The 122,779-nt window shown below is 41.8% G+C and overlaps 2 protein-coding genes and 1 long non-coding RNA gene across 4 annotated transcripts; all 3 read right to left on the reverse strand.

Annotated features, from left to right (window-relative positions):
• Window positions 1–27,947: 27,947 nt before the first annotated feature.
• FAM124B (family with sequence similarity 124 member B) lies at window positions 27,948–34,527 on the reverse strand. 2 transcript variants are annotated; one of them, XM_071812458.1, is made up of 3 exons: window positions 34,178–34,527; window positions 33,091–33,827; window positions 27,948–30,091 (listed from the first exon to the last, which is right to left on the reverse strand). In XM_071812458.1, exons 2-3 carry the CDS (start codon window positions 33,814–33,816, stop codon window positions 29,513–29,515), a joined length of 1,305 nt encoding a protein of 434 aa, XP_071668559.1. In that variant the 5' UTR covers window positions 33,817–33,827; window positions 34,178–34,527; the 3' UTR covers window positions 27,948–29,512. The 2 variants fall into 2 exon arrangements, with proteins under 2 accessions (XP_071668559.1, XP_065701229.1); XM_065845157.2 differs by having other exon boundaries at window positions 33,091–34,526.
• Window positions 34,528–45,345: 10,818 nt separating this feature from the next.
• On the reverse strand, window positions 45,346–101,864 carry CUL3 (cullin 3). The gene is made up of 16 exons (XM_065844813.2): window positions 101,381–101,864; window positions 82,513–82,710; window positions 75,518–75,631; window positions 68,975–69,135; window positions 67,580–67,694; window positions 65,802–66,030; window positions 64,056–64,201; window positions 61,421–61,597; window positions 60,169–60,339; window positions 58,645–58,752; window positions 55,990–56,114; window positions 55,565–55,661; window positions 54,378–54,512; window positions 49,141–49,327; window positions 47,276–47,421; window positions 45,346–46,564 (listed from the first exon to the last, which is right to left on the reverse strand). Exons 1-16 carry the CDS (start codon window positions 101,444–101,446, stop codon window positions 46,433–46,435), a joined length of 2,307 nt encoding a protein of 768 aa, XP_065700885.1. The 5' UTR covers window positions 101,447–101,864; the 3' UTR covers window positions 45,346–46,432.
• Window positions 101,865–104,875: 3,011 nt separating this feature from the next.
• On the reverse strand, window positions 104,876–113,566 carry LOC139828596 (uncharacterized). Its single transcript, XR_011740393.1, has 2 exons — window positions 113,455–113,566; window positions 104,876–105,072 (listed from the first exon to the last, which is right to left on the reverse strand). It is a non-coding gene; the product is annotated as an uncharacterized lncRNA (long non-coding RNA).
• Window positions 113,567–122,779: the final 9,213 nt, after the last annotated feature.

Here is a 122,779-nt window from a genome sequence, read left to right on the forward strand (position 1 = left end):
TTCCCATTCATTTACCTCTCCTCATAAATTAGCCAAAGCCACCTCCTTGCATCTCAGCAAAGCTCCTGGACAGGGGGGTTATTTCTTCCTAGGAGCCTGCACACTCACGATGCGCAGTGCTCTTTCTTTTAACAAGATTCAAAACCCCAGTGCCAGCAAGGATGAAAAGCCACTGGTGGCACACATGTAATTTGGTGTGCAGCCCTAGTCTCGTACCCATCACTATGTGCCCCTCTGTTCCAGTTCCAGGAGAAATCTGCTGAGTTTGCTTAGGAATTGAGCCTCTGTCAGGCCTCAGCTTCTGCTTCTGTTGTTGAGGGTGCAGAAGTACTTCTGCATCTTAACACAAGTCTTACCTCTTCCTTCCTTGTCTCAGAAGTATATACAATAATGACCCAAAATTTATGTGTAGGAATATCTGCATACTATTTAAGAAAAGATATAAAATGAGAGAAAATGCACTTGAAATACAATGAAACTGCAAACTGCCTATAACTGTAATTCTCTCCTTGCATTTAAAACAGCATTTAACCTGGAGTAGAATTACTATAGCTTTCTTTTTAACTGTTTTATGGAGAATTAAAGATATGATGCTCAATGCAACACAACTGTGCAGAATGCCTCCTCTCCCTCCTCAAACCAGGATGTTTTCCCTGAAAGCTATAAAATAAACTGATACAAACCCTAGGTTTAGGCACAAGAAGGTATTTTGGAAGTTCAGACCAAGGTCCCAAGACACGGTAAGTAGAAGCCACTGCTGAAAAATGCAGCTGACACAGGAAAGCAGGTGACGCAGAGGGGTGTTGGTAAGCAGTTGAACTTTATTACAAGGCCTCTGTTGCCTCGTGTGGGTCATGGTTACAAAGGACAGCAAACCCAGGAGCTGACAGGACATTAATCTCTGTGACTGTGATTGAGTTTCCTCACTCTGGTGCTGGCTATCGCACATTTAGCACTCAGGACCCCAGAGCTTTAGAGCACAAAAACCGCTAATCTGGCAAAGCAAGTAAGCGGCTTATGCTCTTCAGGTTCACAGGGATGTTATGTCCAGGAGCTCAGTTGCATTTTTAAATAACTTTACAGTTTTCATAGTTGCTCCTCTTTTAGGATATTATGATCAAAACTCAGCTAAATACTTGCCCTCGATCAGAAAGAAGGATTCAGTGGTAGCGTCACCCAGCAGCCCTGTGGTAGGAATGGATGCAGCGAGAAGGAGGATGTCGAACTCACTGCAGAACAGCCGGGAAAGGGGGGAGGAGATGAAGACACACAAGGAAGAAGCCTCTTCACATTTCAAAGCATGGTTCTGATTTACAAGAGGATTTAAGGCAGCAATGTGGGGTTTTCACATTGCCTTCTGTGGTGCCAGGGTGAATTTTCTCACTGTGCAAGAATAAAGAAGCTCTAGCAGCAATGAAGAATTAAACAGAAGTTTTCCAGGCTTACATACCATTACCACTTGTGAAGGTAATATCTAACTTGAACTCAGGTAACAATTAAAAATCTCCCTTCCCAACTGCCCTTGGCTGTACTCAGGGCTCCCCAGGGACTGTGCTTAGCATCTGCCTGCAGTACAGAGGAGAACTTACATGCTGTGCTTTAAACTTGCTTATCTGACTGATCTCAGCAGCACATGCAGTAGTACCATCTCTGCCTGGGTATCTGAGAGCACATACAGTCAGTAAAATAAGCACCTGGAAAGGTGTTTAAAAGGAGGTACTTTTTAAAGCTATTTTCTTAACTATTAATCTTCTGCTACCTTTTGGAGAAAATCGTACTTCTTACCCTTAAAATGAGAGCTCGATGGGCATGGAAGCCAGTGCATAATGAACATTTATTTTTAAATACAACACAAGTTTTGTATGTGTTTGGATGAGGAGGCATGCCTGGCAGACAGCAGAACAAGAACCACACTGGAGAAGAGAGAACAGAGTTCAAATTAGGTGGGAGGAGGAAAAATCTAGATTTTCTGCAGTTTGAAGGTTGCTTGGCCCAGAAACCATAAGTCTGAGAAACAAGAAAACACTAATATTTTCTTTAAATGACATTTACAAAGTATTTGTCATCACAATCAACCCAATATATTTATGTTAAACTGCTTTGCTTTGCCACTTCTTAGAGACTTGGTATTTAAAATGTTTGTTAGAGAGTAAAGAACATCCTTTGAGAAACAGATTTGCTTGCATTTCTGGCTGGGTATACTGACTATAGTTTTGAAAGGTTGGGTTTTCAGGGTGGTTGTGGCTTTTGTTGGGTTTTTTGTGTTTTTTTTTTTCCTCTCTAAAAAGAAAACTTAAAAAGACTAACATTTTCCTTGCTGAAACTTTGTTTCCCCTGATCTCCTTCCTCTTCTCCCCCACCCTCTCATTAAGAAAAAGGGCAAGAGGTGCAAGTTTGTGAGTTTGGCTTTGCAGCGACTAAAGTTGGAAGGATTTTTGAAGGCTCCTAGCTTCAAGCCCCTGGTGATGCCCAAATATTACGTAAACATAAACTGCAGGTTCCGATTTTCAGAAGGTGCCTAGCACTTGTTGTCGCTGAACAGGGCTTTGCCAGTGGTTGCAATATTCATCCTTTTATAAAAAGTGCATCAAGAAACAGGTTTGTATGGAATAGTCTAGCCTTAAAAGAAAAAAAAGACAGGAGATCTGACAGACAAAGCCATGTCATGAGCTGCCCCACATGCTGCTCCCACAGGTCCCCAAGGGAGGTGACAGAGCAACAGCAGGGCAGGCAAAGAGCCCGGAGGTAGAAGCTGTTTCACCAACTGCAGCCTGGAAAACTTTTCTATCTAAAACTTTAATATCTAATTTGTTAGGACCTCTGCTAAATGGCAGTTAGATTTATGCACACCACAGCTCCTAATGCATTTTTTGCAACTGTAATTTATTCATTTTTCAGTTGACCTACTTCCAGTCAAGCTTGGTATTAAAGAAGTCTTTCAAAGGGCACTAAAAGCTCCATGCACTATATGCTAAATGCTTATTTGTGTGTGCCAGCTGAAAAGCAATAATTAGAAAGGAAACTCGATAGCATTTCATTTTAATCTAATTCCTGATGAAGTCGGACCTGAGCTTCACCATCAGCCTTGGCCACTGGTGCACTGCAAACAGCACAGCCGGCCAGCTCCTTCCTCGCTGCCCCGAGGCCTCCCGGCTGCTGCAGGGAGCTGCGGCCACCAACTGCCCCCAAACCTTTCCTTGCCAGGTGCTTGCAAAGCTGCACAACTGAAATCAATCACAATGAGATTTTTTTTTCCAAGCCAGGTGTTTGCCTGAGGCTGAGTTTTTCAAGGTTTTAGTGGAAATGTTCGCATCAGGAATGGGAATGAAAAAGAAAATAATTGTTCTGACTCTGTTAAAAACTTAGTGGTTTATCTGGATGCAGAGCTGCACTTCAATATCATGGAGGGGTGGTCTCAGCAGCCTTCACTGTTTCTACGAGTACCCGATTCAATCAGAGCACGTCCTATGCCTCTGCAGAAAGATGCTAGGTCACACCATCACAGCTGGCCTCCACTGTGGGGTGAAATGGGGAGAGAAAGGAAGTTAGGAGGAGAATTAGGGATACAGAGATAAGAAGGCAAGCAGCATGGCACAGGAGTACCAGCTGGAATAAGTGGGGGTAAGTGCGAGTCTCCCCAAAGACAGAGCCACTTTCTGAAACAGGCTGTCTCACAGCCACCGGTGACATCCAAGGGAGAAGCACATGCCCCAACCCTCCCAGCCGCTGCCGACAGTGACACACTGGGACCCACCTTCTGCTGCTTCTTCCAGCACCTCGCTGAAGGATGGTGGGAAGAAGCAAAACATACGGCGCATATAAACATGCATTTCAGGCTGTGGGATGAGATAGTGCATGAGCAACCCCCAGGAAGGGAATGGAGTGCCGAGGAGGCTCTGCAGTGGTAGGAGCCCGCTGGACCCTCCTGTGGAAGCAGCGCAGCCCCTGCCCAGCTGCTGGCGCTCTCTGGCTCCTGCCTGGCACTGGCAGCTGAACCACATCGGCTCGGAGCTGGAAAGCGAGGTGCAGAGCACGTGCTCGCTCCCCTGTCAGACCTGCCATCTGCGCTGCCGTGAGATCTGCCGGTACTCGACATCGCCAGCTCCTGTTAGCAGCAGCGTGCTGCTGGCAAAGGCAAATTAGGAGCTTTGGAGGTGGGAGGCTGGCTTTGTTCTAGTTTTACTTGAAGGATGTTCAAAATCTGCAGGCAAGCAGCCTGGCACCAAGCAAAGGGAGGAACTCAGCTCTTCGCAAGGCCCGTGCTACACTGCAAGCACAGCAAGGCCCTGGTGCCTGTGTATGGCTTCACCACGCAGATGACACTGGGCCATTGTGGCATTCTCCTGTGCTTTGTTTGTGGCCCTCAACTCTATTGGCATTTACTTGAAACACAAGAAATGAGCTTAAAAATGCCAATGGCATCTGAGGTCACAGCCTGCGTGAGGTCCTAGGGCTGCCTCTAATGCCTGAGTGTGCTTATATCACTGCAGTGCTTTTATGTTGAGCACAGGAATAATGTGAACAGCGGACTTAAGGAGCTCTACGGACAGACATACCCTGATCAGAGCCTGCTGCCTGCCTGCAAAAGCAGCTCCATGCACATGATTTAATTTTGGTAATTCTAGAAATTATTGACCCCAAAAAGGCAGTGCAGGGAGGTCACACTGTCGTTACATCCTCGCTGGATAGCTGCTCTCCAGTGATCATTCCACGTCACAGCCCCTTGCTGACTGCTGCTGCTCAGGACTCAGAAATCTAGGTCTACAGTCTCAAAAGAGCTCTCCTGCGCACCTAACACTGTCAATAGTCAAATTCTTCCTTTTGAGCATCGTCGTTACAAGATGAGCCCTGTGAGGCAGCAGAGCTGCTGCTGTGCTCACAACAGGGAGGTGGCTGTGGTGCCAGACTGTGTCCCACAGGGTGGAGTGAGGGGACAGCGTGGCACGGCACAGCACAGCACAGTGAGCCTACGTGAACAACCACTGCAGCAGGGAGATGGACACAGCTCTCGCCAGCAAAGCCCAGGGACCCTGCAGCATGCCAACAGACCTGCACTGTGACACGGCAGAGGGCTGGTGCCCAGCTGGCAAGGACACAGACACGTCCCCTCCCTGCTGAGCTCCCACTGATTTCCAGCCTCAGCCACTGGCTGCAATTTTGCTGTAGGAAACAGTGCACTTGCCAGTCGTTTCCAAAGCACATCATCAGCTGCTGTAGGTGTGTGGAACACCTCAGCTGAGCCATGTTCCTCCTCTCACAGGACTCCCACTGTGTCACCAGAGCTGCGACCACCAGCAGAGCCAGCCCACCCTTGCTCAGCCACCACGGCCACCCTGCTGCTCTCCCAGTCCTACTGTGGCCACGAGGCTTGTCCCCTCCTGGGGGCTGTTTTCTACTCAGACCCAGCTCCTGGCTGCTCATGCTCCAACCACTAAGAGTCAAAAATCACAGAAAACAAAGCTCATCTGCAGTGAGCAAGGATATTGTGCAACAGCTTGTGTATGGTTCTGAACAAATAATAGGTTGTCATTTTTTAATTTATGGGGTATTAACATGAAAAAGCAGCTTAACACTGACATAACTACCCCAAAACCATTTTGTTTACTTCTCCCAGACTTAATAAAATAACATTTGTATCAAAGTTAATTTATTACAAAGCCCATGGCACAACCAGAATTCTCAAAGGACAGAACCTGCCAAACTCTTTCCAGAGCAGTTCCTATGTTTGCAAAAAACTATGTCCCAATCCAGTGAGCTGTGAACGACAAGCTGAAAGGGTACTCACCCCCTTGGCTGCCTGTCAAATGCCAGCTGTACCCGTGGTCAATTAACAACGTGTGGGACAGAGATACCTGATGGTTTTGTGCACAGCATGCACAATGGCAAAGGATCCCATCATTACCCAGCACAAAGTAGTGAAGCCCTGCTTCAGAAACTTGGGGCATGCAAGGCATCCACATATTGTGCTGAGAGCAGGGAAATGCCAGAGGGGAGTTTATCTCCAGGGTCTTTTCAGGCAGGGAAGCAGCTCTGAAGGCAGCATCTAAACCGAGCTGGTACAAAAACAACTTATCTCTAAAACCAAAGAGACTGAAGAAGGCAGAGCAGCTCTTTATGTACGACTGGCTCAACAGGCTCCAGCACAGCATTGATGAATGACGTGCCCAAAGGAGAAGAAAGATGCCTGTGGTTCCCAAAATGGCATGGAGGAAGCAGTGGGGTGGAAGAACTTCGCTGAGCAGAGGGCTGCAGGGGAGTCCCGTACCACCCGCCCTGCCCAGCTGAGCACTGGCAAAGGGGTTTAAAAAATTTTAAACCCCTTTTAAAAGTATTTAAAATCACAATATTCAGACTTACCTTTATCAAAAAGAGGTCTAAAGGGATTTTTTCAGGCCACCAGGAAAGGGCAGTGGGTGCACTGTAACTTTACAGGCTTGTAGCAGCACTGTGTTTCAGTAAGTGTTGTCCCAAGTTCTCAAAATGATGGGAGGTTTACAATAGCACTGCGACCCTGTTTATTTCCAGGAGGATTCCTCCCACCTTACCCTCAGAGAAATGAGAGAGAAATTATCCTCACTGAAACGTCATTACTGTGAGTTCACATAATCCCACTTTTAATCAAATGATAATTTAAGTGTAAATTCCACTTCATGCTTTTAGGAAAACATTGGTATAATGTACACTGCTATTAAAACCTCATCCTCAGAAAAGACTGTTTCCACAGTTGCCATGTAACAGAGCAGGAAAAAAAAAAATGCAGATATTTAACATCTCTTTCTTCAAAATGACAGATTTTATATTATGTTAGAATCTTGTATAATAGTTACAGAGCCCCAAAAAGGAAAATATGACAGATAAACCATACAGAGATATTTAAGCCTGAATTTTTTCCTTCTGGAAGTTAAACCTATACCATGAATATTCTGCTCATTGTCTTCCTTGAGTAATGTGTTTACAAGCAATTGCTTTGAAACCAGCAGTTCCGTGAAGTTTTAGGAACCTAATTGATTTGCTCCTCACTGGCAAAGATGTAAAAGCTAGAATATTGACAGGAACATCAAGTGATTTGAAGTGTGTTAGCATGAAGTTCACACCAAAAGCAAGGAGAAAATATCAACAAATCCACTCAGAAGTTCCAGTGCTCTCAGTAAAAGCCAAGGCATTCAAACCACTGCTCGCACCAGGATGTGCTCTTAGCTGCAGAGATGATGGGCCACTTCATCAGCTGGTGTATCATAGCAGATATAATGATCTGGCTCATTATTCTCGCTAAATTATGCATGCATGATGAGGGGGATCAGGAGTGAAATCAGAAATCATTCCAGTTCATCATGTGCCAGATTACTGGAAAATCTTCAACAGCTACCATGGGCAGTACACAGGCTGTACAGTCAGGCAGGATATAAACAGAGATATTACCATTTCACTGGTGGCTGCCCTGATGGTTAGTATTAGGAAAGGATCAGGGTGATGCATCAGTGCCTTTTCTAGTGAGCTACAGAATTTAAAAGACCTCAGTATTTATTCCACATTATTGCAATGCTCGAGAATCACCTGGCTTGAAGTACTCAGAAACGAGCAAACACTTTGGGCCTTGGCAAAATGTGATTCCTCTGTCCAAGCAGCAGGACTGCCACGTGCACCCATCTGGGCACATAAGAACACTGAATTCTCCTGCCATTTAGCATCTTCCCATCCATGCGTGTGAAATGAAGGCACACAGTAATGCTGAGCTGGCTCCTCCTCTGCCCAGCCCCAGTTGAGGTGGGACAAAGCTTCAAAGATGGATGCCAGAGGAGAAAAAAAAACCCTAAACCATATATATGTATATGGTTATGTATATATATATATACATACATGCAGTGTATACGTATATATATAGATATGGTTTTGCTCTGCCATATAAAAATGCACAAGCGTTCAAACCCTTAAAACAGCCCGACAGACAGACTCTTGCTTGCCAGCCATCACTCGCTTCACACTCTGAGGGATGTGGGGATTTTCATACTGAACTGGATATTCCAGTTCCTCTGAAGATAAGCCCAAAATAGATTTCAGGGCATTTGCTTATTTTAATGCATATGCAAGCCCATCTCACAACAGGATTTCCTCCTTTTGGAGATGGCTTATCTGGTGGCTGGGTATTTAGAGAGCCACAGAGCTCATGGCCCCAAGGGAGAGGAGCCGTGCGACCACCCAGTCCCACTCATGTGCAGCCCTGGCCCCCCAGCAGCTCCACTAAAGAGAATCAAGGCCAGTAGGAAAGAGAGATTATTAGTGTTTTTCTCCACCACTTTTCCAGCACAGAGAAACAAGACCACACAGGCAGTCTGTCCAACCACTGATGCTCAGGCAAAGAACAAAACACAGCTGATGGACCCCAGTGAAGACCAGCCAACAGCCAATGGAAAGTCATTTTGTTACTAACCAACATTTTTCCCAGCCCAGCACCATGCTGGCAATGTTAGTGTGCACGCAGGTTTGCACAGCAGCAACACCACAACTGAATAAACACACTCGCAGGGCTGGAGCCATCAGTGCTGGTAAAACACCACTGCGCCACGGTCCCATGGGCAGCACTGCCAATCTCAGGCGATGCTGCAGTGCCAGAGCACAGGGCTCACACTCAGCCCCCAGGAAACCTGCCAGCAGCCCCAGCAGCTCTGCTCACCCCCTGGGGATCTGAGACAGCAGCTAAGTGCTCTTTATCAGCACTGGGAAGATACAGCAGGGTGAGAGCAGAATAACAAAAGCTCTGAGATGTGATTTATGGAGGAAAAAAACCAACAACTTAGTATAAGTTTCCAGTGGTATTTAAGTTCCAGAGGCCAGCCAAGACTTCTTTTTGAAAAAAATGTGCTTCACTGAAATACTATTTTCTACAGGGACTTTGCTGTGTTGTGCTTAGACAGCGTTATAACAATAAACAGGCATCTTTGCCTTAAGGGACTACAGATACTGCCAAGGCAGGCAACATTTTAAACCTACAACAACATTTAACTAATTGCAGAAGTCAAGCCAGACAGCCCAAACAGGCACAGCGCTGGGATCGGGGCAGGCTGGGACTGCACTTCAAGGAAGAGTGACACAGCATGGGCTTCTACCCAGGCATTGCTTGCCAGCTGGCTACAGAGAAACTTTACATCACCGTCAAGCCCAGAAACCACCTTCAAAAAACAGAAGAGATCCTTCAGCATCGATATAGTTAACGGTTGGTGAACTGAAGCCAATGCGTGATTTCCCGATCTCTCTGTCTAACGGGGGGGACCAACAAGAACGTGGAGGCACAGCCCTCAACATGGAGACAGACACTTCTCCAAGCTCAGGGGAAACTGCTTTGGGTGAAGGGAAGGCTGCAGCACAGCATATTTGCTGAAAAGTGTTAAAATCTATGCCAGAAAACAAGAAGGCAAATGACTTTCTAATCAATCCTCCCCCACCTCAGATAACTAAGGCTAGCAGAGAGGTGGGACATGTTTGGGAAGCTGCTGAGCTTTGCTCATTAGTTGGCTCATGGCTTTTTGCTAATGATGATCAATGATAGCTCACTGGCCATCAGTCCCATAATGGAGATGCTGGCCTAACAGTGTCAGTACAGCCACTGGAACATTTTAAGTGGGTCTGAAAGCTTGTTCCTACTCCAGGGATCAAAAACCCCTAAGTAGGGTAATCCAAACAGGAGTATGAATGCAGATGCCTTTGACAGAGCCCAGGAGCTGGCAGTGGTCACTGTCCAAGGCCATGTATCTGGGAGAAGACCTGGGCTCCTTTCAGAGGACATGCAGCAGCACTCAGATGAGACCATGGCACAAAGTCCAACCTGCTCCAAGCCTTCCCAAACCCTCTGGAGTCTGTAAACTGAGGCCCTTTTTCCTGGCCCACAACCTAGAGTGGCTCAGGCAGTTTATTTTAAAATAAGTCAATTTTTAGAGTTACTGTTTATGAGCCAAGAGGATTTAAATTGAAATCCTACATTGTTTTTTTTTTTTTTAATAATTAAATTAAGGGCACCCTCCCCCCAGCTTGGTCCATAAAGCTTTCCCTGGAGATGCTCAATTGAAAGGATCTGGAACTCATCATGGTACCATCTGCCTCCCTCTGAAAGGTGATCAATCATCCTGAAAGTTTAAACACCCACAGTGCCTTAATCTGTTATAGTATTCAAATCAACCTACTTTGAACACTGAAAGGGAGGACATGCTGTACCCTCTCATGGTGCAGTGGTCAAGCCCCAGCTTCCATGCCTGCCAAGCTATAAAACACCAATGTTTCCTAGTTTTTACAGTCAGTGCTAAGACAGAGATCCTTCTTCTTAGGGAAGATGCACATACAGAAATGAAGAGCTACATGTGACACCAGCTCATACATTGTCCTGTAACAGGGATGCGGGAGCAGTGTGCATCCCAGCACGCAGGTCTGAGGAGGGAAGAGCACTCCACAAACCTGCTTTCCTACTGCCCACACACAGAAACTTTGCCTGGAAGCAGAGAGGAGCAAAAACAATACCTTGTCTTACCATGGTTAACATCAAGGTGCAGAAAGGGCTCCTTCTCTGTAGCATACATGTAAATCCAGATGTCAGTGGAAACCAGATGTTGATGGCTCCATTCCCCTCTGATAGCAGCAGTGAGAGGCCAGGTCAGACCTACAAGGCAGCTTTGTGTGTCCGAGAGGAACAGCAATCAATCAACCTATCAAGCACCTGGAGATTATCTTTCACTTGTGCGGTCTGCAAGACTTGGTATTGCACAATGTGGGTGTTTTGGCCCACATGGAATTGCTGCCTGAGAACACTAGTGGCCTCTGATGCCGCTGAGGTTGATTGTCCCTGCTCTGCAGCGGCTGCTTCTGAGGAAGGTGGCAAAGGCCACAGCTCTTGTCCCTTCGGGTCCTCGCTGCCTGGTACAGCCCTTTGTGTCCATGAGGCATCACCTGGCCTATTGGGGACAGGGTGGTACAGAGAGACCAAGAGACCTGAAAGAGCTTGCCAGGAAAGCAACAACCAGCCTTTCAAATCCTGCTGACATTGCTGTCAGCAGTAGCACATTGCTTCTACAGTTGGGGTTTGGGATGCTCCAGTGCAAGCCATCAGAGCCTGCACTGTTACATGAAATACTGGGGGGAAATGGTACAAAGCATTTACTATAATTTCTGTTTCTAGCAAATGAGTAGGCAGTCTATTAAGAGAGTTGCATTGAATGTAGGATTTCTTATAACAACCTGGGATGAGACATGCTGTCACCACTGGCTTAGAGCAAGTCCTGCTCAAAAAAACCCCACCACTGTTTGTCCAGATTGGCAACAAATTGTTTGTTTTCTTAGATGAGAACATTGGGTAGTCCACAAGTTTGTGATTCATTTTCCAGCATGATCTCCACCCCAAGTTTCTCTAACAGACAGCTAGTTATTGACCTCCTAAAGCACTTCATAGCTTACCTGAAGACACCAGCCACCTTCATTGTGCCGGTCTTCATCTATAGGGAGAAGTACATGGGGCAGCCGAGGCTTCTCCTCATGACTTCACAGTTTGAGCTCCTGGATGTGGCTCTCCTGCCTTGGAAATGAGCTGTAGCCATGGAAGTTACAATTCTGGAAAACACATGGTGGCTCAGAAAAGCGCATACATGCCACCCCAAAAATTGTCTCTATCAGAAAGCAAAGTAATTTAAGGTGCTGTTTGTTGTGCAGAGGCAATATCTAAGACTTTAAGGACTCCCTAGATGGGTGAAGAATAATTCAGGTATGCTTACAGACAAGCCTTGCACTGACTCTTCTGACCATTGCTACAACAGCAAAAGATGTGAATGTGGTGGGAAGGAGAGGGGGCAGAATAAAGTGGAAATATTTGACAATTTTATAGATAAGTATGTGATTTAGGGGAGTTACAGGAGAAATGTATACATTGGAGTTTTATCCTAAAATATCCTGGTTTTCTCTGTGCATGTCCAGGAGGCACCTGCACAGTGAACCATGATCACAGGGACACAAAGACACACCATCACTCCAAAGATGCCACAATAGGCACCGTGGCACAAGTGAAAACAGAATAAATCTGACAAATGCCCTCCATTATGGATTAAAAGAGAAATTTCCTTGACAAGCTCTGGGCCCAAGCCATCGCGCTGTGGTGCTGTACGCTGACTAGGAGGCAACCAAGGCATGAAATGCAACATCTGTCCCAGACCTTCTCAGCCTCGATACAGCTGAGGATCTCTTAGTCCAGGCCATTAGGCAGATCAGACTGTAACAGAGATGAATCCAAGTCTGGGGATGGATCCTCCTTCAGAGCCACTTCCACCAGCTGGAGCATTGCTGGGTGAAAATGGGAGCCAAAGGCCACCCCTGTGCCACCAGCTGGCTGGCTCCACTCTTCTTAGTTAGAAATTAGAAGAAAAGACTGTGAGACCTGCTACCTCTCTGAACTTCACCCACAGGCCCATGGAGCTTGCCTTGGAGACAGCTTTCATGATGAAAAGCGCTTTCTTGAGGTAACAAAGCCACATCAGTCAAGACTGGTAATTAAAAGCCATAGCAAATCATCCCTAAATCAAAAATGTAGTTACAGCATGTACTTTGGGAAAGAGCACAAAGGTCCAAAATTTAATTTTGCTTAAGTCAGAACATAAAATCATTGGCTAATATCTGAACCACAGCTGTCTCCGTGATGCCCACTGAGATTTCTCTCGAGAAGAGAGGGAGAGAAGTGTATTCAAGACGTAACGCAAGTAGCATGAGCTAAGATTTTTTAATTCTCTCTTTCCCAATCCCCAGGTTTCACTCCAGTGTCACTCACAATGCTGGATTTTCACTGATGTCTGCATCTGATACATTTTCAAAGCCCAGAAGCAAACAGCACTCAAAACACAGTGAGAGCTGCTTGAGAACCACTTTCCAATATTTATACAGACAACCTTGTAGCTTTGAAAACATCTCAAAGCCCCTGCATCCCACAGAGGCCCTCCATCACACCCGTGAGCTTTGGGTTTGGCCCAGAGCACAGGAAAAGCCTGAACTTGTGAAACAGAGGTTAGTCAGATTTGACTAAACATCTGGTCATCGTCAGCATGGAGAGCAGAACTCCAAAATGGGCGTTTATGATATTGGCTCTGAACAATTGCTGTTTCTTACAAAATGGAGAATTTAAAAGTTTGCTGTATACAAGGCTGTTTATTGGCTCCCGTTATTGTTTCCATCAGTTTCCTTTTCCGACACCCAGCTTGCAGAAGCAGCGCTAACTAATTGCATCCAGCAGACACCTCCCTGGACATGCACCACGTACTTTACGCCGTCAGCAGCAGCTGCACCACGGTTGGCACTGCAGCGACAGATGTGCAACGGGCAGGGAACCCTCCTGCCTGCATCCCTGCTGCTCCCAGGTCCGTCTGGGCTGCTTGCAGCACACTCAGATCAGCCGCATGGCTTTAAAAAGAATACCCGATTCCAATTGCAATGATAATGCTTACAGAGTTTACAATTATAAAGAAAATTTAGACCAGCAATTGCAAATCTGGCTCTGCTTGGCATCAGGGACTCCCCAGCACCTCCCAAAAACCCAGCAACTCTCCTCAGAGGTGCCTTCTTTGAGGCAGCCAAGTTGGAAAAGCATTGGCCAGAAATGTGTGAATTAGTCAGCACCGCTGTGAGTAACAGGAAGGAAGGTATAGCCACCCAGGCTGCTGCCTCGTCACGCAGGCTGCCGAGCCCGCAAAAGATTTTCAGAGTATTATTCATCCTGCCACTCACTGGGGAAGTACACTTTCACTGCAAGGCTCTGGGCACAGCATCTGTCCCTCTGTGCCATATCCGTATAACACCCGTGCTGGGGACTGCTCAGATACAGCCACAGGACAAACGGGCAATGGGACCTATATGATGCTAAGATACCACACATTCCCAAAGCATGCAGGAAGAGGCGATCGCCAGGTCCTTGAAGATATAGAGCAAATTATTCTATTTAGTGAAACTGTATGGGATGACATCTCCCAAAACCTGACCAATCTCGATAAGATAGCAACCCCCTGCAAAGGCCAGTGCCCTGCCATGGTCTCCAGGTGAGCTCAGCCTGTGCCAACACTGCTCCAGAGCAGAGGACCCCACACAATGCTGGCGGGGCTGGGGTTCCTCAGCCATGGAGAGGTACCTGGAGAAACAGCTGGAGCCAGACCTTGTTTGTGTAACCACATGCTGCAGTTCCCACTACCCCATGTAGAACACAAGAGCCAACAGCAGCCAGACCTCACAGAGGCAGATGCCCACACTCACCTGTGCCTTTGAAGAGCCCTGCTGTGCACATCAGGGTCCTTCTCACGCTTTGCACTGAGCTTAGAGGGATTCAGAGCAGAAATGCTTGAGCATGCACCTCCCCAAATGAAGGTCACAGTTCCAGACTGTTTCTCTGTGTTCAAACAATCAGTTTAATAAATCAAAATAAGCTCTCAGAAGATTTGTGTCCAGAAAGGATTAAAAACATCAGGGTTTTTGCCAGAAATAGTAGGCCCAGATAGAGAGTTTGACCCCTCTTTTGCCAAATACAAAGAAAACATCTGCACAGTCAAGCAAAACTATGTAGCAAATTGGATCAAGATGATTCTGACCATGTTTGTGGGTTCCTGAGATCCTTTGTTCAGATGGAAAATAAGCAAATTAATATGCAAGTCTTATAAAATTGAGCTACACATCAATTTATAGGGCGTCTCTTATGCCCCTAGATGAAAACTTTGCAGATTACTTTGTTTAAAAGAGCACAAGACAAAGAATAGCAGCATTTCCATAGCCCAATGCGAAGTTCAGCATTGCCTGTAGGTTAGATTCGATGCACAAATACAATAAAAATGAAGTCATGCTGACGAGTTAGTATTTTATTCAACAACATTCTAAGAAAAATTCAGTAGGGATGATAAAAAGCAAGTTTATGCCTGTTCAGCACTAAACAATAACATTTCAATATTCAACCTCACATAGCAATATCACCAGCAAATCAGAGCCCTGTTAAACAAAGAAATTTACAAACATATAGCAGAAGACCCAGTTCTTGCCAAGAGAAGTCACACTGACAAAAGCACATTGGAGCCTTGCTGATTTAGGCAATAAAGTCACGTGTAGTAAATCTCAATTAAAGCAGGCATCTCCACTGTAAGTTCTCTTGCCTTTACTCGTCTAGATCTTTGTTATTCCAGGTGGATATTTCCAGCTCTTGGGTCAAACCAAGAGCTTTGGAGTAAGTTGCTGCATATCCCACAACTCTGATTTGGAGGTAATGACCATTACACCCTTCTGAACATGGACTAAGAGAAACAATACTTGTTTACCTTGCACAAGCATTTTCACCCTCTGCATAACCCAGATGAGGATTTAAAAGGTGCAACCATATCTCATTTAACATTTCCATCGCTCACTCTCAGCTGTTTGCCTTCACGGATGGCCTGTTTCAGCTTCGCTGCTCGAGCGTGATCCCTGTGGGCAGCTCTCCCAGGAGCTCCTCACCCGGCGAGGAGGAACCACTGACTGCTGCCAACAGCAGAGGCTTTTGAAGGGTGATGGGCTAAATTCAATTGTTGTTGCTGAGGTTGTGCTGCTGAGATGTTATCACTCTGGGAAATACACATGGAAGAGATTTAAACAAATACGGGCACAGAAAGCAGAGCAGGACATTGGATCTAAAACTATACCCATTAGAAAAAGTCCAGAAATGCCTTGTCTCTTGATGAATATTGAGCCTGCAACCATGTCCTTTGCACTTCAGTCCTACAGGGGAGGGGTGGCTTGTCTGCCAGCTAGACTAACAAAGGTCGTAGCCTCAAACCACACTGCCTGTTTCACCTATCTCTGAAACCTCCTAATTTGAGTGATTGTTTATACAACTAACCATCTCCTGGGAACAGCAGCACTCTGGTCCCACCTTTCTTTTGGTACTGTGATGACATAAGCTAAGCCACTTTGAAATTGTATGAGGTACTCCCATGTTTTAACTGGAACACTATCACAGCTTTTTTATTTCTTGGCTTCTGTTGCTCAGTCAGGAGCATTTCTTACAGCACTGGGCCACCTTCCAGGCATAACATCTACCAAAGGCCCTGACTATGTCCTAGTTTTTCTCAGAATACAGCCCAGAGCAAAATGACTACAATACAGCAAGTGCAGAAGCGAACCAGCCACAAGGAGGTCAAATAGTAATTAAAACTAAACTGAGAAAAGAGCAAACCAAAACTGCCTAATCTGTGACCCCAGGAGAAAATTCTTGCGAACAACGAACACAATCAGTTACAGTAATGCTTTGCAGATACAGCAGCACAACACAACTCTGCAGACCAACACATGAGCGGGGGCAGCCCCGATATTCCCAATACCCAGTGCTGCTGGATCAGCATTTGTTTTCTGCCACTGGCAGGTAGGAGCCTGGGAAGGAGCACTGCCCACCGACCAGAGCACCCATGGTTGGACACGGGAATTCTGCAGCACCAGAGCAGCCCAAGGAGGAGGCAAAACTACTGCAGCTGTATCACTGCTAGAAGGCAACATCAACAATACTTTATCTGACTGACCTAAACCCACAAGAGATGGGCACAGCAAAGATATTTTAGGATCTGCTTCCCTAGTATCCAAGTGACTGCACAGCACACAACTGTAACATGCACTTCTTTACCAGGGGAAGGGTAAAAACTCTAAGTGCTGCTACAACTTAATTTCCAAGCACAATCAATGCTCCTGCCAATGTAGGACCATCCACTGCCAGGATTTTCCAGCATCCTGTGGAAATAAGCACCTCCAAAGGCATGAAAAAGAAATAGTTCCATTAACACACAAATACATAAGGAACATGGGAATAAACACATTCATGAGTTATTTCTGATCCCACCATTCACGTCCCTCCAAGATACCGTGTTGTCTGGGAATGCCCAGATAATCAAGAAGTGCCTTAACTGTAGCCTAGCTGGCCTCTCAACTCCCACTTTACATGCAAGAAAGCCGCACTAAAGACCTCGTCATTCCTCCAGGAAAGGAGGAGGACTTCTTCACTGCCATCCAGAAGCCTCTTCTCATACAGATGCCAAAACTTCCTTCCTTTCCACCCACCACTGACCAATCTTCAATGAGCTGTTCCCAGCCCACGGCATCCCTGATTAAAGGCAACATCATGGGCTCACCATCCCTCTGACAAAGAGGAACTATGAAGACGGAAACAGAGAGTGATGGTACAGGATAAGAAAACAGAGAAACCAGCCTGAGTACCCAAGATCACTGAAGTTTGCATTTGTGCCATACATCTGCATTTGTCCTCTTCCTAATTGTTCTTATCCTTCTTTCCAAACAATAATGGGGATTTTTTTTCCAAGTATCAGACATAGGTTTCAGACCTCTGGATGCCTATTCAGGTATAAAGTCTTGGCATATTATTGAATTTACGTTAAGCCAGCTCATTACCACTGAACAATAGGCAGTGAATTGGCTATTGTTCAAAGAAATCACTTATCAAGGCCATGCCCAATAAAAACAAACTGTTGGTGCAAAGTTTTGAAGTGTATGAAAGGAGGATTAAGGAAGAAGGATGTTGTTGCAGTTAACATGTAAGATTAAGATATGAGAGATCGGTTTTTTATCAAAGGGACTCTCCCTGTGATGTTGAGCAAGCTGTATAAAATCCTTTTATTTTCATTTCCCTCTGAAGAAAATGGGAATAATATTATTTTCCTACCCACTGGAGAGGTTTAGATCACTTCGGCCCTCATGCCCAGAATGCCCGCCAGCAAAACATCTATGAAGCACAAGGTGAAAGAAAAAAACAGTTCAACCAACCACATCCAATTGACTGAATTTTTAAACTCAAATGAATTGCCTTTCATCCAACTCCCAAAACTCAAACCCAATACACACCATTAGGCTAAGAATAAGCATGAGAAATGACACTCTATAGGGTAATTTTCTAGAGAGGCTGGAAGCCCCAGGATTTGTGCTGGGGACAGGAGCACCTCCCCAGCCGTGACTGCAGGGCTGCACCTACGACAATCTCATCAGTTTTGTGCCGCAGCACAGTGTCCCAGGGGTGGCTGGGACTGCTCCATATCCCTGCCAGCTCCCAGCTCCTGCCCTCACCCCCGTGTGCTGCTGGTTTCAAAGCATTAAATCACATTTATGCAGCTGAGACCTCCAGGGTTCTGCAGAGGTAGCCAAGTTTTAACTTCTTTGAAGCAAGCTGGTGTGTTGCATCCTTTCCAGCAAGATGAGCAGCTTGTCAGTCTTGGTGCTGGGTGAACTGGGGGTTTCTGAGGGAAGGCTGAGCCCAAATCTGAGATTTTTCAAGCCGCAGATGTGCAGGAGCCAGGCTGGGAGGGGATGGGACTGAAATGCAATTGCATGCAGGGCTTCGTTTCCCTCATTTCTGGGGAAATTACTGTGCTGCCTCCTACACGCTTTGCAAAAGGTTATAGCGCAGAGCTGCACTGCCTCCAGAGCCTGGTCCTGCGCTCGGCACTGACATATCACAGCTGGAACTGCTACCCACTGCTGTGAGAAATGGCTTTCAGTCATATATTGAAAAGAAAAAAAAAAAGGGGGGTGGGGGAAAAAAATCACTTCAAGCTTGGCAAAGCCTCATAGGAAATTTTCAAGGAGGCCTGTTTCTCCCACACATCCTCCGCATCAGCAAGGTTATTATTATTATTACAATTTAAGATGACAGACAACTTTTAGAACATACAACGGGTGACTGCTTTGGCTTTTAAAAATTGGCCAAGCTGTTGTAGATGTTAAAAGAGGCTGCTGCATGCCCACAACATCTCCTTTCCCATTACCATCAGCAACACCGTGCAATCCTGCCTAAAGTAAAAACACATGCTGAAGCATTAATGATAATAGATGGATGGGCTGAGGCTGCCAACATGCATTTCTGTGTGTAGGTCAAGCAAGACGGAACAAAAAAGAGATTCATATAGAAAAAATGCTCTCAACTAATCACTCTCAATTCTATCAAAACCATGACAGATTTTCTTGCAATCAGATCCTATAAAGAATAGGAACAGAAACAAGTACCCAGGAGGCCACTCGACCCATTCACCATGACTGCCCTGGCTCAACTGCTCATGAGTGGCCACCACTTCCATCTTCACCCACCTCCTGGAGGTCCAAGCTCTCTGTGGTGGCAGTGGAGGGAGGAGATCTCCGCGCAGCCTTGGTTTTGCAATACGTCCCAAGTATTTTCATTGTCAATACAGTTTCCTTCACAAACAACTCAAAACCAGGTTTTGATGACAGTCTGAGGCTTGTCCTTGCTCTTGTCACAAAAGCTCAGCAGAATATCGAAAACACAGGAGTCCCTCAGATGTCACAGTTACATCGAAATCAATAAAAAGCTCAAATTAAACCTGGAAAGATCCCATCCCACTCTGTTTTTCTAAGTTGCACGCTATCCCACTGCAGTAAACTGCACGGTCGCCTTGCCAGGCAGCGCTGCAGGGGCTCTGGGGCGCAGGCAGACCCCCCCCCTTCGACATCCCTTCTCCCCTCCCCAGAAGCGGGGGTGCGGAGGGTGACCTGGGGCTGCAGAGGGTGACCTGGGGCTGCGGAGGGTGACCTGGCTCACCACGGTGAGTGTGAGTCACCAGGGGACAGGAAGCAATCCACACCCTTCTGAACGCCCTGAGACACGTTCTCATGAATCAAACAGCTGAAAGTAAAACCCAGCAGACAGATAAGCGGTGCAAGGGCTGTAACTCTGTGACACATTGAAGGAAAGTGTTTTACAGGTCGTCCTTCCTTCCTTCCTCTCCTCACTTTTTTTTTTTTTTTTTTGGCTAAGCACACAAGGTTTTCTTTGGGATGTGGCTTCCCACAACACTCGTGAGCATAAGTAACACAGCTTTTGCAAGCAGGCAGGCACCTGGCGGTGACAGGGCTGTCTGGTGTCGCAGGGGGCCCTGGGCTGACGTCAGCCCGTGCCTAGGAAGCTCCCACCCTGAAACCGGAATCCGGGAGCTCCCTACTCCCAAATACCATGTGCACTGCCTCTTGGGTTGTGCTGGCTGGTGCTGCCAGGTTTGTTTGTGCTGCGTTCCCCCGGTCAGATTTCGCGGGGACAGGCTGTGCCAGCAGCACATGTGGACAAGGTGGAGAAGAAACCGTTCCTGGCATGTGCCATGGCCAGCCTGTCCTGGTGCATGGAGTTGGGCTGATTTCAGCCCCTGGCAGGTCTTCCCACCACTGTCCCTGCTCCTGGCAGTAGAGTTGCTCCTTGTGACCCCTCCACATGAGCCCACTGCCAAGTCTACCGCACCCCTGATGCCCACACAACTCCTCCTCCCAGCGATGCCCTGGCAGCACCACCTTTGCAAACTAAACTCAGGAACCAAGTACAACAAAGGGCATAGACAGCACATGAAGGCCATTAAGGACTCCGATGTCAAGCACCTGCATTACTGATGTTAGCAAATTGTAGACCAAATGTAATCTCTTTGAATGAGAGACACTTTGAGACATTGATCATCTAGGGAGGCATGAGGACTGTGTATCCCATGGTACAAGACAGGGCTTCCCACAGCTTAGTTACATCTCAAGCGGAGCAAGGGAGAGAAAGTCCTCAGTGCTGATGAAGGCAGACAGAGCCAGCACACTGACATGGGAAGAAATGATATGGTGGGGAGGCATTTGGACTGTCTTCACTTCAAACTTGCACACACAACAGTAGTTATTACCAGATTCAAACAATGAAACTGAAAAAAAGTCTCCACTAAGACAACTGCTGAATCAAAACAGCTACAAGAAGTAAAATTTTACTCTTCTTTAATATAAAATGCTTGGCTTCCCATGGCATGTAGCTGATCTCAGCTATTTTAACACCTTGTGTCACATGCTGAAGAACAAGGGATCTCAGCACCTCAAGCAGACTGCCAGAGAGCTGCAGCTAAAGGCAGCTAAAGGCAGCCAAAACTCAAAGTTTGTGAGAAGTTTGAACCTCTTGAAATCTGGTTTCACTCTGATTTGCAACAAAAACTAACATTTGCAAAATTTCTTGTGACACAGAATGATTCGCAGAAGAATATCTGGTAAGCATCAGCATGAGGCATTTCTGCAGTCAGCTCGTCCCTCCATGAAGTCCAGTGTCTCTGATTTAGGTCAAAATGAAAAACAAGAGCAAAATCATCAGGGAATTTCTGCTCCCACCCCACCCTTTTCCCTGTTTTCCCAGCTCCCATGGACAGCCTGGAAATCCTCACAGCCTGGCTTAGGTCAGGGCTGGGGGTTTTGGGAAGCTGGGCTGCAGGTCTGGGACCACAGTCCCCTTCACAGCATGAAGCCCCTGATCCTACAGATGAAACCAGCTGGTGGCCAAACAGCCCCCATCAAAGCCAGTGGGAACCCAGCAGGGCCCTCAGCACAGCCCAGGCATTGGTGTTCAGCATCTGATCCACCGAGATATTTCTGGTGGTGCTGGACACAATTTGATAGCTGTCTCCCAACAACTCCACTTGCTTCTGGAAAAAGCATCTGCCTTTTTAAGCACTGGCTGGACTGGCAGGAGGCCACACAGGCCAACACCACTACTGCCATACCCAAAGGGTAAGGAAGCCCCTGGGAAGCTGGATATCAATGCTATGAAATGCTGTATTTGATCTACAGCATGAGGTTTCATACTGCTCATTTAAACCCATCCCAGTGACCATTAGCAGTTTCCCCAACAGCCGCAGCTGAAGGAAGCTGCTCTTGGTGCTGTCCCTAACACATGTGGTTGCCCTTTAAGGATGCTTCAGTCTTACAACCAACAAACAAGGGGTGGAGAGGAACACAACCAAATCTGCTTGCTTAGATCCACTGCCAGGCTGGAAACAAAACTTACAGCTGCTGGGATGTCCAAAACATGATCCCTTTGTACTCACTGCACACTCAGAATTACATCTCTCATGTAGTCTGTGGAGTTTCCTGAAATGTAACCTCCTTCCTTTGTTTAAATTGAGAATTCCCGGGGCGTTTTAAGCCAATTTTAGTCAAAGCAAGAGCAAAAATGCAAACCACCTTTCCACTCCAACAATATGCCAGGGAAGCTTCAGATTCAAGAAGCAAGGTGGAAGGCCACCTCTCCATCACCAGCGAGTGAACAGCCAATGCGCTGCACCGCGGCGCTGCCGGGCAGGAGCGGGCAGCTGCCCATGCAAGGGCAGGGCAGAGCACATGGTCGTGCTCCCTGGGGTTTGTGTGCACACAGCCCAGCACACAGCACATGCTGGCAGCAGTGCTTTGCTCAGCCATGGTGTCTGGCTGAAGAGGGAAAGTCCAACAAGCTGGGCAGGCTCATTGCCAAAATGAGTGAGCAATAACCATTACCACACCCCAGCAACTCTAACCCTGATACCTGCTCTCCCAGCTCAGTTCTTGGCAACAATGAAAGCTGTCTCCCCACAGCACGGTGAAAGGCCAGGCCACGGGAACAGGCAGGTATTTGGCGACAGCCTAGGCACAGCGTTGCCTGCAGGACCAGTGAGCCAGCGGGCACACACTGTGCCACCAGACTCTCTGTGCTTGCCCCAGCTCACCAGCAGCTGCTTCCCCCAAGGAGCCTGGCTCCAGCAGCCCTGCTCCCAGCACCATGGGGCTGTCCCAGCCCTCAAAACTGCCCCTCTTTTCCCACAAAGCAGCCTTGACTCCCTCTGCAGGTGTTGGACTCGGGACAGATGGCATGAGGAGGCTCCAGCTATGGTGGGGCAGGTCAGAGCAGGGGACAGCCAGTGACAGCTCTGGGGAGGCCATTGGTAGGAGGGGGTTCCTAACCAGCCCAGAAAAAGGGTCACAGATGAGCATTTATAGCCTGAGCACCCAATTCGGTTGCTTGTGTGAAGGCCACGAGCATGGTGGACACCAGCCAGAGGCTGACAACAGCCCTCCCTCCCATGTCCGCAGCAGCCTCTGACCAAGCAGCACAACACCAGCAGACAGGAATGGATAAACTGTGGGATCCAAGAGGAGATTAGGCTGCAGTTTAATACTTCGTTTCACATAAATATAATATCACTCTGCAGCGGTGGCAGCGTGTTACCCTGTCACACAGGGAACGAGGGTGACCCAGGGCTGCATGGAACTCTGCAGAGACCTTTGGTCCCCCCAGCCCAACGCAAGCACTCACTGCTACCACGTGAACAAAGAGACAAAGGTGGCCCAGGCACAGGGCAAGCCAGCATCAAGGAGTCACAGCTCCAACTATGCCCCTTCCCACCCCGAACACCCAAATGCAGAAATGATGCAGGACCTGTGCTTGTCCCCATCACTGCACCCACCAGGGATGGTCCCAGCCACCAGCACATCACAGCCAGTTCCATGCAGAAGGGCTGGGATGCTCCTGGACACCACCTCCTCCCCCCATCTCTCCTGCCACTCCCAAGGGAGCAGCATTGAGCCAAACCTCAGGCAAGAAGAGGAGGAGGAATTTTTCTCTTCTTCCTCCACACTAAGGTGCTGAATTCCAGCTATGCCAACAGTAGCTGGTTACTTCAGAGCAAGGGACACCTTCCCACCTCCAGTCAGTTGTCAGTGTCGCTCTCATCCTATCTTCAGTATTTGGAAAGCAAGAATAAATTTCTTACCAGCCATGACAGCTAGAAGCCCCAGTGGCTCCAGTCTGCTCTGTGCCTACGAGACCTGTGCTACAAGGCTCCTTCTGATGCTGAGATGCCACTCGAGATGATCCCAATTAAAGAAGTGAGGCTGTCACAATTTCAGCTGCATAAGTGAGATGAGAAAACCAACGGTGTCACTGATAGTCTGCAGGAAAAAATTTACAAACCTAATCACCTCCCAGCATAGTCGGGCTGCCAGTGCCTGAAGGAGGGTGATAGGGGAGAAGAAAGCTTTTGGGACTCTTAAAGAATACTAATTCACACTAATAAGAATTGGATCTGTCCTTGCCTGTAATCAGCAGCAGAACTGAGATCCTGAATTGGAATATTAATGCAAGTGCTCCATGGGAGAAGGAAACCTCTCAAAACCTCTCAAATTATGAGAATTAAACATTAGAAGAACAGCAGAGCAAACTGCAATGCAGTTTCTGTGTCAGGAGGAGTCTGCTGAAGGAGAAGGCTGAGAAATTCAGTGCAAGTACCACTGCCTACACATAGTGCCCAGGACCACAGACTCCTGCTGACTGGTACCCAACACATTGATTTTTCCCTCCAGACACCCTCCCAAACCTGGATATGATCCTTGTTTCTCCATGAGAACGCCCCCGAGCCCTCTGCCTCCCTCTCCCAGCCCAAACCTCTCCTTGGACTTTGGTCTCAGCTGAAGTTTTCTCTTGCTCGTTATTAGCAAAAAGCAAAGCCTTTGAGCTTCATCATTCACTTTGCAAGCAGGGAGCAGAGCGACCCATGAATGTTTTGCATCTCCTCTTTCTCTGCCCTGCCAAAGCAAAGGTCCCGCTTCCCTTCCCGATCTGTCATACGACGGACCATTGCCTCCATAAAGGGGAACAGGATTAATTCATCACAACCCAACAGTGATCCTTTGGTGCTCGACTATTGACGAAAAAGCAGAAGTCTATCTTTTTAACCTTTGAAAGTAGATTGCCCCCAGTTAAAAGTAATGATTTAGTTTTTTTCTGTTATTACGGCTAAAAAGCTGATCTGCCATATCATTTTTTAGCAAAATGTCTTTGTAACAAGCATGTCAGTAGTGTATCTTAATTTTTCTCTACGCTTGGCAGACACACAGTAACAACTGCATAAGAAATTGCAGAGCATCAATGTCTGAGTGTGACATCAAAACAATGAAACGCATTGAGGAAGGACTCTATTTTTCCCTGTCACTTACATGACAAATCTCCTTAATTAGCTAGTTTGCTGGCAGAGAAAATGAACGAGTGAAAGATAAATGGGCTTTCTTTGTTATTAAGTGTCTCTATTGTTTACTTATAGATCAGGTTAATTTAATGTTAATGACAGTGAGGATTAAAAGTCTCAATTACTGGAAGGTGAGGAGACTGAAGAGGTTTTGCAAGATGCTCCATAAGAAGCTGAGATGCACAGGAGACCTGATGCTGCACAAGGGCAGAGCCTGGTGGCAGGAGCCCTGGCCCACCCCCGCTGAAGGCGCCGCCCATGTGAATGTCACCGTCCGGTGTGACCGCGGGAACATCAACGGCTTGGGGCTCCTCCGGGCGGCTTCAGGAAGGTCTGGGCAATAGGCACCCACATCCCCCGCGCTCTCTGCTGCTGCCGCCCGGGGGACACACACTGCCGGGATGGGGGTGACACCGCCGGGGGTGACGCCCAGAGCAGGCGGCTGCCAGGGGCTCGGGACCCGCGGGAGGAAAGATGCCGTGTGCGGGCAGCAGGCGGAGCTGGTGCATCGGGGGCTGGCAGTGCTGGTCCCCCCCGCCCCCGATGGGCGTCTGCACCTCGGCCCTGCAGCCTCCCACCCCCGGGACCCCGCTCAGCGCACGGCCCGGCAGCTCTGCCGCGACAGCCGGGTTACTGGAAAACAGAAGGAAAAAAAAAAAAATACCACAAACCAAGCAACCAGCCAACCAATAACAACAAAACCACAAACAAACGGAAAATAGAATGAAAGGGGCGAAAAACAATAAAAGAGAGATCTGTCGAACTGAGAAGATCTAGAGGCGAGGGGACAGGGCACCCAGCTATACTCAAGCAATATAGCAGAGGGGCAATAGCAGACAATTTGCATTACTGCTACAGCTATGTGCAGATTACTGGAGGAGCCCACCAGCCAGTGATTGCACCTCTCTGTGCAGCTCATGGCGGCGGAGGCGCGACACCCGAGCTGTGGGTATGCTGGGCACAGGCGCCTGGAGCACATCATAGAGCATTTGGCAGCGGAGCTGGAGCTGCAACACCCTCCTTTGGCAAAGACGACAATATCTGGTTTGTACCCCCATTACAAAGCCAGAACTTCTGATATGTGCATCATTTTTTCCTTCCACTAAGTGGCTGTGAAGCTTTCTCTCTCCTGGGGCTCAGCACACAGACCAGCACCAATAAGGATGAAGAATATCCTGCCTCAGCTGAGAGAAAACTCCCACTACAGACCCAATAGTGTAAATCTAGAAAGCTCGGCTGTGTTCACTGGACTATCCCAGGATCTACTAGCACATTCATGAAAGACGAATTTGTCCCAAAACTCAGGAAAGAAGAGTGCATTTAGCAGTTGCTTCCCCAAAAGAATCAAGCTTGACATCTTCTCCCTAATACGAGAGGCCAAGCCCGCGGCACCGCTGACTCCAGTGGCCCCATGCCACGGCTGGGTTGCCGGGGTGCCCGCCTGTGCTGTGGCACTCTGCCAGGCATGGGGAGCAGGGGGATGCACCCACGCCTTTGTGCCTGCATCCTGGCAGTGAAGAGCGCTCCTGCTCCTCCCCAGCAATGCATCCCTCAGAAATACCACTCTACTTGCTTCAGAGGAGACAAAAGACACCATTTCTGTAGTAAGGGTACAATACAGCAAAAGCAGCAGCAGCTGCCTCTGCGGGTTGGGTTAAGGCGACTCCAGAGTGAGCTCTCCTGTTTTGCCAGCTCCTGCTGCCAGCAGCTCCTGCTCCGCTTTGTCAGCCTTTCCCTTTGGGCTGGGACTGTTCCCCATCATCCCTTCCCAAGCACAGCCACGGCAGCACCTCTGCTCCCTCCTGGGAATAGATTACCCACAACACGACTTGCAGGAGCCCTGGGGTCAGGATCACACTCCCGGATGTGACACCACCTGACAGACATGAGCATACCTGCTGCCCTCGCAAACACACCCACCTCAAAAAATTGAAAACTGGTTTTTCAGGTGCCTACCAAATGACCACCCTGATTGATGCCTATTGAGGTGCCCATCAGAGGAATCGGCAGCTCAGCATCCATAATGCCATCACTCTGATGCTCACAGAAAAGTCATTTCTACAGGAGTAAATAACTTATGTCACATTTTTATACACAAGCCATGGTAAAGAAGCCTCATTTCCCTTCATTCAGTGTGGCAATGCCATCGTAGCATTGAGTATAGCTTTTCAAAACTCCATCTTCAGCTTTCCATCAAGATCATTTTCCGCTGCTGTGTGCTTTGCCGGGACCAGCACATGGGCTGAGAGCTGGGCTGGAGAGAAGCCCCTGGCTCAGGCCTCCGCCAGCCTGGCCCACCTCACACACCCCCCTGTTCCCAGATGGTGCCACGTGTGGCTGCTCACCTGCGAGCTGTTCACATGTTGTCAGAGCTTCAGCAGACCCCTGCCAACTCATGGACTCTCCTACTAGCCCTCTTAAAAAACAAAACAAACAAAAAAAACGGAAAGAAATTGTGTAGTATGTAAAGAAAAAACATAAAGCAAGAGTTGCAGAGATATGAACAGTCTACAGAAAATTTAAAACTTTGCTTGACACCACTGAAACCATCCAGGGAGAAATGGTGCCCTCTGACCCTGGCCTGTGTAATACAGCATTCATGCTAGGTGTATCCTGCACTGAAAATACGTGGATTTTATATATTTGCTGTTACAAGTGTATTTTCAGGACAATTTTCCATTGACTTGAATTCCTTGCCTTCTGTGTTCTGTTGCAGGCAGGTGAACATCACATATCATTTCCTTTTTTTAGTTTTGTTTTAAATGATACAGCATTTTCCCCATGCTAGATACTGACTTCCTACCCTCTCAGGTAAAATAGTCACACTCAAGTCACTTCAGCATGAGAACAAAGACAAGGTCATGAAATCTCTCTTTAAAGCAGTTTGCCCCAGGAATTCCACATCTCTCAGCCCTGGGTTCCTGACTATTCTTCCCATGCCCACTGGCAGGCTGTAACCCCATCCCTCCTCCTCAGCCCCCCCAGCCCTGCTCGCACACACCGCAGCAAACCCACCTGCAGCCTCTCCTCTTTGCTGCTTTCCTAGTTAACCAAGCATTTTCTCCAGCACTGAAAAGCACCAGCTAAGTTTCTAGCATGCTCAGTAAGATTAGATAATCACCCTCATAGATGTAAAATATTCCAGTATATTTTATTAAAAAGTCAAGAGTTTTACAGAGCTTATGAAAATGTGGCATCAGGGTTTGTAAGTGTCCAGTGAAGTGTGCTGCACAGCTTCCTGCCGGTCTAGGTCCCTGAATCGGACGGTATGCGAGTGTCACATGGCAACAGCAGCTGGGAGGACATGGAGGCACAGAGCAGGGACAATCCTACTTCCACCTGCAGCTCTTTAGACCAGCCTTCAAACTTTCCCAAAACGCTGGGCCTTCCCGCAGCCCGAGCTGACACCCAGCGGGGGCCCATTCTCTGCGCACCCCGGCAGCACAGCGGGGGGTTCAGACCTGCCCGGTACTGCGGCTGCAGCACGGGGTGTGCTCAGCGGGCACACGTACACCTGCTGAACACGCAGAAAAGTGCAGAACTGCCCCCGCGGGAAAGCTCTGCTGCTGCCCATTGCCCTCTGCCTCTCCTTGGGCTGCACCAAGCTGTCGCCTGTCACCTGAGTTACGGGCTAGGAAGAGGCAAAGAGAGGGCACTCTCCAAACAAATTCATACTGTTGCGTAAAGCAGAATTCAGATATACTTATGGAGAGATTACTTTTTTGTTTCTGCTGCTTGGAAGGTAAGTATGGTCAGATTTGGCTTTTCTTTTAATAATTTCATTCTTCTGTCATGCCCTTCCCATCTCTTTCCCTTCAAGATTTAATTACTCATACTTGAGAAAAGAAAACGGCTGATCAAGATGGGAGATCTTTCAGCAGCTGTTGCTGAAACATTAATTCATTTCCGATATCCTTTTTACTCTCCAGCATTCAGCAGTTCATCCAAGACACTTACATTCTCTTGTCTTCTGTTAATTAAAACCCAATTAGGATTGCCTGCTGATAACTGCACACTGGTTTAACAAAGCCTGGCCTGTTGCTGCGTTTATTTTGCTAAGTGTTGTATGAATAGACAACAGCAGGTCTTACTAGAGCATAAACACAGCTCGAAGTATTCTCTGCAAATGTTTGCTTTTGCATGTGCTGTGCTAATTTGGGGAAAAGGTCTCTCTAGAAATTCTTTTCTTCAAAACTATTTTGAAAGAATGTTCTTACGTTTCACATCTTGCATTAAATTGACAACATTGATAGCTCTATAATACTAACAACAGAGGAAACAAGAAGGAACAGAGTAAATCCAGCACTGCCACCATGACTGTACCACTACCTTGTGCCAACACATCCAGCGAGGAATGTGTGAGCCCCAGGGCTGGGGCATCCTGCCGCTTGGGCACCTTCTAACCCCATCTGAACATGTCACTGGCTATTAACTTTAACACCTTAGAACAGCTCTAAGAGTCATATGGCTTATTCATGTTCATTGCGTAAGAAACTTCTAATCTGTTCTGCATTTTTAAAAAAATAAACCTTTCTGGAAATACAGTGGTATTTTTTCTGCTTTGCCTTCAGCCTCCTTAGCATTGCTGCATGGAAAGTTAAGTGTTGGTGGCCACAGCACGAAGAGGTACAATAGACACAAAAGAACTTTGCTGTCTTTTGGAAATGATGAGTCCATCTGGCCCACCTTGTTTTCAGTCATATAAAGAACTCATCCTCATTCTCCTCTCCTCTGCCTGCAGGACTAAGCCATGGTGTTTGCAAGGGGAAGCCTGGAGCTCTTTGTCCTGCTCCTTCAGTGCTTTTGATTGCAGCGAAGGGCAGCTGTGTCCTGCTGGCCCCGTCCCTGGGTGCTGGTGGCTGGAGGAGGCAGCTCCGCAGCTCCCTGGAAAAGCGGTCCAGGGGGCAGCGGCCACTCGCAGGGTTCACCACGGTGAGCCCAGTGTCAACATTGGTCTCCAGTGCCTGTCGATGGACCCGGCTCTCCTGGAGAGAAGCCTGCAGCTTGCTGCTCACCCGCCTGTGGAGGGAGGTGACATCCCACCACGACCAGGCTGCTGGAGCACGGTGAGAAGAGCAGAGGTGCCTGTGGAGGTCACTGCTGGCTTGCTCGGGAGTAAGGGCTTCGCTTTGGTCACATTTTGTTTTATCCTTTGTGGGTCTGACCACCTGGCTCCTCCACCCAGGATTACTTTGCTTTACAGGAAGAGGGGCTGGGACAGAGTCCTGCAGAAGAAGCCCAATATTTCTTTCATGGGCCTTAGAGGTGCCTTGAACCTGTTGAAGAAAATTTGGAAAGAACACCATTAACATATCATTAACATAGCTTGACCAAGCAATGATGCCCTCACCAGTCTCGCTGTGCTGAAATCACCTGCAGCATGAGTCAGTCAGAGCCCCACTGGAGAACAGCAGAAGGGTCACACAAGCCTGAGTGATGGCAGATGAAACTTAATGTAGATAAAGCGATGCACGTGGAGAAACACAACCCCAGCTTCACGTGCAAAGTGAAGTTTATAAGTTGACCATAACCCAAAGCCTCATTGCTGTGACAGTGCTGTGTTAGCCTCAGTTCAGGGCTTGACAGCAGTCTAGAAAGCAAATGAAATCTTAAGAATTATTCCAAACCAAATGGAGAACATTGTTATGCATGGTGCAGCTGTGGTCCCAAAGCTGGACCAGGGTGTCTGTCCCTCACCTGCAGGACACAGAGTATCACGGAGCTGCAAATGCTCCAAAATGGACAACAAGGATAATTGCAAGTACAGTAAAGGAACAATCACATGTGCTGGGAATTTTAAGCCTAGGGAAAAAATAGTTTGGGAGGGAAAGGATAAAAGGCTAGAACACCTTGAACCACCTGGAGAAACAGACAGGTATTGTCCATTCCCTGCCATTTGCAATGCAAGAGGCAGAGCCATCATGTGAAGGCAGCTGGAGCCAATGTCAGTTAAAGGAATGTAGCAGCAGACCCTGGGGTGTCCCTGCCCAAATATGCTGTAGATACATGAAGTTCCCATGGACTCAAGTGGAGACCAGATAAACACTTGGAGAGTCACTGGGAGTTACCACAGCTGCCTTCAGAAGATTCTCAAGTTTAAAACGGGCAGCTCAGGAGTGTATTGGTGAGGTATAACACATACACTTGTCCTCTTGCTGCTCCTGCCAAGGCAGCCACTCATCTATGGCCAGCTGTGGACAGACAGCTGTGGCTAAAACCCAGTCCAGACAAAAAGCCTGAATCACCACATAGTACCTATCAAGTTCTTCAGGATGTTCCTGATAGCAACATGCACATGCTGTGGTGCTTGTGAGCAGCTCTCAGAGGGCTCTCAGGACTAGCGCACACACACGACAGATTTGCTACAGGTGATCTAAACACAGCACACACAAATAGCTGTGCTTGTCCCAAAATCTTCTTGGAGACGTCAGATCTCCTGCACTTCCTTCACATCTGCAAATCCTGACCAGCTGTTTTTGGAAAGAAACATGTTGAGGAAGCTCTGGATCAAATGGCATTCCTTAGATGGCTGGGCAACACATGGAGCAACACTAATCCAGGGAGGAGGTACTCATCAGACCAGCAAGGCCAACGGGATCAGGACTTGCAAGCATGTTCCACTCATTCCCGTGGAGCAGGTGCCCCTGGGGACACCAGCCCAGGGCAAGGTACCCACCTCACTAACCCTCTGCAGGGCTGGAGATCATTTTCATGTTTTTATTTACAAAACAGCACACGGAGGTGGTCCTGCTCTCCTGCTTCAGAATCCTACTTGAGTCTTAGGGCTAAACTTATATAATTGGAACAACAGGGATCTCCAGTAAGCACTCAGAAAAAGGACAGGGAATAGAACAGTAATCAGTGGGTAACTTCAGGGAAAAAAAAAAAAAAAAAAAGGAAAGGATGTGGTTTATTTACTTCTTCACCAACTTAGGTGGCTTGGTTTATCTCCTCCCCAATATAACCAAGAAAAGAATTCTTGTAGGCTCAGGGGAGAATGACAATTCTATGTGAGTGGCAGTCCATGAGCAAACCCTTGGATCTGGTTTGCAATAAGGCAGAAAGTCAAGAGGGGGAATAAGTAATTTCAAGGTACTTGGAATAAATGTTTAAAGTATAAACCAAAGAGCTACAGAATAAAGCACGTGGGGCACAGACACAGATACACATCCCCAGGTTCAAGTGGACTCCAGCTTCCTATGGCAGGAGCAGAGTGTGGCACAGATACGTCCCCAAAGCAGGTTCTGGATTTCCTGCCAGTGAATTCATGTACATCTGTCAGACCTTGTATGCGCAGCAGGAAGAACCACAGAGTAATTTAGGAAGGGACCTCTGGAGGTCACCTGGCCTGGTCCCCTGCTTAAGGCAGGACCAACTTCAAAGCTACATGGAGATGCTTGGGGCCTTGGCCAGTCCAAGTGGGTGGCAAAGCAGTTTATCAAGTGATACTGAATGAGAAGCACACAAAAGCCACCCTGAGGATTAGTGTTCAGAGCAGCTTGACAATAGGCCATACAGAATAATTAACTTGATTTGTAGCATATGAGCTCTGGAAGGGAAAACAAAAAACATAGGATGGACGAACATTGAAATACCGAAATTACAAGAAAAAAGTAATCAGAGGTGGGAAGAATTGTTACAATGGAAAGAAAGCACATGGGGCTAAGCCGTTCTGCTCAGATGTATAATTCCCACTATGTATCATCTCAGCACGGTCTTTTTTGTAATTTTTTAATTTGTATTCATACAACCCCTGGACTGCACAGTTACAGAAAAGGCAGAGATTTCCTATGACATTCCTTCAGCACTTTTGCCTAACTGCACCTCACTCAAGAGCTCACAAAATCTATGGCAATGTTGTATCAATGCTATACTTGCAACACATCTAGGTTTGGATGCTACAAACCTGTGTTCAAGAACATTTATAACATAATGGCTTATCAGATAAAGAATAGGTTGCTATGATCATCTGATTCAGGTATGGAAGGGAAGATGTTAAACAAGCCTGCTCAAGAAAGCATTAATACTTTCGATTTCAGGCAAGCAGTAATGATATTAATTTAACAATATAAAAACATCCCAGGGATCTGTGTTTATATTTATCAACAGCATCACAGGACTGGCAGGTACCAATTATTGCATTCATGAATTCAAAAGAAACCATGAACAAGCAAATTACCACTTTGAACCAGTCCTGCTTTCCTTGGGAGAAAAAAGCAACCAAAAAAACCAACAAACAACAAACAAATCAACCCCAAAACAACCAACAACATACCTGAAGTAGAATTATATTTCCTTCGTAGTCTTGCGTTTGCCACCTGGTGTCACTGATTGGAACACACGGGTTAGGCAGGAGAGGCACCAGCTGCCCCATTTCTTGCACCTTGAACTGCAAGGCTGATGACTCTTTCAGCTCGGCAGCCACCCCAATGGGCAGCTGCTTCAGGCAGAGCTGCACTGCCATATTTTGGGTTTCGTACAGCACGAAGACACAGAAGTTACTTTTCTGCATAGTCACTTCTTTTTGTAGGATCGTCTCGTAGAGCCTCACTGCATCCTCATAGTTATCGAAACTGCAGTAGAGGGTGACCCGCAGGATTTCGGGGCCACAGTGCACCCGCCGGATGCCCCACACAGGCATCTGGTCGTCCAGGCTGTAAAAGTCCTGGTGAGCTGGGACACTGGGGTGGCTTTGCCCATTAGCAATCTGGGCACACTGGTAGCACCACGGCGGACGCTGGAATTGCTCATGGACCTGGAAGATCCGTTCTTCTCCCAAGGACTCATGCAGAAAAAGGAGAACAGATATTCCAGGAAAGCCACAGCTTCTCTTACGATACCTCTCATAGTATTTCAGTGGAGTAACTCGCTCAGACACCAGGAAAAGGCGAATGTCCGGGCAGATCCAGTCCAAAAGCCGATCCAAAGTTTGCTGCAGAAGCAACGAGTGTCCCGAATTGGCAAGAAGATGCACAGTCAGAGAGTCTCCTCTGTCATCCATTGCAAAGGTTCCTGATAAAAAGTAAAAATAGACAAATTGGTGCCTTCCCTGTCCTTTTCCTACTGCTGAAGCCTCAGTAACACCAATGTGTGTACTCCAGGACTGCGGCAGAACAAAGGGTGACAAGGCATTGTGTGACAGGTCCCAGGGCACTCACATCTCAGCCGAGCTCAGGTGAAAGCTCATTTTTCAACTACAAAACTTGAACTCTGGCCACTGTGTCCATGCCGCCCACATGTCCAGAAACACCTCTGTGTCCTGCTGCTCCTGTCCTTCACTGCACGGGGCAGGGGAGATGGAGAGCACAGAAACACAGACACGGTAACTCTCCGTGAAGAGATGGTGGTGTCGGTGCACTTGCCTGTCAGTGGTGGAAACGAACACCGCGGATCCAGCTGAGCCCCATGGTGTGCATCTCGGTGCGATCGCTGCCTTTTGTGAATGCGATGTGGCACTCGTGCTTGAAAAATCTCTGCATATTTTCTTGTAGTCAGCAGGCTGGGCTTTAGCTCATTTAAAAAGCTTGTGATCTTTGCAAGTCACACCCTTCTGGGGCATACAGATAAGCCAGTCTTTAAAAACGAGGAAGGAAAACAGACTAACAAAAGAAAAAAACCCAAACACATGTGAACACAACAGATAAGGGCAGATATGAATCAGCCTCAGGAAAGAGGAGCTTTGGGGAAAAAAGCTCAACTCCTATTATAGTTATGTACTACACTACACAGGTAGCTCCCTGCCTTGCTGGAAACCAGGTCCTGGGCTATTAACACAGTGCAGAAAAGCTGGGTACCAGGCTTCCCCTTTCAATGCCCTGTTAGCCTCTTTTTCCTCTATCTTTCTGTTTGTTTTTAAATGCTGAGATACCCATGTAATAAGCACCCTTAAACGCTCCAGGTTTTTTTTCCCTGCTCCTTGAGTTTACATATTGATACTTAATTTAGCTTATTATGTAGACTACAATAGGAATGCCAAAAATACACCTCTTTCCAGGCGTCTTATAGCATGTAGACAATAAATCACACTGTCCCTTTGTCTCCTTATTTTGTTAACCCAGGAGCAATACATACAAGTCAAATTAACCCTCATTTTCTATACAGAACTGTCGCTACTGCTGCTAGTATTCAAATCAACACCGGGGCCTCTGATGATGTATCCAGCTCTAATTCAAAGCGGCACGTCTCTCTCTGCTGACATACCAGTTTCCCTCTCAAACAGCCAAGCACACAAAGGAGTGGTTCACCATGCAGAAATCCCAACATTAATAAGAAGGTTATTCAAAACTCTGAAATAATTTTTTTTTCAATACAACCCTAGCTTTATATTCAATTGAGCAAAATCTCCAAGGTCTAGAGGTACAAGTAGCAGCGCCTTGGTTTCCTTTATGCAGAAGATCAGTCTCATTTGCAGAAATACACATTCATGCTTTAAACCTGCACTGACACCAATGTACAATAAAAATTACAAAGCTGACTAGAAAATTAGGAAAAAAATAATTCCCGCTGACAAAGGCAAACCCACCCACACCACTTCAAGCAAGCAACAACTGTTGGGAGGGAGGCAAAAGAGTCCAGCATTTGGACAATTGCAGGAAGAGAGTGAAGAGAGGAAGGGAAGTGCTCAAAACACTAAAATGCTCTAGATGAGCTCTGAACAAAACAAACCTACTAAAATATGGAAAAGGAAATGGTTCTTCATCACTTTGTGACAGGGTAGGGGCAAGCAGTCATCTGCCTTCCTGCATGTGAGGAAAACGGGAATTTTGCCTGCACAGGATAACGCTGAACCTAAGGAAGTTTGTGGTGGCTTGGTTTGTAGCTGGAAGCATGAGCTGCATTTCAGGGTCCCTGTTGTGGCAAGAGGCAATGCTGCTGGCACGGCTGAGGTGCTGGCACAGCCATGGTCCTGGGACCACACACCCCCTGCGGTACCGCCCCAGGGGCGGGGAAAGGAGCAGAGACCAGTGAGAGTCAAAGCGGGTAAAATAAGAGCAAACATGAACATGGAGGGGGGAAAAGCATCCCCACCCTGCACACGCAGTGGTGGGACCGTGGGCTGGTGGGAAGGGGTTGAGCAAGCAGCTGGGTGAAAACAGCAGCCCAAAACAACGGTATTACTAGGGAAGGAATAGGGAGGGAAGTGGAAAACGTTGTACAGCAACCTATATAATCCACAGCACATCTGTATCTTGAATAGTACATGTTGTTTCAGCTACCCTTTAGTAAGATGGATATGCATATTTAGGGAGAAAGCAGGAGAAGGAAGACAGGATTAATGGAAGAAGCAACTTTGGTGAGAGGAGCAAGCAGCTGAGGACCTTCAGCCTGGAGAAGGAATCATAGCAGGATACAGTATAAAAACATAAGGTTATGAATGGCAGGAGGAAGCTAAAAGGGCAGTCCTAAGTTGAAGTACCCTCCCAAAAAGTAGCAAGGGAATCAACTACAGATAACAACAACCATTTCCAGGCAAGGGAGGAAACACTCCTCCACACATCACTAAGCCTCCCACAAGGCAACATGATACCAGAAGTTTATTGGGATTTGGCAGGTGACTGAGCACACGCAGGGATGTAGGATTTACCACATTGCTAGGAGCCGGGCCATGAGTTCAGGGGCACGCTGCAATGCCTCTGAAAAGCCAGAGCGTCTGTTTGCTCAGTCGCAGAGCACTTGCCCTCCCCTCCCACGAGCAGGGTCACCCCACTTGCACCTCCTTCCCTCCCTGCTGATCACCCTTGGGCTGCTCCTGCACCCTAGTCCCAGTACCTGCCCTCATCTCCCCTTCTCCCACAGAGCAGAGGACCCCATCACTCCTCCACCGGCAAACCTATCATTCGCACGGGCGCAAAGAGGGGGTGAGCACTGGTGTGTGCTGCTTTCCCTATGCAGTCCCATCCATCACCATAGGCTTGCAGCTCTCGCCCCCCATTCCCACCTGAATCACATCAGCCTGGCTGTTTCAGATCCCATAGGGTCAGCAGCATCGTAATGAAGAAGATAAAGTACCAGTAATGAGAACTCTCGAAAAGCAGCTGTAGAGAGTAAGGGCTGGCGAGCTGGGAGGAGTGGGGATTAGGAAAGGATGCAGACACCACGTCTCCCTCCAGCTCCCACTGTGGGGAGTGGGAGCTAAACTGGTTTCCAGATGGTCAGGTGCCTCCCACAGAGACTGCTGCAAGTGACCAGCATCTCCTGTGCAGAGCTGGGATCTGACATAGCTGCCATACATTTCAAGTGTCACCAGGTTTTACAACAGCTAAGAAACTGAACCTATTCACAGAAAGGGCTGAATCCCAAGCCCTGCCACCATGCTGTGATTCCTTTGTGAGCAGCACACTTGCAGGGGTGAGACAGGGAAGCAGCCTCACCAGTGAGCTCTATCTGAAGGAGCTGCTTGCAGAACAGTGTTAGGCCCGGTTCTTAGACCTGTAGGCTCTCCAGCAGCTCCAGGTCAGGGGTACCCCGCCCTCCTGCCAGAAGGAGCATGAGACGAACTGAACATCAGCCTTATCTCGGCCCCTCCTCGGGGGGCAGCCCCACCACCCGGGCTAAGCACCATGCAGCCAAGAAGTGCTCTGCTCCTCTTCAACTTCACTTTGACATCTAAATGTGGACAGGGGAGGGCTCAAACCCAGGCTCCCCAACCTCCGACAAGGCTATTCTCATGCCCTCACTTTGTCTCCTGTCTCTTGCCCCCCAAGACCTTGGGGTAAAGCCAGGATGCCATGGCCATCCCTTCCCTCACTGCCGAGCCGGGTGAGTTCAGATCTCCTCATCCATGGCTTTTCTCAGGGACGCCAGGAAGCCCTCGGCTCAGAAAGGGATGGCTGTCACCAGAACAAAGTGCTGGCTTTCGCTGGATCTTGTAAGGAAAGGGATGTGCCGGTTTCACTCCAATCCCCAAATGTAATGAGTCCTTGCCTTCCTCTCCGCTTCCCCTTCCCCCAGCTTTCCAGCCTGGCTGCCAAACGGAAAAGCACATTATTCATAGTGACCTACTGAACACGCCAAGAAAGATTTCCTTAAGAGATTAGAAAAAGCAGTTCAATCTTATGTGAAAAGTCACTCTGCTGAGAGGAGGGAGAAAAAAAAAAACCCACAATCTGATATGGTACTCAAAAAAATGTGTCAGAGCACCATTCCCACATGATAGTGACTGGCCACACAGGCTGCTGGGGTAGTCCAGCTTTGTGTAAGATCACCTGCAATACAAACATTTGTATCTACCACCAATATATACACCAAAGCAAACACTGCATAAAGTGTAAACATAAACAACTAACAAACACTTTATTGTGTGAAGCTTCAGAGAATATTATGTGCTGTATGTTTAAAATCTTATGGAGGAAAGGCTTAGCAAAATAATTAAAAATTCCTTTTCATAATGAAACCTTAAGATGTGCCTAGTCCTCCACAGTGCTTAGAGCCCTTCACTCTAGCTGACACCAACAAGACTGATGATGCATCACAGGATTTAATAAGTTCATAATAACTTCTGTAAGGAAGTTACATTATAAGGATTTAGGCTTGCTATACTAGCACATAATTAACTTCAGAGAGACTGGGTTTGAATTACCTCAGCATCTCAGGAGCAGACCTCAGTAAATCCACGCAATGTCTTGGGCTTACTAACTTTTAAAAGACTTTTTGTTGTTGTTGTTTTATGTCAGTCTCAAGATCTTCCTATAACAAGGACAAAATCACTAAATTTACCTGCTGGATGACAATTATCTACAAGATAGACAGTACTTAGACAAAAAAAAACCAAAAAACACCAAAACTCAGGATTAAGGTCTTGAATACAACAAGCTTTTCGAACTGTTTGTCTCTTGCTCCAAACCATGTGGCTCCAGTTCATCATCACTTTGGAGGAAAGTAAAACCCCAACAACCAAAGGAGGAAAAAAAATCATCTGACCTGGTTGAGTTTATTTAAGTGGACTTCTCTCCTGAATGGTTCTTGTTTCTTCTTTTTAACCGGCTAACAAAGAGTAGGAATCCAACAAGGATCTGTCAGCAGACACAGAAATACAGAGAGCTCCACCACACACAGCAAATCAGCATACAAGCACATACACACACACACAGAGAAACACAGGGCTGCAGGCTGTCTGAGCTGGAAGAGCCACCGGTGGCGCTGACCCTCGGCTGCTGCAGGCACCCACAGCCCCAACCTGGCAGCAGCAGTGGCTGCAACCTCTCCCAGCAATGGGACATGGTGAGGTGAGACTCCAGCTGTGGGGAATACTGTGCTGGGAGATGCACAGGCAAGACTGGGTTTCAAGACCCCTGGGAGATAAAATGCAAACTAAAATGAGAGAGGTTCCTCCTGACACTCATCTGAAGCAGCTGGGGAAATAGGCATCCTCACAGCAGCACAGCGCAACATCAGAGGGACAACTGGGGTCAAACCACATTTTCCATGTACACTGACTCTATTTATGAAAGTAGAGCAAGTTAATTATCCTCAAGCAACACAGACTTTGGTGGAAGTGAAAGGCTGGGCAAGCAGCGCTGAGACACAGAGATGAGGGAAATCACTGGCAATGGACCAAACAACAGCCCATGTTAAAACTGCTGCAGACTTCGAGGCAATCAAGCTTTTAGCATTGGTACCTGAGTAATCTCTCAGGAAACGGAGAGCCTAGACTGAGGACTGAGTTTCCAAATACATACTGACTTCAACAGGATCTTGGAAACCTGTTAAACTGGAGTCACTGCAGTGATACAAACCAGGCTGATATGACATCTTTGCAGAAACTCCTATACAGTTCAGGCCTCCGCAGTCAGGTTCCCACACTGATGGCTACCAGTGGCCTTGGCTGGCTGCAATGGGCACACACTGCATACCCCAAAAGCTGTGAAATATGCTTTGTCCTTTACAGCTTCCTATCAGTAACAAATAGGTCATAAAAAGGCACAGCACATCCTTGCCTGGCTACAGACATCCCACAGCAGCCACACACACACAAAGCTCATGAGATGTGGATTTATACAACCTGACTGAGGCAGCTTTTGTATTCAGCTGTAACCAAATCTGGCCTATGTGCACTCACCAAATTATGAGGCACTTCTAGACAGATATAGATTCTTCCTCACTTTTCAGTTTAGTTAAAATATTTAAAAAAAACCCCAAAGCACTCCATACACACAAACCAAGATCCACTAAACATCAGAAGCCAATAGGCTTCAATTAAAAACCCACCAGAAAAAGAAAACAGGCATATCTAAGCGAAAGAAAGACTTGCAGCGCCCCATGAAGTGTTTATTTAATCAGCTTACTTTTAGCTTTGTTGAAGACAACTCAAGGCAAAATTCTTGGAAGGCCAGCAGCAGATGCTGAGAAAAACTACACCCTACTGAGCATTAATAAGAGAAAGTCACCAGGAGATGGTGAGCTCGCCAAGGACTCCAAGCTCCAGCTTAAGGAACAAGTCAGGCCTACGCGGTGTGTAGGCTTCTAATTACTCCCTTTCCTGAGGATAACCCTCCTGAGATACAAAGTAATACATCCCAAATTCTAATAAAAAAATCACTCTTGGCCTGGATCCCACATTATGTTGGAATTGCAGATTTACATAATTAAGTTGATAACGAATGCTGTGACAGACAAGCTGCAGGAGATTATTAGCTTCATCTCTACCAGAATTTCAAAAGCACAATATCCAAACATCAAACAAGTATTAGCAGAAGTGTTTCACAAGGTCTCAGAAACTGAGGCGGTACTGGGGTTTGGGGCATGCCCCGGCAAACTTTGCAAAGCAACAGTTGCCCATAACTCCAATGCCATAGTAAAGCACTATCAGGCTCTGAAGGGGGACCACTTTGAGGACTTCAGAACTTCCCATTGTGATATTTTTCTCTCAAGAACAGGGCCGCTAAAGGCCATTCCTAAACAGTGAATGGAAGTTGCACCTACTGGTGCATCCCTCTTCCCTCCTCAGGCAAACAGGGGCACATGGCTCCCAGACCATCATCTCTCCAGAAAATTCCCTTATCTTGGCTGCAGCTAATTGAGGTCAGCAGTCCCCAAAATAAGGAGGTGAACCAGGTCCATCTCTCCTAAACAGGAACAAGCCTTCTTGCTTCAGGATGAACAGCTGCTGAGAGCAGACAGGCCACGTCAGGCTGCCTGGAGACCCAGGCAGATATTGCTGCGTCAGTTACAGTCCCATCACACTTGAAAGATCATCTCTGTAAGCAAAACCTATGAGAACAAAGGTCAGATTGTGTTTGGTATCAGAAGACCCAAGGACCAGAAGTATCTGCCTGGACCTCATGGCCTTAAGTCTGGCATGAGGCAGAAATATTACGCTGCAGAACCACAGCGTGTGAGTGTACTCCCCTAAAACAGTCAGGTTGTCCTTGAAAAACCTGGCTTAATTTCAAAGGTCATAAAAATAAAGAAATTCACCTTAGACATAAATACAATGATAAGCTCCCTAAAGCAAGAACCAATGCTGTGTTTTTCCACATACAGGATAATTATTAATACAATGTGATCATAACTGAGGTTCCAGGTACTAACCTCATGAAAATAACAAACACTCAGCACAGCCCTGCGGTTTGGCAGCAGTGCCTTCGGGATGCGCTGCGGACCCCCACGGATTCACACATCTGTGACGAGAGCACGGGCAGAGCCTCGTCTGTGTTGTGGGCACAATCACAGCATCACAACTTCTGAAGTTCAAAGCAATTTTGCACTGCAGACTCTGATTTGTTGTTAAAAGGTATCTCTGGTAATACTCATTTCCTGCTGGAAGTCATCCAGCACACCACAAACCTACTGCCACATCCTAGTACATGATGAATACGAGTTAGTAAACCCCCATTTTGCACAAGGTTTGACCACCGGCCCCACAACACGCGCCACAATCTCAGAACAGGTTTTGCTCCACGCAGTTCCCTTGTATTCCCCAGTGATGTGCCTGCCTGCACGGCAGCCACCGCACTACGATGACAGCAGGACAGCCCCTCGCTGAAAACGCACCACTCTGCTGCCTAAACATTTATTTCCTGAGTGTGCACAATACACTGCACCACTTTCGCTTTAGCTTCAGTTTCTGACAGGTCAAACATTAACACTTGGCCAGCATTTGAAGGATATGGCATACAAATTAAGTGAACTGCAGAGATACGTTGTTCAAAGATGAAGAGCCAAATAGTAGTCATTAAGGCTGGAGGTTTCCCCAGCATTTGTTGTACCTAAAGTTAAGTTTTGAACAGCAGGGGAAAGAATAATTAATAAAACATCACTGCTGTGTGTTCAAATGTCATTTCTTTACCTATCCATAAACTTCATGTTAATCTCAATGATATTAAATGCATTAGCTCTCATGGGCTCTCTCCCCAAAGTTCCAGTTTTGGAGGAGAAGTGAAGAAAAGAGCAAGACCCTGACAGCATGAAGCTGTTCTATGAACTTGGCACATCCTGATGCCAACACAGCAGCAGCTGACTGTACTAAGGGGTCTGGTCACACCAGTGAGGTCACACCAAGTGTACGGACTGCAGTACACCTGGGGGAGCTGCTGCTCTGAAGGAGAACCCCATGCCCACAGAACGTGAGCCAGCTTGCGCTGGTGCAGGTGGCAGTGCCACACGCTGTCTATCATTGCTTGTTAGACACATAAAGGTGTGCCACTATTTTAAATTAAAAGAGCATCTTTACATTAACATTCACTTCTGCAATGCCAGATACAGGGTTAAAACGTGGATAAAGCCAGATAAAAGATTCCAAATACTCAATCCAGTTACTGGGCACACTCTATGAACACTTCCCTACACACTGAAAGACAGAAAAATGGGTAAATTATTCTCCTGTTCTTTTATCAGGCTTTCAGTTGGATAAAGTTCTGCATTTTCCAAACTTTTCACATAACACATTCCAGAAGACAGAGGAGCCATTAAACTCATACTTAGCGCATTGGTTATTCCATGTACTATTATTCAAGGTATCAAAATGAATATTAAGAGACATTGGAACTGGGTGCAGACACAAACAAGACGCCTCTCACGAGCTCTCCACTCTGGGACCCCAGTTCTAGACTGTTAATCCTCCCTCTAATCTACAAGGGCTGTGAGGAACCCACTAATGATCAAGAGTTTTAGATTACCTGTAAAGGTTGTGGCCAGTTTTGTACATAACACTGGAGGCTACCAGTAGTTCCAGTTTTTGCTACCTTAGACAAAATAGGAACCACACCTCTGTGCAAGCTTATCACCTAAACCATGCAACATGACAGGCTCTATTACCATATATATATATGCATGCACCACCTATCAGGTACAGTACAATTTGTTTACAATACACATGAATAAAATACTTCAGTCATCCAGAATATTCAGTGCAATGCTTCTGGTTTTACAGGTTCAGAAAAATAAATCTTATGGCAGCTGCCAATGCTCAATGAGCAAAAGCAACGAGAACAGGCAGTATTACATCGAAAGCTTTAGGGACAAGAGGGCAAAATTTGTGTTTCAGAAAGGGGGTGAGGAAAGACATTCCAGTGAGGAATATCTTCACATCCAAGATTCAGACCACTTCACAGACACACTTAACATCCATTTTTCTGTTGCAAATGGGCAAATTGTATGGATTAATTCTAGGAGAAAGTAAGAAAGAAAGAAAGAGCAAATCAAAGCTGTAAAGGTAGCTAACATTGCAAAGAGCAAGAACTAAATCAGGGATACGTAGGATAAACTTATTCGTTATGATGGTAAACGAAGAGTACCCTCAACCCCTTAAAATAAACTTGTCTACAAGGAAAGTATGTGCCTATGCATCTTTAAATAGCTATAAATCTCAAAACCCACTTTTAATTTTAAACATTCTAAATAATTAAACTCCATGTTTATTATGTTTTTACTGCATTTAATGACACATTAACATGAAGAAACCAAACTAATAATTACACTCATACATGTAACTACAATCCTACTGATGAAATTTTAAGAAAATTAGGAAGTGAAAATTAGGAAAGTAAGCAAAGTTAAGATTAGATAGGACACAGCAGAATTCTACTATGGACTGTAAAAGAAATCTCACTGATGTACATAGTGTAAAGGGACGAGCAAACTCACCTTAAGTAGAGTCCTAGTGATGTCTTGCTCTCTCTGACCAGCTTTCACATTCTCTGTCTTTAAATCCTCAGTATCATAGTCTTGTCATTCAATGGTAAAGAGCACATTTCCAAAAGGTGACTTCATCAGAAGTCCCTTCCTGAATAATTAAGGTCTTCAAAATTCTATAAAATTTAAAATGGAATCTACACTCTCAGTATTTTTTACTGAAGATAGCCATCACCACCTGTTATTCTTCCAGCAAACACTCTTGCCCACACAGCTTGTAAAAAAAAATACAACCCTTAAACACATAATTACGCAGTCCTTCATGTAACATTCAGCCTCAGCACTTCAAAAGCCACCAGAGGTAGAAAGCTTTGGTTGATGCAGAGCCAACAACACTAAGGACAAAGTCCCCCTGTCACAGACAGCAACATTAATATTGCTATAAGCTTCCCAGGGAAAAAGTATGTGACTATTTTTCCCTGAAAAGCACATGGGAAAGCATTAGCATGCAATTATCACAACATTCATGCTATTAAAGATGAGCATAAAAGAAAGCCTTGATACTGATAGAGTTATAATCCGAGAAAGATGTTTCTGATGACTTACAACACAATTCAAACCCCAGATCTCATGCAACCTGTAGTTAGCATTGTTCAGTGGCCAAACAACAATTACACTCCTATTGAATAAAGTTTTGGGTATACTGGACAGAGACACACAAGTGTTTTAATAGCAGTCAGCAAACACATTTTTCAAATGGCTGATGGCCAAGCTCTTTTCTTTTGGGGCCAAATGCTGATGAACAATGTCAGGAAAGTCCCTCAGCCACCTCCTCTCTAATGACTTCCAAGCTACTCTGTGTGTGTTGGGGGTGTGCAGTAAGCTTCAGTATATAACTGCTTAAAAAAAGCTTCAGCATAGTCAAGCTGAAATATCACCCCAATTGCAGTCCTCTCTTCAGATGAGACACCCTACTACTGAACAACAGCCAGGATTTGTATCTCACCCAGCTGGAGAGGGGCCAAACTGGGGACCCGTTATGAAAAATACTCTCCAGCATTACAGCACCACCACGTATTTGTTTCATACAGCCCGTCAAGAAATGTTCTGGCACTATCTTAATACTCTACAACCAAAGCTTTGTTGTTGTTTCAGCTCCAGCCCTACATATCGGGAAGCCCAGCCTAACTGTATTTTTTAGTATTTATGCATGCAAGTAATGTGAACCAAGGAAAAGAATATTGTTTTGAATTTAAACAGAATAATAGCTACTGCAGAGAAACCATCTAATATGTGCACTGGAATGTGAGAAATATTGTTTAATAAAAACTCTGCAGTACAATGCACACCTCAAACAATTTCTAACTATGAGAATAATGATGCCGCTAAACCACAATTTTTAATCTATTTTTGCAGCATGCTGACAAGAAGAAAAAATTTCCAAGGTAAGAACTAAACATTTCATTACAGTAACAATTTTTTATTGCATGTTTAAATGCCTTTTTAAAAACAAATAGTGCACACTGGCTTCACTTTAATCTCCTGAAATATGCACTGATGATGGGAAGCCCTGGAGCTACAGATCCATCTATGATGTTTATTAACAAAATATAATCCCAGTACATTTCCCCAGGGGACAGTATTTAATTCCAAAAGATTGTCAACCCTGTACTCTAACACACTTGAATTAGTTTGTGTACACTAAATCCATTTATTTTAAATTTATTTTGTCTACATTTAGTGAAATAAAAACATCGCCCTGTACAATCCACCATCAGCAGTGAGTACAACAGCAAAAAATATTATACAGTTTATACACACTAAAATCTTTTCCTTTTGCCTATAAAGAAACCAGAACAAACCTAATCAATATAGAGTTTAACTGAGAAGAACTCAAATTACAGAAGGGAAAGCCAAAATTATTACGGTCTTTCCTGAGCCCCCAGAAGTTCCTGATTCATGTTGCTGGAACAGTGAGTGCGGCTGGAAGAGTGAAACATGCTCAAGTTGTCTTCTTGGGTCTTCAAAAAATTACCAAATATTTAAATTAAACATGGCTAGTTAAAGAAACATTTGAAGCAGAGTAATATAACTGGGAATTTCGCTTTACCAGTTGTGGTTTCTTCTAAACCCAACTTATACAATGCGTGAAGTGCTAAGCAACACTACAGAAACACATTTACATCAACACTGAAGATCTGGGGAAATGAAATTCCAACAATTTTATTTTTTTAAATGAGCTGTATTTTCTAAATTTGTTTTTATTTTTCTGTTTTCATACAGTATTGAAAACAAACGCGGCACATTCACATTTTCCCGAAGAATTGTAAGGATGATCTCTACAGGAATAACGTTGAAAAGCCTGAAGCTCAATCAATTGATGTTGAAAACTCTCAAAAGGAGTAAAAGGCTTGATCTGAATGGTCTAGAACATGTATTGTAATTGAATAGAAGAGATGGTCGTCTTAATATTAATGATTTAAAAGAACTTCCCAGTTCATGCGAAGAGTATAGTCCAAGAATAAGTCAAATTTTCTGAACGCATTTTATGCTACGTAAGTGTATACTTTGCGATCCTCAGGTGTTCGTGCCAAATATTCTCTCTCAATAAGTCCTTCAATACGTTTTTTAATAACAACTGGACTTGGTAAGAATCGGGCCTTCAGCTGCTGGGTTACCTAAAACATAAGATCAAAACCAACAACGTAAGATCACAGGGCAAGTAAGGTCACCGAGTATCCTAACTGACCCAAATAATCAGAAAAATATATTTAGACAGGGCTGGCTACAAGCATGAAGCCCAAGAAGCAGGCTGCAAACTTCTGAGAGTTCCCCCCCACCAGCAATTGCTTGCTCATTTTTGGGTAGGATTCAAAGTACCGACCCTCCGCAGAGGCACGGCCACAAGCTGACAATCCTCTCCATTTCACAGCCCTAAGGGAGTTTCAGAGCAGAAAACGTGTACTAGTCCTGATGCTGTCAGAACTCTGGGGTTAAGACCAGCAGGACTCTCTCTCTCTCTCTCTCTGCTAAAAGCTCAAATCTCTCGAACCTGGACCCAACAGTCAGTAACATGATCAAAGCACAAAGTAATTCATGTTAAGTACAGTGGTTTTTGCTGTCAACTGTTACTTCAAGGAATTTGATACTATCATAATAGCACTAAGAGGAGGAAGGAAAATGAGATATACCCATGAGTACATTCTAAGCTGACGGGTAAGGATTTACAAGTCTTCAGATACACAGGAAGAAAAAAAAGGGATGGATTAAATATTGCATCTCTCAAAAGCCTTTCAGAATCATGTTAGTGAGAACTGTGTAACTTTCATCATCAAAAGAAAAAGCAAAAAGACTCCCCAAGCCCATGTCAAAACTGTGTACAAGTATACCTCTGCTACTAGCACATTGTGTTGCATCTTCTTTCTAGATTTCATTATCCGAACTATAGCAGCTTCTATCTCATGTTTTCTGTCATCATCTACTTTCTGCCTTGTTTCTTTCCTTTCTGGATCAGATTCTCCTTGTTTGGCAGCAACTTAAAGAAAGAGAAGGTAAAGTATGTTAGCAACATTAAAATTAATTTCATTGTGTAAGAGTTAGTTTCACTGCTTATTTTATCTAGACATCAAGTTATATTTTCCTGAGTTTTGACATTCTCAAACTTGATTTTTTTTTTTTAACAAAAAAGAACCACAAGAACACATTAACACTTCTTGGCATATTTTCATAGCAACTGACAAGGTAACATTCTGTTATTTCATTATTGCCATGTTCAAATTTGAACAGTACTCAAATCTGCTTACAGACACCACCAACCCCCACACTCCTGTTAAACATTTTTCTCTTTAATATAGCAAATAATCCATTAATTAAATTAGAAAAATGATTGAAAATTTACTTCACAAACTAGCTGAATACTTTAAAAGTTCACTAGTCAGAAGAAATAGTCCAACTTTATCCTCTCCAACTCAATTACATTCTTCATATTCGGTTCTCCTGTTTATGCTTTATTCTGCACTTAGGACTAGCTCTTCTTACCCTGTCACCCAAGCATCGTTATAACCAAGCCCATCTCCCACACCGCTATACCACTTTCCCCCACTTCACTCAAAAGCCCCAAGTTTTTATCAGTTTTAAAGAGATACGTGTTAGGAAGTCCGCTGTGTAAGGCATCAACATAAAACGACAAGTATCAAATTTGCTCTAAATCCATCTTAAACTCCAAGTCATATTCCCTACTCAGACATTTGTTGAGTGGAAACAAAAGAATTCCACTAAACCTCACACAGCTGTCACAAAATTTACTTTCATTATGCCAGGGAAGTGCCTTGCGCCCTGATCAGAGGGTTCTCAACACCCTCACTTGGCTGCTGCGCTCCTGCTCACCATCAGCATTCTCCAGACATGGGAAATGTGTGGCCATCGCAGCGCCCTGCACGGGCAGGAACAGCGCGGCCAGCCCATGTGCAGAGGGACACACGCCACATCGCGTCTGTAGGTACCACTGGGTTTTACATGCTGACATCCCAGGACACATCGTGCTGCGCAGAAGCCCAACAAGTTATATTATGTGCGAAGAGCATGTGAATTACCAACATCACACTTAAAGCCCTGCCAGTGATGCTGTGTATTTTATGTACCGAGATCTGCAAAGTCAGAAAATATTTTTGGGTGTTCTACAAACTGATCTTCCAAAAAACTCTGTGAGGTGCATCCACAGCAATGCTACAACTCAGAAATTATTTCCAGAGAGTTTTCTAGACAAAAGGCGTCAAACGTTACTTCAGCGTAACACAAACCAGCTATGAGCTAGTGAAGTGGTATTACACCCATCAGCTTCTCTCATTTGTTAAACCCAAATCATTGCTCAAAACTATTATAGCTAGCTGGCACTTGGAAATGACTGTTGTATCATCAGCTACAAACAACGCTCAATTTCACAGCAGTACAGCACCTTGTAAGGCAATTTTCCTATTTCTCAATCAATTTATAGCATATTTTTAATTTTACAATTTAATCTGAATTTTATTTCTCTTTAAACATCCCCTTTTAAGGTATGATAATTTTTGTAAAGTAAAAGGCTTAACTGTGACTTTCACACTTTTCTCAGTATTTGTTTTCATTTTGATGCAACTAATCAACAAAAGATGTGTTGCTCCCTTTTACTTGTATGGACATAAATAATGCAAAAGATAATTTGACATTTTAAGGCAGTTTTGGGACTGCAAGAAAGTAAAGTATAAAGCTCACTTACCCGTCTGAATCTTGACTCTGTGTAGTTTAGACGTGAACTGATCATTCACTGTAAATATATGACCATTATCTATTTCTTTTGATTTAGGCTCTTTTGTGAGAACACGCTGTGTCGGTTTGCCACATGCAAGGGACTGTAGGGCTCTAACCAGTTCTCTTTCGGGGATATCAGTTTCTTGTTGAATTTCCTAAAGAAAAAATATCTTGCTTAGTTTACGGCTATGGCAGAAGTAAGTACCATGTTTTGTAAACAGCACCGTTCACTTAAATGTCCACCTTCAAGGAATACAAAATACTACTACTCAGAGTTGTGGGGCTCAAAATGTTCAAATTCATTCAGCAGCAAAGTCTCAATATATACTATGCAAAATGATCCACCTGGGTCCATGTACAGACAGTGAATTCTGTCAAGTAAATAGTCACCATGATCTCAAAATAGAAGAATGAATAACCAGCTGTCTCATTTCACTGCTATTTTTGAGAAAGCTGAAAGGATTTGTTCACCGTTTCCAACGTTTGCTGAATAGAGCAAAACCAAACCTCCTGAGCAACTCAAGTGATAGAAAACATCCATGATGTCCATGAGCATTCCTGATGAAAATCTGCATGAATGCTTCTGCATTCAGCAGTACTGCTGAAAAGAAAATCGTTACAAACCAGAACAAACAAGGTCTAGTTTCACTGTAACACAGCAAGACTCTAGATTAATTACAACTCATTTCTGAAACTATTTACTATTGGCTAGGACTTCTCCAGGTGAAATACAAAAAAAAAATCATCATAGCGCAAACATATGAACTTTGAAGAAGAATGTTTGTAAAAACATGTACATAACTTGTTACAACTCTATCAGCACTTGAAGAGTTCAGCTGAGAGCTGTGTGTTAGGTAAGCCACCAGTGATCATCAGCTGGTAAAGCAAATTACACTGGATACAGAACAATGTCTTAATCATGCTCTACGAGTAGGTCAACTACCGTGGTTTTCTGAAAACTAACTTGTTTACTGAGCTCCCATTCACTATAAGTTCATTTTAGTCTTATTTCTATTTTCTTCCCTTTTCTATTAATAGTTTGAGGAAACCGCAGACATTGCTGATTTCACATTCCCATTTAGACTCTTGAGGGACCTCTAGCAGCTAAAGATTAAAACTACCGAATAGAAAAATAAACCTCACAGACAGTAACTGTCCACAAGAGCTGCCACTTTCTCAGCTTCCCCACCTTCGGTTCCAAGAGCAATATCAAGCTCTTATACTGCACAGAGAAATTCCTAAATCTCAGGGCACGTAAGTCAAACTGACAGCCTTCAAGCTAAAAGCAGCAGTAACTACTCCCAGTGATTGAAATGCTCAGATCTGTAAAGAACTGTAAAGAACTTGTTAAAAGTTCTTTAAACACTGACCAGAAAAATTAAGCTTCAGAATACAACAAAGTTCTATTAAATGATGTTATTTCTTGAGTGTACTCAAGGTCTTAAAAAATCAATCCAGAAAAAAAGCCACTCTTCAGTGGTCATCCAACACTGACAACATGCAATAACAATAATTTGGCTGTACTGGTCTCTATTCAGACACTGTCATTAATTCCAGTGCATCTCATACACAACATCTCACTGGCAGGACTCAGTCAGAATATGCCCTACTTTTCAACTACAGACCCAACATTACATGTACAACATTTATGCGAAATCATGTGAAATTGTGTTTTTCACACAAGTTTAAATACATTTAAAAAAAAAAAAAACAACAAAACACTTTACCTCATTCAAATAAAAGTCTAAAATTAAAAAAAAAAAAAAAAAAATCAGAATTTTTGGTACCCACTGCTTACAGATGACTGGATAATAATAATGCATTCTTAAACTTAGGAGTATTCTTAGCATAATACATTCAGAAATATCCATCCTATCCACAAGCTGTGTATCCACATACTTTAGCTATTTGCTAGTACCAAAAGGCCTCTTCCCAAGCAGCTCACAGAAAGTGACCATTTCTTCATGTCTTGCTTTCTTTAGACACAGCTGTCACCTTCACACATTTTTTCCTAGATACAGCACAGAGTACTAGTGAAAAAAACAAAACCAAACACAAACCTCTATAATCCTTTACATGGTCACAATGAAACGTCTTACTGAAATGGATTATTCAGCATAAATTGAACAAACCAAAGGAAGGTGACACTTCAGATTTTAGGACTTGGGTAAATGTAAAGCCTGAAGGCTACAAACCAAATCCAGCTTATGAATGATGTAATGCCTGTGACATGCAGGTTCCCAAACTCTGATTTTTGTTCAGCACCTAAAGTTAATCCTTTCAAAACTAAATCACTTCTACAGGGAAATAAATATACTCTGCTTCTGATGAAAGTACAACAAAGAGCTAAAATGCAATTAGATTTTTTTTTTTTTTTTAAGCTAAACATCCTTATACTAACCACTATGTATTTCTGTGCTTATTTTACCTCACTCTGTAGGATTCCAACTCAGCCACTAACGTATGTGAACCATTTGGGTTTCAGAATTTATAAGCCAACATTAAAATAAGAACCACAGAAAGAGCTGCACTGCACTGTGCTGCCTCAGAAGAATGCAAAAACTTCAAGTTGGATATAAAAGTGTAGCTATGCATGTAAATGGGGAACAACAGATGTTTCTGTGCTTTTTTTCCTTCAGTCTGTGGCATATCATTTTTCTAAACATGTTTTTATAGAGACATTTGATGTAACAGCGAAAAATGTATACGTTTTTTGCCCCATCTCCAAAAATGACTTATTTTAAAGATCATACTAGTCGCGCACAAGAGCAGTACCAATAACACAACCTTAGTTCTAACAATATTACCAAGTGACCTCTACCCAGAGGCTACAAAACAGATGATTCTAGTCATGGACCTGTCTCTATCCAGGTCTATACAAGGAAAAGTTTATTAGAAGGAAAACATACAGAATTAACTTAGAAGGAAAAGCTTTTATTTTGTCATTTAAACAAAATAACAAGATTTTTACCTATGAACTTCAACTTGTATGTCTTCCAAAACAGAGATCAGCAAAAGAGAAAACAGGTAAACCAGTTTTAAGTTCTAATCTCTCATTTTTGCAGCATTATTCAATAAGTGCTACTAGAGCCACATGTATTTCCTGTTTGTAAAATCTAAAGAACGAACCAAAAATTTTCCCCTTATTTTTGGCATCATTAAAATATTGTACATTTCACCTTCTAAAATAGCAAGATGTACTGTAAACTAAACTAAAAATATGCTGAGTATTAGATAAGACTTGATTAGAAGAAATCAAATTCTTTGTAAAACTCAGCATTCTTTGAAGACTTGTATGAAGATCCTTCCTCTTAGATTCAAGTAGTAGTAACCTAGGCCTATATGGTCACCAGTACTTCTGGATACATAAATAAAATGTTGCTGTATAGGGATACAATAAATTCATTTTTGTGAAGCAGTTTTGCTATACAATAATCCTTTAAGTTTCTGTAGCATCTTATGCATACTTTTTGCATCATCATTATCCCGTTTTTCTCTCAATATCACAGCTTAATGGCTAGTAAGATTATTGTGAAGATCTTGTCAAGTTTACATTTAAAAATCACATTAAACACAAAACAAAACAGCGAAGTCTGTTCAACTGTGAAGGCAACTTCAACTTAATCTGTTCAGCTGTGAATCTGCAGGAACGCTTGTATATCAGACAGTTTTATGCCTACACAAACACACACCGCAAGTCCTCGCTCACGCTATATTGCAGTAAAAGTACCACCTTAATGTGACAGAGAAGTAACAGTTGCCCAGGACTCAGCAATTAATCATGATATCCAGTAATCAATGAACAAAGATAAAATTCATTCTACTCTTAAGTTTTCACAAGCTTTCCTGGCTGGAGTCAAAGACAACTCCCACACACTTCACCAAAGAAACCAAACAAAACAAATACGCCTTCTCGATGCTTTAGTTACAGTTGGACACAAAGTAAGAGTTTAAGAACTCCCAAACCAGAAATAAACAAGACATACATAACCTAAAAGCACGGGGACATATTTATCATCTGGTCTTAGTAAAACAAACTGTAACTTAGAGCCTGTATTAAAAATTATATTTTTCACTGCTCTACCAAGTATTATTTATTCATATATGGGTGAGGCTCTACTACTCCCTAAAGCTCACAATTTAGTGGAATAAGCAGCCACCAGCCCAGTTTCATCACCAACTTAAGAAAAAAAAAAGCTGTTAAGTTTCCTTTTTTTTTCATCCTCAAAGTATTCTGCAGATGAAGTACTCAAAGCCGTAATGCTCCTGCAATAGATTTCACAACACACAGGACTTTCTGTGCTCTAAAATAATCTTTTTTTGAACTGTGAATAGTTTGTTAAGATCCTCTTATCAAACCCTGCCTTCCTTAACCCCGAGACCATTTCAAAGAAACATTCTTTATTAACAGGCTAGAAGTAAGCCAAATAAGTTGAAAACAAAATCCAAACAAAAAGGCAAATGATTACTATGCATAGCACAGTCAAAAGTAGATGAGAAAACCTGGAAATACGCTCAGTTTTAAACTGCACCCATTCTGCTTTTCAAGGCTGCCAATGCCCTCTCAAACAGAAGATAATGTCTAAAATAAAACTTAATTGACAGTAACAATACAATGTTCAAAACTCCTAGCACAGTCCTCCTCCACTCCTAAAGACTCCCTCATCACCTGTCAGCTCACCACTTCAATCTTTTGCAGCAATGTCCATGTAGTTGCCTCGTTAATAATTTATCTGGTCCTTCTTCATTGGCCTTTGTGGCTCACCAGCTCAGAGAAAGGACAAAAGTTCTCTGATTGATCCTACAGCTCACTCCAGCCTGCCAATTTAAGCACTTCAGCATTTAAGAAGCCAAGATACAAACACTTCTCCTCCACCCTTTGGACTCTAAATCCAGTGTCTCAAAGATAAAATGAGCAAATGGAGCCATCTGCTGCATTCCAGCTTCAGTTTTTCAATAGTTCTATGGCCTAGGAACAACCACACTTGCAACTCTTCAACACTTCTGAAAACTTCTGTTCCCAAACAATTTCCTCCCCCAGGATTGCTTCCCAGGGGCATTGCTAACGATCTACTTCCAGTATTATCGGCCTGATCCACACTCAAATAGAATGGGAGGCACCTGATCATGAAAAGTCTATGCACACAGGCAATTAAGTGCATGAAAGAGTTATCTGAAGTCAGGTGAGAAAACCACAACACTTACCTCAAATGTATATTTTTCTCTGTTGTTAAAGAGCATTAATATCGTCATCTGGAAAGTGGAGACTTGCAATATGTGCTTCCGTGTATTTAAGCCAGTTACTTGGGCACCTCCTACGCCAACCTCTGAGCCATCTTCCTATTTTAAAATTGCAAAACTACTATTAGATTATTTTCCACTGCAAAATATTTTACCTCGGCAAGACTGAAGTTACATATATCGAGCAGATCAGTCTACACAACCAAGAGAACAGCACATGCCTGGTGGCATACACAGAACTGTCTCTCCAGTATCTGCCCCAGAGTCCCAGGGTGGCTGAGGTTGGAGGCAGCTCTGCAGGTCCCACGGTGCAGTGCCCACTCAGCTCAGCCTTCTGAGCAGGATGCTCAGTGCTGTGTCCACTCCACAGCACTGTGTCCACTCCTTGGAGCATTTTCAAGGGTGGAGACTCCACCATTTCTCCGGTCCCTGTTCCACTACTTGCCCACCCTCCAGTTTTCTCACTCTTATCTTTAAAAATTACCAAAATATTTATCTTACAGTAATACAATTTTAATATCCTCACAAGTGCATGTTATTTATATTTTGTGTTATGAAGCGTTCTGTTTTCATTTTGCATTTCCTTCTATGTTCCCAAGCATCATGCCATTACTACCTCTAGTTTAGCACTTTAGAACTGGTCTAAATCATTAGCGAACTGTTTTCTTGCACACATAAACATTAAGCATTGTACTTCTATAAACTACTAAAATCCTCATGTTTGAAAAAGTTTTGTCTACATTGCTAGCACTCTGCATATGAAAAGCAGGCTAAACTTCGCTTAACAATACTTTTTCAAAGTAACAAAAATTATTCTAAAAGTTTCATTTCACTTTTGATGGATTCACAGTCAAAAAAGCCCCAAAACACTCAAATCACTGAGATTGCTTCAAGATCAAAATTACTGCTTTTCTACGAGGTAGCAAAGAGATGATGCTGAGTAATGCATTCAAATTAGATTTAGAGGGGAAAAAGAAGTCAAAACAAAACTGCTACAAAGGAAGAATAAGACTATAAAGCCAATGGAAAGCATCTTATTCTCATACTATCAATGGGTAAGCTTTTGTTTTACAAAATTCTGAAGTTATTAAAAGCATGCATTTGCTTACTTTGTAAAAATGCTGCATTGTTTTTTAATCTCGATACTTTACCTTTTTAACAGGTCCGTAGAAAGTAGCATTGAGATCTGCCGAACCCATATGATGCTGGAGTGTCAGCTGTCGCCCACTATGTTTGGCTAAATAAAATCTGTAATACAGTTGAATTGAAAACTTAATACATAGTTCACATTATGTAGCTAAGAGGAAACTGCTTTAAACAGTTACACAGACTTTGCACAGCCATTGAGGATTAAGAAACTTCTAACTTCTGCTTTTTGAAAACATCAACTCCCATTAGAATTCCACCTAAAAGCTCCCAAAAACTCAAGCCTCACAACATGATGATTGTATTCTCTAATTTTCACATGAACTGCCGAACCACAGCATGCCAGCATGTCTTTAAGAGTAAAACACCTCTGTAAGTTTAGAAAGTTTCTTCTCAAAACCTCTACCTAAAAATCTGCTTGAATACATACCTTCTAAATATTTCAAAAGCATGTCTGGGAGCTGGAGGGATGTTGCACTTTGGTGTGGCTGACTGAGTAGGCCAGTAACCTGTTGTGAGGACCCGCACTGTAAGATCAACACCACCTAATGAGACCTAAGGACAATTGGAAGAAAACATATGTTATTTTAAAACGGGACTGTGTTTCACCACTCTGTATTCACGCCCGTGTGCGTCAATAAACTTGGGTCTAGGAAACTCCTGAAAAATCCAGACAGACCAGTGACAGGCTACTCATACAGAAACCCCTTTGATTGAATTTCATTAAGGTTTAAGAGGAACAATTCACTAAGGTATGCAAATACCCAAATAAAGGTTATTCTGTAGCAAATATTACTGCCATGCTCCAAATTTCTTATCACCAATGTAATAAGGCTCACTAGAGAAATTCAAACAGTCATTTAGACAAAGAAAACTAGATAACCTGTGAATCTCTTAAAAAACCACAAGCTTCAACAGCTTTCTCCCTCCAGCCACAGTGCAGGGAAAGGCCATCAATGTATGCAGAAAGATAAAGAAAATACCTCTACTTGGAACTGAAATATCTTAGTTGAGATAGCAACCATTGCCCAAATTCTTTTGGTCTTTGCCAGATCAGAACACAGCATTTAGAACACCTCACATCACACATTATACACAACACTGAGCAGTTTGTCACTTGAGAAGTTTTGGAAGCACTTTATTTTATGACTTTTCAGCATAAAAATGGTATGAAATAATGAAAAGTGCCCTGAAGGGATCTAATCTGTACAAAACCCCAACAAACTGAAGTTTCAGGATCACAGCTGTAGGAATTAATCGTAATAAATTAGCTTGGACTTTCCCTAGTGCTGAGCTTTCCACTTACTGGTGGCAAACCAACCATCTATACGGTCCTTGGTACTACCTGTATCTCTGGATATGGGATCTGGCAGGAGACCTTGTGGGTAGGATTATTTAGAGAAGAGCAGACACTTGACTCCTCTAGGAGGCAGCATACATAACCAAGGTACACAAACTGCTTAAAAAGGAGTAGAATGGGCTACTTCATATAAAACAGTATCACCAGCACATTGAGAGTAACATAAAAAAACCCAAAAATCTTCATGTTTCTACTTCCTCTCAAACACTACTGACACTAATAGAAATATATACACTTCCACAATAAATAAACTCTAGAAATGTCATTAAAAGGCCACGATTAGGCTGACCGGAAGGCAACCACCAAGCAAACTGCTGGTCCTTTGCCAAGAAATAGATGAAGTTTCAACTAAGGTCTAGCAGAATATTTATTAACATTTTAAATTCTTGTTATTAGCTGTACATAGCTAGTAAGAAGAGAGACATCACTTAACTCACCTAATGCAAAACTGTCATGTAAAGTACATGAACTTTTAACATAAAAACCCCTCATGTACGAGTCTCACACACTACCTAAAAAATAGGGATGCTCTAATACATTTTTATTGAAATTAATATTTCAAGCATTCTAGAAGAAAAACACAATTAACCTCTAAAGAAAAAAAGCAGTAGTAATGCTGCCTGTCCACAAACACCTTTATACCTATCCATATCCTCTAGAACCTCTTCTGAAACCACTTTGAGAACATCCTGTTCTTTCACTCCTTATGATTCACAGTATTCTGATGGGGAAGACCTCAGCCGAGTGCTTCAAGACAGCAAAGATTTTGGATCACCTTGCACACCCAGGGACATTGGACAGAGCACATCCATGAAGATATTCCTGGCATTCAGATTTCTAAAAGCGATTCAGACATGCTTGACATACTTGCCTGCAGACAGGAAACTACTTGGATGTTTATTATATATTAAATGCTACTGAATATCAGCATAGAAAAAAGGTGTTTAGAGCAAACTGATACTGCACAACAGAAGCAATCTCTCTCCTATGCAATACTCCAGAGGTCCAATATACACCAAGGTATGACACTTCCTGATTGAACAGTTAAATCCACATTTGGCAATTGGAATAAAACGGGATTTCTGCTTTTACTAAAGCCACTAACTGCACCAGGAAAGTTACACCAGAGATGGTGTGTTTTTCAAAGCATGCAATATTTTTATTGCTGGTAGCATAAAGTACAGGTCGTAATGAAGATTAAAAAATAAAGACAGCATTTTGGGAACACACATGAAAGCGAGCAGGTGGCCCCAGGAGCACCGGCAGAGCTGGGCATAGCAGACCGGCACAGCAGGGCTTGGCAGACCAGCACAGCCGGGCACAGCAAACAGGCACAGCTGGGCACGCCAGACCGGCACTGCCGGGCACAGCTGGGCTGTGAGAGCAGGAGCAGCGCGCCCCCTGGCGGCCCCGGGCGGCCGAGGCGGCGGCCGGGTCCTGCGGGCAGAGGGCGGGTAGCAGAGAAGCTGACCCAGGATTTCAGGGAATGAAATCGGCACCACTCAAACTGCAGATGGAGCTTCCAACTGACTTCTCTATTTCAGGAAATGCTCACAAATTCCATACGATAAGTAACACAGTAAAATAAACCTAATTTGAGCATGCTAACAAAATCCTTCCTTCCACAAGTGCGTACTGACAAATTAAAAACCACAAACCTTGATACAGGCCTAGGGTTTGCACTGCAGTAAAAGGACGAGCACACAGACCCCCCAACGCTCTTACCCCGGTTGCCTGAAGATGTTGCCTGAACTCATCCATCGTCGTGTTTGAGATGCTCATGTCCCTGAACATTCCTTCCAGTTTAGATGTGAACTGACATCCACATTCAGTCTAAAAACACACAAAATAACCTGTTGTGCCAGTACTATGAAAACCAAGTTTCTGATATGTGAACTGCAAGACTAAGTTAGTTTATAAGTGTCGCAAAAGTGATATTTCCGTACGTTTCGTTACTGGGATTCCCATTTGCATTACCTTCAAAACTTACTGTAAGTTTCATATTCCATATAAGGATCTAATCCTACACATACCAAAACTTGTTTTCCTTCTGCATTATTGTGTTTTTGCTTTCTTTTTATCTTCCTATCTTAAAAAAAAAATATCTGTGAAAGCTTATCAGACCAAGGCACACACCTTCACCTGCTTTTTAGCATGATACCATGAAAGGATATAAATATTATTTGTATTAAAAAATAAACAAAAAACCCTAAACCAAACAACCCTGTTGTCCTAAGAATGTGTAATTTTGAAGATTTACTGCAAATTATCAAGTGAGATTACCAGACCTTTTGAGAATCAGAGACATATGGATCTATACACACATGTGCACAAACACATGCATTTCAGTTGCACATACAGGACTTTGTACTACCTATTTCTAACACATATTTTAATGTATATGGTAAAGGCAAGCATGTTAGCTTCAGCATCCTAATCACTGTGCAAATCCCTAAGAAAAGAGGGCACTGACTCACCTTGCAAATGTTCATGCCCTGTGCCTTCTAAATCATGAGGGCAGAAGAGGTGGAGAGGTAACTGGGAAGGAATTTGTATCAGTAACTTTGAATTAATACTGATAATTTGGAGAAATCTCATGCAAACAGGCTGCACTCACTGACAGAATAAGAAGGTCAAAAATGATGATCAGTAAAGTTTGATTTAGGATCAAATCACTCTGGTTTGAAGTTCCCAAGCCATTTACCACACCACTTTGGAAGAAGCTGCATTAGAACTTGCTTCAAGGACTCTTCACCTTCCAGATACGGACAGGAAGATTTTTTTTATTTTATATATACATTTTTTTTTCAAATCTATCTCAAACTACTTAAGCAAAAGCAAATTGAGCATTATCACCAGTATGCAGATGGAGGAAACTAAACCACGATAACACATGTAATAATTCTACTGTGAATAACAGAAAATCTAGGATAAAACACAGTCTTGTCTTCAAATCCAGTCACTAGATAACAGTAGTTGTCTTCTAATTTGGAAAATCTTAACAGATTTTGAAAAAAAACTGTTTTGTTTTCTAGATTGTTCTCTCATCACAGGTGTTTCCCAGTATTTCCTTTTGTTTCCAAAAAATTATTCAGAAAAGGCTTTCTTATTTTCTGTTGGGGCTTTAAAATAAAATCTGTATTTAACAGCAGTCAAGATGTATGTTATCTATATATCCCTCATGAAAAAACAGAATAACCTATATTTATGAAAAAAAAAAAAGTAAGAATAGTGCAGATACTGTCTTACCTTTAATTTAGATATCATATTTTTCTCAGAGTCATCTGAAACACTCTTGTTTGTCAGAAGTCGTCTTGCCAAGTGCTGCTTGTAATAACGTTCAAAAACATCTTTCTCTTGCATAAACCTAAATAAAACCATTGCCTTATCCAATATAGTTTCTACTTCTTGCTCTGTTAGCTGTAAAAGAAATAAGTTGCTGGTTTTATCCTTCCAGCACAAGTGTCTTATACAATCTAAATACTTAAAGTAATTCACAGCAAGCATATGGCCTAACAGTAGCCTATAAAGAAGCCAACAAAACAGATCCAACATGTGAACGATAGAGCCAAGAGAACAGAACACAATCTCAATAGAACAGTGAAAGAAATAGATGTAAAATGGAGCGAAAAGCAACTGTGAGGGAGAAAGGAGATGATGGATGGGTAGAATGCCTGGATAAATACAGTAGAAGTTCCTGTATAAGTTGGTTTTCATCTATGCTTTCAAAAAATAAACCAGTATTAGAAGTATGAAAAGTTAGCTTGGAATGAAAGTTTTTACATGTAAGATTCAATTTTGCAAAGCCTGTCTAGTGCCACAACCAATAATATGATTGCTTATTTTATAAATAAGTAGAATTTACTATTTGATTCCCAAAGCATAAGATGCATGCAGTAATATTCAGCCTTATTCAGAGCCACTGAAGCGTCAGCTGAAGCACCCTGTCCAGTTCTGGGTGCTATACGTCAAAAAACTTCATGAAAGCAGCTATGAGGTAAGACTGACAGAAACAGTCGTACTTAAGCTAAAAGAGACAGATATGGATATCTGTCCTCTGATACATGAAAGCAGTAAAAAGAAGCAAAGACAAACTGTTTCCCCTACCCAAGTGACTTAATTTTCAAAATAAGTTATTAGATATTGAGAATAAGTGCCAAACTACATTCAAGAAAATTATATTTAGGTTTCAAAGGAAGGGAGCTGCAGAATCTACTCCAACCTTTTTTTCGTTTTATGAGGGGCTATCTGCCAGAAGCGATCCAGGTATACCGCTTCAGAGATGGAGGAAAGCCACACAACATCTTGAGATCTCCCTGTGCCTTATATTTCTATAAGTTTAGATATAAAGTGTTGTGAGCTCAGATGTGTTACAAACACATTTTTAAGGCAGCATTGCCATTTCTCCAAATATAAAAATAATTATTCTTGGAACAGTAGCTTAGTTTCATTTCATCCAAGTTTACACAGCAAAGAGCATGATTGTCTAATTTATACTTACTCCCTTGACTCCCTTTTTCAGCTTATCATCAATAAATAATGAGAGGTACTCTGGAGACCTAGAGTTGAGGTTGAGGAAATACTCGAAGTCACCCGCAATAGTCTGTTTGAAGAGTCGATCATTATTGAAAGATTCTTGAAGAAAGCGGTCAAACCTACTCTTCAAATCCAGTAAACCCTTTAAAACAAAACAAAGCAAAAACATTTTCACTGAATTGAAGTTGTAAGATGTAAAACAGTAAAAACGTATGAAGTTGTAGAAAAGACCACATCTTCAGTCGGAGGTTCTGCAAACCTCTTTATATTCGGCATTGTATCTGAAATTTCATTTCCATTTAAAAATACCTATAGCTGCCATAAATCTCTTACAGAAACAATTTTCAGAGGAACTGTCTAAAATGTTGGTGTCAAATACTGGTGCAGTTTGCTGTAATAGGCTATGCAAAAGATGAAGAAAGTTTTTTAATCATCCTTGTTAAACAGGCTGATCACTGTATTTTTAAATCGACAACTTAAAGGATGTATTTGCTGTACTTGTTAAGCCTTTCCTATTTCAAATAACTTTGACAAAGTCACCATCACAAAAACAGGATACGAAAGATGAGGCTAAGCACCCATTAACTGCATCCCTAGAGCTGCTAAACAAGTTTGAGGAGGAAACACAATGCACCAACAGGCCTAATCTTGTCAGGTGTTTTTCCCCCATCTCTAATTTCAATCCAGGGACATGTTCTGTGTTGTTTAGTTGCGTGTTTCTTAATGATCTGCAAGAGTTGCTGTGAAGGTATGAATGTCAGATACAAGCAATAGGTCTCCAGTTATCACACTGTGAAGTTCAAAAGCCTGAACTGAACCATCTCCTCTTAGTTAAATTATCAGATTCTTCACATCATTTTTAGGGTTTGCACCATCTTCACCCAGAGTTAAAACAACCAAGTGCAGAAGGTGGAAAGCATCTTAAAATCACCCAAGCACCTTGCTAAGCATACAAAATACACTCATGATTTAGACATAACTAAGACAGCATTCGATGGAGGAGGGAAATTTCACTCAAGAGTTAAATTTATGATGGATAACAACTGCAGTGCTGCACTGTGATGATTTCTGGTGATGGTCTAACACGGCTTCCTTGTCTGTCTTCTTACTGCCATTTAAGTCCTTGAAAGATTCAGATGAACGTGGCTGAGATGAGAAAAGTAAGGTGGTTTCTCAAGTATTTTTATCTTCTTCCATCGTGTCGATGGAAGCAGATGAGGATAAATCTGTTGGGGGTGTAGCAGTAATCAAATATCAATCCCTTCCCAAGGACATTGCCTTGAGATGGCTGGGTACATCCTAATGGGCTGAGGACGAGCTCTGCCAAAGAACATCCAGTGTGCCTGTAAGTCTCCTTCAGCTTCATATGCTACTTACCTTTGTAGCAGAAAACATTGATAACAATTTTATAATTAAGTTTTTAACTCGTTCTCAGTCATATTTTTTATGATAGTCCTTTAGGTCCTTCAAGATTTAAAAGGAGTGAAAATTACTTCAAAGTCATCCAGACACTTATTTTGCACATCATTTGACACTCCCCCCCTTTTTTTTAAATCATAACAGCACTTAATCATTAAACCTAATAAATTTCAAAGGGCATTCTATTTTTCTTCTTAACAATCCTTGGAGAGGTGATTCTTGTCAGAGCCTGGTATGAAGCTTGCTTCAGCATTGCCAGAAAATTAATAATCCAATAAAAAATGGGTTTATACTCACATGGCTTCTTCTAATAACAACCAGTTCTAGTGAAGTTATTGATTTCAAACAAAACAGAGATAATAGACATACAGCATCAAATGTTTCTCAAAGATCAGACACAAGGACTACAACTACACATTTAAAAAAAACCTTAATGTTTAATGAATGCACATTTTCACATTAAGTATAACACATCTTCCATCTATAAAAACATTTCCTTAAAGTTCAATGAACTCTATAAAGATTTTATGTGCAAATTTAAAACCATCTTCTCAGAGACAATGGGAGATAAAAGATGCCACACAATCCTAAAGCGTGTTTTACGATATTGATAAATTAATGGTACACATCACTTTTCAGTGAGAAATAGAGAACAAGAAAGAACACGTACGCCTTCGAAGTGTTCTGTTTCTCAGGGGACCAAGAATGAAGTCATTTGTTATGATTTATAACACATTCGCCTTTCCATCACAGTTAATCTTGCCATGAAATACTGTCATGATTTTTGTCTCAATAACATTACATAAAATTAAACAAAACAGACACCATAAAGCTATTTGCCAGCAGAGGTACAACTCACTCTGGAAGCAAATACCATTTAGGATAATCCAAAAAGTTCCCAGCAGTTAGATAATTAGCCTGAATATGTTGTTTAGTAAAAGCAGCTACCAAAAGCACAAAAATTGAGCATGTAATTTCCAATCAACTTAGGTGATAGAAGAGTTGTAAATCTGTCTGAAAATTCAGAGAAAGTACATCTTAAACAACATTATAAAGGTAACTTCTCAATAATAATCCCTTTTTAATCAGTATTAAGGTTCACCTTATTAATCACATAGTTAACTGCTACTCTGAGGAACATGGGAAAGATGAAAGAAAAGAAAGTTAAAATATTTAACTACCTGTATGTAGTCAACTGGATTCTTTCCTTCTCCCTCTTCAGAAACTAGTGCTTTGCCTTGCTCTCTCAGGTATGAGCTCATGCACTCGCACATCGTCTTCAGACCATTTGGCACACGGCTGAACAACTTGTACATGCAAGCGAGGTCTGGAAACAAGAATGAGAAGTTATGGAGGACACCCTCTGTCTGTTACACTTCTGTAACTAATTCATTTCATAGCAAATGACAACAGTAAAAGTTCAGCCATTTGAGGTACAAAAAGCATTCCCCGTAACAGCTCGGGCACTAGAATCCTCTGATGTCCCCTTTGCCCCTGCCAACATGCTGACTGCAGTAGCCACAAAATTAAAAACAAAGATTGTAATCAATTATTCTAGGTTGTCTGTAGCATGGAATCTGTTATTGCTGATCCACAGGCCAGCAAAAGTTGATGCTTGTGCTAAAGGATAGTACACTTAAAGCTTCAGTAAGACTATGTTTTCTATTGGTTTTTTAAAATGTAGCTCCCAAGATTATCATCCCAAAAAATAAAATACAGTTTTAAAAGAAAAATCTAAGTTAAAACAAATATGACAACACTAATGAGACACTTGTTTCTGTATTCAAAGCAAAAACTAGTAAAATTTTGAGTTTAGGTCATATTTTTCTTAAAGGCCACCATATAATTTTACAGTACTTTGTTTTATCCATCTAAAATCATGGTAAGTGTCTTAGGTTGAACACTGCTTTCCAATCCATCCCTGTACATTTATGTGAAATCTTATCTTCACAATGCAGCAAGTATTTCCTCTCTAGTATTTCAATAAATCAAACCAAGACCTAGAAAAGTTTAACTGATCCCTGTATCTTCTAAATACCCTTCAATATCCTTGTACCCTCAGCCTGAAGTCTATCCTAAATGGATATTAAAGAAAAAGTGTTAAGTATAGTATCATCACTTTCCTTTTCAATACAGTAATTCTCTTTTCTTACTGCTAAGAAATTTGCTCACTTTGTCACTCTATCACTTAGTAACTGCGAAGCTGCTTTAGCGAACAAAGGCCATTAATCTAAGCAGCAAGTCCGTCTGCCATTCTCACAGCTTTAGCGTGAGTACCGATTTCTAAATATAGATACTACAATCACTCTCTTCATTATGCCGCTCTAGAAAGTTATGTTCTATTTCTTTCCATAGTAACTTTCATTCAGTCATTCTGTCGTGCATTAACCTCTATTAGGCAAAACCAAATCGAGCCAAGCTCTTCTTTTTCAACCACTTCAATAAGCTGCTTCTTATCCTTTAAAAACAGCCAATTTTGTTTCTGCAAAGTTCTCTCCCCAAGAATTGGTCCTACAATACTTCTATTAAGTAAGTCATTTACAGTAGCGCTTTTAAAATTACTGCCTGTGGGCCCAAACACTTCAATGCATTTTGACAGCTATGTACTAGAGGAATGAAAGTAATAAACTGACTCATGGAAAACAGGTAACAAAGACCATTCCAATAGATTTGTACTCTTCCTAAGAGATACTTGGCTTACCAAAAAAGTACTTGTACCTTGCGCTAAATAGAAACAAGTTATACATATGGACTTCAGGAGCCCTCTAAAAATCTCTGAAGTAATATTCTGAGATATTTTCAAAACAGAGCCACCAAATGTTTTTACAATTACATTGGAACACAAACATTAAGCTTGACTTATCCTATGTTTAAAAACAATCGGCAGTACCGTAAGCATTTCTGTCTCCCATATCATGCAGTCTTACCTTCCGTCTTCCCATTTTTCAGCATATGGACTAGCCCAGAGTTCTCCATTTCCACTATTGTTTTCATATGCTTGGAAATAAGCTCTCTCTCAACAACTTTCACAATTGGTTCTTCTGTTGATTTATCCAGACAATGCATCACCCGTTCTATTTCTTCATTAATTCTAGCTTCTACTTTCTTTATATATACAGAAGCACTGTTTTCAGCTAAAAATTTCTGACTTTCCATCTGTGATCAACAGAAATTAATACGTTACTTTTTTTTTAAATGGGGAAAAACAAAACGCACTACTTATTTTGGATCAGCATTTATAAGCAAGTTCAAATCAAACCCAGTATGTCCAAGAAATAAGATCATTATACTTCCAAAATTTACATAGATGCTAAACACAAAATAAAGGTTCTACTACTCTAATTGTGTTACATACATAAGGAGGTACATGCAATATGGACATGGTACTTGTCATACTAAAACAACCTAAGCCAACTTAATTTCCAGTTACTAACTAGAGTTTTAGCCACAGGTCCAAAGAGAACAGAAGGATGGGGAGAGGGAAGAGGCATAAAATGCTTTCAAATATCAGTTTATGTAATACTTATGAGTTGTGAAGATCATCTGCTCTCATTATTCTCATTAGTGAAAATGCTGAGCACATTATTCCACAAACTTTTTTTAACCATGTTGCCCAGCACAGTCATATGGAGGAAAGATTTTTTTTTTTTCAAGGTAGAAATAAGAACTCAAACATAAATTTAAGTAATTATTTTTCTTAATTTTCTGCAGCACCAATAAAAAAAACAGAATGCAATGACTTTTAAATGGTTGTATAGTATAGGTTTCTGATTTTCAAAGAAGTTTGGAGACTAGAGGATATGACAGACAGTTGATTCTGCATAAGAATTGGGAGACTGACAAATTATCTTATCTAGATATCTTTTAACACACTTCTACAGCTTCTTTTAACACACTTCTACAGCTTCTTTTAACACACTTCTACAGCTTCTTTTAACACACTTCTACAGCTTCTTTTAACACACTTCTACAGCTTCTTTTAACACACTTCTACAGCTTCTTTTAACACACTTCTACAGCTTCTTTTAACACACTTCTACAGCTTCTTTTAACACACTTCTACAGCTTCTTTTAACACACTTCTACAGCTTCTTTTAACACACTTCTACAGCTTCTTTTAACACACTTCTACAGCTTCTATCAACTCCCCAAAATAGATGAGCATGATTACACTCAACAGCCATTCAACTGGCTTTTTTCTTGAAATTATTTCACAAAAACAACTCAGGAAATATTTGAAACGTGTTATTCAGCAGCTGGTCAACAACTGTCTAGCAACGTGGATACACTTAATTCCTCTACTTAGTTCATTTTATCAACGACAACTCAAATATACAGAAACTATGAAGGAAACAAAACCTGCAACAGTTCGAACCTTTCATGCTACTGGTATTTAAAAAAGACTGTGGTTGCAATGCAAGAACAGACTAAGTTGCATGAAACAGCCCAAAGCATGCACAAGATGAGCATGGTGATTACTTTACATGTTATTGGCACCCATAGCTCAAAACTACATTCAAATAATGGTAATTTTGTAAAATGTGGAGAAAGCAACACAAAAAGTTAGTATTTTTTTTCTTATTTCATTTAACTGAGATGGACATACTCAGCAAATAAGCAGCAACTACTTGAAAGTACTAACAACTCTCACAGTTCCAGGCAGTTGTAAGAACATTTTAAATAAGGTATTACAACATTGCTGTACCTGAAAAAATTCTGCAGACATCTCTAAAAACGGAGCCTCAAAGTCTTCTTCATAGACTGACCTTCCTTCAAGACCTAGAATCATTAACATCTGGCAAGCATTTCTTATTGCGCCTCTGCCAAAAAGTAAGTTGTTAACAACTTGAGAAATCCACATGCTTGTAAAACAGAGTACACAGCAGAAAACAACTCAGAACACAGTATCTACTTAAAATATAGTAATACAAAGTCCTTCCTAAATCTGTTTTGTTCATGACAGGTTTTCAGGAAGATTATAGGAGCAAGATTGTTTTTGTTCTAAACTAAGGTGCAGACAATGCTTATTAAATATTTTAAATACAATGATAGCAGAGCAGTCTCAAATTGTATTAACTGGGAAAACTATTAATAATATATTTTAACATACAAGAAAATAAAAAATCCTCCTTCAAAGAAAACTGAAAACTGCACATGTAGGTTGGAATTGAGCAATTCAAAACAATTGCACAGATGGAAGTTGCTGTGCAAAGTTCTGTGTTTTTTTATTGGATGGGTTTTTGTGCCTTTTTCTTTAAAAAAAAAGAAAAGTGTATCAGCAAGCTAAGCATTCAGTCAGGCTTAGAAACAGATTAATAAAATGCGAAAACAAAAGAACTGCATCCAGGAAAAAAATTCCACTTTCTGGCAGTAGGGGACAATGCACAGCTGTTGCCAGGGAGTATTTTTCTCTTCATAAATTACGTGTTGGGCAATCTCAGTCACAGAACTGCAGCCAAGGTAGCACGGAGTTTACATATCTCCACACCCAACAGCTGTTCTGAAACTGGAGATGCACAAGAAAACTTGCAAATCTGAAGTGAGTGCAGCTGCAGTATCTGCAGCATGTGGCACAAAACTCCACATCTACTAAACCAGCTGAAGAACACAAAGAACAGATTTAAGAGCTCAGAGATGTAACTGAACTACCAAGAAAGAGATGGATCAAAACATGAGGAAGGGAAATAGAATTACAAAAGAAAACTTCAAAAATTACTTTTAAAAAAAAAACAGGCACAAGAAAATTAAACAACCTCTCAGTACGGAGGTAATACAGAGTAGCAAGAGGCAGAGAACTGTCAAAACTTCGCTTTATAACCAAATGCTCTGGCACAAGGTAGTAATGCAGAGATTTAACAAGTTTTATTAAAAAACACAGATAAATATTAAAAAAATATAGTAATGAGCTTTCCCCTTTACCATTAGGCTAACCCTTAATGTATAAAGAAATATGTTATTCCAGATTATGGAGAAATTTTACTTTTGATCAGAAATGTAGCCTTAAGTAATGATTTGTTTGTGTATGTTCTTGATTCACTCTTAAAAATGGACAGATGATATAATATTTACAACAAAAGACAATCACTTACAAACATCTTACCTGTCTACAACTTCTCCTTTCCTTTCTCTTGCAATCATATCCAGCAGAGTTTGCCGCAGGTGATCCCTAATGCAGCCATAGCGTACAACTTGATCTCGAAAAATAATCAAGCCCAAATTGTAGACATTCTCCACATTATTTTGTTGCACATACACACGGTCCTACAATAAAGGCATATGCAGTAATGACATTTCAAATTCAGTACACCCATGCTATTCAAAATTGCAGGAGATTGTCATATTTGTACTGCACAGAAATAACCAAACTAATCTTATCTCCTTTCTTCATAAAATTAAATTATGAATACCCTCAAAATAAAAAATCAGTCCCATTTTCCAAAACCCCATTTGCATAGAAAGACTACTTTGCATAAGACTGTAAGCATAGCATTTATGACTAAAGCATGCCAGAACAAATCTACAGCCTTGACACTTCTTCGTTTGGGGTCAGGGAATCTCCAAATACTGACACAATTCATGGAACAATCTGAAAGATGTTCTACTTATCTACTCAAACCCCTTCCATCCACCCCTTCTTGTTCTTTCAGAAGAATTAATTTTTCCCCATCTCCCACAGATCTTCCTATCACTCCTTATAGGCAGACAGCTCCACCTCAATATTCAGTGAAATGTCCTGAAATAGCATCATTAGACAAACAGAAGAAAAAGTCAAAATGTTACAACCAAACATTTATGGCTTGGTTCTGCAAAATTGTACATAAGAACTTGTGTTGAACACCCCCTGGCATCCCACTCAGAAATCTGTGGCAAAGTTTTTTGAGAATTTATATAGTTATAACAAACTAATAATGATAAAAGCCACAAATTCTATACAGGATGAAGGTCAATGCTTGGAACTGAGGATAAAGATTAGCTTCTCCATTGGTTCCATCAATTATCTGAAGTGCTTTACCACACTCTGAATTGAAATGTATAGTTACTCAAACACCTAGAAAATAAAAATAAATTAAAAAAAAATCATACTTCAGGCTACAGAAAAAGATTACAAAAATTGTAAGTTTATATCAATTCCACAATTAGAAAAAAAATCAGAAGGAACAGACACCACACCCTCTAGTATTTTAACAGCTGAATTTACATGGCAAAATTATTCACATACTAATTATACACTGGATTGCCACTTGATGACCAGAGGAAAGCAAAACACTGGGTTCCACAACTCACAAATGATTTCCCACTCCCTTCACAGAGGCAGCACTTACTTTAAATGGAAAAACACGATGGCAATAGGTCAGCTATGCCCATTCCATGGCTCATGAAGCAAGATCAGTTCTGCCTCGAACAAGAAGTTTACTAACCGGTCTCATGAAGTCAGGCTAGTGATACGTGGTGGTCTAGATCCTTGGAATATATTACTCCATTTTCTTTTGTTATTTAGAAAAAGGGTTATTTATTTCACTCTCTTATTTACACACTCACATCAAGAACAGAAGTAAATGTGACTTTAAAGTAATATAAGTTTAAAACACACTTTCAAAGAGATGAAAGGAAAAAATTGTGGTGTATAATATACTACAAAACTTGAGGAGAAAAGATATATATATATTATTTCCAAAGAATAATTGGGCCTCTGAAGCACAGGCAGCAGGGTATCAAAATGAATTAAAGCCATGGTCATGACTCACCTGCATAGCTTCTCTTGTGGCAGTGCTGAACACTGCCATTATGAAATGAAATAGTAACTGCACCGGAAATTCTTCTCAAAGTGACAACAATGCCTCTTTAGTAAGCCAGACCACTCTACAACACCCAAATTAGAGTAGCAGCATTTCTGTTTCTGATACTGATTTGCTAACTCTTGGTAAAATATCACTTTTACTATTTACTGGAAGATCTCCCAGCCTAAAAGAAAATAATATTAGAGACAGAAAGCCCCATTTGGGAACAGGTTTGACTGACAAGGCTGCATGCTACTCAACTGCAATCACTTCCCACGGGGAGAAGCAGCAGGCGCTTAAAAGGTAAGAGTAACTCTCAGGAGACAAGGGTGGAGTTTCAAGACAGCAATTATTCACCAACTACAATGCTGCTTACACTGCAGAACAATTCTGATCTCAACTAAAGCAAGTTACCTACTGTAAAATACCACCAGCTCCATTCTGCCCACCTCTGTATAGAAGCACTACCTGAATGATACAGCTTTCAGACATTGTCATGTATCGATATGGTAAGTGCCTTTGATCCTCCCTACTACCTTTTGCGTAAGCCATGAACAATGGCAGTCATATGTCCCGAGGTCAAAGCTCACGCAGCCGATCTGTCAGTGCTGGCCTAAATCAAGACACCAGCCTCATGCACAGCACAGACAAGGAGGGAACACACTGCCCTCTGCAAGATACACAGCTGTATTCCCAAGAGCAACAGTTCACTTCTGACAGTGTTTCGCTGGCACTACCCATATGCCTATAATGTCGCCACGGGTGTGACTGCGGCGCTTGCATACCTGAAACTGCTTTAAATTTAGCAAGCACAAGTAGTAAAGAAGGGACACCACAGAATCCAGTTTAGCCCAGTTTCCATAAGACACTCTAAGAATACTCACGTTCTTGTAGCTTGAAGAGAAGACCAAACAACTGCACCTCCACTGCTACTGTCACATACAGTAGTTAAATAAAAGCTACTGTGGGTAAGTTTACCTACAGTGGAGCCACACGTGAGGCTGACTTCCAGATATGCCCAATGCAGCACAATGACTTCACTACTTCAACGTGACTTAGTACATGACTTGACTTTGTGAAGACGCCACTTACGACATGACTGCACTGCTTTGGTACTTGCTGCAGACAGTGCCACGAATTTACAGAGAGCACTATAGCTATTCTGACACTGATTGCTGTAGCCTGAACATGTAAAACAAAAGGAGAACAGCTAGTGCACATATGCTAAAAAATACAGTGCAACTATGTAAACTTGAAACTCAATTGTGGAATCTAGAATATCTTAAGAAAGTTAAGATTTGGCTTTGTTGTGCAATTCCAGGTTGCAAAACCTCACACTAGAACTACATTATACAACAGACCTGAATCCAAGTGGACTTTTTCCAGACAACAACCACAACACAAGAGACAAGGTAATAACCTCTTTTAAAATCAAACTATATGGCAAGTTTTATGAGTGTCTTATGGAAGAGGTTCTGCAAGCAAAATGAAATCCTGCCATAAACCTCAGAGTATTCTAGTCAATAAGTATCATAATAATGTACAAAGCCCACTGTACAAAACGTATACCTTTATAAAAAAATTTATTTGAAATAATTTTTATTTTCTATGTCGCAAAATTAAACAGAGGAAAGAAATTAAGGTGGGTTGGAGAGGTGTTTGTTTTGACTTAGCTCATGTTGCAGCTAATGGGTAAAAATAAGCTGGAAAATAAACATGGCATTAAACCAGATATAGTTGAGTTTAAGATGTAAAGTCACTAGGCTGAAGCAAGAATTTAAGAGAGTAAGATCAAAATTCAAGAGTATGTTAAATGTTTTACTTTCACTGACATCAGACTGTGGCTTGTTGGGTACCAAGAGGTACATTTCCTGAAAGTGATGGGTAAGTAACTGGCACAGCCTACAAGGTAAGAGAACGACTGGGTTATCCTTAATTCATAAACATACTATAATTGCATATACTTCCTTTGGTGGAACACAAGCAGAGCAATGAACTCAGTCTGGTGACTGAGTTTATACAGTGTTGTTTTGTCTGTTTTCCTTTTTTGTTTGTTTTCTTGCTTGCTTGTTTTTTTTTTTTTTTTTTTTTTAAGAAAATATTTTGTGTGTAAATTACGTCAGCTGTGCTTGGATAAAAGGTATAAACAATTACTGACATAAGCATATCACTGTAAAACTATATTTTATTTAGACCCAACATGATAAAAGCAGAAAATTCCTTATTTCATAAAGTTTTTGAAGAGCAGCCAGGTCTCATCCTTGACAGCTGTTCCTCTGCTTTATAATTTTGTGGTACTAGCAGTTTTTTCAAGCTTTTTGAATGAACACATACTTGAGACTAGAAGTTTCCTGCTCTTAGTCTCTTCCCAATGTACAGAACTATGTTTGACTTAACAGGACATCCCAGTGACAAAGGTGAAACTACAAATCTTTGAGACTAGTCATGTTTTAAACCACGGCCTATACTGTAATTTGTAATCAAAGCATCTGTTTTCTAAGGACAATTTGTCTTACAGCCCTCCAAGTCAATGAAAAGGAAGGAGTCTGCCCACTGTATCAGCTCCTTGTTTAGATGATTCTAGCTAATAAAGATAAAATGTACTAAAAAAAACATGTTACCTTATAGGTGTTTAACAGACAGTGCTCCTAAAGGTTCAGAAGTTTATATACATATTTTGAAATTTAAAAAAAAATATATATTTTCACTATTATATTATGAATACATTTTATTGTAGATGTGTCTTTTCTGTTTCCTTGGGTCTCATTTTGGTAGGAGGAAAAAAAAGTCTATGGGAGCCAAGTAAGTATTCAAGCGGAAGTCCCAATGGAACACCCACTTGAAATAACTAGAAAACCATCACACAATACATGAAAGACTGTATATTACAGAGGCATTGAAGTTTATTTGTTATTCTGTTCTGAATCTAACATATAACCCAATGAAGTCCAATTTGCACTTGTCAAAACGCTGCAGGTCTCCATCTCCAGGAGTTTTGGTGGAAAAAAGAGAAAACTGTCTGGCTCTCCTAACAGCATTCGCAAGCTTCAAACAAAAGTCAAGGCACTCCTTTCCTGATCACAAAAAAATATTTTGGAAACCACTCTCATCTCTCCTTAAAAGTGCTAATTGAAGTATGTAACTCGTACTCAAAGAGGAGACTGCTTGGTCCTCAATATACTGGTTAATACACTAAAGCAGGAAGAGCTGGTAAGCCAGCTCTCTCTGACACTGTGTAGGGAATCAAAGATTTACATTGCATTATCCACTCTGACCACCTGGCACCTCAGAGCATCCAGCACCTCCTATACTGAAATAATACATAGCATCTGGCTAAAACACAACAGCTAGTCTCCTAGAAAGCTCTGGATTCCACCTTTTAACATTTCTGAAAATTAATCACTAGTTTTGCTAGCTTATTCTAATTGTTACCTATTCTTGAGTTTCCCCAGATGCAGCCAGCAGCAATTGACTGGTATTTGTCCCTCACAAACATTGCAAATTCCAGGATTTCTCATAGAGAAGATTGTAAATCTTCAAAATAATCTCTCAGCCTTCCTTTTGACAAGTTACACAGATCACTAAGTACCCCTAAAGGTATTTTATCCAGGTCTCTATTTTCACATATGTGGTCTTTTCCTAACCTAAAAAAAACCCCCACATCCACACAAAACCAACCAAACAAGAAAATTCCACAAAACTAAAAAAACCCAACTCCCACAAAACCCACAGCAGTAAATCAATTTTAAAAAGTAAGTTATGTGGTTACAGTAATTCCTTTAAATTATTTAACTTTCTGTAGCTTATTAGCCAAGTGGGATTTCTTCACAGCTAATACAAACAGGTTCAGTTTAATAGCATGAGATCTTTATTTGCTACAAGACAAGAGCTTAAACCCAGTTGTTCAACAGATAAAGAGTACAACCTCAGTTAACCACCTTTTTTGCCAAAAAGGTGCTACCATTATCTGTCCTTCACTGCCTAATACTGCATGAAGTACTATCTTCAGTGTGATATTTTGGAAAAAAAAGATTTTATATTAAAAAAAACAACACAAGACCAACCAAAACAAAAACAGTGTAACTTTTTTTTTTTCCTTCTGAAGTTCAAGTCTCTGGTTAGAAGCTATGCAAAAACAGATGCGCCTGCATCCTCAGAGCATGCCCACCATTCAGAGAATTTAAACATATACCAACTCCCTAGAGCATAACACAATCCAGACACAAAAATGCAAAGCCCTATCTCTTCAAAAAAGGCCTTTTCCGTTAGCTGTCACATAAGGAATGCTTTTCTTTTTCTTTTAGAATTACAACCACGCAACCAAAGATCACATTCTCATCTACATACACTGCTTTATCTTGTACCCAAGCTCTATATGAACAGCAAAGGATTCACTTAGAATTTAACATTCAAGGACGCAGACTGTACCTAAGCCAAGTTATCCTCTTCAAACCCTTAAGCTTAAAGAACAACTACACTGGAAGTTTGAAGAAGCTTTACACCATCATGCTTTCCACAGTAAGAAACCAGCACTACCTGAACTAAAACCAGCAAGTAACATCTAGAACCTCACAAAACGGGTCTGCCTAGCTTATTTTTTAAGAATTGCAAAATTCAACCATTTTTCTGATGCGTTTTTCAAGTAATAATGAGCTGACCTGAAAGAAGAATCTAATTATAATTTGTCACACACCCATAATAGTCTGGCATGCATACAGGGAATTCAAAACAAGGGACAGACAGCAGTCTTGGGAAGAAGACTGATAAATATGTCTTGCTTTTTACCCCTCCAGCTCTTTGGTTCACATGTATCTAAAGACAACTTACTTCATGAGGTTAAATGCAGGAAAAAGCAGAATACCCACCATATACATCAGAATGTCCCTAATCATCACCATCGCTGTTTGATGATCATTCCATGCTTGGTTTAGTGTTTGTAGAAAGTTGTTATTCAAGGAGTTTAACACATCTTCTCGCACCTGAAGGAAAAAGAAAAAATATATTGTCATAAACACAAGTCAGTTGCTCCTGCATAATTTAAATCTTAACAAGCTTTATTTAAAAAAAAAAAAAAAAAAAATCTTGCTTCTCTATAAACTTGAATATTACAAAGAAGTTCTTGCTTTTTCAGGGTGCTGATCATCCCTATCTTGTATTTCACTTCATACAAGTAAGAAAAACCAGGCTAAAAAGAAGTAAGAAATGAAACATGGAATTTCAAAAGAATACCTGAAATCTCAAATATTTTTTACAGCTCCTCAAAGGTTTAATTTCCTATGCTATAGTGTTTCAATTGATGATAACTTTACTATCACAAGTAATGTCAGAATAGTGGGTAGTACCAGTAAATGTTACAAACAGGAACAAGTGGAAAATTTGTCATGATAACATGTAGAAAGACAAGCTGAGATAGCATAAAGTTAGAGTAAACAACAGTTCTGAAAGGAAACAATCACTTGGTAAAGACCAGACTCTTACATGGATAGTCCATAATTGCCAATAAAACGACTGTGGAGAACAAAGCTGTCATTGTTTTTACCAACATATTTGATAGCTGATTGATTTGTCTCATGACACTACTATTCCCTACCAATAAAAAAGAACATCCAGTTCCGTATTGCAATTTTCATGCAGTGGGCAAATATTAGTACTACAGTGTTCAAGCTTTAAACTCATGTAAAAGAGAAACCTGAGGGAGTGTAAAAAAAAATCCAGTTAACAAAACCTCTGAATTGACTTCTGAGATAACATGCAGAATACATTCTGCCCTCTGTTGTAATGTATTTTTACATTTATAGATCTGCATTTATACCTGTGTGATAGTGTGTCAGTACAGAGAGTTCAAACAGGAAAACAAAACACAGGTCATCAGCAGCCACAAGCTGCACCAACATCAGACGCAACCACCTGACAGACTTCAGTCTGGCATTTAAGTTTCATCAAGTTATCATGCAAAACCAGCATAACAAAAAGCTCAGTCTGCCACACTACTATATACACTCCATAAACTTGGATGGACAAACCAGAAATACAGCATAGTGTATGATACAAACACACCGGTCTCTTAACGAGAAGTTGTGGAAACTGATCCCTGTAGTATTCACTTTGTTATTGAACCTAGGTAACGCAGGTAGGCTTGGAGGTTGTTTAAAGCTTTCTGAAATCTTCCAGCACTTACTCCCCAGACCCAAGCAAGGCCTCTCCTCCTTGCTTTTGGAAAACGCAGTCTGCACTTAGAAATCACAACCAGCACTGCTTAGCTGTCTCATTCTTTCTGATAGCGATCATCATTTACCCTTTGGTCTCCCAAACGCATGCCCCGTCATAATCCAATCTATGAGGTTCTTAGCTAAGAATGTAAATATGCATTAAAAACTTCACCAGCCGTACTTGTAAAGAGTGCTCAGCATCTCCCAGAACAAGAGACAAACATAACATGGTCACTTTCACTTCTTTAGTCAACATGGAAAAACATTGGGAACATTATTTGGTAGATTACCCACACTAGTAAAATTTATGAAAGTAAAACTAAAAGCATGATTAGTTTACAAGCACTGATAACCAGGGCAAGGATTGATCCATTTTACCTAAGTGCACCAAACCAACACAGAACTCTTCAGGGACTATGATTTGGGTTTTTTTTGTAATAACACAGAGGCAGTGTACCTTTCTAATTACACACATCCAGCACAATAATCCTGCTAGACCAGACAGTGCCAAATCACACACCAACTGGTAGCAAAAGGGGGTGCAACTACCAGGTAGCGATGACAACATGCTTGCGAGCAGACACAGGGATGCTCAGATGTGTGCCACCTCTGCTCCACACAGTATGATGCATGCTTTTTGGAAATGTGCCATAAATCCAGGAGTGAGTGCTGTACAACAAAACTACTCCAAGAGTCTCTCTGTGAAGCCTCTCAATGACATTCTAGGTTTCTTTTAAGCTGCAGACAGGTTCAGGAAGCTGTTCTTCTATTTACTACTAAAGCCAATCAAATTATTGCTTACAGCATCTGTCTAGTTAATCAGCATTGAACATATTTGTTTTATAGGCTATGAATACAAAAATATTACAGAAAAACTACTGTAATGCACAAAACATCTTAGCCTTGCAAAGGTGATGAGTTGAACCACTTTAGTGGAATAAGCGACTTGGAGTAAAAACCCTGGATATCCACACTCTTCTACAGATAAGAAAGCCCTTCAGAGACGCAGCTGCTGCTCTTCCAAAGCCGTAAGAAAATTTCAAACGTTTTTATCAGCAGAATGCTACTTCCAATTAACTGAGCTTGTAGTGCTTTCTATAGCAATCTTTGCAGTTATGCAGTAAATTGGCAGGCATATCCAACTTAAATAGGACTGTCTACATACAGTCTCAAAAATAAATTAACAGCTTCATAAACTACGTAAAGTCTTCTTATATTCACAAGAATGAAACCCTGTATATAACTTCAGGCTCAACTGTATTTTATACTGGATATAGCTCTTAAGGAAATATAGCACCCTCCACTGCTGATCTCTTAGGAATAGTTTGTTGGCATAAGCTTTCAGTTTCCTTAAATAACTCTATTATAAAAGTGTACACAAAGCAGACTTATGGCCTAGTATTTTCTCTCTTACAGTGCCTGGCCTGACACAGCAACACAAATTGTTCAGTTATGTGATTTCCACGACTGTAAGGACAGCCAGAACCTTCTGTGGGATGCACAGCATAGAACAGCACTTTCTAAACTAAGGCCTCAAGGTCTCAGAAATTTTATTACTGAGTTTATCTTCTGCAGAAGACTAAGTAGTCCAAAAGATAAGTTTTCTAAAATCTTAGAGTTCCAACTAAGTTAAGAGATTAACTATTAGTTTAGCAGAAATGTCTGTTCACCCCTGCAGCTGCTATCCTTCTGGAAAAGGATAAGAAAAGATTAAGCAAAGATGAAGGCAAATAACACTTCATCCACTGTCAATCAGTCTTACAGTACACCCTGATGCTCACTAATTAGTTCATCTCCTACATGACTCCTCATGTCATTCCTCCCTATTTCACAGATGTGATAGAAATTATTTCAAACTCCTTGTAGGAGATTCCCATCTTCCCTCTCCCCTTCCTTCTGTAACACCATGATAGCAAATTTTAAAGCTTGCCAAGGATTCCGGATATACCTTTAGAAGCCCCAGAGCAGACATGCTCCGTTCACCCCACTCCTTCTGCACAGGCACCCCATACAATCCCTTCTGCACTCAACAACAGGTTCTGTGCCCCCACCGCAGGCTTCCTGCGGCCCGCCTTTATTATTCTTCTGAAATAGCATGCACTGCTGCTACCAAACTCCACCAGTTGTGCAGCAAAAACCACCATGTCGCAAGGCATTGTGGCATGCCAACAACAGAAATGTTTGGTGAGATCAAGTATTCTTATAGGACATGAGAACATCCCAAGCACCTCTCCCTTCAGCAATGTCCCAGTATCTCCCCACACCAGCATGTTTTTGCACTTCTAAGTTTATTGGTCTTGGTCAACAAATCAATCAATTCCTTTATCACACACACAATTTACAGAATATAGATGATATGTTGCATGTCATGGCTGTAGATTTCGCTGGACTGTGAAGCATTCATAAAAATGATGGAAACTGAAGAAAATATTATCCTGCAAAATTTTAAACTTTAACTTAAGATTTCTTTATTCCAACACAAGTGATGTTGCTTATCATCAAGTGGTTTAGAGCTTATCATCAAGTGGTTTGTATGTTTCTTTCTTAAAAACACTTCTACAACATTTGTTTGAAGAAGTAACAGACCAGGCTCGAGAAGTGTGAAGAAAGAACAACCACATCAAGCTACAAGATCACCAAAGAACAAGAACGGCAGAAATCAATGAAATACCAGATGCACAAGAATTAAATGCTTGAATTAAGATGAAAGGTTTCAGTACTTTTTATTCAACAGTACTTTAAAATTCAACTCTACATGTACTATACTTTTATAATGATGTCAATACACAGGCAAAGACAAGTTTTAGCACATCCTTACCCTGTAGTAAAAACAAGGTGGTTGACAAGAGCTGACTCCTGGCTTACTCCTGCCACCATCAAGCAGCCAGAACCTGGCGACTGTAACTACAAACCATCAGGGTCTGCAAGTTCCAAACCGAGCACACTTGACAGGAACTTGCTGGCGTAGTTGTATTCTGTATCAACCATGTTTGCACCTATCTTTTATTTACAATCAAACAGGCTGCAAAGACAGCACATGATATTATGTTTTCTTGTCAAGAAGTCAAATAATTTTCTTCTCTAAAGTGTTTGGCTTCTTTCTAATAAAAATGCTGAGTAAGCACAACTTTCATCTAGCAAATAAATAGGCAAATGTATAAATACAGCTCTTAACTGTGCCACGCCAAAATAAAAACTTCCTTTTCCAAGTTTGAAAACTATTTGTAAAAACATCTAAAGAAATACATTGCTTCTACCTAGTCTCTTGATCTACTCCTAATTAACCAGCATCACCGGAATACTAAAGGAATATAACTTTTCTGTAGAAAGTTAACTAGCAGATGCTGACAGCAAGTGACAATTACGTTTCCAGGACTTCAGTAATCCAAAATTTGGGTTTGGCTGCTCAAAGCACTCCCTGAACTGAGTGTAGTCCTTTACTAAAATCTATGCATTTCTGTACATTTCATTTTGATAAAAGTTAACAGATTTCATGAACAACATCTCAGCTGGCAAAATCCCCTTCTTCTAAACTCTAGCATCGACCACTGATTCTCTGAATTCAAGTTTACAAAGACTTGTGATGAGAGCATTTATTGTCAATCAGCTACTTAACATTTAACAGAGAACTGCTCTTGGAAGGAGACACTGAAAATACAAGATTCTTCTACGATTTCCATTACATAAAGTATGAGGCTAAACAAAAACTTCTTTTTATCTATCTTACAACAAGTACTAATGGCACAATCATAAGATGCCATTACAAAACTGATACTATTCTTAATAAACAATGCACTACTTTTTCCATTCTTCCATCTATAACTGCTTCAACATAACACCCTTAAGCAAACCACCAAAAGGAGAAGTAGCAGCTTTGAGTCTATAGAAATCTTCTTTATTGTTTAGAACTTTTTAACATAAGTCACTTTTTTTTTTAATATATATTTTCCTGTGATTATTTAATGTATAGGACAGGATCAGACATCTGTATTATTTAGCCTTTTTAAACTTTACAGTATTTAACTACTAAAACTCAGTAGTTAACCTTTTTCTTTAAAAAACCTTTTGATCATCTATTTTTATGTTACCCTTACAGATACATATAATTTGATTAATCACATTAAAAAATCAGGCATTTCTCTACAGTGGTATCTGTGCAACGCTCTCAGCCAGCGAGTGACAAGGATCACAGGATCTTCTGCTCTTTTGTCAATTTGCCACAACCAGCACTTCAGAATAATTAATTTTGCATATATATAATTTTTAATAGGCAAAATAGCTACGAACAAAGATAAGCAGCTTTCCTCAAATTAAGCCAGGTTAAACTGAAGCCTAGGAAGAATAAAATGTTTTGTGTCATGATTATTATAAGTATATACTGTAAACATAGCCAAATACAAGAAGAAAGCACAAAAAGCCATTTGCCACATTTTTTATGAACAGTACAGATGACGAATGCACAGATTATGAAAACAGAAGTGTTTGAGAGTCACAGATGTGCTACAATTATAGAATACTACCATAAATTATTTAGCCACTTCATACAAGATGTTTCTTCTCATGCAAACAGTAAAAAAGCCCCATATTCAAAGCACTTTTAGGCTATACTTGTCTGGATCACACCTTTGAAAACTAAGATTTTAGAAAAGAAATGACAACACTTCTGTACCACAGCAGTAACTCCAGTTAGAAAGCATAAAAAGCTCCCCAAGCATTATGCATTATTTACACAGAAACCTCCCATCCACTCTCTGTAATTCAGCCAGAAGTAATCATCCAAGACACACGATTGTGTGTGACTTTCCTTTAGAAATCCTGTAATAACAGGACAAAAAAAAAAAAAGTGATAGTCCACCTGGACTCACAGCCAAGTATATGGGATCAAAGTGGACACGTATCTCTTTTCAAAGACAGGCAGTTATGGATGTTACTGCAAGGAATAAGGCATCTTCCCTAGACTTACAATGCTACTACCACTAAATATAATCTGGATTCATTAAAAAGTGAATTTGAACTTTTTTTTTTTTCAATTACTTATTAACCAACCCTAAACTTTCTTCACAAAGGCTGAAGAGGTGGTTCCATGGTTTAACATGAGATGTGAAGAACCCTTTTCTCAGATGCTACATCTTCAGAAACACGTTTCTGTATGTTATTTTGAATGAATTACATGGTTTTGAAAAGTCTGAAACGATAGAATGCAGACTACTCTGAACTTTTGTTGTTGCCTACCACCTCTTTAAATAGCATAATCCTAGCAGAACTCCCTCATTAATTTGTGAATTTGTTCATCAACCCATAACAAACAGGTTCTTACATAGGTATTTATTTTGTTCCACAGATGAAAAAACTGTCTGGAAAACAAACCAAAATTTCTCCTGAGAAAGTCAGAAACAGTTTTGCCTCAGCTAAAGTTGTTTCCTTTAATACAATTTCAAATACTTCCACATCAGTAACTTACAACAAACAGTATCTGCAATATGAAATCATTTAAGCTTGATGTTAGCTCCAAGGTACCACTTTTGGGGTCAGCAATACAATTTCAACACAAGGCAATACAATAAAGTTAGGTTTTTTTTTTGCCATTTAAATAACTCTTCAGAAGTCTTTCATACACGACACTTGCATTTTAATTAAAAAAAATGACATACCTTGTTTATTAGATGCTCAGTGACCACTTCTCTTAGTCCAGTGTAGAGTTTTTCGCCATGTTTATGCAACACCATTGTATATGCATTCCTATACAGCTCCTCAAAACTGAGACCACTATTGTTCTTACGCTGGATCTCTTGAATTGCATTTTTTAGAAGATCCCAAATGCTGTTCACATATTTCTCATCCATAGTCATCTGTAAAGATAAAACAACACATTATTGTTTAGAATCAAGAAAGATCACTAGAGAAAGTTATCTTCAAAAGTTGTAACTCCAAGAGCAGCTAATTGCTTCTGCCACATTTTGTTGATTCCATTATCACAACATTTCTCAGACTTCATTAAAAAAAAAAAAAGTATTTACAAAACTAGTAAGGACTTCGAGAAATAGTTACGAAAATCATTATTTGTAAAAGTTTAGTGCTTTTCTCCTTCGGAGCTGCAAATCCACACAACTGCAGAGCCTGTGCAGGTGGGAAGGCAGGTAATCATCAACAGGAGTCTCTTCCCTGCTTTTCCTCCCCAGTGTTCACAATGACAGTCAGTTCACTTTCTTCCCACACTAACATGCTACCTGGCACCTCACAAATCATACTGCAACACTGACCTGCTTAACTAGATCCCAAACAACTTGTATAACAAAAGATAATGTCTGCGAAGAGTTAGCAAACTTATTTAAGTCATCCGCTTGAGCTAACTAGGTATTCTTTATTTACAGCAACAGCTAAAGAATTATGTACCTACAATATTGTGCCTACACTTTAAATGCTTACAGGCGTTGTTGAAAAGCCCCACATACGTCCAAAATTAACATCTGTATTGAACATATTTCCATTGCACAAATACGGTTTAATAACTTGCTACAGGATATGCATCAAGCACTGCGCAGAATATGCATCTGCTTGATCTGTTATTCAGTAAACACAGCAAATAAAAACTGCAGCAATAAAGAAAAATTCAGAGAGAGAAACTCTTCTAAGAAATAGTCTCAATATAACAGCAAATCAACTTTTGACCTCTACTATCCAATGCTTAGTGTAGATCAGTTTACAATTGTGCTTTACCAATGCCTAGGTGCTTCAAAGTATGATGCTTTATAGATAAAGCAGTATCTAGGACAGCAAATTAGTGTAACAACAAAATATCAGATGTCAACATAGCCTGAAGTTTGTGATGTAGCAAGTTTCATCATCCAACTGAAAAAAACACTTTTTAATTGAAACAAATTTAAAATGCAATGTTTAAAATGAACTTTGGTTTCATTTACAAAAACATCTAAAGAAAAAGGCTGGAGAGAGGAAAAAAGCCAGTAGTTTCTCCAGTGTTTGGGATTTGGTATGAGAAGGATGTAAGAACTCACTGATTTCTCGGCTGTCATCAAGTGATACAAGGACACTTTTGGCCATCCAGCTGCAGGAGCAAACTTGTAGGAGGGGGCACAGGTAGGACAGCACCTAGACTGACATCCCACTTGATCAATAAAATATTCCCTACCATTAGTATCACGCTCTGTATGTAACTGGAGACTGCTTTCCCAGCTACTTAGTTCAATTAGTGTTTTCCGATTTGTTAGTTCTATTCCATTTGGAGTTCGGGGTTAGTTCACCCTTTTGCCGTTTTGCAGTGGCCTCAGGGCCTCTGCCCTTTTGGTCTCTGTCTCCCTGGGATCAGCTATTCAGGACCAGGGTGCTCCCTCTTCCCAGGACGGGCTGTTTTGGTACAGATAAGAGTTCATGAGAAATTCCACTGAGTATCACTTATTTTATTTTTATTTAATATATAATAGCAGTATATTATTGTTATTTTCTTGTTTTATTAAACTGTTTCAATCCACAAGTTTCTACCTCCTCTTTCTGTTCTCTCCCCTGTCCTGCTTGGGGGGTGAGCAAGCGGCTATTGAGGTCTGGATTGTGAGCTGGGGTTAAATCATGACACAGGTAGATCACCAGCCCCTAACTGAAGAGTTATGACAGCATTGCTGTCTCTGGGTTGGCCAGCTGGTAAACATTTCTGTATGTTACAGAATATCAGTACATCAAATAATTTCGATCTGTTGAAGAAAAGGTAAAAGTGAACTGTTTAATTCTGCTTTTAATCCAAATGCTATAAAAAATGAAGGCACATTTGTAACATTATTTGCTCCAAACTCACTGAATACAAATATAAACACAGAGTTTTCTGCCACTAAACAACTGACACACCACAAGCTGCTCTGGAAGCACAAAAAAGATCCATAAAAGGTAATTTTAAGGAGTACATATCTCCATGGAATAAATATATAGAATTATTTGAAACAGTATCATAAACTTATGACCTTTTAAGACTAAGCATGAAAGACTCTGCTTGTCAGTGCAGCTTCCTATTCTGCTGTTGACTTACTCTAGATTAAAATCTGTGAGGTTTTGTTGGAACAGGGTTGTTTAAGTTCTAGGATATTAAGTTAGAAGAGCACTATATTAAAAAAAAAAAAAAATCTAGCATAGCTAGCTTGTTAGAAAATGGTGCTGCAAACAAAGACTCCTAATGCTTTAAATAACTCCAGTCTATCGAACACTAAGTCACTGCAGTAAAGCTTTAGCAAGAATTTATTATCTCCTGTCCACTGCTGAAAAGCTGTTTAGCTTTTGAATAGATCTTCCTGTATCATTATCCTCAAAGTTATATTAGAATTGGAATAACTAAATCTACCCTTGGATTATTTAACTCACAGGTTCATCTCTTTTCATCCTCCTTAAGTCAAGTTTGCATGCAGATTAAAAAACCAACCAAACAAACAAAAAAAACACACCACACCAAACAACTAAGCAATGAATAAGTTCATGATGCTACTAGAACATTTTGGCATCTTTCAGAATTCTGCACAAAAGCATCTCTAAAAACACTATTAGAGAACTGTGATCCTAATTCCCCAGTCTGACCCAACAGTGAAGATTTATGCAACTCTCTATATCGCTATCAACAACAAAACCTGTTAAGTGTTCAGCCTCCACAAATATGAATACAGATCAGAGTGCAAGTGTTTTTCCATGCTCAGTCCCAGATTTCTTCTAATGGTTATATTTTAAAAGCAAACTCCACAGTTGCAATACAGTTGCCTTGCTTGTGCCTTCTATTCTTGCAGATTTAAGCAGAAGCTACATTACTGCTTCTGCTGGTGCTTTGAAAAAAACCCACTCAAGTTCAGAAAGCTTTCAGAAGCAAAATCCCAGTAATTTCAGTAGTGTTCACACCCAGATTCACCACGATAATAAGAAGCGAGTGTCCAAAGAGAGGAAATACATTAATGTACTCCAGTTCATCTGAACATTACCTTTCTTGGGGAATGGGAAAGAGGTCAAGTCTGTTATTGGCAGGAGAGACAGCTGTTTATAAGAAGCTGCTAGCTGGAAAACTTCCACAAACCGCTGCCCAAATGCTAATGATTCAAAGATGCAACTTGAACACAAACATCTGAACTCACAGTGTAGCAGAAGTACATCTTGAGGAAATTGCACTAAAGTATCAGTGCACATAAAAGTGCAGTCGTTTCACAAAAAAAAAAGTCTGTAGAGGACTCAAAATGTCTTTCATTCCACAGCGCTGCCACAATGCACAATCAGATACATACAAACTCTTTAACAATGTTTGTCTATCTGACTAAAATCTCCAAGTCCAAATAAACAATCGCTGTCAGCAATCTATTGCTATTATCACCTGAAGAGCACTGACACCAGTAAAGCTAGTAACAACAGTCCTGAATATACTTCTCAGTGTCTCCCCCCTAGAAACTCAGACTACAGACACCACCTCTTTCAAGTAACTTTATCAGTATTCTTTAAATCAAAAAGGGCAAACAGCTAAACTCCCGTAGTTTTGGTATTAATACATAACTTAATACAAAATATTATCATCTCCCAGTCACGTAGTTCAAAGGGAAGAGCAACATCCTTTCCCTGGGGAGGAGTAACCCTCTGCATTAACATATGCTGGGGCCGACTGGCTGGAAAGCAGCTTGGCAGTAAAGAACCCGGAGCTCTCGGTGGACACCAAACTGATGAGCAGCCAATGGGACCTTGAAGCAAAAAAGTTAATGATATCGTGGGTTGCATTTTGAGAAGTGTTGCCAGCAGGCTGGGACTCTGCATAGCATTGCCAAAACACACATGGAGTACTGCATCCAGCTCTGGGCTCCCCAGTACAAGAGAGACACGGACATATTGGAGAGAATGCAGTGAAGGGTCACTAAGATAAATAACTGCGTGGAGCACATCTCATATGAGGAAAGACAGAGAGTCAGCTCTGTTCAGTTTAAAGAAGCCTTGGGGAGATCAAATCAATGTGTATAAATACTTAAAGGGTGAACAGAAAAGTGAATCAGTTCTTTTTCAGTGGTGCCCAGTGACAGGACCAGTGGCAATGAGCACAAACTGAGAGACAGGATATTCCCTCTGAACATCGGGATGTTTTTTTCCTCCCACTGCGAGCATGACCAAGCACTGGCACAGGTTGCCCAGAGAGATTGTGTAAACTCTGTTCTTGGAGATAATCAAAGGCCACCTGGATATACACTTGAGCAACCAGCTCTACGCGACCCTGCTTGAGCAGGGGGGTTGGCCAAGATGACCTCCAGAGGTGCCTTCTGACCTCAACCATCCTGTGGTCTGGTGTACACAAAGGAAGACAGGAAACCAGGACTCCCTGAGTAAGAATGACCTATTAAAACTGCCAGCACCAGCCTTCAAACTGAAATGCATTGCAGGATAACAAAGATGAGTAACAAAATACTTGTGGCCACCAGTGGGATCAGGCATTTGTTCCCTAAAAGAGGTAACCGATGTCCTACAGAACCTCACTAGGAGTATACACAGAGATTTACCACCCAGCAGAAACAGGAGGCACATGAACTAGTAATCACAAGACTAATGACTAGACACAGCTTCTCATCCTCCTTGCAGAAGTTGTTTCTGGAAAAGTTCTATAAAGTTATCACAAAGGTCTCAGACCAAACAGGTCGTTAATTCTCAGAAGTTTTAACAGATTGTAAACACACTTGCAGGACATTTTTACTAAAAAAAAGTTGCAAACATTACTACTCAATTTTTCTACACACTAGCTACAGTGTCTATCACAGTTCTGCACACTACCGGGTGAAACAGACTAATTTGGAAATGATTACTGCAGAGCAATGTTTCTCAAAATTTTCCAAAAACATCACCTGTCTCATTCCTTTCCATGACATCCTTTAGGTCTAATAACCCAGAGCACTGGAGAGAGAATCAACTGAAATTACAGAATGCAAGTGTTTACGCTGTCTACCTTGAAGGAAGTGAGTCAATACTGACAATTAAAGTTGGCTAGCAGCTCTGCAAGTAAACATTTGCACCTAGTAATTGCAGTGTGTTCTCACTCCCCCAGTTCCTATCCCTTGGCAGACAAAAGGAGCAGGGGCTGACTGTTGCCATCAGGGGTTCTGACCCACCATCCAAGAGGCAAGGGAGACTGTCAAAACTGACAGGCACTTCCATTTCAAGATGGGGCATTCATCAAGATTGTATTAAATAGGCGTTACACAATAATTTGGCATCCTTAGCCTGGATCTTTCATTTTGGATGAAGCTTGGCTGAGGTTATCCAAAAAAGGGCAAGAGCAGCACATTTCCTGCCTCAGAACCTAATCACTACTTGAATTTTTATAAACTCTTTGAATATTATTAGTTTAAAAGACAATGACAGAGATATATTGTCTAGTGTTTGCTCCAAGAATATCTCTGAAAAATGGCGTATTAAGATATGGAACTACATATTGTTCAACTACAGAGCAGATAAAACGTACTCCTATTAATGACAAATGGACAGCTCAGTATTTGTACTTTTCTGAACTCTGAAGTTTTCATCACTGTGTAGCAATGAGCATATCTGGAAGAGGATATATTCGCAACACCTCACTGCCTAAGAAACATCTGTATGTCAACATGCAAACAACTCTGTAACACACACTCACAAATAAAAACAACTCATCTCTGAACAACTAAAAACACCAGGCGCAAATTCCTCAGTAGTGTTATCTGAACAGGTTGACTGTTGCACACCAAAACACATGACTGGAAGCTAAGAGAAGGAATACCCTGACCTACTGCTGTTCTCGTGCATACAGGTTAATACTCTACTTTGATCATCTGCTGAAAAAGTCACAGGGAAGTCATAGCAATGTGCTACCAAAACTGGTCCTAATAACTATACTTTTGCTCCCAGGTGACCTACAACAACTGGAGATGACGATCCAGTATTATCCACATCTCCTAGGAGTGCCAGGAAATGCCTACTACACTATTACACTCCCTCACAGGGTGTGTGGGGTGGTGGGGGATCTATGGCTATAGTGTGCTTATGGCATCTGCCAGTTATCATTTGCAATGTTAAATATCGACACTACTTAATATCTGTGTTTTGTTCTTCACTCATTGCTTGACATTCAAGTCTTACCCTTGCTTGGGTAGGTAATCTTGACACTAAACTTCACCAGATTGCTCCTGCAAGGAATTTTCATGGTCTGTACCACGGTCCATTCCAGGCGCAGAAGATGAGCTGAGTAACCAGTGCTGACAGTAATCCCATAAAGGCCAAGAGAAAAAATCAACTCTAGTCTGACTCCAAAACAGGCTCAAGTCTATGTAGAATAGATAGGGCTCCATGACAATACCCAGTCAGTAGTAGAAATGCAGGAATCACAATATCCATCTCTCCTTCCCAGCTCTGTCAGGCTTTATGCAGCAGAAGGACGTAGAACATGCAATTAAGTAAAAAAAAGGGGAATCCTCTTTGTCAGCTGAAACAACCAAGGGCTGCAGGATTCTAGGTAAAACCCTTTCCTTCTCAACTTTGCTTAAATGGGTTCTGCAACAATGAAAAGTTATTCTGCCAGCATGGAGCGGAAGAGGTAAGTAAATTAAAAAGTGATTGTTCCTTAAAAGACAGGGTCATACCTCCTGCCCAGTGATTGACAAACTGGGTCTACCTCCAAGGCATTGCCTCAGCACTGCTGGCCTCATCACAAAGCAATTGCTGCTTTGGGGTGGGAGCTGGAAGAGGAAGGGGTTTGGTTGGTTGGTTTGGTACTTTTCTAGTAAACCTGAAGCCCAGGAAAAAAATATTTGCTCCTCCTCTCAAAAGGTACCATTTGTCTGCATTATGGGTAGACCTGTCAGGAGCTTCACCACATAATAGCAATTTAACACTTTACATAAAAAATTTACAACAAGTCTTTAATAGAAAATGTCATACCACAGCAACAGTTTTGACATGTTTAGGAGACTGAACAAATTTAAAGAAAGATCAGAGCTTCATTTCTCTTTCATATTTAAGGAACCAGTTCAGAAGAATGAAACTAATCCTGAACTGCCAGCATACCTCAGACATTCTAGATTTCAACTTTTATTTAATGCCATTTCTTCATTTTTTTCCAAATGCCCCTCCTCAACTTCAGTCTTGCAAATCCGTGGAACATAATATCCTGGAGGAAAAGGCAAAACCTGAGCAAAACAACTCCTCCCAAACACCTGTTTCATCTAAACTGTGACTATGAACTATGTAAATATGCGCAGCCAGTTACTGAACAAACACAAGGCAAAAGATAATCTAAAACTTTAATTACTTTATAAAATGCAAAAACAATGGAGACAACCTGGAGAGGCAGAAAACTGAACGTAAACTGAAACACAAAATTACACAGTGCTGATTCTGTGAACACAGATACCTTTCCATTTACAGACCTTTCTATACTTTCTCAACACTAACTCATGCTAAGTGTTCACAACTTCCAATGAGCAACTTAAAGAATGCATCATATACACAAAGACTAAGGTCAACAGCCTTCCATAAAATGGTTTCACAGCATATCCCAACTGTAAAAGACAACATATCTGGTCAGTAGGAAATAAGAGAACCATAGTATGGAAGAGCAGCTATTTCCCTCAAAGCAAGGTCCATGTGTATTCACTACTCAGTAATACCATTGAGACTCTCTTGATTTGCTAATTCTTTCAATTTTTCTATTAGAGATGCAGATTCTTGCACAACAGATTTAAGTCCATGGACAAGATTCACCTACCTTCCTCTCCCACAAGTCCATTAAGGTTAATCCACAAACTATGTTATACTGTCTAAAAATCAACTTATGGGTTCAATTTGCAATTTAAGATGCTCAGCTCACAAAATGCACCTTCAAAGTCTCATTAATAAAGACAAAATCAGAACTCTCACAAATACAGGTAAAAGTAGAACATTACTTGTCTATGAGAGACAATGAAAAATGAATGATAGCTCACCAGCCTCATTTTTCATTCACTTATTGGTATATATGGATTCACACAGATCAGTCCTGCAAGGTTCTGTATTGAAACTGCATCAGTAAGTTAAGTAACAACACTGGATAATCAAAATTCAGTAAATACTGTATCTAAGATCACTTATACACAGCTTAGCTTTGCCTCTTATACACCTATCTGTCTTATTATTTGTTTTCCACAAGACCCAAGCCCCTTGAAATACACACATGCTTTAGCCAGCACGGACTGTAGTCTTCCCACAGAGCTGGATACTGGGGAAAACCAAAGAAAACAGCCCAGAAGTAACTTCTTTGCAACATAAACTTTCAAAGATGCTACTGATTACACTGGAATTACATAGAATCATAGAATAGTTTGGGTTGGAAGGGACCTTCAAGGGCCATCCAGTCCAACTCCTGCCACGAGCAGGGACATCTTCATCCAGCTCAGGTTGCTCCAGCCTGGGATGTCTCCAGGGATGGGGCATCCACCACCTCTCTGGGTAACCTCGGACAGTGTTTCACCACCCTCATTGTAAAAAACTTGCTTTGCCCAAAGAGGAGAGCAGAGTAGTATTTAATTAAAAATACAGAAATCCACATTTTTAAGTTACCTTCCCTCCCCACACCCCCAGCATCTGCAGACAAATGTCTTTTCAAATACCAGAAGGCATTATCTGTAAATGACTAAATCTCCCCCTGCCATGGTGCAAGCTTCTGCCCTCCTGCCATCAGGTTATGAAACTTTTTTTAAAAAAGGTTGTATTTAAAAGATAACAATTAACTAGTGTTGTTCAAGCTTCTAGAAGAACTGAATTGGTAAGAGGCTAAATATAGGAAGTTCTAGTTCAAAAGATAGTTGTTACTGCTATAGAATGGAAGTGCTTATACAGCCAAAATAGTGACATCGCCTGTATTATTAGCCAAGGTTCTTTTTAAAAACATTCAATGACATTTCTACAGTACTCATCACTATAGTGCTTGCAAATGGAGGAGGATTATAAAACTCCTGTAATGAAACTACTTATTTTGTAAGAAAATTCCAACCTACCAATAGTAAAGAACAACTATCTATACTTCTGAAACTTCTCTTACTAATTTGCAAACTGTTAGAGCTGAAGTCTAGATCTAAGTTTACACTTCAAAAAGTCTGATCTTTCATGTTTAACTTTGCAAGGTAACAGAGTACGTTTTGGGTTTATTTCAGTAGTTGTGTTGATTCCTTAAGGTGCAAACAACACCCTGGTTGGGGGGGCGGGGAGTAAAGTATATCAGGTCAGAACTGCTTAACTCAAGAAAAATTCATTCTGAATGAAACAGAGCAATCAATACACAGCTTTGACACCAAAAATCCGCATACTTGCTCTCTCCTGCTCAAAGGACTAAAAATGAATATCAGTATTTTGAAGACTAATGAGAAGTAGCAGAGCCCTCTCAATTCACTTCAGAAATAGAAATCCTAAGACAAATTTCCTAAAATTAAAGTTATGGGAAAAAAACATCTGTAAGGCTTGTGTAACAGCAAGAAATATGTTCGTGAAAGAAGTACAATAGCTTTAAGGTTTTTATCTTAAAGGTAGTGTTAAAATATTTGAACCTAATTATAACAGCAGACACGGCATGAAGACGAGCTGAATTTCTGGGAGTGAATTACCCCTCTCATCTGCCACTAGGATCCTGGAGGTCTAGTAGGTGTATGGAGAGACACGTAGTTCTGCACTTCAATAGCTCAGCTCTGTGTCTGTCATTGTCAAACAGGCTCTCGTCAAAGGTGAAAATACAGTGGAAATGGTGGCACAAAATTTTATGAACTACTGGGCATGCCTTTCCCCAGCTACAAAAAAAGGGTCAGATCCTAGAAGTTTCATTGATGTCATTTAGCATTGCACTGCAATAAAATCTCAGAACAGCCAATGACACATTTTTCAAAATCTGAGGACTTTGAGCAAACTACCACAAAGTAATTTTGACTGCAAATTTCCTCAAAGCAGCTTACTTGGGATAGCTGGTTCCTTACACTGCAGTAGGAGGAATGTGGCTCATTCCTCTTCCACTGGAATTACTGTCAATTTACGTAAGAGCAGAAAGGAGAGTTATTAACAAGATTTACTAGCAAACACTAAAAACTGCTGGAACTCTCAGATTTCAATGGGATTTAGGTCCCCGACTCTCTTCATCTCCTTCTAAAATCCAGGTGCAGGGCTGCAACATTCCAGGTAACATCGTTTTGAAGCTGCCATAATGGACAAAGGGTCACTGTCCGCAGAAGCGGTACAACTACACCCCAGCCTGCTGCTTGTACCGCTCTTAATGCTAAGTCAAAACCATTTAAAGCTTTGATTTGGTACGTGATCATAGTTCTGTTAGCTTTAAGACCAACATTTCAACACTGCAAAGTAGAAATAATAATATTAATTTAGTAAGAGGCAAATTCATATTGTGTTGGGTTTTAATATTTTTATATTGATGATTTCTATACTATTAACATTATAATTACTTTAAAGCATATCAGAGATGCTACGTGCTGCCATCCCAGGTATCTGCCAGGTGAAAGAGCAATGTTGTTCTGTTCATCTGTACCTTCTGCGGACGGCACTGAGTTTCCTCAGGGTATCACCTCTCCAAGTGAAAAAATCCATCACCTCATTAACTTCTCAGCCTCAGTGACCTGGATTCAGAAAGCTTCTCTCAACCACAATGGCCTGTTCCTTGAGCACTCAGTTTCAATGCAAACCCCACAAGAATCACTTCTGCTGTTTTTTGGGTGCTTTTTTGTTTGTTTTGTTTTTCTCCAGTTTCTCTACAAGCAGTTCAATATTTCACAATTGTTTAAAAAAAATCAACACTATTTAAAGAGGAAATTTGTGAAATACACACCAATCTATACAGATTGCAGACAGATTTCCTGAAGCCATTTCAAATAAGGAGCTCGATGAACGATTTGAATGAAGAAAAAGGCGGGGGGGAGAAGGGCCTCTAGAGGCTTTTTGGGCTTGATGACAACTCCTCCTCCATAATGATAACAGCATAACAATTCAAGAACTTTTATCATAAATAAAGGGTAAAATTTTATGGTAGATGGAGGACAACACAAGATTTTTTTTTTTCCTCAGCTTACTTAGGGAAGGGAAAGAAGATACACGTAATAAATCACTTACACATTTACAGATAATCAATACCCCTGCATGCTGACAATAACCTTTCCCTTGGGCATTTTTGCACCATATAGTGCACACACCATGATCGGATGCACAAAGAAGCAGCGTCTGGAAGAGCAAGACTGACACTGAAACGAGTGCAACAGATAAACAAACCCAGAGCTACACATGGAAATTACATCCATGTATAAAATATAAAAAAATACATCTACTCAGATGCTACCAACACTTTAAAAACAAAAGTAGTGTGAAAGTAAAAAGCACTTCTACAAAGATTCTTCACAGACAAAACATAAGAAACAGACCCACTCAGACTACATGTTGTACATGAAACGACTATTAGGAATTTCTGATCATATAAGCTACTCCTATTTTATATAATTCCCATGTATAATTTAAATTATTACTGTCTTCATTTATGTTTATTCTTATTAATATTAAACCAAAAATTGGCATTTCCACAAATGCACCTCATCCACAACCATAAACAAACAAAGCAAGTTATCTGCGTACATTTTGCATACTATTACACCTTATTTAAACTACAGGCACGACAGTTTCCAGCCCTCAAACACTAATTTTGTGTGCAACTCATTAAAGAATCTAGGCAACTCCACAGCAAGCACCATTCAAATGTAAATGTTTATTACAGTGCTGTCCTCCTTGCTATACTCAGGTATTAAACGCACTTTTTTCCTTCCCTCAAATACTTATGTTAAAAATGTTGATATGGAAGTTCTTTTGTTAAGTCATCTAACAGTATTTACTTCTGCTGATATACCAGTACTTGCACCCTCACAAAACAACCACTTGTGATTTAAAAATTCTACTGGTTTTAACTGAACTTCAGAAAAATAAACTCACCATATGATTAAAAAAAAAAAAAATCCACTACAGTATTTTCTACTCCTTGTTTCCACAAAAAGTGGCTCAGAATGAGAAATACGAGTTCACTCGTTCTCAAGAGTTGTTTCTCCCCATGTATAGCTACTAGAAACCAAAGATAATATCCAGTGACACACAAGGTCAAGAACCTATTTTAGAGTGTAACAGAATCACTGTGCTTTTTATGAATGGACTCAATCAAACTATCTTAAGAAAATCTGCCCCAGTCTACCACAAAATGTTTTCGCCACATACAGAGAGATTATCAGACACTGCAGATCAGTCCTGGTGATGAAAATGTAAAAGCACCTGCAGAAAGACTACCTGTCCTATAGATCAAAGCCCAAGACTTCAGAATACATATTCAAATTTTTGAGAAATGTTGCCACCTATGCTGTGTACACCTGTCTAGAAAAATATTTTTAAAACAAACATTTGGAAAAATTGTAACATTTTTTTCTAGAAAACACTTCTGCTTTTATGTTACTTACTATTATTTTAACTCTTAATGTAGAACACCAGAAGGTCAGTTCTATAGCAGCTCTCAAAAAGCCCTTTTACCTACCGCTACCAGGGAAAAATAGTAATTCCTGTTTAATAACATACTACTATGCAGCACAAGAATGAGGGGGTGGAGAAAACTACCAAGACACTTGAAAAAACTCAGATTGAATTAGCCAGTATAAAGTCTTAACAGAATACTAATGCTGTTACTTTATACTCTTGCATGAAAATCAAGCAAGTTTCAAATACAGGCAAGATCCACAACCAACAGCTCTCTTTCCAGTACTATGCAGAGGCACCTGCTCAAAACTCAGACCAACCAGAACAATCATTGCTCAGAACTGAAGACCCAACTAGCAAGGAGAAATAAGAAAATTTGCAAGTGAGCCCCAAACATCTGCAGAACTCAGAAATGCTAATGAGATTAGGTTAGACCACAACTTAAAAGATAATATGTACAGGGTGTTAAAGACAACCAACCACCTACAATTACTAACAGTAATTCCAGAGTATACTTTGATCATCTCTTTAATATTCTACATGTAGCATTATGGCATTCAGGCTGCTCATAGCACTTGATTTTAAAAAAAACAACAAACCTGTTAAGACCGGAAGGCCTTCATAAGATTAACTGGTCAGTAAACAGCAAGTATTTCTGTATTTTTCTGTAATTTACATTAAAACACCACCTTCTTCCTTTGAATAAGATAAACAGTGGTTTAGTTTTTTGGTCTGTTTGTTTGGTTTGTGTTTGCTGTTTTTGTTTTCCTAGGTTGTAAAGCTACCAGAATTCTAAGTGGTGAGCATTGATTTATTACTACTGTATAAACTATATGGATTAATAGCTAAGATGCTCTTATAAATATGCTTGAGAATTTAAAGTAATCAAGATTCACAAAGCCAACCAGGTAAAACATTAAGTTCACTAAGTGACCTTAAACTCAGTGGGTTTGCATTATTTTAATCAAAACTGAAAAAGCCTGCAGTAAACCACCCTCCAGCTCTATCCTCTTCCCATCCTCCGTGCCTCTCCATTCACTCACCAATACAGCACACGTGCACTACGGGTTATAAGCCAGAGCAGAAATACACGTATCGCTTACATAATCTGAATATGTAAAAATTTGGCCATAGTTCCACTGTTTTATATGGTCTATGTGCTGTAAGATGTTCAAGACACAGAATTTATATCAACTTCTTCAATTGACAGATCAATGCATTACAGGTTGAAGCATAAATTTAACAAACTTCATCTCAACTTGCATCATCAATTCCCCAAGATTCAAAACAAACCACAGAAGCAGTCAGTATTGCCTGAGAAAAAAAGAAAAAATATGCCTTCTGCCTACACAAAGCCTAAAACAAGTGGCTGTTAGATCTGAGGAGAATGAGCAGTGGCAATGAAAATATGAGCATTAACACTTTCTCATGGAAGAGCTGAAACCATTCTAGGTTTACAGAACTTTACTTGAGGAAGAAGCAACATCAACTGATAAATGGGGTTGAGAGAAACTAAAGTTTGTCTGCCTTTCTGCAGACTGGATGAAATCAGAATTTTCTTGGGCACAAGTATTTCAAATAAAATCAATCAGTGAAGCTTAAATATACACACACATATATATATACATACTTGAAAGACTCATTCTATCTCAAATGTGTGTGCAGGATTCATCTAAATGCTTTCCAGAATTCATCATGCAACCAGATAATAGTGATCCACAGGAATAGTTCTGAGAACTGGCAAAACACTACCTTGTAGCCTGCTCTAGAGAGGAAAGATAGCTCTGCAGGAAATGAAAATGATTAAAAGCACTCAAAAAAAAAAAAAAACCCACAAACAAACAAAAACAAACAAACAAACAAAAACAAACAAACAAACAAGCCCCAGTAATGTACATCAGGTCATGGTGGTTTTCAGAAAGATCTGTCCAACCAATTCTATAGTGACAACTGACATATTGCACTGAGATAAGAATGAGTTCTTGCAAAAAAGTTCATTTGACACAGCTTAACATTACTTGTATGTATTTTGAAAATGAATTCCCATAATGCTTTCTAAATTCCCACATGCTGTTTGTTTACATAAGAAATGCGTATTTTTTACTTCATACAACTTTTCCATCAAAACACATTTAAGGCTACTATCTTCCACTAGATAAACTGTTCCAGCAAATTAGTCCGAATACACTTGCAGGAAACATTATTTATACATGCTTTATCTCCATTATAGACATCACATCCCTGCAAAAGTTTTAAACCTAGCATTCTTCAGGACCACTTTTCAAGATCAATTAAATAGTGTTAAAATTAGATTGGGTGCAAGCTTGTTTGAGAGCTTTTGAAATGTTCCTTTAGCCAGCAGTAACAGGCTCACTGAGAGTTAAACAGTAAGAGCCAATCTGAGACCCCCAGAGTACATTAAACTAAACCAGGAAAGGGAAGAAAACAACCCCCAACACTTCTCCAGGTGAAATTGATTCGTATTTTGTAAGAGTATTAAACCTGCATTTTCACATAATGCATATACTGTGTATTCAGCAAAAATACTACTACACTCCTCCAAATAAAAAAACCCTGAAATTTATAAACTATATCCAACTTAAATCACTGACATTTACTCAAGATTTCAAAATTTATTTTGTTATTTTTAATGCCCAATCATAACATTCCTATTTGTTGCAGTGTATATGAATTTGAAAGAAAAAAGTTTAAAGATTGCATAAAAAAAAGGAAAAGAACCTACAATCATGCAAAAGCCCTCTTACAGTATTCCATCTCTTGTTTTAACTTCAATGCTACTCCAAACACTATCTGGATAGACCTCGTTCAGATAAAGAACAGTCATATACTTACAAAGGTATTAAAAGTAGCACAACAGAAATCTACACTGGTACCTAAGGTTACTTAAGTGTACGAGCCTAACCTCACCAGTTTGCTCTACTGACTATACAGTAAACTTTCCTAAAAATTTCTTTCTAATATTCTTTCTAGATTTAAAAAAAAATGCCAAAGTTTGAAGTCTCAAAAAAGAATGCATTCTCCTCAGGACCACTTCTGCTGCAAAGATTGTCACTGTCTTTAAGTCAAGTCCAACAGGAGTACACAAGAAACTTCCTTTTAATAAGTTCGTTTTTAAATTAGGAAAATAAATGCATTTTTTCTATTATGAACAAAAAATGAGTTAAATGTATAGAAAACTACTTTCCTTGACTATTTTTGATCGCTCTACAACCCACTTCAGCAAAAAAGTATGGCCAATACTCAAAGTCATTGCCCTTGAGGTAAGAAAAAGCACATCAGAGCACATACCAGGAGATAGCAAATACGAATGGACACTTGGGGTAACAGATAATCTGCCACCAATTACAAAACAGAATAAAGAAATCTAGAATAAAATTAATTCCAAAACGTTACAGATCTCTAGGGGCAACCATGGTGGTTTTCAAATGTTTCATCAATTTCTAGTTAATTTCTAGTAAGGTAGAAAAAGAAAACTTTGGAGCAGCAATATTTTGTAAATTTCTACTTCTCCTTTAGCTACTCTAAAATATAACAGGGGAAATATCAAAAAATACCATGAAAAGTAGAAAGTATTAAAGAGACAGAGCATACATGGAGAAAGTTACCCTAATATTGCTATGTTTCAAGAACTTTGCCTCTCCAGCTTGGCTACTTTTAGTTTAATATAATGGTAAAGGGCTACCTCCGTGCAAGAAGCAAACTAATCTAGAACAGGCAGACCTGCTGAGGAAAGGTGATGAATAAGAAGATGAACTGAAGCAGCCTACAATGTCACCTCTGGAAGGACTCTTAATTCAGAACTGAAATGCAAACCCACCAAATTCAAGATTGAAGAGTGAAGATCAGAAGCTGAAGTACATATACTTTCTAAATATAGACTCTGTCCTACACACAAACGTAACTTCACTGACATGAATAATCCCACTGCAGTCACTGGCACTATCCGCAGGACCAAAGCTATACAACCACTTAAGCCTCCACAAAATTTACGTTTTATACGTGAACCATGGCTACTGACTTCTGCAGTTATGAAAGAGCAAACTCCTCCAAATCTCTCAACCAAGTACAGGTTTCTTTTCTATAAACACTTCATCCACAAATTGTCTTCAAAAATACAATCTATTGAAGGAAACACTGTCAAAAAAAATGCTGTCAACAGATGTCATCAAACATTTAAGATCTGTAGGCCTTGAAGCCTCCTTACTTATTGTATTCTTTGAGGGAGAAGACAATTAAAAATCAAACAAGCAAACTTGTTTTTGACCTAGACATTCTTTAACCAACTGAGAAGAAAGACAACAGCAAAAACCGTTTCCGAAGAAAAAAACCTAATGACACTGTTTAACTTTATGTAAGAACAGGCTTCTGTACGAGCATTCTTGACCTGCCAAAACGATTTCATATGTTCATTTACAAAAGTGGTGAAAAAAGTAAAACACAAACTAAAGTTTATCCCCCTGTTAAGTCTGCCTTTGTCGGCTGACCAATATCTACTTATTCACACTTTGGATACATTAATGTATTTATCAAATTAAAATACTGCTATATTTTTGGTGTAGTTTGTTATAAAACACACATATTGAATTTGTCATGGTTTATTTTTGTACAAGTTTTTCTACTACTTGTTACTAAAGCCCAGGCCATGTTGCAGTAAGTTTTTTTCTTTATTCCTATAATGCAACATATTCCAACAAAGCTGACAATCTTGGAAAAGGCTGTTTAAAGAAATACATGCAATTTGGAGACCAAAAACCTTCTGTCAGCTAAAATTTACAATTTCACAGCCTGTTTTTTTTCTTTTGACTTTTACAATTAAATGCAATTGTCCATTACTGAAAGTACATGAAAAAGTAAGAGAAAAGTTGTATAAATCAGATTGCTATGATTAAGTCTGCTGCTGAGAGTATAAAGAATTCTCTAATTTCATCAGAGAGAGTTTTGATGAAGCAAATATATTGACATATTCCTTGCCAGGGACATAAGATAAACAGGTATGTCCAGTTTGTCTATAAAGGAAGGTGCGCTAGTCCTGCGCTACTGCCTACTGAGATCAGACACAGCATCAAAAAGTTAACGCTAAGCCTTAAAAGCCAGTGACTCAACTAAGTATATTTTTTAACATACACACCGATGAACACATACACGCTTCCTGGCCATCCTCTGGCAGACAGAAGCTTTTCTATTTCTCTCGTTCTCAACACCATTAATAGTACTGCAGTTGTTATTCTGTTGTAAGCTTTAATTGAACCAAATGTCAAAACACAGCAAGCTTTATGGCAGTATAAATTAATAAACTGTCTCATTCTCCTCGGAAACTCAAAGGGATGGCATGCTCATGGCTCTACCAAACACGCATGAAAGTTACCTATGCCTAGATGTTTATAGTAACATCATCTGAACAGCTGGCATTGTGCCACCTAAATCTTATAATCATATGACTTATAGCCTCTTTTACTGAGCAGAGAGTGAAATAAATTCACAAACAGGAAACTCTCCAGAAGACATAAATAAATACCACCCTCCCTGCCGAGGCTGACTAATTTTGTTGATGTCGGTTTACAACCTTCGAATCCTTCTCTGAGGCCTTTTCCTTGAAAACAAAGAAGCCAGCCCCCCCTTTCCCCCAGTGTTGTCCGTGGATTTTCAAAATTGACTGCTTGACTGACGAGCGGGGCGATAACGGCGGGCCCCGTTCCCCCCCGGCCGTGCGGCAGGCAGCCCCGCTCCGGGAGCCTCAGCTCCCGCACGTTCCCCCGCCGCAGCTCGCACAGGGGGTGCCCGAGGCCGCCGGCCGGCTGACAGCTCACTCCGCACCGCTCGCACCCCTGGCCCCCGCCGAAGCCCGAGGCCGCCTCTGCCCGGGGCCGGCCCGGTTTGCCGCCCCGCAGCCCCGGGCACACGGCGCGGCTGCCAGGGCAGCGAGTCCGCGGGGCCTGCGGGCAGGCGGAGGCCGGGGCCTGGCGCGGCCGCTCAGCTCGGCCTAGGCCCGGTACTCACAGGGAAGGCTCGGATCCGCATCTTGGTGTCCTTCCGGCTGCCCGTCCCCTTGCTCAGGTTCGACATCTTCGGGCCCAGCGGCGGCGGCGCCTCCAGTCCGGAGGAACGCCGGGGGACGCGCGGCGGGGCGGCAGACCGCGGGAGCGGGGCCGGGGGCCGGGCGGGGGAGGCCGCTGGCGACCTTCACTCCGGGCTGCGGCCCCCGGGGCTGCGCGGAGGGCGGGAGGGCCGGGCCGAGCCGGGCCGGGCCGAGGTGAGGGAGCGGCGGGTGAGGCGGCGGCGAGGGGCGAGGCGGCGGCGCAGGCCCCTCGCTCCGGCGGCAGCGCTTCCTTCACCCTCCTCCTCCGCCGCGATGGCGGACAAACATCGCTCAGTGCGCAGGGCCGAGAGCCCCCCCACCCCCCCTTCCTGTGCCTTCCCTTCCCACCGCCCAGCCAGCAGCGAGAGGCAGATCCGGCCGCGGCGGCGGGCGGGGGCGGCGGGAGGGCCGCGGGGCGGAGCGCCGCCTGCAGGGGGCGAGGGGAGGACGCCTCGTCGCTCTCGCGAGGCTTCTTCCGCTCTCGCGAGATGGCCGGTCGGGCCCCCTCCGGCGGGCGGGGCCGGGCGGCCCCGAGCTGTCACGGCCGCGGGGAGGGGAGAGCGGGGAAGGCGCGCGGGAGGAAATGGCGGTGCTGATTGGCGGAGAGCGACGCCGCGGGAGACGGGGCGGGGCGAAGCTAAGCGGGCGGCGCGGCCGGGCGGGGGGCGGCGCTTGGCGCGAGCGTAGCTGCCCGTATGTGGGACGGTGTGTGTTTGGTTTGAGTGGGGTTGTTTTGGTATTTTCGCACGCGCCGGCATCCCGCGCCTGCGGTTGTGGCACATGGTTCACTTGGGTTACGGCGCAGGTTTTGGCGCCCGTACTGGGAGGCGCGAGCGGGGCTCGCGGCGTTACGCGGGGCTCAGGCGCTGCTGCAGCCGCACGGGGACACGGGGCACGGCCCCCGGCCCCGCGACAGCATCCGCCGTGCGCCGCGGTTCACCTGCTGGGCACGGCACAGCTTGTTCTGTTCTGTCCCTTCCCCTTTGAAGTCTCCCGGGTGCTTGTTCCGCCCCTCTGAATCACGGCACCGGCGGGGTGACCGGCGAGCACGGTGCCGGGCAGTTCGTCCTGTTGTGCTGTTTTGGTCGCAGTGCGTGCCCGAGGAGTGAGGGTGGTACCTGGGGCAATGCTTACGTGAGCGCGGAGTTAAATGTGGGTCATTCAGGAAGGGGCAGTTGCTGTACAAGGGAAGAACGCTTTGAAAATGGCAGATTCGGGGAGTCAGTAGCTGCACGGAACCTCTGAGAACTGGGCTGGTGGGCCAGAAAAATATCTGTGTCCCAGTCACCAGGGGACTGACTGAGAAGTTTGTGGATGAAATTGAAATCTGGGTGAAAACATGCCTTGCTCAAGATCCCCCAGAGGAAGGACGTGGCATGGCCAGGAAGAGAATTTCTTATAGATGACTCTTAAACTGGACTCAAGACACCAGGGCACCAGGTGACCGATGGAGATCTTGCACCCAGCACCCTGTGTCATCACTGTCTTCTGCAGGTGCCTCCACGCTGCACATGCCCTGGGGGCACAGAAGCAACTTACCTTCTCTGAGCTAGCTTACCTTCTGTAACAGTATTTTCACTGGTTTTGGCTCTTTTAAGTTCTACAACCACTTCCCATTGGAACCGTGCATGTTCCTATATTACATGTTTTTAAATCTCCTGATCAGGCTGAAGCATATACGCCTAGAGAAGATATTATATAACAGCAACACAATAAACAATGATTGCAACATGACTATGCAATATGAACCTGTCCTTTCAAAATTACAGTGTAGTCAAAATGCAGATGAAACAAAGGTGAGGTGAGAAGGGAAACATTGCCATTTGTTATTATAATATGAAGAGTATGGCTTCCACATTGTTTCAATATCATTTCAATCTTCTTTCTCCTCTTAAGTACTTCCTTTGGCAAATGAGGGCAACCTCTTATGTTAATATGTTGGGGTGTTTTTCCATTCCTGACAGTTAAGATCAAGTCATTTGAAAAAGGTTTAGTTTTGACTCTAAAGTAATAAGTAAATTTGTAGTGAAACAGAGAGGTTTTAATTTTTAAAATGTTACAGGAATACTTTTCAACAAATTTAGTGTTGTTTTCAAAAACCAAAACTTTCCCCCCAAGCTGTTTTTGAGGAACTGGCATTTCTTCTTCCAAGAAAGAAGAAAAATAACAGCTTTTACTATATCCATTACTGCCCTGAACCACCAGACTCTTGCATTCTCTTAATCTAAGTTGCGACTAATGCACATCTTTATCTAAAAGTTGGAAAAGTGCTGACTCACCCTTAGACACTGTTCAGTCGGGCGCAGTCTGCTCAACAAAAAGTAAAACTGCTACCAAGTGATCTCGATTCACATGTCAAGTAGCTTTATTTTACACTATGTGTTTGTAGCTGTAACACAAAAGTGTAAGTATATTGCTAGTTCTGGCTTTATTACTAAACGCTGAATTTGCAGTCTGAGCCTTCTTTTTGTGCAGATTTATGACCCAGTGGGGACATTTGCTATTTGGAAATTCACCAGTAGCTCCTCCCTGCATGTCTGAGGTCTGTTCTGTGACTGTCCAAGGTGGAGACAATCATTATATTTTCAGTGCAAATTTTCTATTTCCATACATAATGTACAAAATTAAATTTTTGCTAAAAATTAGCCTTTGAGCTTACACAAAGGACTGATTTAGAGGTTTGTTGAATGCCTATAATGTAAATTTTAGATTGGTTAAAGCCAGAAGGAAGACAGGCAGGTGGAGAAGGACAGATTAGCATAGGAAGAGTAGGCCACCCTGTTGCTTAATTAGATCATCTCAGCTATCTCCCGTATTTATCTTGTGTATCTTATGTTAGTTCGGCAGTGAAGTAGCAGTTCTTGTGCTGAAGAATGGTCACCCTTTTTGGAAAGTTCACATCTGTGCATTGCAACAGTCATAAACACATCTGACACCAACCACAACAACATGCAGAGGTATGAGGGCCTCCAACATTACTTACACTGTGCAGAGAAGAGTTCAGCATTATCCAACACAGTCATTTACTGGTTGTTTTTTTTCTGAGGCCCTATCAGTCCTCTGAATTAAGACTTTGATGATATCACTAACTAATAGTGGAAGTTGCTCAGGTGCCTGCTAATCCACACAGAATATTTCCACCTGAATGACATTTTCCCATCCTTCTGTCAGCACAAGGATGACCCTCTTCATTGACGTGTATCTTGAAGGCGGTAACAAATATTTAATTATTTAAACACTGTTTTTGTCATCTGATTTAGCACTTACCTTAATCATGTGAAGGGCGGCAGACATTTTAGAAGAATATGAAGAGTGCATTACATTAGAATCAATCTAAATTTACATTTTTGTAATTGGGCCTTTAAAAGCAGAACGTGGGTCTTGTGTAACGTACAGAAAAATATTCTCTATGTACCTATGATAATACAATTTCTTTATTTCCAGTTGTGACTTTTTCCTTGGCAAGATTTGATTGTGCTCCACCAAAGCCAGGAACGAAGGTTGGTTGTTTTGTTTTTAAAGTAAACATCACTTCCAAGGACTCGTACACAGGTATTTTCAGGTCTTCTTTACATACTCCCTCACTCCTGCAACTGCCAGTGATATTTGACCACTGAAAAACACAAGCACAAAGGAAAAAAAAACTATGTCTCTGCCACACAGGAAACAGAACAACTGCATCCTGGTCTGCGGAGCACCTGAACGCCCGACTGCAAACACTGGCAGGAAAGAAAAAAGGCATTTGCATATTGTGGTGGGAAAAACAGTCAGTTCTCTCCCTTTAAAGACAAATATCAGGGGAGGGCTTTACCCTTTTTTTCTTATTTTTTTTCCCCATTAAGTGCCTGCAACACTTTGCATGTGATGGTTGCTTTCAGATTTGCATGACTGATATCTGACACAGTAACCGTATGTATAAGACAGTTCCCTCACTTTCCCATGTTACTGTTTTGAGAGATACAGTAAAATCATTCTTTTCATCACTATTTCTACAACCTGAGGAAAAGAATGTATATTTTTTGTAACACCACAGAGATATGCACCAGCAAAACAAGCACCCAATGAATGAACCACAGGGTGTTTTGAATAAATTGTATTGAGGATTCTGCCAAAAGTAGTTCTGCCAAAAGCAGAATCTTTCCCCAAATTACTGGAAGAATAACAAAGCTCAGGACAACCAGATACATGTATACTTTTAGTGCTTTAATCCCTCCCCTGCAAATTGAAAGAATAACTGACTGATTTATGTACAAAGGTAGATTGCAATGAGAATAGGGACAATAGGGTCCTGTAAAAACATGATAAATATTCAGAAACACAATTTACCAGGGTACTATTAAATTTCTCTTCAAAGAAACAGAACAATTTCAAGGCAAACTGTTTCACATTATTTCTGTCCACTTTGAGACTTTCCTGCGTGTCCCGAATGAAGAAAAGGTTTGGTTTTATCTTCATCCATCACTGCTTCAGAGGACTTTAGGGAGAGGTATAATTCAACATAATAAAGCTACCTACATATCAGATAGATCTGTAATTTAGGAGGCTGCTTTTACTCTCCTTTCTTCATTCTACGTAAGTAATGTAAATACTATTTTCTTTAAAAAGGCGCACAGTTGGGTTTTATTGTTGGTTGGGGGATTTTGACACGGTGGAGGCAATGAGGGTGGCTGAGAGGCCTGGGGTGCAGTGAAAGGCTGTGGAGTTGCAAAGCAAGAAGGAAAACAGGCAACGCAAAGTTATTTGCTTGTTCCCTCATGGAAACTCGTTGCTTAGAACATTTGGCTGGGTTGTGTTTAAATTTAATTTCTGTTGTATTTAAATGCCACCACAAATAGAGTAAATGCAAAAATATGACAGTCTAAACAGCCCAACAGTTTCAAAATTAAAACAGACTAAAGTACTTTCAAATATTCTTGCAAGCAGGAAGAAAAAGAGATGTTGAGGTACTATCTCAACCCTGTTTTTTTTCACTATTACTGACTTGACTTAACAGACAAAACCCTTGCTGATGGGCACAGCTTAACCCCTGCTCTCCCTTAGGGCTCTGTGTGTCACTTTCCATCCCAGCCGCCGACTCCACTGCCAATATTACCCTGTAGCGCAGGCGGACGCGAGGGGACTTTTTCCTGGCTGCGAGCTGGGGATGGGCAGCAGATGGTGAGGGTGCTGTAATGAGCACATCATGTAGTGGCACATTTTAAAAACAGGTCTAACCAGACAATGCACATAATAACCCAAATTAATGCTGTCCAACCAGCACTGGCTTCCCTTTCAGTACCTGACCCACTTCAAGATTGCTGAAATAATACATGGAATAATACTGAAGTCCTTAACAAACGATGCCAAGTCTCAATTCAAGTGCAAACTCACATCTCTAATGGGTGCCTTTGACAGTCATCTTGCACAATATGACTGCAAAATACACCAGCAAACTGATGGCCTGTAATTCACCTGTGCTGCTGCTTTTCTTATGGCAGAATTGCTGTAACTACTGCAACAGCAGCCTCTTTCACACCCTGCCTTGGTCTCTGTCGAACAAGGACCTCAGCAGCATAAGGTGACAGTGTCAGCACCTGTGTCCTCACTAAGCTACCACTGCTAGAACAGATAACGCTGTCAAATTGAGAAAAGGCAGACTCTTATGTTCCAGTCTCATTTTCCAGCCATGAGACCACTGTCTCACTGTCGAGAGTTTTTACAGGCTTTCAGTAGTGTGACAGGAGATTGGGTCACAGTAAAACTTTTGTACAGCATTCACGTTACCAAAAAAAGAAATAAAAAATCCATGCTACAGCAGCTGCAACCAACAGTGAAATCTGCAGTGATGTGGTTAGACAAATATTTCAGGTTCAGAAATTTTTCCTACCGTGTCACAACCATCTGCTCTTAGAGGGGAACGAGTGTGTACATAGTGTGTCAGAAGATGGCCTGGAAGAGCCAGACGCTTCAAAACATTCAAGGCAAATTTTCAGGGAAAAAAAAAAAAGTTTCTCTTACAAACCACGGCAGAAAATACTGTGTACAAAACCAAATGAAACTTAAAAGGTTTGCCCTAGTACCATCATGCTGCACAAACACTTACCAAAGGTTAGGGGTGACCTGATCTTGGTGTGTAAAGCACCCACATGGGAAAGTGCATTCTGAGAGTACTGACATTTAAATCGAGTAGGAAAAGACAGCTCAACAAAATGGTTGGAGAGTGAAGCAAGATCAAAAACAATGCTACGCCAAAGGTAATTATTCCTTAAAACTGTTTACCTACAGATGCAACAGATCCTTCATTATTCAACTTGCCAAGTGAAGCTCAGCATCTTGCTAAAGACCAAGTCAGAGTCCAAACAGGGTGAGTTTTGTCAGGACTAGCTAACGTCACTTTCTTCCAAAAGAGAAGCTCTGGATTTACTGAGGCGCTCACTTCTGTACGGATATCATTGGCAGCTCTCAGCACCGTGCACAGCTGGGGGTCGGTAATACAGCTGTTTGGTGGCACTCACCCACTGCTTTGTCGTGGCACACGATGCTGCTGGAGAATGTGTGCTCTGAGATGGCTGACAATTTTTTATTCTTACGAGATCTAGTTTCTTAGTACCAATTCAGTTTCTTTGGGACTGGAGGAAGTTGCTTTGAAAGTTGAGAGAGAAACACATTTCAAAGCTTTCACAGTTACACTTACGAGAGGTTACTTTATTTGTGGCTGTTACTGACTTTCATGCCTCAGCTATTTTGACGTTTCCTGTTAGCTAAGTGACAAAGAACTGGTCACGTTACATACTTTAAATGCCTGTACATTTGTGGCCTCTTCACATTCAGGTAAAAAATCTGGGTTTCCCATGTGGGAATTTCCTCCTCCTAAAAAATATGCATCATTTTAAATCTTACTTCTGCACAGGAGAATTGTCTAGCCAGCTGTAGTTGCACAATTCCCAGGTCCTTTACAATGCCAGAGAAAGCCTTGGGCAGCACAGTGACTAATCTTCAGTATCGAGTCAGGTGTCTACGGGAGAAGCAGCTGTGCCAGTTTAACATCTGACTGACATCCAGATGTTTGTCATCACTCCACAGCAGCTGTAGAGTCAGCCCTATTGCATAGTGGAGAAGACTGTATAAAAAAAAATCAGTGTTTAAATTCCAGTGGAAAGTCAGGTGGGTAAACCCACATCACTCCTAGCAGCACTTACTAACCTGATGCCTTTGCACTGAAACACGTGAGGACTGCCCAGATGATTTATTCTGACATCTGAGCTGTACGAGGAAGAGGGTAATTTCCAGTTTATGGGTGGGAATGGACGTCTTTGAGTGCCACAAAGCCATTTCTACAATGACTGCGTGACTGTAGTCTCAGAAAACAGTCATTATTTTAGAGGCTTCTGGTAAACATCCTCTTCCAGCCCTGGTTCTGCAGGCTAAAGATGCCAGGCAGCTGAAATGTGCATTCCTGAAAATCAGGGCTCTTCCCTTAGCTCCATAAATTGGAATTGTGCTGCGCTTTTCCTACTCTGCCCGAGACAAAGCTGTTTGAACTAACCCAGCAGAATTTGTCTGATGCATTTATTCCCCTGGCTACACCTTTTTGGCGGACTTGTCCCAGTGGTAACTCCTGGCTATGGTAAAAATGCAAAACTGGAGGTAGAGGGAGCAAGACTTTCAGCAGTTAAAAGTGTTTGCGAAGTGGTAAAGGCGCATGACCACCAAATATTTAAGCATGTTGCACAGTATAGCTGTCCATCTTTTTAGTTGTGTGTAAATAATGTGAAACATCTGTGTAAAACACAACTGTCCTTTGGCTGTTAAACAGCTTTCAACTCACAAGATTGAGTTCAATGCAGAAAGCGATCTTTTAACAGATTTTGTAGCATGACACTAAATTCAGACAAGATACCTCCTTAAGGAGTAAGATTATTGCTGCTATCTTTACTTACACTCTTATCTAATGGTCAACAAACAAGACTCATCCAGCACCAGACAAACACACAAAAAAACACAGACAGTCTTCTACAAAAAAGCTTGCAAATGACATAGATAAGGCAGGTTATGAGGAAGGTGTGGCGGGTAGGAAGGTGTATTGGTGGGAAGGAAAGTGTATTTTCAGGAATGGGATGATGGTTCTTGGACTTTCAGTCTGAAAGGAGGCCTAAAGCAAAAGAGAAAAAAAAATCACGTACTAGATATCTTGAATCTGCTGTGGACATGAGTGAGATCACCTATGTATACGTATGCCTCATGTGCTGAGAGTCCAGTGGTCAATCAGGCCCACGTGTACTGAGCCTGACTTTTGGAACTGACATGACATGGATGCAAGGTAAGGATAAGCTTTTGATGCCAGTGAGTTTTTTACCTTCAGGAAATGCCTAAATAAATAGTGTCCTGGTGAGAGGGCATGTTATGTTAATACTGGGTAGTACAGACCCATTCCCATGAAATGGCTGCAGTTTCTCAAGACATTAGAACACAAAATGCAGGGAAAAACAAACAAACAAAACACCACACACAACAACAAAAAAGACAAGATCATAATGGATTAAGAGCTACATACACTAGAATAAAAGTCTGTATGCAAGAGCATTTTTTTCAGGTTAGCTCTATCAGATGCATGGCAAATCTTCCCAATATAAATGCAGTGTATATTCACAAAAGTTCATTGTTACTGATGTACTTTACACAAGTCTGCTGTGCTGATAAAAACAATAATAAAGGTATCTGAACAAACAGTAACAGCTTTTCAAGGTGGTACTCAGGTTGGCAATCGCATTTCTTAGTGTCTGTTTCTGACCCAAGTTCTTTCTAGGGATTGAAATCAGTTGTGGCCAGATCTCAAGGCATATTTGGCTCCAGCAACCGGTCTAGGGGATGTTTTATTCATGTCATGACTAAAATCACTACTTGGATTTAAAACACTGTCAGAGAGTCTGCAGATTCTGCCCGTATAACATAAGGCAAGCAATATTCCTCAAATGACCTACGTTGCACCTAGCATTCTTGAAAATAATTTTTTATTGCACATAGCCATTATATTCCTTAACTTGAGCAAACAGGAAGTTTGGCACCACTGTAAAGAAGATCTGAATCTGTAAAACACTTCTGGCTTAGTATGGAAAGAGAATACTAGTAGTAAATTTAAGACAGGCAATAAGAATTCTCTCTGGAATATAATTTTCTTCTCAGTTCAAAGGAATCCTGCCACGTCCAGCTGGGAGTGGAGGAATTAAAAAGATTCCTGCGAATTGCTTAACTATAATCTCCCTTTCCCACTATTCTGTTTCTTCTAAGTGAGGAGTTGTAACAACTAGGGATAGGCATGTACTATCATCAGAAACCTTTTTCGATTGGTACTATGGATTCAGTTACATGCTTCATTACTCTCAATTGGTTTCAGGACTGCAGTATAAAAAAAAAAAAAAAAAAGGAGGTGCAAATACAAAACAATTACAATATTCTGGCATTTTCAAAATTACATGATTTCATTGTTTTATCAATATTACTTAACATTTCCTTCAATTTTACTTTAAATGCCATTGCAAGGGATATTTCTGACATTTCCAGCATGCAGGACAACTGTCCATATACCCATATATTAGAAACACTTCCCATTTGTTTGCCTGTTTATCACTAAGGTCCAGCCCCGTTCCCTGAGTCACTGGGCAAACATTTCCTTCAAGTTCAGGAGGTGCAGCAGCAGGACTGGCTCCTTCCTGGGGCACTGGAGGAGCACCAGGACTGCAGCACTCATGGTTGCTGCCTCTCCTGACACCGATCTCCCCCTGGAGCCCACTTCCCTTCTTTTTTCCTTTCATTTTCTAGAACATAATCTTTGATCTATGCACCCAGAGTTCCCCCAAAGAAGGCCAGTGTCCTTTTGTGACTTTGCCATCAATCCAGCTGCCTTTAAAAAAGCTCTTAATCAACTTGCAAGGGTTTGGGTTCATCTTAGATAAAGATCGTCAAGAATTCTCCTCCTCAAATATTTCCAATTTTAATTTATGTTTTAAATCAAGTGGGCATCTCAGCAGAACAAGAATTTAAGAAATGTGTGCATTAATGAAATACATGTGGGATGAATGTTAACTGCAAACCTTGTCTCTAGTACCAGATTGTTCAGGAAGATAAAAGCAAGTAAATTCTAGGATAGTCCCGAGGTGTTTTAAAATAACAGGAGCAACGCTTGTGCTATTTTAGCCCTTTCACTGCTGAAATGCTATCACAATCAGCATCTCTTAGACATCAGGCAACGGTTCAGCAAATGTCACTTAGTTTGCAAATTTCTTAAAACCAGGAATGCCAAAGATTTTTCTTCTGCCAAATTAGGCAGAACCAGCCAAATGGAAAGGTGTAAATCCTGTCCTGTTGTGTACTGAGTGCCCCTAGCTGTTGTCAGGACCTGGTGGAGATTGAGGTTCCCTGCTACTACCAACTAGAAAAAGCATGTGGCAGAATGCCAGCATCTAAATTAAACAAACAAAAATCCTTTTCATGTTAACTTTTAAAGACGTATATTTATTTCACACCTAGAGCTCAATACATGGTCAAGTTTAAGTGAGTGGCTGGAAAAGCGCCAAAGAGTTATATACACTTACATTGCTAAAAGAAAGACTGCATTTTTGGACACATCCCAAGGATCTATGAAGACATCCCTCGCTCTGCCTCTGGGCCAGCTGGACCATTAGGAGTTGGGAAGATTTTTGATCAGAGTGAAAAGCTCTAAAGATCATTTCACAAGCCCCATAAATCAGCCTAATGTTGGCCCGGTGTCTGTAGGAGAGAAGTGTAAAGAATTAAAAGGGTGATTCATTTCACTGTAGATTTTCACTCAAGGAGAGTGGCTTTTTTGTTGTTGTTTTGGTTTGATTTTTTAGTATATATTTAATGCTGGTTTCACATTTCAGAATTGCCCTAACTTCAAGGACTTATCCACTGAACAGTCAGACATCCAAAGAAGCCCTTATTCGAATACATGTGTTACCCTTAGTAACATGTTCCAAACACTTCCTCACCATGGTTAAGAGAACACATATATAAATGCATTTCTGAAAGGGAGAGAAATTATTAGAAGTGACTGTTTACTGAAGTTTTATGTAATGTATAGCTGATACATCATTTACAGGAGCTGTGGTGTTACCACATACACTCAGGTCCCAACAAATACAGTACTGGGCTGTTTAAAGAGTGACATATGGTGCTTACTAACAAGAAAACATGTATAGATGCCTATGAGAAGAAATGCTGTGATGTTCCAGAGTTGATTTTTAGTATTTGTAGGAAAGCATCCAGAAAGAAGAGTCTGGCTCTGCATACCTTCTGCCAAACTCCTAAAAATCTCAGTAGGAGGCCAGAATGTTCTGAAGAGGGCTAAGTAGCTGAAAAAAACACTTGGTGAAATAGATGCAATTCTTTCCAGAGGGAAAATTAGTTTTCTAGTCATATCTCTCCAGAGCCCAAACCATTAACACTCTGTCTCTTCATGTCCTTTTCTACTTCTCATACCATTCCAGGATATTTGCCACCAAAAAAAAAAAAAAAAAAAAGCAAGTCAGCCTTCCTTGCATAGAAATCTACACCATACCAACCAATCCTTTACATCTCTCTGCCAAGCTCTTTCCATGCCTGTCAGCATTATGACACTATTTTTAGGTTTTTCCCTTCTGATCAAAACTCTTTGCACCAGCGTCTGTGACTTCTCCTCCCCTGCACAGCTGCCCCAGCCAGGGCTTCGAAATTGCCACAGTGCTGAATGCAAACTGGAACAAGACAGGAGGCAGTGCTGCCAAAGCCTCATTTGTGCCAGATGTCTAGCTTTAAAAATACACTTTTATATATACACACATACATATTTTTATTCTCAGTAGAGAGTTTTAATTTGCTTACCAACAATACATAGCTGAAGACCTACGTCCTCATTCATAGTAGCATACGTATTACTGACACATATCTTAAGGAGGCCTTTTAAACTTGAAACTGAAATGTCTAATTAAAAATTAATATGCCTTTCAGGCCTACTTACACATGAAATCCATTGGAGCCCAGCTGCTGCCTGTGGTGAGGCGGTGCCGAGCTGGCTGTCAGATGTACACAGTGCTGGATCCGACTCATTGCTGAGAGGAGTTTTATCCAAGGTCTCATTTCTGCAGCCATAAGGAAAAAAGGTGTCTACTTTAGGTAGGCAGGAATTTAGCCACTACAGCAAGATTTTTGCTTATGGTGTTTTCTCCTTGGTATTACCCGATGGGTGGAATGCAGAGCATTTTGCTCCATGTTTTAGGGAAGACCTGGGGCAATGGCAGAAGTTGTCATTCAAGGATTTCTCAGGTTTATAAGAATGACTTAGCTTGAAGGACTGTGAATTCAAACACATAGATTATCCAGTAAAATCTGTTACTTCCCTGGTGCTCTTTGGTCCTCGTCCTATGAATCAAGAGCTTTTTCGGGTGATCCTGCGTCTTCATTATATTTTGGTGACATGCGTGGATTTGAAAGATTCTTCAGGATTCCTTTGACCACAAAGTGCTCTGGTGCTGAATGGTTGTTCAAACAGCTCTGCCTCATTTCCCCTTGTTTAAGCATTGTGCAAGGAAATATTTGCAATGCACAAGAAGATGGAGGGCTCATAGGAACAATACTGAACGTGGGACAGGTTTTCAGACAGTTATGCCATAAGCAGTTCTTATCAGAAGAGCCCAAAGCCCAGGTAGCAGCAGCGATCTTGCTGCTAAGGGCCAGGAGCTGTTTTGAGCATCAGAATATGTCATTGCTATTCCCATTCTGTGATTCTGTGATCTATTATCTCCAAAGCATGGGAACCAGGGCATATAGCTGAGGATGTTAGCCTATACTGGAAATACAGCCTCAAAAGGTAGTCTGATATTTCTTACTCAATTAACAATTCTCTCACTTTAGCTGTGGAAGCAGGCAATGATATCTTCTCTTTGATGCCCATACTTACAGGTGAGGCGAGAGAAGATGTGTTGCCCTAGAAGACCCAGCAAGTTCCATACATAAAACTGCATTACAATTTTTGGTATCTGGATGTTGCCACAGAGCAAAACAAGGAATGAAGCTGTTGGCTCTGGGGCAGCAAACAGGAGTCTGGTGAGCAGTGGAAGCCAATATAACTTAGAGTCTGTCATCTCAATGGCCAATCCTTTGAAAGACTTGTTGGATATAGATTTGGGTTGGTTTTGCCTGTGATATTGCTTCCTGCATCTCTGCTTTCAGCTGTAGTTAAGATTATAGTGACTAGCCTATACATGTTACTGGACAGCAGGATTACTGTTGTTTTTAATGTATTACACCATCAGGCAATCTGTTGGGAGAGAACAGCTGGACAAGTTGGAGCTAGTCTCCTCCCAGTTAGCTGCTTGGTGGTTCTGCTTCTCGATTAGAAAGTCACACCTCTCCAGTTTTACAGTTGTACTTGCTTATTTCAGCTAACAAAAGGAAGTCCAGAGTATGGATCTGATGGTCAGCAGCTCTGGAGTTATATGCTGGATCATCTCCTCTATACCCTGTTGCACATTGCACTGTTTTTCTGTTCTCCCCATGGACACCACCATTCACATGCATTACAAGTATCACTTGTACGAGGTTTGAAGAGGTGGTACTGCGTGCTCTGGTAACTGATATTTACTTTATACAGTGTACAGGCCCATTAGGCAAAAAGAAATTAATATTTTAAAACTAATTCACAAATCAGTTTTAATCTATTTCACACAAATGCTGCTACTGGCAAAGGACTGTGAGGATGCTTGGTCCTTCAGCCCCTCCCCAGCCTGGTAGCCTGTTCTAGCAGCTCGCACACGCTGTGTGGTATGATCACTGTGCAGGGTGGCACAGATATTCCCAGTCAAGCTTCATTTGGAGCTGGTTTGTTTGCACTGCAGTGCTTCAGAAATACTCAGCTTTCCCTTTCCCAGAGGGCTATTCTGTCAGAGGAGAGAAAAGAAGGGAGGAAAGACAGGGGGAAACTAGCCAAGCAGCAGCAAAGGGGGCAAGCAAAGGCACAGCATGCTCCATGAGGGGCTGCAGCACTGCTGTGCATGCAGCAGAGAGGACAGACCGCTCCAGCAGCAGTGCGGTTCTGCACACTTTGAAACACTTACATGCACATGAACAAAGTACAGCGTGCTTGCTGGCCACGCAAACCAAACCCAGTGCGTTTGCTGTCTCCATATTATTCCATGCAGCCAAAGTTAGCATTCCACTTCTGAACTGTAGTTCTTATTGCAGTCCAGGTTCTGTTTCACATGTGATGTACACATCATCCCACCTCACTAATTCCACAGCCATGTCCCACCCTGGCTCTTGTCTCCTCCCTCCATCAAAGACCAGGACTTGGATTTCCCTTGCTTTCAGCAGTGAATGCAGCAGTCTTGGTTGGGAAAAAAAGGTGCAAAGCTGGCACTCACACAGCAGTAAGGGGTTAGCTGCAGTTGCAAATAATTGTTTAAAAGGCCAACAACATGTGCAGATTTGGGCAGCTTTCTGCTGTGTCCATGGTGAGGACAATGCCAGTTTCCAAGTATATGACAAATCTACACCGGGGTGTGGGACACACACACACTAACTTCGGATCCTATTTGCGGCCTAGAACTGAGGTCAGACTATTTATTCTGCTTCTTGGACAGGTTTTACAGCCAAAGTTCTTTGTAGCTACAACTAAACTGCGTCATCCATTTGGGGCAGAACTGGTTCAAGTGAACTAGAGAGGCACGCAGATACATATTCTTATTCTAAACAAAATAGCCTTTCAACAGAATAATTCATCTTAAAATTAGATACAGTTATTCCCTAGCCTTGCTCAAAGACACACTATATTGGACCATTTTTATTAAACCAAGATGGTCCAACTCAAGAATGGAAAACACTGCGTTTAGCAAAACAAATCGTCAAAGGGAAAATCAATCTCAAAGGGAAGTGCTGGAAATCTCAAATATACATAGCTCTACATTTGATACTAAAACCCTCAAAATCTCAGTTGCATTATACCTGGTATTCATATCAGTGCAAAACCATGCATAAATCCAGAACCAGAAGAAAGACTGCTGTTGTCCTCAAATTAACCTGTAAGAGCTATTGGATAGCAACAGTACATGATAAACAGACGAAAAAGGTGCAGTGCATTTTCAGTAGCTAGCCTGGGCTAGTCAGACCTTTTATTGCTCTTGCTAGTTTACAGAAAGGTGCTTTGCATTCCAAAGGACTAGTGAAATCAGCCACAGCAGAAGTCAGACCAACAATTTAAACTTTGGGGTGAATATTTTTAAACATCTAATGCTAGCTCTTTTAGCTATCTTGTTCTGATTTGTGGGGGAAGGACCTTCCTGCATTACAATATAAATTAATTGTATTGAGATTCAGGGGAAGACAAAATACACAATAAACAGCATAAAGTGCATCAGAGGGATCATTCCTCAGGTTTTCGTGGTAGTGTAGAGCTTAGTTCTGCTCTGCTCTGCACATTATCTCAACAGACTGTGCCTTTCAAATTTGTTCATCACTGATTGGATGGAGGACGTGGTTTAAGGCTGAAAGAAAAATGATGGAGATCTTTGGGGCAATCCTCCAAAGGGATTCGCCAGGGTGACAGCCACTCCCCCATCACATGATGCCACTGCCCTCGTCCCTGCCCAAAGTGGCTGTCAAGTCAGGTGCTGGTTAGATCATCACCAACACCTCCTGTTTCGAAAGGGGAGATCAAAAAGGAGATTACAGTTGTAGGTGGAGAAGCAGAAAACACAAAGCCACCTTCAACTACCTTTTATTACTTGCTATCAGCTCATCAGCTCACCCTGCCACAGACAGGCAGGTCACTTTAATTCTACAGTTTATCCCTTACCCCTAGTAGAGCCCATTACCAAAAATAAAACTGCTCTACCAACCCACCTGTTGCCTTCCTCACTCCCAATCATGCATTTCTCCCTGGGCAGAAAGAATACGAGCCCTCATCCCACTGTGCCTTTAGAGACCCGTGGTTACACACTGGGCAGAGGCAGGCACTTCATTATTTCAGTCTTCCTCTTCCTTGCACTTCACTAGAATCTAAATTTCTTCCTCAGAACTTAAATTCTTTTAACTAGTTAGCCATCCTTGCTTGGACATTTAAAACCTCCTCTTTAATAGCCCTTCTACTTAACAAATCTACAGAGTTTCCTTAGAGCTCCTTAGCTGCTTCTCTCAGCCCTTTGGACCTCTCTCGTGTCACCACCGCAGATTTCCACTTAGATTTTCCAGAAGAATTTGCTTCTCCTTATTTAGCACTCACTGATTACTTACAAACTATACTTCTCTTGCTTAAGCAAGGGAAATTTTTTGTATACCTCCTCCTTTTTCCAAAGTGCGCTGCTATCAAAGCTCAGGTGCAATTCTTCTTGGGGACTATGGGAGCTGTAGTCCTCTGAAAAGTGAGACTGTGCTGGGCTTGTGCCCCTCCTATATCTGTAGAACACTTTGTGCCCATCCACAAAAACGTATGTTAAACTTCACCTTTGCCCAGAAGGGATCCAAGTATTTTTCAGTCATGGATATTAATACAACATGGCATATAGTTCACAGAGTCAGTTCAAACAATGAAAGCTAGAGTAAACATGTATTTGCTAATAATGGTATGAGAAACCTAAGCACGCTGTATAATTAATACTGTTGCAAAATATTACTCAGAGGAGTAAAAACAGCAAGGCAGCTGAATGTTACATCTAAAGCATCAAGAGAGCACCTGTGATAGGAATTTTGGTAAGAAAGGGTAGCCAAGGAGAATGCTCACTAGAAGAGCTGTTTGATTTGAACAAGGCTAGATGTGATGGAGGCTAGGGCAGAACTTAGAGAAGAGGAAAGTAAAACCATCAGCATATACGATAAGAGTTGCAGTTTAACAGTTACAAGTCTAATTAAGACCTACAGCCACAAGAAACCTGGATCCACTTCTTAAGGACAAAAGCCCAGATACTAAATATGCCACAATGGAAGTTACCTGGATTGTAATTTCTGAAAGTAAAGCAGCAATTTCTCACAATATTAAAGCCAAATAAAGCTAGTGCCAGCATTTACCAGTTAGTGGTTTGACAATATTGGGGATGTGCTGCTAAATTGCTTTGGGTTCTTGAACTGGGCCCTTGGAGTTCTTTGAGTTGCACAGCAGATGATAGGTGACAAGAATACTACCTGAAAGACCCTCTTTCCAAAGCACAGGGAAGGGATGCTGGAAGACATATCTATCACAGAACCCCTTGGATACAACCTTGTTTGACAGCATGGCCTGTACAGGCTGATATTATACTATTTCTTCATTTGACACAAGCACCTGGAAGTTTGTAGCTACTTTCCAAAGGAAGAAGATGCCAGAAAACAAGCAAACAGCTCCATATGCTAATATGTTCGAGCTACGTGGCTCAGAGTACAATACAGATGTAACAGCACAGCATCAAAGATTGATGAGCCTTGGCTTTTACCCGTTTTTGCATTATTCTTGACTGCATTCTTCCAGTCTCCTGGATAACTGTGCCGTCTGTGAGCTTCAGCAGAAGCGAGCCTGGACCAGGCAACGGAGACAAATGATTCTTCGTAGCTCATTGCAGTGATGATAAAGCTGAACAAATTTCATTAACTAGCAATCAGAGGCAAAAAATACAAGCAATGAGCTATTTTCTATTTAGAAAAGAAAGATATTGGATGATAGCTCTTGAATGTAAGTGGCAATACAAGAGGCAAGCTAAAGAAAATACCGAGAGGAACATGCACAGAAACTTGAACAAGAAACTTATGCACAGCAAAGGTACCCACGGGGCCTGTTTCTCCTTCGCATGACATATTTTTGTGGCTGCAGCTCCAGCTTCCCCAGCTCAGAGGAGCTGAGTGCCCGGGAAGGGAAGCCCAGGGCAGGTCCTGCTCAGGGCAAGAGGAGCTCCGCAGTAGCACGGCTGGAAAGCCAGGGAGGGGGGATGACGGCAAAGCCCATCCTACTCCTGGAGCAAAAAATTAGTTTCTTCAATTACCTCCCTGTTAGGGTGGTAAAGGGCATTTGTGCATCAGTTTTGAACCCCGGCCGGTAACTTTTGCTGACAGCTTTGCAAAGCCAATTTAAATACTATTGACTCAGCCTCCCATCTCCAGCTTAACAGATAACCAAAGGAGTTGGGGTTTTGAAAGTTTTCTTGAGAGTAAAGCCTGCACTAGTACAATTTCACTATTGTTGAGTTAGACTACATTAATTACATTGAAATTTTGGCCAGGGTCTTTCATAAGAATTCAAATACAACTGTTGGGATTTTTAAGCATATATTTAAAAAACTGGAGCCATTCAAACTATGCAGGGCAGCACATCTTCTGTGTTTATTTTTATTCCTAATCTAGACTCTACATCAGCTGTCCTCGTGGTTTGGTAGCATGAAGTACTGGAAGCCTACCAGTACATATATATATATATATATATAAAACTTCCTTTTTTGTTCCCATTGGTAGAACAGATCATTTTTCTCTTCACTAAAAAGACACTAAAAAGCCACTGTGCAGACTAATTCGAGACAAATGTGAACACACGATATCTGAACAACGGATGTGAGGCTGCATTTGAAGGAAGTATGCTAAAAAGGACTGCATCCTAGGGGTCTTCAGTAGGAAAGAGTGCTGGCAACCACTAGGAGAAAGGATTCAGTTACTGCTGGGGTATTTTGGGCTCCAGACTGCGATGTTTAGAATGTGCTCTGCTCAGACAGTTATGAGAGCAGCCCCTCCACCATGGTAACTAACATATGGCTTTGCATTGTTGCTAATAATCACACAACAGAAAAAAAAAAAATAAAAGGAAGCTGTCCTTGCATACACAGACTATGAAAGCCTATGGCTGCATTCTCCAAGGCTGCAAGCAGAAGCTATTAATTGCTATATTGTATATTTTCACTTCTCATCTAGTTGAAAAAGTAGTGTATACAGTTTTTACAGACAGCCCTTTTCTTTTGCTTAATTACATAGAGCTCAGGGATGCTGTTCAGTACTAGCTGGGTACAAGCACCACAAAAGGCCAGGGGAAATTGGGTCTTGCTACAATTATTTTTGTCAGGTATGAATGAGTACCCTTTTTGAAAGGCCACAGCAGCCCCTTTCTGAATTAATGGATCTTTTGCCACAAAGGCAGAAGCAATATAAAACAGTCTCACAAACTGCCAGGAAGGTTGCAAAATTTTACAGGGTTAACAGCACAGTCCTTGGGCTGCTGTTTGGCTTCCAGACAGATCGCTTTTAGCAATTTATAAGGAACGTATACACCTGATCAGTAGCTGACCCCATCCTCAGCACTGGACACTGAGCTGGTCATGGGAGAAAGGACAGGCTGGGCACAGGTGAAGCTCTTGGAGGACTTTTCAGACATACTTCAACTGCAGGTATCCTGTGCCCTCGCAGCGAGGCTCAGCCTCACAGGACAGAGATCAGGAGAATTCCAGTGAGCAACTCTGTCCCAACCTATCTCCATCCACCCAATGTGTTCTGGGAAGGAAGAAACCCTCTGAAACTAAAAACATCCTGCTCCAACCTTGCCTTTCCACACCTGAATACACCTGCTCTGCTGCCCCTGCAGCAGGTGACAATTTATGTCAGTGCCAGACACCTGGAATGGGATCCGGCAGAGACTGAGAGACCTGGACATGCTGCGCCAAGAGAGACCATAATGACTGTCACGGGAGCGCAGCAACAGATTGGGAAGGGGAGTGTTGTTGTCTTCATTTTACACAGAGTGGGCTGAGATACAGAAACATGTCAGGTGTTCTGTCTTTGATTGAAGATGTGATTATCCATGGAAATAGCTGCTGGACAAAATTCTAGGAAGCACTGATTACATTTTTTAAATAGTCATATCAGAAGTGTATTATAATTTTTTCTCTCTTGCTTTCTGTTCTCTTACTTAGAAGGCTTTTGTTATCCAGCTGGAGTTGACAGAGGTGGCTGAGGGCTCATCATTGGCCATGGACTGCAAAGGGTGAGCAGCCCAGTGACCTGCACACAAACAATCCTGACTTGAAGATTCTTTATCCAGTTTTCTCTCATGACAACAAACAGACCAGAAAAAATAGTAGGAATAACTCACTAACCAAAGAAGGGCTACAGCAATAATGATAAATTCAATTCCAGTATGAATTACCTTGTTCAACATAGATTTAGTATACAGGTATTACTTTGAATTTTGGATAGCTTATCTGACTTGCATCTCCAAACCTTTTTGATAGTTGCTAATCTTTGTTACTAAAAATCATTGGATTGCTTACTTCGGTGTTACGCATACAATAAGAAAAATAAAAGATACTAAAGTACTAGAAGAGAAGACACTACTTAATTTATTTGCAAATCTCTCCAGTGACTGAGGTTTTATAAACCTGAAAATTAGTTTTATTTATATATAGTAAAAATTAATTTATAAATTGAAGGCAATAGGCAAACCCATACAATTCTTAGATGATGGTGTGCTTATTCCTCTTCCATTTCCTTTAGTTTTATCTTCCTGATTTATCATTTCTAGTGTCAAATTATTTGCATTCATGTCAACAGGAGATGTATGTAGCTAAAATTAAGAAAAAAGCTAGTAATCTCATAGTGAATTACATTTGTATTGATGGCACTGACAGTTATGAGCTCCTAAGCCAATTATTTTTAGTTTTTTTGCAGGCTGTGATAAAGCAGCGAGCCCGGCTGTGAAACTGACACATGGTTTTTAAGGTAACTGAAACAAGGGTATCTTCACCCTTTTGACATGGACTTTCATTAGTCCTCTCCTGAGCCTGGCTCTGACCAGCTTTTGAAAACAAACCTGCTTTATTGATCAGTGAGGTCAAGGGAGTATCACCAGTGCCTGTGGCACAGAAGAGAAGAGTACAGAGGTGGCTCTGGCAAGACAGGGACAACACAGGGCTGGTGAGAGGGCTGTGTTCATTAAAAAAGCAGCACCCATTCCCAGCATAGGGCTACCACCAGGTTTTGATGTGCTTGCTGAACACGCATGGCACCTGTGAAGAGGACTAAATGATGAGACAGATCAATGGGCACAATAGTGTGGGATTGCGACAGCACAAGGAAACCCCTCACTGCCAGATGGACACAGAGCGCTGGTTCAGCACATGGTCCTCTGCAGCGTCCCACACCCCCTGCACCAAACAGCAGCAACCAGGTGGGTGACACTGGGCTGTCACCACCCACAGGGCTGCCTATGCGTGTTCGGCCAACAGAGGACAGAAACTTATCATGGGAGAGAGTTTTTTCCCAAACAGTCTTCCATCATGTCCTCTCAGGATTCACACTCCAAAGTGACCTACAAATAATTATTTCAAAAATAAACCTAGGAAATAACT

The sequence above is a fragment of the Patagioenas fasciata genome, chromosome 9 (assembly GCF_037038585.1).
Source record: "Patagioenas fasciata isolate bPatFas1 chromosome 9, bPatFas1.hap1, whole genome shotgun sequence".
NCBI lineage: Eukaryota > Metazoa > Chordata > Aves > Columbiformes > Columbidae > Patagioenas > Patagioenas fasciata.

Coding starts and splice junctions, on each gene's coding strand:
- FAM124B (XM_071812458.1), bottom strand. CDS start 33,816: ATGGATGACAGAGGAGACTCTCTGACTGTGCATCTTCTTGCCAATTCG. Junction 30,092..33,090: donor GAAATATAATTCTACTTCAG/GTATGTTGTTGG, acceptor TTTCTTCAACAG/GTTCAAGGCACCTCTAAGGC.
- CUL3 (XM_065844813.2), bottom strand. CDS start 101,446: ATGTCGAACCTGAGCAAGGGGACGGGCAGCCGGAAGGACACCAAGATG. Junction 69,136..75,517: donor GGGACATTCTGATGTATATG/GTGGGTATTCTG, acceptor CCTTTATTGTAG/GACCGTGTGTATGTGCAACA. Junction 54,513..55,564: donor TCTACGGACCTGTTAAAAAG/GTAAAGTATCGA, acceptor ATTTTAAAATAG/GAAGATGGCTCAGAGGTTGG.